This window comes from Marmota flaviventris, chromosome 13, assembly GCF_047511675.1.
Source record: "Marmota flaviventris isolate mMarFla1 chromosome 13, mMarFla1.hap1, whole genome shotgun sequence".
NCBI lineage: Eukaryota > Metazoa > Chordata > Mammalia > Rodentia > Sciuridae > Marmota > Marmota flaviventris.
The window spans coordinates 97,759,068-97,880,368 of NC_092510.1; the positions used below are offsets into that span (position 1 = coordinate 97,759,068).

Here is a 121,301-nt window from a genome sequence, read left to right on the forward strand (position 1 = left end):
CAGAACAGAGCTGTCTCTTGGGTCTCCAATTTGTTTTACATCTGGTAGAAGCAGTAAAACCCCCATTTCACTATGGGGCCAGGGTGATTGAAAAGAACAGCCTACACTTCTGAGCCCACCCTTTGCTGGAGCAGAAAGTCTTAGAAATTTTGGAGAGCTGACTGTGTTAGCCATTTTGTAACCAGAGCTGAGCATCTGATTAAAAATTTTGCTGCAGCTGACTGGAGAAGAGGCTATGGACGCCATCAGCTGTTTTCAGAAATGCTCACGCCCGGAAAGAGTTACCCAACCCTGTTTTCTCTGCATTGAAGATTGCAGGAAATGCCTCTCAGTTCCTATGCTTTTCCTCCAGATTCTATAGAGCTGCTTCTGGGGTGTGGCCACTCCTTTTCTTTTCTCTGCACTCCAGTGGAGTGGGAAAAGGGCAGTTTTTCCTATTTTTTATCATGGCCACAGCCAAGGCATTTTAGAAACTAGGTTGCAGATCCCAGGCCCAAGAAAAGCAGCCAAACTGCAGAAGACCAGGAAGCACAGGGCTGGGCCTGGTCCCAGATTCTGGTGCAATGCCCAGTGCCTTTATATTTATTTAAAGAGGAGGGCCACTTGGTAACCAGGAGGCTGAGGCCCTCCTGAGCTACAGAGTTCCCTGTCTGCCTGACTGCACAGGAATGAGCTGGGTGTTATTCCCAATGACTGTTGCCTGCCCAGCTGTCCCTGAAATGGGGGTAGGGAAAAGGCTTTCTAAAGGAGGGCTTCTGACTACAGAGTTTAGAGCCAGACCTTTAAACTGCTAGTATGATAAAGAATAGAAATTGCAGGAATCTTATTTTTCTCTTCTCACAACCCCAGCATTCTCCTGCATCACAATGTCTCCCTTTTGTACCTGAAAGCAGTAGTTCCAACGACATATGTTCAACCCTGAAAGACCCCAGCCCAATAACTTTAGGCCCAGTAATAAATCACCAGGGCTTGCTTCCGCACCTGCACAGACGTCAGATGTATTTTTCAGAAAATCAGTTAAGTGTAACCGATTAAAAGGGAAAAACAGGATGGTTGGGAAAGAGCAGAAGAATAGATTCCAGGGCATGCCTGACTAAACAGGGGCTAATAAGCAGGAATAGAAAAAAAAACAGAATGTTCATATGTAACTGTCATATGGTGTAATTCCAGGAACATAAAATGAAAAATAACTTTACCCTTTAGGTAACCTGTATGTTGGGTTCAAAATAACCAATAAGAAACCTGTTGCTTACCGCGCGCGCGAAACCTGCTCCTTGACCCTATAAAAAATCCTGTACCCCAAAGCCCGGTGTGCCAGTTCACCGAAGCTCCGGCTGAGGTTTCGCTGGGCACCCGCAGGCGCCTGTGTATCAATAAATCACCTCTTGCGTTTGCAGCCAGTGCCTCGTGCGTCTTTCTTGGACAGGGAATCGGTGGGTCTTTCATTTGGCGAGCCAGCCAGGAGAACTCCTGTAACCCCGTCCGGATCCCTGCCCGAGGAACACCCGATAACCACTGGGAGGTAAGCTGGCCAGTTCGTGTCATTTTGTGTCTCTCTCTGTCTGGTTGTTATCTTGTTATCTGTTCATGCGCAGCGTCTGTACGATTACGCGTAATCGCTCTGTATTCTGGGCAGCTTGAGAAGGAGTTGACGAACTCGGACTTCTCCCCTGCCACCCTGGGAGACGTCCCAGGGGCTCAGGGAGGCCCATCTTGGGGGGCCTCCAATGTTCTGTAGAGTACACTGTACTCGTGGGTGAAGGAGGTGACGGTATCCCTCCTCTCCCTAATCCGTCAGGTACGTTCGGTTTGTGCTCGAGCCGCGCAGCGTTCTCTGTGTCCAGTCTGATATTTGTGTCTGTCTTCTTGCCTTTGCCCGAAGCCGCAGCGTTCTTTGTGTTTTGTGTCCTGTCTGATTTGTATCTGTCTCCTTGCCTCTGCATTTTCTCATTCCACCTGAGACTAACATGGGACAATCTATAACAACTTTAACATCTCGCTTTGACTTTTCTCAAAGCCCTGTCCTCATTATTAAATTAGTGTTAATTGGCTTTAGAGATGGGAACCAAATTTTCAGTCACAAATTTTAACACTCTCAAGGGGACTTTTAAGGAGTCCCCACTCTGCTCTCTTGGGGAAGCCTAGCACTCGAAACAACTGCAAGCAGAGGATGGACTTTTTGGGAGCTGGCTACTAAAAAGTTAGAAAAAAAAAAAAAAATGCCTGATGCCTAAGGTCAAACCAAACTGGAGGAACTGATCCTATGGGTGAAAGATAGGATTAAGGGACTCCCAGCAGCTGCCAGAGCCATTTAGCTCTGGGGAGTTCCCTGGGTCCTTATCTACATCTTAAGGATTACACTACCTCTGTTTACTTAAAAAGAAGGGACACTGAATGCAGTAAAGCCAGTCACACCTATAGTTGCCCCTACGTGAAAACATCTGGTCCACTCATGGGAAAGTCTATGGTGCCATTGATGGGAGTCATAATTAAATGAAAGTTCAAAACCTGGAGAGATATTTTCTTATCTGGTTGTCTGATTGTTTCTTAGGGATAATCTAGGTTAAATGTGTGTCTAAAAATAATAATAATAATAATTTTTATTGTAACAATCTGGTATCTGAATGGGTTTCTAAAGCATTGCACTATCTTGCAGTTAAAAGTTGGGTTTAAGCAATTGTTTAATTTGATTTCAGATAGTTCATGCTAGAAAACTTAAATACTTGGGATAAAAAAAAAAAAAATTTAAAGAGTTTCAATTTTGAACTGGGTAGCCTGAAAAGAAATTAAAACGTTGGTCTGGCTCATAAAAATGACATTAAATAATTAAATAGTAATAGTCTTAAAAATTTTCAAAGCTTAATTTCAGATATATATGGTAGTGTGTGGGCAAATTTAATGTAACTCAATGCTACTTTAGAAACTTCAAAACAAGCAAAGTGGCTTAGAGGTACTAAAGAAATTTCTTCTGATGGTAGAGATCCTATTTCCAGTTCTATGTGAACAAGTTTTTCTAGTGTAAAAAGATATAAAATTTTAAATTTTGGAAATTGCTTCTTAAATTTGTATCATAATTTTCAACATCTAAACCTGGAAATATAACTTAAGGTTAAAATGTCTTAGGCCTAAAGTGTCTGCTCAAAATAGCAGTTTTTTTCCCTGCTCCTTCCAGACCTTGGTCAGGGCTTAAACTGATATGCAAACAGAAGCAGCTTGGAGCTCAGGCCCAAGGAAAAAAAAAAGGTAAAAGTGTCTTTTTACCTGAACTCAAACTAGACCAAACCAAGAAGTAAATTGTATGGTATTTACTAACTACTGGCCAGTCATCTTTTTTTTAGGATTCTTGTTTTTTTTTCTTAGATTCTGTATTTTTTTTTTGAGCTCGTGATTCTGATCCTGCAGACCTAGGTTAATGATTTTCTGATCAGTAAAGTTTTTTTAAAAAAAAAAACAAAAAAACATTGCAATGGAGATTTCATCTGCAAAAAGCTACGAGGCCTTTATTATTGTTATGTGTGCACACTCTTGTTATGTGTTGTATGTCGGTATGTCTGTATGTGTGTATGTCCATATATCCTACAGTGATATAACAATTGACAGATGAGGAGCGCTCATAAAAAAAAAAAAAATTAAAAATAGATCCAAATATCTTTAATTCACGTGATTCAAACGGTTCAATTTAGATTGGGTAAACAGATAAAAGTAAAGATGTCCTCAAAATTAAGCTTATAAGTTTCTCTAGGTGTTCAAAAAGGCCCTAATAAAATGTTAACTCTGCTTAAATTTAAAAGTTTACAAGTATTGTTTCAAAATGTGAACAAAAGGAGGTTTATGTAATTATGGTGTTATTAATGTGTTCATATCTTCCAGGTATACAAGTCTGTAAGGTAGAAGCTTCAAAAGAACATTATATCAAGCTGGTGTTCTAAAGTTGTATGGTAATTTTAGGCTTAAAAAAAAAAAAAAAACATGTTGGAGATTCAATTATATCATTTGTGTTCTATAACTGAACTTGTTATCAATAAGATATGTACGGTTCCATGTTACTTTCTACTCTGAGATACAATTCATGTATTTTTAAGTTAATAAGAGCCTAATCTATGTGAAGGTTTTATTGCAAAACACAAAAGTACATTACTACTTTTCTACAAGAGGTTAAAAGCTTTCAGCCTTTAATTCATGTTTTAGGGGTGATATTATGTTGTGTTAGCTAATGTTCATGTAAACTTGAACAACAATTTATGTAAACTTTGTAAAATGATCAGCTTCAGAACTATAGTACTTGAGATTTATAAAGAGCCCTGCCTTACTTGAAATAAGGCTCTGTCCCATCTCACTACATGTGAAAGTGGCTATGAAAAAAGTAAGCCAGATTTCAGTACAGTTAAAGTTGTGTCCAAAAGTAGGTTTTTGCCAAGATTACTAGGATCTCAAACAGGAAATTATGATGTATAACCCGGCCAGAATTCAAGGTAGCTATTATATAAGCTAAATATGTTTTTACCCTAGTTAATTTTGTTTTGTAGTTTGCTTATAGATGGTTTAAAGATTGCCTGTTAATGTTTTAAAGAGGTATTGCTTTAAGAACACAACCTGGGTCAACATAAGATAAGGAGTTATCACCTACAGGATAGAGAGATAGACATTAAAGCCCAGTGCTCTTAATATAAGGCTGTTAACTTATTTGCTGGATGTTTAAGATCAAGTTTTTAAAATTAGTTAAATTAAAAGGGCCAAGAAAACCAATATTCGGCTCTTGCCCTCTGAGTCAGTCTGAATCAGGGAATAGGGGACTTCTCCAAAGGGCTCAGCAACTCTAGGCCACATAACCTCCTGAGCAGGGAGATTAATGAGACCAGTGGAGGACAGAAAGCCAATCAGTGCATTTGCTGTAAAGAGGAGGGTCATTAGAAAAGGGAGACATCCCTGATGCTTCTGAGGGAAGCCATATGGTCAAGCAAGGCCTGGGCCCATCCTAGCGCAAATGGCACTAGCAGAACTGAAAAGCTGCTATGAAGTTCCCGAGGACTCCCAGGATAACTCAGCTGACTGTAAACAATAGGTAGAAACAAAAGTCAGTTTTGACTTGCTTCATCTTAAACACTTAGCAAAGACAGTCAAAGCCAAAGCACAGCTGTTCCTGGACATCTTAAATGATAATAATAGTTAAATGTAACTTCCATAAATAAGTAGACTGAAGGCTACAAAAAAGATTCTTAGACAGAAATGCCTGATAACTGTCAAAGGGACTGCTAGAGTAGTTTTAGTCTAAGGCCTTTATTTCTAGCCAACGCAGGTCGGCTTGATGTTTGCTAATATGGTTATCCAGCCCTAAGTAACAGAATTAAAGATTTCTCTATTAGACACAGAGGTTATACTAATAAAAGGATTTTGCAGGATCAGATGGCATTAAATTATTAAACTATATCTTAAAGAAAAAGACATCTGTAACCCTACATGTTAGTTGTTGTGTTGACATCCCTGACATTTCTGACAATGTGACAAATATCCTTAAAGATTTACCTGCTCAGATGGAAGCCATGTTCTCAGCAACTTTTTCGTGGAAATAATATCCTAGCTCCTAGTTCCTGGTACTGCCTGATAAAAAACATTGTTAATCTTTGTCTTGGCCATTATACTCATTGGCATATTTCTGTGCTGTGGCATTTATTACTGCATCAATATGGTTCCAGTACTAATAAGTTCTTGTTTCTCTTATAGACCACCCATCACTCAAATGGCCCTCCAGCCTATTACTTCTCAATTAGACTTTCATCATGGACCACTCGATAGACCCGATATTTTTAAGGGGGACTCCAAACTGCTTGCCCCACGCCGTCCCTTTTCAGCCTGAAGAAGCCAGAAAGATTCTCTTCGTCCCCCTTCCTCACAGCAGTAAGGAGTTCCCAAATTAAAAAAAAAAAAAAAATGAAGCCAGATTTAAAGTTAGGTAGTCAGTGTAGTTAGATAAATCGGGGGTCTAATATCAAGTGACCAAGTCTATCACTGTCTTAGAGAAATCTCTCTCTTCCCTCGCAGAAGTCGTACTACAAAATAGAAGGGGATTAGATCTGTTATTCCTTAGAAAAGGTGGTCTCTGTGTGGTTTTAAAGAAACAATGTTGTTTTTACGCTGACCATACAGGGGTAGTCCGGGAAACTATGAAAAAGGTCACTGAAAGGCTGGCCAAAAAAAAAAAAAAAAAAAAAAAATTTGAGGCTCAACAAGGATGGTTTGAACACTGGTTTAACAAATCCCCATGGTTAACTACTTTGCTATCCACCATAGCGGGACCTTTAGTTATTCTGCTAATAATCCTAACGTTTGGACCCTGCATACTCAATAGATTGGTGCAATTCATGAGAGAGAGACTTTCTATAATCCAAACTATGGTTCTAACTCAACAGTACCAGTTGCTTAAACAACAAACAGGGTCACACACAAGCTTAATCCAAGAACCTGAGCAAGCAGAACAATGGATATAAGATTCTATCCATGATAAAGAAAAAGGGGGGAATGAAAGACCCCAGCCCAATAACTTTAGGCCCAGTAATAAATCACCAGGGCTTGCTTCCGCACCTGCACAGACGTCAGATGTATTTTTCAGAAAATCAGTTAAGTGTAACCGATTAAAAGGGAAAAACAGGATGGTTGGGAAAGAGCAGAAGAATAGATTCCAGGGCATGCCTGACTAAACAGGGGCTAATAAGCAGGAATAGAAAAAAAAACAGAATGTTCATATGTAACTGTCATATGGTGTAATTCCAGGAACATAAAATGAAAAATAACTTTACCCTTTAGGTAACCTGTATGTTGGGTTCAAAATAACCAATAAGAAACCTGTTGCTTACCGCGCGCGCGAAACCTGCTCCTTGACCCTATAAAAAATCCTGTACCCCAAAGCCCGGTGTGCCAGTTCACCGAAGCTCCGGCTGAGGTTTCGCTGGGCACCCGCAGGCGCCTGTGTATCAATAAATCACCTCTTGCGTTTGCAGCCAGTGCCTCGTGCGTCTTTCTTGGACAGGGAATCGGTGGGTCTTTCACCCCTAGCTTTTCTGCTCACTAGCTGCCTGACCTGGAGCAAGAGACCTAGTCTCAATGTCAGGGTGTGCATTTGTACAATGGGGAAATAATATCTACCTCTTTAAATTATTGCTAAGTTTTAAAAAGTTAAAAGGTAACACATGAAATGTTTAGCTTAGTGCCTGGTACACAAGGATAGTTCAATTGTGGGAAAAGGAACCTTAATGTCCTGTTTATGAAACACGACTGATGCACACTATGCCACTGGTGACAGGCGAGAAAGCAAAAGCTTTTTAAATAAATTATTAATTATCCAAATCCTTTAAGGACAGACTATGGCCCGATTTAGTTTTTTTTTTTTTTTTCTGATCCGGATTTGACCTTTTTTCTTACATCCTCCTCAAACCCAGAGTCCCAAATCATCGTTTTCTTGACTCCAGCTCCCACCAAGCAGGTTGACTTGGGTCCCCAGCGCCAGCCTCCTCTTGGGAAAATGGGCAGGAAGAGGAGCATTCGGGTGATCTCACCCCCATAGGGACAGGGTGTTTTTCCAGCCGGGGCGCGCAGCATCCCTATCCAGACTGCAGCTATGGCCTCTGCCCCGCCCTTCGCCGCAGTCCTGGAAGGGCTCCCAGGGGCGAAGGGGTGCGGTGCAGATTCTCTGCAGGGCGGGAAGGGAGGGGCAGGATTGGAGGATCCAAGCTGCAGGGAGGGCGGTTGCGCCGCCAGGGCGGAGGCGGTGATTCCACTGCACCATCACCCCCACCCCTTGCGCGCGCCCTATTTCCCCATCCTCCCGCCGCCCTCTCTGCGACGGCCGCTTCGGCCCCTTCCGCGCGTGCTCGGCCCTTTCCGCGGAGCGGTCGGGCAAATAGCCCGCTGGAGCTCCGCCCTCTTCGCTCCTCCGGCGCGCTCCTGCGCCCTTCTTCTGTGCCAGGCCGCTTCCCCCACACTCGCGCCCGCTCGACGCGGGAACGCGCGTGACTGCTTATAAAAGAGGCGGGGCGCGCGCGTCGCCGCCACTACCCGCTGCGGAGCGAACGGCGCGGAGCGGAGGCCGCGGAAGCGCGTCGGTCCCTCAGCACCCCTCAGCCCGGGCACCCACGGCCCTCACAGGAGCCGGTGAGAGGGGCCGCGGGCCAGCTCGGGGCGGGAGCGGGGTCCTGGTCAGCCACCCCAGGGCTGGGCCCGCAGCCCCCGGGCGGGGCGGGGCGGTGCCGGCGCGCGGACAGGTGAGCCGGGCAGGCCTCGCCGCCCCTTCGGCGTCCCTGCCGCCAGGCGAGCCGCCGCCACCGCCCTTGTGGTTCGAGGGCTGCGGAGGAGCTGCGGGCCGGGCCGTGGCGCCGGCAAGTCATTGACGGGGGGAGGGGGCGCGAGGCCGCGGGGCTCCTCCCTGCAGCCGGCCGCGGCAGGTGGGTGGGGGCTCCGTCTGCTCTCGGCCTTCTCCTCTTCCCTGCCCGGCGCACCCTCGCCACCCCCGGTCCCCTGCCTGGTTGGGAGCGACGGGTGCAGCGCACTTTCCCAAGTCAATGCAGGCAGTGCCGGCCGCCCCTCGAAGGAGGAAGAGCCCTGCGCACAGAGCCCTTCCAGCAGCGAGACTGTCGGCCCCCTCTCTAGCCCGAGAAGGTCGGAGATGGGCCGGCTCCTTTTCTTTCCTTGTAATAAGCGTTTCTTTCATCCCCAGTTGTGATCTTCTTGTAAATAGTAGGTAGAAGCTGCGCTTGCTTGGCATGAGACCCAAGTCAGATAACTTAATAGCTTTTGTTGCGGGGGGCGGGGGGGGACTGGGTCTTTCACGTCAAGGGCAGGGTATTATTTGAGTATATTTTCAAAAAATTCTACAACCATGCCAATGTGGAATGATAGAACATTCTTTTTGTTTGGAAGCAGCCCAGAGAATTTGATTAGAAGCTTCCCAAAGAAAATCTTTTAAAAATCTCTCTTAGGTATTGGAATAAAATGTTATAAATAAGGGGCTTCTTAAAGTTAAGACTTCAGTATATTTTAAATGAAAGGCATGAATAACTCAGAAAGCTGGATTAGGATGATTCTTGAACAGCTCCACCACCTTGTCAGGTCTCGTTTATATAATAGATCCTAAAATATTTAGGTCCTTTGTTCAGTGTTCATCATGGCTGTCGGGGAAGAATAGGAAGAGAGACCATATGAAGTATTTTCATAATGAGAAATTGCGTCGTCATAGCAATTGGACTTAAGTAAAACAGAATGTATCAAAGATGGAAGGATGGGGGTGTCTTGCAGGCAAGAAACAAAATCTTAGGAACAGCAGCAGGAACAGTCAGCTGTATGAAGCCATTAAGCCACAGTTCGCATTCCTGAAACTAGTCATTTATTTTTCCTTTTCATTGCAGCTAATGTCTTAGATTTTGAAAGGTCAAGTTGAAGTCAAAGTTTTAAAAATGTGCTGGGAGGACGGTGGTGGTGGCAGTGTGTGCTACAGTAAAAGGCCTCTGCAGGAAATTAACAATAAGCTTTTTTTAGTAACTGGGCCAATAATTACTCAAAGGACCCCTCAAAGTGTGTTAACTGTTGCCCAGGGACCTAAGTGGAGAGAATGGAAAGGAGAATTTGCCCTGTACTGCAGAGCATGAAAGCAGTTCTTAGAGTAAACCATCAGCTTGGTAACTTATTCTCTGATATGATTTTGGTCTTGGCAGTGTATTTTGTGGTAATCTAATTGGAGAAATCTGATATGTCGCAGGCCCCAGATATAAGCCTGTCAAGCAATCTAATGAACAGGTTTAGATGGGGAGAGTTTTCTTAAGTATATCTCTTGGTCCCCTGAGTAGAATTTTCTCTTCTTTTCCTTCCCTGACTTCATGCCAAAGGGTGGGGCCACTGCAGATCCTGAGAAGTGGACCACAGAAATAGTCCTCCACCTCCTGTCATTGCTGAACTTGCACTGAGGACAGAGGGTCGGAGGGTAGCCTGCCTTTGTAATCAATCCTCCTTGGGCTATGTGAGAACTCCACTAGTTATGTACCCACATCTGCTTCAGGACATCAGCTGCAGCCTTACTGTAGAAGAATGCAACACTCTGATGGCAAATGCTGACCCCAGGAATGCAGAGGAGGTCTGCATAGCTGATCACTTAAGGCCAGTTCACTGGAGCTGCTGTTCAGGGAACCATCACCTCCTGTCCAGTTCTTTTACATATTCCTTTTGAACCAGTTTTAAACAGGAAATAGTATTTGTAAAGGATGTGAATCTGTAAGCTAGGCCCAGTAGATCTTTGTAGCTTGAGTTCTATCTTGTTCTGATAATTTAATGAAATATTATTCTTTTATTGTGAATGGAAGGGGAATTAGAAATCATCTAGTCCAGGAATTCTCAGTTTATCAGAACGTGGATGGGGGATGGCATGTTTAGTTTTAAAAGTATGTTCAGACCAGACTGGGGTTGTAGCTCAGTGGTAGAGTGCTTATCTGGTATTTGTGAGTCCTTGGGTATGATCCCAAGTACTGGAAAAAAAAAAAAAAGGAATATCCAGTATTATTATTTTGACAATTGGGGAAACTGAGGCCCCAAAGAGGATATGATTTGGCCAAGACAGCACATCTAGATGATAGTAACAGCCAAGACCTGGGAACCTTGGTTCTCTTTTCACTTTTTTAAATCCCTAGTGAAATTTAGATGCTGTATGGAACATCAAAGAGAACATGCTGGGAAAATATCTGAAATTTGACTTTTCACTTGTATGCATATGTTTTAACAGTTCTGTTTTCTTCGTTTTGAAATGAGTCTAGTCTGTTTGCCCTTAGAAGCTTGTTATCTTGCTCTTCCCCCTCCACTTTAGACTCCACATTCCTCCATCATGTTGTCATCGTTTCGTAAACGCAGAGTCCAGGTATTTGACCAGCATGCAGAAAATGTGTTGCCTTTTTGGTTTTGCCTGGCTTGCAGTGAAGACACATCTGTGTCAGAAAGGTTGAATGATCCAAAGAGAGGAGAAAAAACCCTGCCTGCATGACCTTTCTGTTAAACAGATTGGTTAGGGTTGGTTTGGGTTTTTGGTGTTACATGATCAGAAGTCTTAATATACATAAATTTCCAAAGCCTCCCATCTTTTTCACCTTCCTCTCTTTCTCTTTATGGCATGAATCTATTTCTTATTGCCATCCTGGTGTTTGCATGCATGTAGTGTTTGCTGATTTTTTTTTTTTTTTTAATTGATGGCTGCTTGGTTCTTAAGAACCAAGGAACTAAAGAGATTATTCTAGATATTTGGGGAAATTATGATCTGAGAACATGTAGTATAAGTCATATCTTTCAAATTTGGCAGATATTAACTTGGGTTTGTTTCCTTTTCATTGACTTCTTTCTTCTGCCACAATCCCTATAATGAAATGGAGCTTGCATTTTGCATTTCTAAAAAAAGCTTTCTGTATATTTGTTTTATTTGTATAGTTTTGAGGTGTTTGGTAAAATTGGATTTTTTCCAAAAGGGGGAAACTTGAAATTATTATCTTGATATCTTAAAATGAGAAATAAAACTTCGGAAATTTCTAGTGATTATAGGTGATAAATCCAAGGCAGACTTTTTATAAATCAGACCATCGACTTAAATGAGATTTATAAAATAGGCCACATAATCACCTTTTTCTACTTTGAATCTTAGTAAAAATATGATGCACTTAAATACCTTTCATCTGAATTTTACAGGTTAAAAGGTAAGTAGCAGCAAGATAGTATTTGGGAAGCATTCTGAAGTAAGTTTTCTCATCATTGCTCTGCATTTCTGGATTTTGATGCAATGCAGTATGAATCTTTTGCTTTCTTAAAGCTAAGTCCCTGCTCACCTCTGCAGAATTGCGCTAACAACTTGAATTAATTGATGTGAAGGCTGACATGCAGATCCATGATCGTGATTGGAATGTGGTTTTTAAGCAAAAATACTTGCTTTTATTCATGGTGTTAAAAGTCTTACTTTATGTATTTTTTTATTTCTCTGCTTACCATCAGATCTGCCACTAAAATCTGCAGCTAAGCTGGTTTTGAGTTAATTTGTTTAATCCGAGAATCAACTGGTATTTAGTTTTATGGATGCTAACTGATTTTTTGGTGGTTTGTTCTTGGGGGAGCCCTTCCACATCCCGGTATGTAGTTCTCTTGCTTTGCAAATCTACAATTTAGTAATAGGATGGCTTTGTAAGCCATGGGGAAAAGGTATTGTCAGTTCTGCACATTTGAGCTCTGACTAAGCAACAAAAACTAAACTGATAAATGGTTTCTGTGACCTTTTGCCTTGGGGTGATGTTTATAAGTTTTTTCATAGAGCCAGATGATCTATTTATCCAGTTAGTCCCTAAAAACCTCTTCCTTGCAAAACAGTATTATAATACAGCCCATGTCCTGTCTGAAAATCAGCCTTTATTTTGTCATTTTCCAAATGTCTCTTAAAATCCAGTACTTCCAGCTAATGCTTTGTTCCTAATAGAGTCTCTTTTCATCTTCATTTCACATATATATATATATCCCCTTTCTTTTGGGGTTCCACAGAGAAACTGTGATTGCCAAATTCTCCTCGTCTGAGATCCATGTGAGGGCGTCCTAAGCCACTCACTGAAGGTGCCAAGTTTGCAGAATTCAAAGCATTTGACCTTTGGTTTGAAAATGTTTGCATCTCCAGTCCCTTGTTTTGCTTAACCCAGTGTGAATCCCACCCACTGCCTCTCCTGCTTCGTAAAGAACAAGCTCCTACAGTGGCACATAGCTCCCATAGATTAGGGGAATGTGCTCTAGAATTCCCTAAGAACCAAGAGCTGCCTCAAACAGTTGTCTATTGGCATTCATCAGGAAGACAAAGGTATTCATGTTTCAGTCTGTTTGTAGGAATCCATTTCTAGTTCATAATGTGAATAAGTTTGTGTTGGATATGAGGAGTCATTTTGTAGGCACATTATATCTTTGGATTTAATTAGAAATTTCTAGCTAAACTTACACATTTAGAACCCTCTGTTTCATCCCAGAGATCTGGCAGTATTGTAAGAACGCTGACAAGTCCTTTTCATTTATTACAAAAGAGGACATAGTTGTAATTCCTGTTTTATCCACTTGAGATCAAGTCATTTTGCTTGCTGAATGAGGCAGCTAAGATTTTGACTGCTGCATTGCAGCATTTCTAAATAGCCTGCATCCTCAATATTCTCTAATAATATTTGCAAACATATAAACTTTTCCACCAATTATCTTAAATGGGACACTGTCTTTAAACATAGAAAACATGTTAGCACTTTGTTTTCCCTCCTTCATTCTCTATGAACATGGATTTGATTGGCAAAATCAGAGTTGACGATTGGCTTTGAGATAAGCACTTAAATGCACTCCTAGGAAGTCCCTCAGCTGTGGTTTTTAGGCAGTTAGTGGAATAGACAGATAGGCTGGTAAGTTTGAAGATTGTTTTTTTGAGGATGCATTTCCCAGATTCTTCCTTTCTAGTATTTTTAATCCCGTAAAGCTGGGGACCACCCAGAACATTCTCTGTGAGTCTGCCTTATCAGATTGCTGCATATTGCCAGGGCAGGGGCAGGGTTCTTGCAGTATGCAGCCTTAGTCATGGAAGCAATGTGACACACACAGGCAGAGTAAATTCCAGTAACACTCTTGAGAGTTTTTGTGGGCGAGAGAGATTGTAGCACCTTTGGGTGGCAGTGATTCTTGGTGATATTTATGAAAAATTTCCTGTATTCAATGTGGTCTTTGGAAATTACTCTTTTAGAAGCCCAAATAAACTGGGTTTTTTTTTTTGTTGTTGTTGTTTTTTCAGTATTGAACCCAAAAGAATTCCATTACCAAGCTACATCCCCAGTTCCTTTTATTTTTTGAGACAGGGTCTTGCTAAGTTGCCACAGCTGGCCTCCAATTTGTAATCCTCTTGCCTCAGCCTCCCCAGTTGCTGGGATTGCAGGTAGGTGCCCAGCTAGAACTGGGACTCTGGTAGATAAACTAGAGAGCTCCCTATTGGGTTAAGTGTGGGAAAACTCTTATTAGCCCATTGTCTTTTTTGTTGTCTCCTATAATCACCCAAATGAAAAATCTGAATGCCTATTGCAGTGGGAACACATTGGTGACTTTCAGATGTCCAACTCCCCAGAGACAGCGGGTTGTGGCTTGGCAGAGCTCCCACCTGCTGACATCAGCTGATCTACTGCAGGAAAGAAAAGTCCATTATAGCCTGACCAAAGCACTTGGTATAGAATTGACTTGTTCTACTTCACTGGGGTGACAAAGAGGGCCTTTTAGGTTGGTTAATTTCAGCAGGGCCTTGTGGACCTACTCCCTGGATTGGGCCCCAGCAGGGAGATGTGCTAAGGTGGAACCTTTACAGTATTATGGTGGAGACACCCCCGCTCCAAGAGCTTCTCTCAAATGTTATTTCTTAAGAGATTTCCATAGCAGCTAAAGGAGTTAAAAAATTCAGTGTATCCTGTGATAGAAGAAAGGAAAATGCCACAGTTTAATCCTGAAAATTTAGATGTTTTTCGGGAACTCATGTGCAGTGTGCTTATCATTCCATGAGTAACTATGTATAACTATACCTACCCCAGAAAATGTCTTTATAAGGTTTTTGTTTGTTTGTTTGTTTTACTGGGGATTGAACTCAGGGTGCTCTACCACTGAGCTACACCCCAGCCCTTTTTATTTTTATATTTATTTATTTTTGGTACTGGAGTTTGAAACCAGAGGCACTTAACTACTGAGCCACATCCCCAGTCTATTTTACTTAGAGACAGAGTCTCACTGAGTTGCTTAGGGCCTTGCTAAGTTGCTGAGGCTGCCTTGTATTTGCAGTCCTCTGGCCTCAGCTTCCTGAGTTGCTGAGATTGCAGGCATGTGCTACCACACCAGTTTTTACAAGAAAGTCTTATAAATAAGCAAATTAAATTAATAATTTCCTGATGTTTTTCTTTCTTGTTTCTCAGGGATAAGAACAATGAAAGTATGTAAATGATTCTAACCTTTATTGTTTACTAACTTACAACTGAATCTTTTTTTGGTGGGGGGGGGGGCAGGAACAGGGATTGAACTCAGGAGCACTTGCCCACTGAGCCACATCCCCAGCCCTATTTTGTATTTTATTTAGAGACAGGGTCTCACTGAGTTGCTTAGTGCCTCTCCATTGGTGAGGCTGGCTTTGAACTCACAATCCTCCTGCTTCAGCCTCCAAAGCCGCTGGTATTACAGGTGCGCCTAGTTTAAGACTGAATCTTAAAGATATAATTTTTTTTTTAGAACTGAGGATTGAACCCAAATATGCTCTTACCACTGAGCAACATCCCCAGCCCTTTTTGAGATAGGGTCTCACTAAGTTGCCAAGGCTGCCCTTGAACTTGAAGTTCTCCTGCCTCTCAAATTACTGGGATTACAAGTGTGTACCACCATGCCAAACTTGATTTTTCTTTTAATGATTAATACCTCACTTTCCCTTTTTTATCCCCCCTCAAGTGAGAATGGAAAAGAGGGAGTAAAAGAAATTAATAAACAATTAAACATCAGCTTCAGTACTGTTAAAAATCACCAGTTCTTGCTGGTGTAGTGGCTCATATCTGTAATCCCAGTGACTCAGGAGGCTGAGACAGGAGGATCACGAGTTTCAGGCCTGCCTCAGCAACTTAGCAAGGCCCCAAGCAACTTAGTGAGACCCTGTCTCAAAATAAAAAGGACTGGGGATGTAACTCAGTGGCAAAGTGACCCTTGGTGCAATCCCCAGTAAAAAAAAAACAAAATCACTGGTTCGTATATACTTGTTTAGGAACCAAAGAAAGGATCCTGAAACACCCTGGGCTCTGCGACTTGCTTACCAATCACCTTTGTCTCCTGATTAGTTCTAAAGTGACATCTAGGCACGGTAGCTAGGACCTATAATTTGAGGCCAACCTGGACCACTTAGTGAGACCCTGTCTCAAAATTAAAATAGAGCTGAGGATGAAGCTCAGTGTAGAGCACCCCTGGATTCAATCCCCAGCTCTACAAAAAATAAAAAATTGAAGCTCCAGTAGTTTATTTCCAAGTTTGCTGAGCACATAATCTGCCTGTGAATAAGTTCCTATAGTTCCTGAGGAGCTGCAAGCTCCTTAGGGAACTTAAAAATGTATATTTGTAAGAAAAAAAAAAATTGTTTGCAGAAGGAGATAGTACTGTAAGGTGAGTGGTAAGGCAGCTGGGGGAGAGGAGACTTCTGACCCAGAAAGATTCACAGAGGCTGAGGGATCTGCTTTAGACTTTGGAAGACTTGGATGATACTAAATGGTGGAGAGAAAAGTGTGTTTCAGGTAAAGGGAGCATTTCAAGTTGGGAAATGAACCCTGCCCAGGTGAGATACAGCTAGAAGGTGAATGAGCGATCATATTGAGCTCATGGTAAGCATGGCTGGCAATGGTAGTGGTCCTTGTCCAAAACTAGCCTTCTCTAATAAACTACGTTGATGCACTTGGGTGCAGTGTCAACCAGAACTGCCTATAATAAGTAATTAAGTGCTGTTAGTGAAACTCTGCTCTCAGCATTTAGCTTCTCAAGGTCACCTTAGTTTTTGGTTTTATGGATTTTCAAAGTCTGTTTTAAGAATAGAAGATATTCCCACCTGTAATTCTAGTCACTTGAGGCAAGAGAATGGCAAGTTTGAGGTCAGTCTCAGCAACTTAGGGGGAGACCTGGTCTCAAAATTAAAAAGGTCTGAGGATATAGCTCAGTGGTAAAGCAGCCTTGGGTTCAATCCCTAATAGCCACCCCCTCCCCACCCAAAAAAGATATTTATGGTTGGTGGGGGGGTGGCTCAGTAGAAGAGTGCTTACCAAGCATGTAAGAGGCCTTGAGTTCTATTCCCAGCATCACAAAAGAAAAAAAAAAAATCTATTTTTTTCCACTCACAGTTGTCTACTGGGGACACAAAGGTGTGCCTTCCTGAGCTTTGTTTCCCCGAGGTTCCACCCTGTGCTTCCTTAGAGGACATACCAGGTGGTCAGTCCAAGATTGGTAACTCAGACTTATTCATTTGGTTGACATCTAGTTGTGTAGCTTTAGTCAGCACGTTCTTTGTTTGCCCTTGTCACAGATCTAGTATTTATCTGGACAGGATTCTAACTTCACAGTATAGCAAGTGGAAGCTTTATTATTGAGTCATCTCTGCCCCAGCGAGTGAATTCAGGGCAGCTACACTCTCAGTATGTGCTTGGTAATGCATTCTTTTCTTTTCTTTTTCTTTTTTCTTTTCAAATTTTAGTTGGATATAGTACCTTTTGTTTATTGATTTATTTTTATGTGGTGCTGAGGATTGAATCCAGGGCCTTGTGTGTGCTAGGCGAGCACTCACAGCCCGAACCCCCCAACAAGCCTTTCTTAATGACCTCTGTGTTAGTTACCTTTTCATCCTGAATGTGATAAAATGTCTGAGAAAAACAAAGGAAGAAGGATCTCTTTTGGCTCATGGTTTCAGAGGTTTCAGTTCATGGTTGCCTGACTCTGTTTCTGAACCTTGTGTGAAGAATATCCTAGCATAAGGGTGTGGCAGAGCATAACTGCCACCTCACGGCAGCTGGGAAGCAGAATGTCAGGAAGGGGCTGGGAGAGAAGATATGCCCTTCCAGGGCATGCCCCACAATCATTCACTTCTTCCAAGGAGGCCCCCTTCATACATTTCTACCACCTTCAAATAATGCCATCAAATTATGAATTCATCAATGGATTAATCCACTGATGGATGAGATTAGAGCCCATGTTCCAGTCACCTGCCAAGGGCTGAACTGGGGAGCAAGCCTTCAACACATGAGCATTGGGGAACATTCCAGATCCAAGCCATAACAACCTGTATACACCAGAAATCAGGGATTCAAAAATGAGGTTACTCAGACTCATCATACGCTGTAATGTGAATATGGGTGCTTTACAAATCTATGGACGAGCAGTTGCATCTGAGGAGGGAAGGGAGGCGTGCTGTGTGCAGTTTTGTAAGGCTGCAGCTTACTTATTTCACCTGGACATTGAGTATAAAAATAGGAGTTAACCAGGCAGAGAAGAGATGGGGCATTCTAGGCCAAGGAATTGTGGGCATGTGGCTTGTAGTTTTACAAGGAATTGTAATTTGGAAAAGAATGAATATTTCTGCACACCAGTAGGGTAGGGGTAGGAAGATTAAGTGAAAAGGAACCAGAGAAATTTGGGGCCAGGTGGTGAAGATCTTACTAGTCAGGAGACTTCTTTCTCAGTCAGAAGCGAGCTATAAAGGTTTGGGAGTGATGTGGTAAAGAACATTTCTTTTTATAGTTAAAGAAAAAATTCAAACTGTGGAAAACAATAATTGGACAAAAGTAACCGGTGGCTGTGCAGAGTATAATTTGGAAGGTAGGATGATATCGCTAAAAAAACCTCAAGGACTTTTCAGTGAGGAGAAAGTCTCTTCAGAGAAAGGTATCCCTCAGAGCTGATCATTTGCACAGGCTTTCCCCAGTCTCACCATGCTGTCACCTCCCACTGCCATGTGAGCAGCACCCTGCTGACTTTCACCCCATCCTCAGCCTGCTGGTTCTTTCCATTAGCAAGCCATAGAACAATAGGAAGAGCGCCCCTCAGGTTTCCTTGGTAACACAGTGTTTACACCTTTTGTACATTGTAGAACAAGAGCTAGAAGGGACTGTAACACCTCTTCTGCTTCTTAACAAATCCAGAATCCACCTACAGACTGTAGTTTAAGAGTTGGGAGGGCCTGGACCATGCCATGTTCACCTGCCATTGTTAACCACTCTAGGGAACGCTTTCTGTCATTATATCTGTTTACTTCTGTGATCCTCAATTGAAAGTGCCTTATTCTTGAAAGGAGCAAGTAGAATATTTTGTGTTTATCACATAGGTTGGATTCTCTTTCTCTCCCCCCCTTTTTTTTCGGGGGGAGGGTACTGGGACTGAACCCAGGGGTGTTGTACCACTGAGCCACATCCTCAGCTTTTTTATTTTTTATTTTGAGACAGGGCCTTACTAAGTTGCTGAGGCTAGGCTTGAACTTGGAATCCTCCCACCTCAGCCTCCCAAATTGCTAGGATTATAGGCATGTGCCACTGCACCCAGCATCAGGTTCTCTTTTTGACATTAAAATTTAGTGACAAATCTGAGGGCTTAAAGTTGGGGTGGGTGGAATTATACAGGGAAGCACCACTGTGCAGTTAGAGTACATTTATAGTTAACTTGAAATGGATATTGGATCTGTGCAGCCTCCTTTTTTTTTTCCAGTTTACTTTTTAGTTGTAGGTGGACACAATATCTTTCTTTCATTTTTATGTGGTGCTGAGGTTTGAACCCAGTGCCTCACTGAGCCACAACCCCAGCCCTTTTTTATTGTTGGTTTAAAAATTTTTTAATTTTATTTTTTTGGTGGTGCTGGGGATTGAACCCAGGGCCTTGTGCATGCAAGGTAAGCACTCTACCAACTGAGCTACAACCCCAGCCCAGTCTCCTGTCTTTCTAAAAACAATAGGTAGAATACATCTTTCACAGTACTCCTCCCCATAAAATCATATACTGATTTTATTTTATTTTATATACACATATACTTGTAGATGAACACAATACCTTTTTTTTTTTAATTTAGTAGTAGTTGTTTTAATATGGTGCTAGAGATCAAACCTAGTGCCTCACGTGTGCTAGGCAAACACTCAACCACTGAGCCACAACCCCAGCCTATAAACTGTGATTTTATTTGTGCACAGGCAAATGAAACTAAGCTTTTCCATTGCCCGGGCTATCTGATAGTCTGAAGAAGATATGTAGGGTTGATATTTTAGAATAACTGAGAACTCAGCTACTTTGCCTTTTTGTTGATTTTGAGGACTCGGTTATTTTATAATCATTTCTTTCATTGAATAACAGGCTGCGGTCTAGAAAGATAGAAAAACTGAGGGCATAAGTAATTTTATTCTAACCTCCGCACCATAAAATTTAGGGACCAGATGAAGGACTTTTGAATGGACTTATCAATAATTCTCTGAGGATCATCATTGTGTTTCCTTTGAATCCTTAAAGCCCTTATAGAATTGGCAATATAAATAGTTCTTAGCTAGGTGTGGTGGTGTACACCTGTAATCCCATACTTGGGAGACTGAGGCAGGAGGATTACAAATTTGAGGCCAGTTTGATCAACTTAGCAAGACCCTGTCTCAAACTTAAAACAAAAAACAAAAATTTTTTTTTAAGGGCTGGAGCTATAATTCAGCGGCAGAACACCTCTGGGTTCAATCCTCAGTAGTAGGAAAAAAAAAACCAACCACAAAATGAAAAACATTTCTTCCACTTGTCTTTTTCCTTTGGTTTCATTGCCATCTTGACTGGGCAATGACTGAGGAGCCCAGGTAGGTAGGTGTTTTAGTAAGGGCCTTGCTTTGTCATTCTTAGAACAGACTACCTTCTCAGTTCATTTTTCTGCCAAGGGTTTCTGATAATTCATTCCTTCAGAGAGGCTAGTTCCCCTGAGTCTGTCTTGGTATCTTTTTTTTTTTTTGTAAATTTTTAAAAAAATTTTTTATAGTTGTAGATGGACAGAATGCCTTTTTTTGGTTTACTTATTTTTTCTTTTTTTAAAGAGAGAGAATTTTAATATTTATTTTTTTTAGTTATCGGCAGACACAACATCTTTGTTTTGTATGTGGTGCTGAGGATCGAACCCGGGTCGCACGCATGCCAGGCGAGCGTGCTACCGCTTGAGCCATATCCCCAGCCCCTGGTTTACTTATTTTTATTTATTTATTTATTTTTTGAAGAGAGAGTTTTTTAATATTTATTTTTCAGTTTTCGGTGGACACAACATCTTTATTTTATTTTTTTGTGGTGCTAAGGATCGAACCCAGCGCCCTATGCATGCCAGGCAAATGGGTTACCGCTTGAGCCACATCCCCAGCCCTTTTTTTGGTTTATTTTTTTGTGGTGCTAAGGATCAAATCCAGTACCCCAAACATGCCAGGCAAGCTCCTGGACACTGATCTACAACTCCAGCCCCTGTCTTGGTATCTTGTAGTACTTATCTCAGGAAATCTGTCTTTTCAGAAAATGGATCCAAGCGGGGTCAAGGTGCTGGAAACAGCTGAAGACATCCAGGAGAGGCGACAGCAGGTCCTGGACCGATACCATCGCTTCAAGGAGCTCTCAACCCTGCGACGTCAGAAGCTAGAAGATTCGTATCGATTCCAATTTTTCCAAAGAGATGCTGAGGAGCTGGAGAAGTGGATTCAGGAGAAGCTTCAGATTGCTTCTGATGAGAATTATAAAGATCCAACCAACTTGCAGGTGTGTTTGATCTTCCTGAGATTCCTACCAAAATTCAAGAGCCCAAAGTTATTGGGTAGCAAGAAGAATGTAGATTAGACATAAGGAAGGACTGACTTGCTATTCTTGAAAAGCCCCTTGTATTTTAGTAAGGGTGAATGTGGGGTTTTGCAGGTATTAATTTTTCTTTTCTGGATGCTTTAGAACTAATGGTTCTCAAACACTGCCTTAAAACACATTGGTATCCCTAAAACTTTTTTTCAGAAAAGGTCTGAATTCTTAGGACTGTGTGTGTTTGAGAAAGGCATGCTAACAATGCTATTGCTGGCAAAGATTCATAGTTACGAGTCCTTTAAGACTCTTTAGTACTTATCCAAAGCAAAGTGTGAATTTTGTAATATTGAAATTTACCTCAATAAATTTGTTAAAGGGAAACTTCTCATTTGTGTGTGTGTGTGTGTGTGCGCGCGTGCGCGTGTGCTGGGCAAGCATTCTGCCACTCCAGCCTTCTCATTGATTTTTGGCAAGAAACTTTATATTTATTTATTTATTTATTTTAGTTAAGGTGAACACAATACTTTATTTTATTTTTATGTAGTGCTGAGGATCGAACCCAGCGCCTCACGCATGCTAGGCAAGCACTGTACCACTGAGCCACAATCCCAGCCCCAAGAAACTTCTTTAAAAAAAAAAAAAAAATCTTTATTTTACATTTATGTGGTGCTGAGGATCAAACCCAGTGCCTCATGCATGCTTGGCGAGCACTCTACCACTGAACCACAACCTAGACCCCAAGGAACTTCTTTTAAAAATTGTTTTGGAGCCAGGCACAGTAGTGCATGCCTGTAATTCCAGTGGCTTGAGAGGCTGAGGCAGGAAGATCACAAGTTCAGAGCCGGCCTCAGCGAAAGTAAGGCACTAAGCAACTCAGTGAGACCCTGTCTCTAAACACAAAATTGGGCTGGGGGTGTGGCTCAGTGGTCAAGTGCCCCTGAGTTCAATCCCTGGCATACTTCCCCACCTTTCTCCATCCCCCCACCCCCAAGCAAAAAAATTTGTTTTGGTAGCAAGTGGAGCAATGGTTGAGTCTGTGGGTTCTTTTTTTTTTTAATATTTATTTTTTAGTTTTGGGTGGACACAATATATTTATGTGGTGCTGAGGATCGAACCCAGTGCCTCATGCATGCTAGGCGAGCATTCTACCACTGAGCCACAACCCCAGCCCTGTGGGTTCTTTTACTATACCAAAGTAGTATAAAAAGAAAGAATGATGAGCACTAGTTAGAAAGCAGTCAGTCCCCTTCCCAGTTCAAGTCTTGATGAATCAGAGGTACTGAGAAATGGAATGTAGACAGAATCAGTATGGCTTCTAAAGCAAGCAAAACAAGGTGTCATGTTGTGAGTGTGAGTCTTTTATTCAAGGGTAAACTCTTAATGCTAAGAAGACTTTCAATATGGTTCTGTATTTCTAGAAGGGATTGGATATCCACAGAAAGACTTATTTCCTGATAAACAGTAGAATTAGGATATTTTGTAGCTTTCTGTCTATAAAGTTGGAGGACCTTGTGAGTAAGCTTCAGAAGGGCAGTGGAGATGCAGTTGGAGTATTTCAGTAGGTGAGAGTGAGTAAGGTATTAGAGTACCTTCCTAACTAGAGGAATGGGTCAAGAAGGGAGGGAGGGAGGGTGAGTGCAGTGTGGTGACACCTGTCTCACTTCACATCCTCCACCAGGGAAAGCTTCAGAAACATCAAGCCTTTGAAGCTGAAGTGCAGGCCAACTCTGGAGCCATTGTCAAGCTGGATGAAACTGGAAATCTGATGATCTCAGAAGGGCATTTTGCCTCTGAAACCATCCGGGTGAGTATGAGTGGTGCCTGTACTGATGGCCTTGCCTGGGATGAGGAGGAATTGCATTCATGCTTAAGTATCAGTTTGGGTTCCTAAAGTGATAGCCCTTTCCAGCCTTTTAGAGAATCTGTGTAGGCTCCTGAAGGAGTTGCCCAAATCCTGCCTTTGTATTAAGATTCAGCACAGATATAAACCAGTGCTGTATATTCAGTTAGAAATAAGATTCTTTTGGTAGAACAAACTGGAATGTTATTATATTTTAAAGAAAATTATATCATTTAGCTCTAACATTTACAGATGGTAATTGGATGGGAGAGTGTATTAGTGAAGTTGGTAAATTTGGGAATTAGGATGCAAAGATAAATAGAAACAATCACAGCCACTCTGTGGAAAGTTCTGTTTTTCCAAGCTTGCTGTCTGAATTGTGGTGGCTTGCCCTTGAAGGGGTTCATCAAGGTTAGGCAGCAAGCCAGTAAAGGTCCAACTTTATGGAGTGACTTGTGGCACCTGTTGTCTCTGATGTGATATGACAAACTTTGAGGCAGATATATTCAAACTCTGGTCTAGTTTGTTTTGGACTCAGGATAATAATTGCTTTTTATCTGTTTCACATTTCTAATGCCAGAGTATTAAGGGGACACAAACCTGTTATGATGAGTCTGAACTTCTAAGTGAGTGCTCTTCCCTATATCAGAGGATATACCTTCTATCTAGTTATGTGTTTTGTTTGGTTCTTTGTTCCAAAGGTATAGTTGTGTTGAGGGCTCAGCCTTTCCCATGCCTTGACCTGTCAAGTAATCCTGAAGATTTAGAAGAAAGCTATTTTCTTTATCCCCAGCTAGAAATGTTTCATCTCCTATTCTTCCCCAATGTAGTTTCAGAGGTTTCATTTCCTTAGGATCCATGCTAGTGGTTTTCAACAATAAAGACTTTTTTGTCTCATGTATACTGTGCTCTGCAGTCTCATTGAAAACTTGCAATTAGCTTTAAGCTTGTGATTAACAATTATTAACTTATTGCTAGTAATGATTGTAAATAGGAAACAAAAGTGGGTTCCAAGTGTCATATGACCAACTATCAAATTATGTTGAACCCATTTGGGCTATGTAATACATCTGTGCAGTGAAATACAAGTATTTATTTGCCCTTTTCACCTGTATTTTTGTATGTATTCTTAAAGTAAATAAAATTAGCCTGCTTATTATTTCCTTGATGAAGTTGTTTTCCTGTAGTAAACAGGGTATCTCTGTAGTAGCATAATCGGGTCACAGAAGGGTGATAGGAGAAATAGACCAAGTGTTTAGCTTTAGAAATGAATCTGCGGGGAAGGACCAGGACCCAAATTTGACATCATTCATATCCATTAGTACCATCTGCCCTGTTTGTCCTTGTTAAAGCAACATTAAAAGTACTGTTAAATACTATTTATTGAGTAGCTATTAGTGTACAGACACTTTGCTAATCTCTAATCTTCATAATAAATTTGCAAAGTGGCCATTTCCTTCATATCATGGAACAGTAGAAACTGAAACTCAGAGACTATTATTGCTATGTCCTTACCTTAATGTTTCTGCCATCTGCATCTCTAAAAGCTCCAGCTGATGGCTCATACCTCTGTTGAGAAATTCACCTGAGTCAGATCCGGACTTTCTTCTCCGCCCTGCCCACACTCAGTTTTTCTGAAGTGCACCTGCCTCCCTGCCCACTCATGCTCTCAAACAATAGGAAGCCTGTGAGGCTGGACACTGTCTAACCTACAGGATTTATGAGATCAGACAAACCAGGCATGGGGAAATTGTAGTACCATGACAGGCCTTGCCCGAGTCTTAAATATGTGAAAATGAAATTTGTGAGACTGACAGTGGACTTGATGGGGGAGGTTTTTCTCTAGTCTCTGCCTCATTCTCAACTTGAGCAGGGAGAGCTGTGGTGCTCACAGTTCCCAAGGCAATCCTGCCTTGGCAGCTTATTTATCCTAACTCTGCAGCTTGGCTTGGCAGGCAGCAGTTAGCGCTGAGGAAGGTGGGTGGTATGGAGGTTGTGTCTGTGTCCTGCATAACCTGTCTGTCACTGGTTTAGACTTTCACACCATACCGGACTGCGTGGCGCCCCATAGTCACCGCCACCCACATCGGGTCCCATATCCGAGTAGGTGGAATACTGATTGCTGTTGGTTGCTGTGGATTGCCTTTCACTTCCTTCTCAGCGGTGGCACAGTTTTCACCCACAGGTGGAAGTGAATCGTGTGAGCATTCATTTTTCCCACTGTTGTCTACTTACTGGGGAAACATCCATTCTTGTTTCTGAGAGACTCTGCCCACGCTGTCCACTGGCTTTCAGGATTTTTTTTTTTTTTTCTTTGCATTGAGTAGCATCTCAATGATGGATGGATTCCAGACTCCAGACTCTGGTTCTTTTCTTGTTTGACCCTTTCTGTTTGGTTGACCTCTGCCTATCAGTGTCACATGGAAATTCCCAGTATCTTGGGTATGCATCAAGAGCCACAGAGGTTGGATTGGAATGCTGGAATGCAGCCCCAAGCTTGAATGATTAGCAATTTCCCCAACTTCTTAAATCACTGCTGGGCCTGTACTGTGAGCACCCAAAGATACTGGGAAGTAGATGTGTTTGGGTGAAGTTTGAATTACGACTGACTTGAGATATGGTGTTCCACAACTATTTTTTCATAGATCTCCAAACTCTTTTCTGCCAAGAATCCTTTTGATAACTGATGACTATCAGGACCCCATCCTCCCTACTTCTATCCTAAGATTTCCTGTTGTGCCTCATAATCTTCACTTTTTTTTTTCACTGGAGATGGAACCCATGGGAGCTCTACCACTGAGCCATGTTCCCAGCCCCTATCTATCTATTTATTTATTTATTGGTACTGGGGATTTAACCCAGGGGAACTTTACCACTGAGCTTTATCTCCGGCCCTTTTTATTTTTTATTTTGAGACAGGGTCTCATTAAGTCACTGAAGGCCTCACTGAGTTGCTGAGGCTGGTCTCAAACTGGTGATTCTTCTGTCTTAGCCTCCCAAGTCACTGGGATGATAGGTGTGTTCCATTGTACTTTTTATCTTTTTTTTTTTTTTTTTTAGTTATAGGCAGACACAATATCTTTATTTTATTTATTCATTTTTATGTGGTGCTGAGGATTGAACCCAGTGTCTCACATGTGCTAGGCAAGCACTCTACCACTGAGCCACAACCCCAGCCCTTACTTTTTATCTTGAGGTGGGGTTTTGTAAGTTGTTGAGGGTTTTGCTAAATTGCCTGGGCTGGCCTCCAACTTTTGATTCTCTTGCCTCAGCCTCTCAAGTCACTGGGATTACAGAGTATGCCATCATGTCTGGCAATCTTTTCATTTATGATGTCTGTAGGACCTCTTTCTTTTTTTCCCCCATATCTTCATTAATTCAGAATACAACCTTCAGTAATTTCTGCTCAGTTTCCATATTAATGTCTCATTTCCTTGCCCAATAGTCATTTGGCCTAGGAATCCCACTTTAATAATTATTAATACTATTAATTATACAATTATTAATATCTAATCGTAATTTAATAATTTTAATGACATAACTGGAATGAACTTATCTATGAAAGGTCCTTTTCTAACTGTAAGATCAATCAAACAACTATGAAGTGTGTACTTTTGCCTGCTTCGGTTATAAACTTATGACTTCTACTTAGTTTAGGGATTATTATTATTATTATTATTATTATTATTATTATACTGCTATTGAACTCAGGGGCACTCGACCACTGAGCCACATCCCCAACCCTGTTTTGTATTTTATTTAGAGACAGGGTCTCACTGAGTTGCTTAGTGCCTCACTGTTGCTGAGGCTGGGTTTGAACTCATAATCCTCCTGCCTCAGCCTCCCGAGCTGGTGGGATTAAAGACATGCATCACTGTGCCCAGCAGGGATTATCTTTTTTTTTTTTTTTTTAATATTTATTTTTTAGTTGTAGTTGGTCACAATACCTTTATTTTATTTATTTTTATGTGGTGCTGAGGATCGAACCCAGGGCCTCACACGTGCTAGGCGAATGCTCTACCGCTGAGCCATAATCCCAGCCCTGACAACAGGGATTTACCTTTTTTAAAAGATTTTTGTTCAGAGCCTCATGGAGTTGGGTATAACTTGTGAGAACTCTTTGGAAGAGCCCAATCTCTCAGAGTCAGTGGTAATCCAATTAAAAATCTGGTTTTTAGGGGCTGGGGATGTGGCTCAAGCGGTAGCGTACTCGCCTGGCATGCGTGTGACCCAGGTTCAATCCTCAGCACCACATACAAAGATGTTGTGTCCGCCGAAAATAAATAAATTTATAAAAAATAAATATTAAAAAAATTCTCTCTCTAAAAAAAAAATAAAACATCTGGTTTTTAATGTCCAGAGCCGTTTGCTGGAGCTGCACAGGCAGTGGGAATTGCTTCTGGAAAAGATGCGGGAGAAAGGAATCAAACTGCTACAGGCCCAGAAGTTGGTGCAGTATTTGCGGGAGTGTGAGGACGTGATGGACTGGATCAATGACAAGGTACATTTTGGGAGGGAAGGTTTGAAGTTGGGAGTGAGACTACTGTGTCTCCACTGGATCTCTAGGTACCTATTGAGTAACTCTGAAACCTGGGGTCTTTGGGACAGAGTTCTGTGGGAGGACCAAAATTAGAAACTGCACAGAAAACTGTCAACTCCAACTAACATGGCCCATCTCTAATGTGTCTGGATTGTGATAAGTTTCTGGGAACCTTTGTTCCCAACTGTGGGCTGTGACTCTGGCTCTATTATGGTCTTTGAATAGGAAGCAATTGTGACTTCTGAGGAGCTGGGCCAGGACCTGGAGCATGTGGAGGTTCTACAGAAGAAATTTGAAGAATTTCAAACAGATCTGGCTGCTCATGAAGAAAGAGTTAATGAAGTGAACCAATTTGCTGCCAAACTCATCCAGGTAACTAGCAGAGTGCTATGTGCTTCTCACAGCAGCAGGGTGTTAATCTTTAAGTATATTCAGAAGAAAATTTTGTTGACCCATAATTTTTAAGTGAGTGAGTTTTTATAAGCATATCCAGGAGTTTTATTCAGATATAAGTCAGGCCCTATACTGACTACTCCTAAATGAGAGCAAGCTTTTTAATTTGTGGCCTATGGCAGGAAGGGCAGAGTTCATTTGCTCTGTCTCCTCCACCCACTTTGGGGTGGGGCTGGGTGAAACTTTTATTGGGCTGATGAAGTCTGGTCTCTGGGTTTCTCAGACAAGGGTGTGGTGGCAAATGCTTGCTTGGTATTGGCAGATGTCCACCAGAGTCAACTGCTCCTCCCTTTCTTTTAACTTTTATTTTGTTCATTTATTATTTATATTTTTGGTCCTAGGGATTGAATTTAGGGGCACTTGACAATTGAGCTACATCTCCAGTCATTTTTATTTTTGAAACTGGGTCTCACTAAGTTGCCCAGGCTGGCCTCCAACTTGAAGTCATCTTGCAGCCTCCCAAGTCACTGAGATTACAGGCATGGGCCATCCCTTACATTTTTTAAACAAATAAGAATATTTTAAATTATATACATCCTTTTAGTTATATACATCCCTTCCTTTTTGTGGATACTTCCCTGGGCTCTCTTGGGAGTCTGTGGGAATCTTTTAGTAAATGTGAATGAGCTCTACACTGGTAGCTATGGAGCCCATAAGAGGGTGAGACAATGTTTCCCTGGATTCTGCTGTACAGTTCCATCAGCTTCTTTTTCATTTTCCCCTGCCTATGCAGAATCCAACTGCTCCAAAGTCATTAAATAGGAGAAAGTACAGAGTGTTTGCTTTGGGGAAATTTTATTTGAGGGGAAAAGATTTTAAGTTTAGAGATGTGCTTCAGGGCTGGTACTTCTCCCCTTTTTCTGGTCAGTGATCAAGAGAATGAATAGATGGCATTCTTCAGAAATACCTTCTGAGATTACAGATACCTTCCAAGGGACAGTATCCCTCCCCAAATCCTGAACCATCCCAAGGTTGTGCTGGAAAACAGTCAGGTCAACCCCATGATCTCACAAGGGGCTCCCCACACCCTGTGAAATATTGATTGATTGGTACTGAGGATTGAACCCAGGGGCACTTTACTGCTGAGCCACATTCCCAGTCCTTTTAATTTTTTATTTTTGAGACAGGGTTCTGTTAAGTTGCTCAGACTGGCCTCAAACGTGATGTCCTCTTACTTCAGCCTCTTGAGTCATTGGGATTACCGGTGTTTGCCACCATGCCTGGCACGTGTTATCTTTTTTGTGTGTGTGGAGATGGGGATTGAACCCAAGGCCTTGTGCATGCAGGGCAAGCAGTCTACCAACTGAGCTATATCCCAGCTCACCTGGCACATGTTATCTTTAATTAAAATAAAATAAAATATGGGCTGGAGTTGTGGCTCAGTGGTAGAGCACTTGCCTAGCATGTGTGAGGCACTGGGTTCTATTCTCAAGACTACATATAAATAAATAAATAAAAATAAAGATCCATTAACAACTAAAAAAAGATATATAGGAGGCTGAAACATGAGGATTGCAAGTTTGAGGCCAGTTTCAGCAACTTAGATACTGTCTAAAAATATATAATAATAATAATAATAATAAATTTGATTGCTGGGGAAGGAAACTTTTAAACTAATGCCTGTAGTCTGACGCCAGGAATAAACCTGTGAGCCCTGAACAGAACATGTGTGGGCAACAATGCTTAACAACCTAGAAACATTTGAGATAACCAGATTTTTGAGGACTTGGGGTAATTGTGTGCATTGATGGAGCTGCACAGAGTTGGAGCCAAAATTTGCACCAACCTCTTTGTAGATTAAGCAGTTGCTTCTAGGGAGGTGTAAGAGGTAACTGACAATTTCTTGAGCCAAACCGCAGCTCTCTTTATTTCCAACAGAAGACCATTGTTTCTTCTGTTAAGATTTTCTTTATTATGAAGATTTGCCCACATACATAGATGGAGGAGCCAATCTCAGGGTAATTAGTTGGAGGAGCCAGAGATGTCAGGTAAATCCAGCCTCTTCCCTGTTTAGGAACAGCATCCTGAGGAGGAACTGATCAAAACCAAGCAGGATGAAGTGAATGCAGCCTGGCAGAGGCTGAAGGGACTGGCTCTTCAGAGACAGGGGAAGCTGTTTGGGGCTGCTGAGGTTCAGCGCTTTAACAGGTACCAGCCCAGAGTCGGCTTTGGAGCATGGGCATCACCTGGGAAGGGCTTAGGAAAATCCAAGGCATGTACTGATAAGTTGCAAGAGCTGACCAGTCCTGACCTGTGTGGCAGTCCTAGTTCTAGAGAGTCGTCATAACTGTGGGATAACTCGTGCCTTTATTCCATAGGGATGTGGATGAGACAATCAGTTGGATTAAGGAAAAGGAGCAGTTAATGGCCTCTGATGATTTTGGCCGAGACCTGGCAAGTGTTCAGGCTCTGCTTCGGAAGCATGAGGGTCTGGAGAGAGATCTTGCTGCTCTAGAGGACAAGGTTGGTTTTGAAAACAGCTGATTCTATAAATGTTACAAGGGTCGGGAGAGTGTTTCTAATAGAGCGTGTTTCTAGGTCAAGGCCCTGTGTGCTGAGGCTGATCGCCTGCAGCAGTCCCACCCACTGAGCGCCACCCAGATCCAAGTGAAGCGAGAGGAGCTTATTACAAACTGGGAACAGATCCGCACCCTGGCAGCAGAGAGACATGCACGGCTCAATGATTCATACAGGTGAAAATAATCTGCCAATGCTTAACAGCCAAGATCATTCGACTCTATTATACAGAGGAGGGGAGGGCAGAGTGAAAGGTGGGTTCTGTGTATGAAAGTTTTATAGATCCTTCCAGGTAACACCTACTAAGAAAATGCACATCATTTTTCTCACTTATATTTGTTTGGAGTCTAGCAACTGATAAAGTGTAGGATATATTTAGTGTTTATAACTTCATGAATTCTTCCATCCTCTCTCACTTCATTGTGGCTTATAGAAATGGAAATATCCCCTTAGCCATCTGAGTATCATGTGAAATATCCTGTTATAAAAATTGAGTAAATCAAGTATTCGAAAAGAATAAAAGAATGCTTCTTACTCATCTGAGGGTGTCCCTGGGAATAAGACAGTTAAAATGTGGGACATTGACCAGCCTGGGCAACATACCTATCTCAAAGACAAATAAGCAAAATGTGAGACAAGATTGAGGCATTATAGTGATAGAAGCTGTTTCAAAGGATTGATTTCAGCCTTCTCTTGTTTTCCTTTCAGAATAGATTGAGAGAATATTCTATTTCCCAGGATTAGAGTTTGTATGGTTAGGCATGTGGGAATGTAGAATTCAGAGCATTAGGGAGGCCATCTTCCACTCTAGGGCCTCCATTAGAGGGATTTAATGACATATCTTTGGCTTCCCTAAGGCTTCAGCGCTTCCTTGCTGACTTTCGTGACCTCACCAGCTGGGTGACTGAGATGAAAGCTCTCATCAATGCAGATGAGCTTGCCAATGATGTAGCCGGAGCTGAGGCCCTGCTGGATAGGCACCAAGAGCACAAGGTAAGAGCAGGATCTTCCAGAAGTGAAGACATTAACAGATAACATGTCAGTACATCACTGAGAAGCCTATGAGTTGATATTATTGGGACATATTCACTGGTGGCTTTTGTTGTAAGCCTTGTTGGTTTTAGCTCTGGAGACCTGCTCTACCTGCTTTAGTGCAGGGTAAAATATGACCCATAAAAGCAAAGAGGTGAACTTTGGCATGGTAGAGGTGCCACTATTTTGCATATCCATCTGTGCCATCTTAAAAAATGAATTTCGGAGTTGATTTGAATAAATCTAAATTTCTTATTCTGGTGTTTTCCCCAAAGTATGTTCCATGGAAAACTACTTACATATTTTTTTTCCTAAATTTTTTTTTTCAGTTGTATATGGATACGATATCTTTATTTATGTGGTGCTGAGGATTGAATACAGTGCATTACACATGCTAGGCAAGTGCTCTTCCATTGAGCTACAATCTGACCCTTTCATACAAGATCTTAGTATGCTTTACCTCAAAAAGGGGAGTAGGTTTTCTAAGTAATAATGAGTATAAATCTTATAAAAAGAGTATGCAGGACATTTGCAAAGAAAGCTATAAAACTGTGCTGAAAGACATTAAAAGAAAAATGAGTAGGTTTTGTATGTGTGTAAGAGAGAAAATGCTGGGGATGGAACCTAGGGCCTTGAGCATACCAGGGAAGTGCATTACCACTGAGCTATGTCTCTCCTAGCCCTTTTTTTTTTTTTTTTCAAATTTGCATCAGAAATTTTATTCCTGATGTGGGACAGATTCCTTCCTTCCCCAAAATGTTATGCTGCCCTGGTGGGACCTAGAAAACTCTCCCACTATCGTCGGGGAAGGAGTGAGAAAGAAAAGGTGCTGGGGACAGGGAAGGCTTTACAGTTCCCCGGCCCATTTATCTTTCCCTTCTCAACAGAGGAGAGCTACTCCTTGCTATTTCTCTCATCCACTAAATCCCTTCAAGAAAAAAAAATCTATCACTATTTTTTTAATATATATATATTTTAGTTATAGATGGACACAATGCCTGTATTTTATTTTTATGTGGTGCTGAGGATCAAACCTGGTGCATCATGTGTGCTAGGCGAGCACTCTACCACTGAGCCACAACTCTAGCCCCAAATCCATCATTATTTAAAAAAAAAAAAAAAAAACCTCAAGTATTGGGGGGACATGAGGTTATGGAGTAACCAATAGGAAAGGGAGGGGGAAAGGAGCAGTGGGTATCACTGCTTCGCAGGGCTTCATCCTTGCTGCATCCTGTAGCAACTGTACGTCCAGCTTATCTGCTGGCAACTGCACATAATGGACCACTGATCTCTGGATGAAGCAATTTTTCACTGATAACGTGAGGATATCTCCCAGGGTTTGTAACATTGATGTCAGTTTAATGTTGAGATACTGATCCACAGAATGGAGGATTCCATGGATGCTCAGATCATTCTTGAGCTCCACAATCACATCCTTTACCACAAAGGACTTAAAAAAAGGAGTAAAAGAGCATGGTGCTGGTGCCACACACTGCCCACTGTATCAGGAAGGAAAGGGCTGGGTGCCATGGGCTGGAAGCCCTACAGGTCTGCCTGTGGAGTTGGGTGGATTCACACAGGCGCAAGGAAAGCGCTGTGAAAGCTGCAGCACTGACTGGGAGAGCGGGTGAGATAGGGCCCAGAGGACCATGAAGCCAGGAAAAGGCTGTATTTTATTTTGAATTAGGGTCTTACTTAATTGCTCAGACTGGCTAGAACTTTCAGTTTTCCTGCCTCAGCCACCTGAGTAGCAAGGATTATAGGTATGCACCATCACATCCAGCTGTACATAAGGAAGGGTGGGTACTTAACTCATGTCCCATACTGGGGATAGAACCCAGGGCCTCTCACATGCTAGGCAACTGCTGTACTAGTAAACTACATCCCAAATGTAGTCAGCCCCTAAGGAAGAACTGACTAGGTAGAATTACTTGCCCAGGGCATGGATAGAATGATCCTCTTATAAATTCTTCACGGGACATGGGCACTCAATGAAATTACAGTCAAAAGTCCCCAACAGGTGGGGCTGGAGTTGTAGCTTAGCGGTAGAATGTTTGCCTCGTATGTGTGAGGCACTGGGTTCAATTCCCAGCACCCCATATAAATACGCAAATAAAATAAAGGTCCATCAACAACTAAAAAATGTTCAATAGGGGAGTGTGTGTGTGTGTGTGTGTGTGTGTGTGTGTGTGTGTGTATGTGGAACAAATAAACTATGAAAATAAATAAGCTATGTGGGGGAAAAAAGTTCAAAAATAGCTGAGATAATTATTTTATTTGTTTTTGTACTGAGGATTGAACACAGAGGCACTCCTCCACCAACTACATCCTCAGCCCTTTTTATTTTAAGTCTCACTAAGTTGCTGAGGTTTGAACTTGTGATACTCCTGCTCAGCCTCCCCAGTCCCTGGGATTACAGGAGTGTGCCATCAGATGGTTTAGCAATTGAGATAATTTTGAAGAACATGGTAGGGGTGGGAAGGGATTCACCCTATGAGGTAGTAGAAAATCATAGTAAACAAATCCACTTGGCACAGGGAAGACACAGAGTCCAGTGGAAACCTGATGCATGACAGAGGGGCCTTGCAGAGCCAGTGGAAAGGACTTCTCAGTCAGTGGTGCTTTTATGTTTGGTGATCCAGACTGATATTATATGTGGTAGTCTGATTTGGAATGATTGTTTGAAATGCAGTAACTTATTTTTCTTTTGCAAGTTGCTGGGAATAAAATGCCCTTTTCTCTACAGGGTGAAATCGATGCTCATGAAGACAGCTTTAAATCTGCAGAGGAATCAGGTCAGGCCCTGCTAGCTGCTGGTCACTACGCCTCAGACGAAGTACGGGAGAAGGTAAGAGAGGGGCAAGGGCAAAGAAGCTCATGAAGAGGAAGCCAGGCTCCCAAGGCCTCAATGTCCAGATGTGACATTCACCATCATGAATAAGAATACGGCCCATGCTTCTGCCTGCAAAGTAGCAGTTTTTCCCTTCAGAGATTTAAAAAAGTGTATGTACATGTACAGTACGCTGATTGGTCCCAAGGACAGTTTCTCTTTGGGACCTATTTGATGTGTTTCTTACTTATAAGGGACTTTGAGAGAGCTAGTCCTGTTTCTGTAGTTAGAGCAAAGAGGAAACAGGTGTTTATAATATGAAACTAGAGCATTCATGAACTGAACAGATTTTAGGAAGCATAAACTCAATTGACATTTCTCAGCTGAGAGTTCCTCCACCATTTAGAGGGCCTTTCTTTCAGATGGAGCCTTTTCGCTTCCACCTACCAGTCTTCTTGGCATTTTTACCTAAAATCATTTGTAATAATGTGACAATAAATTAATTCCAGGTTAATCAGAATAGGGCCATCCCTCTTATATTTAATATACATATACATAGCACTCAATATTTATATGTTTCTAAGGCAAGGGTTATACGTACAAGTGCATGTAACTAACTCCTCACCTTCTGCAAATCAGAAAAGAGCCTGAAGGTTAGAATGAGTACTAGAATCCCCAGTCTATGGCTGACCAGAAAGCATAAAGCTGACCTTGCTTCCTGTCCCCACAGCTGACCATTCTCTCAGATGAGAGAGCCACCCTGCTGGAGCTGTGGGAGCTTCGCAGACAGCAGTATGAGCAATGCATGGACCTGCAGCTCTTCTACCGTGACACTGAGCAGGTGGACAACTGGATGAGCAAGCAGGAGGTAACTGGAGCAGAAGCCTTATAAGCCGGGGAGGAATGAGGGCTATGCTGACCAATTCTCTTGTGGTTTGCTTAGTTTGTTTGAGGAACTCAGTGGCATTTCAGCTCTGATTCAAGCAGAGCTGGCAGGGGCCTGAGTAGGCTTCTGTTGGCTCTGCCAGCATCCCTCCCTGCTGAGACAGAAGGGCACTTGGAAAAGGCTCATTTTTTTAAGATTACTGGGATAAAAAACTTTCTACTGAAAAGGAGAGGGTTTGTTTTGTTTTTGCTTTTCTTTCTTTCTTTCATTTATTTTTTAGTTGTAGTTGTTAATACCCTTATTTTATTTATTTATTTTTATGTGGTGCTGAAAGATCGAACCCAGGGCCTCACACGTGCTGGGCAGGTGCTCTACTGCTGAGCCACAACCCTAGCACCTTGTTTTTGCTTTTCTCTTTTTTCTTTGTGGTGCTGGGGATTGAACCCAGGACCTTGTGCATGCAAGGCAAGCACTCTACCAACTGAGCTATATCCCCAGCCCGTTTTTTGCTTTTCTTTTGTTACCCTTTTATTTGGTCTCACTAAGTTACCTAGGAACTTGCTAAGTTGCTAAGGCTGCCTTTGAACTTGTGATCCTCCTGCCTCAGCCTCCCAAGTTGCTGGAATTAGAGGCATGTGCCACTGGACGTAATTAGTATTAGTAATTAGTATTACACTAATTAGTAATTAGTATTAATTCTTGTTCTTAGAATTAGTATTTTGTGTAATCCAAATCTAAGAGCAGCGGCAACATTGTTTGAAAAAAATTTCAATAGAATATAGAACAAGAATGTCAGTGTTGCTGACTTGAGTTTTATTTTTATTTTATTTTATTTTTTTGCTTTTGGTGCTGGGGATTGAACTGAGCCTTGCATGTCTGTGCTAGGCAAGCGCTCTAGCACTGAGCTACACCCTGAGCCTCACTGGATTGATTTTAGGTGAATCTGAAAGGACTTTAGACTTTCCAGAAGAGACCCCAGAGGTTTCATAGGCATAGGGTCACTCTTTTTCTTTTTGCATTTTGGCCAAAATATCCTTCACTTTCGAGTCATAGAAGATCAAAGAATGGGACATGATTCTAACTCTCATTTCTTTCTGCAAGGCATTCCTGTTGAATGAGGACTTGGGAGACTCCTTGGATAGTGTCGAGGCGCTTCTCAAGAAGCATGAGGACTTTGAGAAGTCCCTTAGTGCACAGGAGGAAAAGATCACAGTAAGACTTCTTATTGTCAACATAACCCATAGAGTAAGCAGGAGTCCCCTCTTTTCCTAAAAGGATTCTGAGCCAATTTAATGAAGGAGCTACGTACAAGGGATTCTTGAGGTGCTTAAAATCTGAAAAATGCCATCTTGTTCAGGACTTTATAGAAGGAAATCACTTACTTGAAAAATCTTGTTCAGACTTTATAGAAGGAAATTACTTACTTGATGTGTGTCTCCAAATTGAGATTTGCCTTTCACTAAAAGTAGTTCAGAGTTAATGTAATGCGTATTTTTTCTGTTGAAAACACATTATAGAAGCAAGAATTGGAAAGCTGTTAACCTCTATGTGCTACCTGTTGGGTGCTCACACTATAGCTGGTGTCTCTAGACTCGAATGAGCAGTTTTATTCTCTCTGGCTAAAAACATCAAGCAGAACCTTACAAGTTATGGGAAAATGTTGTCGTTACCAACTGTAGCTGTGAACCTTGGCTCACATTAAGGTTGGGGGTGTTTCATGACCTCTCTAGAGACCAGCCAGGTAGAGGAACAGTGCACATAGTGACAACTCTCATCTTCCTTCCTAGGCACTGGATGAGTTTGCAACCAAGCTAATCCAGAACAACCACTACGCAATGGAGGATGTGGCCACTCGCCGAGATGCTGTAAGTTCCGGATTTTTGTGCTTCTTGCTTGCTGTATGCAGTTGTATTTTCAATGACAGTCTCTGTAGTCTAGCCCAAACTTTTTGGGAATCTGAACTGAAGATTCACAGGAGTGCCTGTCTTTCAGCTGCTGAGCCGTCGTAATGCCCTCCATGAGCGAGCCATGCGCCGCAGGGCCCAGCTGGCTGATTCCTTCCACTTGCAGCAGTTTTTCCGTGATTCTGATGAACTTAAGAGTTGGGTCAACGAGAAGATGAAAACTGCCACCGATGAAGCCTATAAAGTAATCATTAGTACTTGGGTAAAACAGTGTGGCTAAAAAAAGAATGGAATTCCCCAAACTGAACTATTTAACACAAGCTGTTTTATGCAAACCTCCCCCTGCTTAAAGACAAGTACAACAGCAGCTCAGGGTAAGTTGGCATATTCGGATCTCAGAAAGGACTCTTCTCTTCCATTGGCAGGACCCATCCAACCTGCAAGGAAAGGTACAGAAGCATCAGGCTTTTGAGGCTGAGCTCTCAGCAAACCAGAGTCGCATTGATGCCCTGGAGAAGGCTGGGCAAAAGCTGATAGATGTCAACCACTATGCCAAAGATGAAGTTGCAGCTCGTATGAATGAAGTCATTAGTTTGTGGAAGAAGCTGCTAGAGGCCACAGAACTGAAAGGTAGAAGAATCTCGTACCTGAGGGTGACAGGAACATTTAGAGTACCAGTCTTTCCTAGTTAAGTGTTCTAGGGATATAAACCACCCAGGGAAGGAGGGGAGATGACTTTGGGCATAGAGAATATGTCATGTGCAGGAGTTACTTGGGTCCTTGATGCTTTGGTGATTTGGTAAGTGTGGGTGAATTACTGGTTGCTGGGGAAGCCAGAAAGGAATGAATTGGGCCTTATCACTGAAAATCATGGTTGATGTTGAGCCAAGGGCATTTAATAATTCTCAAGCGCCCTTACTTTGTAGTGTTAGACTGCATTCCAGGCAGCCTCCCCTTCAGCCTCTAGGAGGTGGAAATGAAGCAGTAACTAACATTCTGACTCATACTCCATCACCAGCATACCATGGTTCATGAGCAGTATTAGAGGAAGGACCATGTAAATCAATAGACAGTTAAACTTGCCTCATTGGACAGGAATAAAGCTTCGTGAAGCTAACCAGCAACAGCAATTTAATCGCAATGTGGAGGACATTGAATTGTGGCTGTATGAAGTAGAAGGTCACTTGGCTTCAGATGATTATGGCAAAGACCTTACCAATGTCCAGAATCTCCAGAAGAAGCATGCCCTGCTAGAGGCAGATGTGGCTGCTCACCAGGTGGAGTATGAATTGGGCCTTTAGATGGGGGAGTGACAAGAGGGAAGGATAGCAAGAATCTCAAGATGAGACTAGCATTGGAAGGGAGGGACATGTTTTGGTGTCTTAGGGAATGCATGTGCTGCCGTTCAAGTGAAGTTACTTCCTCAAAGCTTTCAGGAAGCCTAATGTGAGGGGAGGATTGGCAGAAAAAATTCTCTTGATGGGAAAAAACCATTTTGATTTTTCTTCATATGTGACAAAACCATACCCGAAGTAATAAAGTCAACCTAGAAGCGTTCTGTGTGTAGTCATGCAGTACTAGTTCAAGCTTCAAGGCTTTGTGCTCTCCTCTTCCCAGGATCGAATTGATGGCATCACCATTCAGGCCCGTCAGTTCCAGGATGCTGGCCATTTTGATGCTGAAAATATCAAAAAGAAGCAGGAAGCCCTTGTAGCTCGCTACGAGGCTCTTAAGGAACCCATGATTGCCCGAAAGCAGAAGTTGGCAGATTCTCTGCGTTTGCAGCAGCTTTTCCGCGATGTGGAAGATGAGGAGACCTGGATTCGAGAGAAGGAACCCATTGCTGCCTCTACCAACAGAGGTCAGTGTTCCTCCAGCAGGTGGGATTCAAGCTACAGTAGGGTTGTGCCATTGTTGCATAAAGGAGACACATGCCAGAGGGAGCAAGACCACTTTTATTGCACTGGAACCCTGGTAGGAGCTGTGAGTGACAGTTTAGTGGTGATTTTTTCTCTTTGTGGCTAGATGACAAGGGAGTGCTTTCTGCTTTCAGGCAAGGATTTGATTGGAGTCCAGAATCTGTTAAAGAAACATCAAGCTTTACAAGCAGAAATTGCCGGACATGAACCCCGCATCAAAGCTGTGACCCAGAAGGGAAATGCCATGGTGGAAGAAGGTGAGTGGTTGTGGGCAGTGAGTGTGGTCTGGCTCTGCTCTCCCCTTTCAACTATTGGTTAAGTGCATGGACTGCACACAGCAGATTGGACAGCGGGGTGAGTCTGACATCTCCATTCCTTCCTAACCATGTGACATTGACTGGGCCTTGCCGAACCTCAATTTCGTATCTGTAAGACAGAGATGCAGTGGGGATGACAGCGTCTCCCAATATAGCAGTTAACTATAAATGAGCTCAACTGTGTATAGGGCCTGGGAAAGCTCTTGCAGGGAGAAGTCTCATAACTGAGAACTGTGGAGCACTGCTGTTTTTATTAGCTTTGCTAATGTCACTTATGCCTCCTTGGGATATCTGCTTCTTGTGATGTAGATAGAGTCTTGGTTTGAGGAGGCAGTCAAGGGCTAGAAGCTGAGCCCCTCATTAGAAATATAATTATGACAGGGCACACCTCCCTAGAACGTTGTGAGAAAGTAGTGTTCACAGCATACCAGAAGCCTTCTTGTCATTCTGTGTCAGCACACTTTCTGTTGTCTGCTCTGCAGGCCATTTTGCGGCAGAAGACGTGAAGGCCAAGCTCAACGAGCTGAACCAGAAGTGGGAGGCACTGAAAGCCAAAGCCTCCCAGCGGAGGCAGGACCTGGAGGACTCGCTACAGGCCCAGCAGTACTTTGCTGATGCCAACGAGGCCGAGTCCTGGATGCGGGAGAAGGAGCCCATTGTGGGCAGTACTGACTACGGAAAGGATGAGGACTCTGCTGAGGTAAGCCCGAGCTCAGGGGTGTCACACCTGCCAGAGAAAGAAGGCAGATTAGGAAAATGACTGTGTAGGGGAGGTGTAGCATCATGGCAGTTATTTTTTAAGGTGTTTTGGAATCTGGCTTTTACTTTTTATTATTGAAATTTAGTCATAACTAAAGGAAGAAGACATTTCCTATAACCTGTCTTCACCCATTAATGTTTGCCGTTTTTGGATCTGTTCTTCTGACCACCATATGCAGACATGCCTGTTTTCATACCAATACACACAACAACATACTAACTCACATGTGCACATACACCAACATACATCAGCATGCACCAATGTGTATGTGCAAACACCAACACATGCAAACACTAACATGCACACCAGCACACATGTGCAAACAAACCAACACAGCAAACATACCAACATGCACACAAACATACCAACACAGGCAAACACCAGCACGCAAATACACCAATATACACACCAACACGTGTACACATTGTTTGGAAAAATATATATATATATATTTTTTACTATAGCTTTTAATTTATAAAGGTCTAGATATAGTCTCCATACCTACCTCTTTTCTCACTGGCCTCTGGAAAACTAGAATGAGTTTTATTGTTGAAATAAAAACCTCAGTACCAGTGGAGAATAAGAAAGCACCAAATGTGGAGAGGGAAGGGCAGTATACATAGCCACTTTGTGGTGCTTTCTTTTTCCTTTTGTTTGTTTCTAGGGATTGAACCCAGGGATGCTTAACCCCTGAGCCACATCCCCAGCCCCATTTTGTATTTTATTTAGAGACAGTTTCAGTGAATTGCTTAGTGCCTTGCTTTTGCTGAGGCTGGCTTTGAACTTAGCGCCTTGCTTTTGCTGAGGCTGGCTTTGAACTCGCGATCTTCCTGCCTTAGTTTCCTGAGCCGCTGGGATTACAGTCATGCACCACCGCGCCTGGTTCCTAGCCTTTTTATATTATTTAGAGACAGGATCTCACTAAGTTGCTGAGATTGGCCTTGAACTTGTGATCCTCCTACCTCAGCCTCCTGAGCTGCTGGATTTACAGGGGTGCATCACCTCGCCTGGCTGGTGACCTCTTTCTTAGAATGGGATGTGGAATCACAAATTTGTTTGCATATTGTTCTTTATGCCTTTGTGTATTTCAAATCCTACAAAATTAAGTGGGTAAAACCAGAGTAGAAAGGGCTGGGGATATAGCTCAATTGGTAGAACGCTTGCCTTAAATGCAAGTCACAGTTAATATTTCCCCAAATTAAATGTTTATCTTTAAAGGGGAGAAGCTGGGCATCCCAGTTACTCGAGCAGCTGAGGTAGGAGGATTACAAGTCTGAGGCCAACCTTAGACCTTATTCAAAATAAAAAGGTCTGGGGTTGGGGCTGGGGTTGGGGCTTAGTGGTAGAGCACTTGCCTGGCATGTGTGAGGCACTGGGTTCAGTTCTCAGCACTGCATATAAATAAAATAAAGGGTCTATTAATAACTTAAAATTTTTTTTTAAATGATCTGGGAATATAGCTCAGGGGTAGAGCGCCTCTGGGTTCAATTCCCAGTACCACAAAAATAAATGAGTAAAGAGGGGAGAGAGTGCAGGGCAAGAGGGACTCACATCTTTGTGTGACTAAAATCTGCTTCAGGAGGGTGGCATGTTGAGACACTGAGGAGGGGTTGGGCTGTGTGTCCGGTGCTCCATGTGAGATTCTGGTTTCAGGCTCTACTAAAGAAACACGAAGCACTGCTTTCAGATCTCAGCGCCTATGGCAGCAGCATCCAGGCTCTGCGAGAGCAGGCTCAGTCATGCCGGGTAAGTGTGTCTCAGTTCCAGGTCCCTGGGGGTTAGGGTGGGGGCAGGAAAAGCTTTGGAGCCAAATACTGTCAGCAGATATTATGGCTGTCAGCAATATTTAAATGTGTACACGGTAAATTTGGGATTTACCATGGATTCTGTTGTTTGCTTAGAGGACACGCCATGGGTGTCCTTTAATTATATATATGTTCTTCCTTTGTGTTTTCAGCAACAAGTGGCTCCCATGGATGATGAGACAGGCAAAGAGCTGGTCTTGGCTCTCTATGACTATCAGGAGAAGAGTCCTCGCGAAGTCACCATGAAAAAAGGGGACATTCTTACCCTGCTCAATAGCACCAACAAGGCAAGGCACAAAGACTGGCTGGCACACGTGCATATCAGTACCATCATACATGTTGTCAGGGATCTGTGGGTGGGTAGAGTATGGAGAGAGAGAGAGAGACAAGGGTCTCCTGTCTGTCTCCCACTTAGTATACATTTGTCCAGTGTGTGAGTCATTAGGAAGGTCACTGAATATGTCTCCTGCAGATAGTGTAGAGAGTCACACTCTCCTGGTGGCTTTTTCACATTGAACCTCTCCAGGTGGATTCTTTCCCTTTTGAGCTGCGATCTGCTGCTTTGTAACTTGAATCTGTTGTTGTTTTCCATATTGTATTGCAATACCAGGTATGGAATCTGCATGCTAGGCAAATACCTACCACTGAGCCACACCCACAGCACCTACCTGCTGTTTTTTGCAATACTGGGGATGGAACCCATAGTTGCTGTACAACTGAGTTATATCTCCATAGCTTTTTATTTTTTATTTTGAGATGGGGTTCTACTAAGTTGTTGAGGCTGGGTTCAAACTCCTGCCTCAGCTTTCTGAGTTCTGGGATCTCGGCATCCGCCTTCATGCCTGTCTTTCTTGGTTGTTAATCTAGACCTATAGCTGTCTCAGCTTGGCAGGTAGTTGAAGACAGCCAAGATGTCATCCTGTAGGTTTTGTCTTCTTCAGGTTAAATACTGCCTGGTTCGTCAGCTTTTTTCCTTGACACAAGCTGATTGACAGTGACCTTGAAGGGTGGTGCATGTTCTTCCACTAATTACCTAACTATTCTTGGAGGATTCTGTCTCCCATGTTGGTTATATCCAGAGAAACATTTGGAGGCATTGTTGAGAACCTCCTTATTCGCTCATCTAGTTTACTGTCAGTGTTTTGGTTGTTGTTTGCAGTATTGGGGATTGTGTATGCCAGACAAGTGCCCTACCACCAAGCCCTTTTTGTATTTCAAAGCAGAGTTTATTTTTTATTTCAAAGCAGGGCTTCACAAATGGCTGCGCAAGCACTCTACCACTGAGCTGCATCTCCAGCCTGTTTTAATTTTTATTTTTCTTTCTATTTTGGGAGGGGAACTAGGGATTTAACTCAGGGATACTTAACCACTGAGCCACATCCCTCAGCCCTTTTTTGTATTTTATTTAAAGACAGAGTCTCACTGAGTTTGCTTAGCGCCTTTTGCTAAGTTGCTGAGGCTGGCTTTGAACTCATGATTCTCCTGCCTTCCAAGCTGCTGGGATTTCAGGTGTGTACCACCACACACAGCTTCCCCAGACTTTTTTGTTGTTGTTTTATTTTTAAACAGGGCCTCACTAAGTTGCCCGGGCCAGCTTCAAATTTGCAATCCTGGACTGGGGATGTGGCTCAAGCGGTAGCTTGATTGCCTGTTGGCATGCGTGCGGCCCGGGTTCGATCCTCAGCACCACATGCAAAACAAAGATGTTGTGTCCGCCGAGAACTAAAAAATAAATATTAAAATTCATTCTCTCTCTCTCTCTCTCTCCTTCCTCTCTCTTAAAAAAAAAAAAAAAAAAACAAATTTGCAGTCCTGCTTTAGGCTCCCATGTTACTCGGATTACAGGCATACCTCACCACTCCCAGCTATGGCCCTTTTAAAATTTTGATTTAGTCGAGTGTGAGGGGTGCAAGCCTATAATCTCCAACTCAGGAGGCTGAAACAGGAGGATCAAAAGTTCAAGGCCAGCCTCAGCAATAGAGCAAAGCCCTAAGCAACTTACCAAGACCCTGTCTCAAAATAAAAAGTAAAAAAGAGCCAGGCACAGTGTTGTACACCTTTAATCTCAGCATTTTGGGAGGCTGAGGCAGGAGGATTAGGAGTTCAAAGCCAGTCTCAGAAATTTAGTGAGGCCCTTAGCAACTCCATGAACCCAGTCTCTAAATAAAATACAGAAAAAAAAGAGCTGGGGATGTGGCTCAGTAGTAAAGCTCCCCTTTATTCAATCCCCAATACCAAAAATAAGTAAATAATGCCAGGCACCATAGTACATTTCTATAATTCTAGCTGTTCAGGAGACTGAGGCAGGAGGATTGCAAGTTCAAAGCCAGCCTCGACAACTTAGCAAGATCTTCCGCCCCCATCTCAACATTAAAAAATTTTTAAAAAGGGATAGGGATATGGCTCAGTGGTTAAGTGCCCCTAGGTTCAATCCCAGGTACCAACCTCCAACTCCCACTCCCCCCCCCCAAAAAAAAAATCAATTAATTAAATAAAACTTTGTCTTACATGGTTTTACTAAATTGTTTAGATTGGCTTTGGACTTGTCGTCTTCCTGCCTTAGCCTCCTGAGTAGCTGAGATGATAGGTATGCACTGACATGACACCTGTCTACAACTGAGTTGGGTTTTGTTTTTATTTTTACAGTATTTGGGAATGAGCCCAGGGGTGCTCTGCCACTGAGCTAGATTCCCAGCACTTTTTATTTTTTTATCTTGGGACCAGGTCTTGCTATGTTTCCTAGGCCTGCCTGGAATTTATAATCCTCTAGCCTCAGCCTCCTAGCTACAACTGAGGTATTTATTGAACTTAATTCTGACTTACTGAAAGTTAAATAGTATTGGCTGAAGTATTGCACAGCACAGTTCTGGAGTCTCTAAGCAAAGGGAAGATAGTCCTATGTGGTTTCTGGTATTTCTGCTTCACCTGTGACTCTGTGCATGACAGTGCACAGTGACTGATTCTGTCACAGCTTCTTAAAATGCTCAGAGCTCTCTTAGGTGTATATGTGCACACAGATACACAGGCCTACACGGGTTCTTTCTCAGGAAAGGAATTGCTCTCACTTCTCTTCCTTTTTTCTCTTAGGACTGGTGGAAAGTGGAAGTGAACGATCGTCAGGGTTTTGTGCCGGCTGCATATGTGAAGAAGCTGGACCCTGCCCAGTCAGCCTCCCGGGAGAACCTCCTAGAGGAGCAGGGCAGCATAGCGCTGCGGCAGGAGCAGATCGACAACCAGTAAGGGGCACACAGTTGACACCAAGGGTCAGGCATCACTAGGGGCTTGGTCTGTGCCCTGCAGGTATAGGTGGAGTTTTGAGGCCTCTGCAGCTAGTCTGCCTTCCTCTTGCTTTCCCCAAGTCACTTTTAATCCACCTACCTCCCTGTTTGAGCCTCAAATCTCTGATACCTTAATCTCCTGTGTTTCATTTTTCTCCCGTTTGTTTCTTTTTCTAAATGGCATTTTTCTAAACATTGCCGTCTTAATCTTTCTCTTGTGGTTCAAGATGCTTTTTTGAAATGGATTTTCAGATTTTTTCCCCCCTCGGATGTGCCTCCCTCTTTGGATGGCTGCTTAGAGAACTTTTCTCTGTACCATAGCTTTGTATTCTAAGGATGGCGTTTATTTTTTTGTGAAATGTCTCTATCCTCATTACTATAGTTAAGCCACCTTGTTGACTTATGCCCTCCCTTAAGGCATATCTTACTCCTAATGAGATCAATGGCTTTGGATGCTTGGCAAGCATCCAGAACATGCATTCCCATTAGAGTTTATAACAATGGAACTCTTCTGATTCATAATGGTTCTTGAAAACGCTAGAATTTATTTGTGTATGTCCAGACTCTCTTAGTGTTGAGATAAGGAGAGCTTTGGATTCATGTTCTTATCAGCAGCCTTGGTCATTAATACAAGAGCAGAAACGTTGTCATATATATATGGCTAAATTGGCTATTATCAATCAGTAAAATTTCTTTCCAAGTGCATTTTGTCCCTGGGCTTTGTTCTATGAAGTTAATAGTGCTTGCAGTACAGGAAAGTCTGCCTCAAGCATGGCAGATGTGTCAGGAAGATGTAGGTGAACTAACACTCTGATTTAAATTTTCCTGCTTCTTCCCTACTGTGATTTCATTCATGGCCTGGACTGCTTCTAAGAGCTTTTGAGTGACTCCTTAATTTTCCCCACTCTAAGCATCCATCATCATGGCACCAGTCGGAGCTGCTGCTTTTCATCCCTGTGGATTAATCCCACTAATTTGTGCATGCTTTTGCTATACCCCCTCTGTGCAGGACACGCATAACTAAGGAGGCCGGCAGTGTATCTCTGCGTATGAAACAGGTGGAAGAACTGTGAGTAGGCCAAGAGCCTCGCTGGGCTCCCTGTGTCCACTGCTAGCCTGTCCATCCTCCCTCTGCTGCTTCTCTCCAAGGCACTTATTCATCTAGGAAGATGAGGTGGTGGGAGGGGCAGGCATCTGTGCAGCAGCTTTGCTGGCAGGAGAGAGGATTTGGTGAGCTGTGCTGCGGGTGACTGCTGCTCTCATCAGTTGCTTTATGTGCAGCTGTGCATTCAGAGTGGTGTTGGTCCCCTGCTCTTGGTCTCCTGGTATACTCCACTGTCACCAGCCAAAGTGAAGGCAAGCCTATGGAATCCTTAGGAGGAAGGAGGTTGAATGGCTCTCTTAGAGTGCCTGCATTCCTTGTAACTCATTGCTTTTTTGTTTGGGAAGCTTAGATTTAATGGTGATTTTAGAATTTTCTTTTTTTAACTTTTAGTTTTTTTATCATTTGTCATTCTCATGTCTCTAAGGAGAGTGGGAGTTCAACTTTTTGTACTTCAGTTCCCAAGGGTTAGAATAGTCTTTGATTCTTCTTAGGACTTCCTGGTAATGAAACTGTACAGGTACTCTGTACTCCACCTGATTGCCCTTCTGAAGTTGCCATGACTTTCTGAAAAACAAGTCTATAATTTTAGAAATGTCCTACTGATCCAAAGATACAGACGTCCTTATGAGATTGTTTTAAAGTCTGGTGTACCTTCTACTTGGAGGCTGCTTGGAGAATTATTTTTTAAAAAAAATGCGAAAACCCTCTGTATATATTATGCAACCTCATCTCACTCTCTGCTGTAGTCGCATGAACCCTGCTAAATGCTTGGGTTTTGGTCATCTGGTCGTGATGTTGTAAGTGCAGGATTGGCTTGGGATATGTGTGCCTAGCTGTCGTGGCCACCTAGTTGTGAACGCTACAGGGTATGCTCATCCCCGAGGCTGTGGTGTGGGTATTTGGAATCCTCATCCATGCATTCTGATCCTTTGTCACTAGGGCACCATCTTTACAAACTCATGCCTTGAATCGCATCTTGGAGACACCTAGTGGTTTGAGTTTGTGTTCTCATCTCTAGTACTTACCATCTAACCACTTCTGCCCTTCTTGTCACCCTCTTGACTTAAATCAGATATCACTCTCTGCTGGAACTGGGGGAGAAGCGGAAAGGCATGTTGGAGAAGAGTTGCAAGAAGTTTATGTTGTTCCGGGAGGCAAACGAGCTGCAGCAGTGGATCAATGAAAAGGAAGCTGCTCTCACGAGCGAAGAGGTCGGTGCAGACTTAGAACAGGTCGAGGTGCTGCAGAAGAAATTTGATGACTTCCAGAAGGTATGGGATGTCTTCACAGATGAGCTTGGAAATCACTGATTCGTTTTCTTGTTTTTTTTTGTTTTTTTTTTTTTTTAATTTTATACCTTTATTTATTTTTATGTTGTGCTGAGGATTGAACCCAGTGCCTTGAATGTACTAGGCAAGCGCTCTACTACGGAGCTACAGCCCCAGCCCCTGGTTTTCTTGATTTTTTTGACCACAGATTACTGAGCCTCTACCCCTCTACCTCTCCAACCCTTTTTATATTTTATTTTGAGTCAAGGTCTCACTCAGTTGCTTGGGGCCTTGCTAAATTGCTGCCTCTGGCCTTGAACTTGAAGTCCTCTTATTTCAGGCTTCCAAGTTACTGGGATTATAAGCATGCATCATGGTGCCCAGCTCTTTTTTTTTTTTTTTAATGAAGTAAAATTTATGTAACAAAGTTAACCGTATTAAAGCATAGGATTTGGTGGTATTTAGTACCTTCATGATGTTATGTAGCTACCACCTTTATCTAGTGCCAAGACAGTATTACCTGAAAAGAAAACCATATATCCGTAAAGCAGTCACTGTGCATTTTTCCCAATGCTCACAAACCTTAGCAACTAATCTACTTTTTTTGTTTTGTTTTGGTGCTACAGAAATTAAGCCCAGGGCCTGTTGCATGCTAAGCAAACATTCTACCATTGTTCTTTGCACCTGAATTTTTTGTCGTTGTTGTTCCTAAGCTACAGATGGACACAATACCTTTATTTTATTTATTTATTTTTATGTGGTGCTGAGGATTGAACCTAGTGCCTCACCCATGCTAGGCAAGGGCTTTACCACTAAGCTACAATCCCAGTCCCTATGTGTAGATTTTCTTATTCTGCACATTTCATATAAATGGAATTGTGATTTTTTTTAAGTGATTGGTTTCTTTTATTAATGTATTTTTAGAATTCATCCTTATAGCATGTATTGGTATTCCATTTCCTGTTACTGGTGAATAATAGTCCATTGTATGATTTAGCACATATTTTTCTTATATTCAGAGTAAGAGTATTCTTTTTTTGGAGGGGTACCAGGGATTGAACTCGGGCACTGAGCCACATCTCAGCCCTGTTTCGTATTTTAGTAGAGAGGAACTCATGATCCTCCTGCCTTAGCCTCCCAAGCCGCTGAGATTGCAGGCATGCACCACTGTGCCCGACTAAGAGTATCTTTTTTTGTTGTTTTAGTTGTAGATGGACACAATATCTTTATTTCATTTATTTTTATGTGGTGCTGAGGATTGAACCCCGTGCCTCAAGTATGCAAGGCAAGCGCTTTACCTCTAAGCTACAACCCCAGCCCCAAGAGTATCCTTATAACCAATTAAAATGTGGGAGGAAAAAAATAAAAAATAAAAAAAATAAAATGTGGGAGGATGAGCTGGGTGCTATGGCACATTCCTATAATCTCAGCGGTTTGTGAGGCTGAGGCAGGAGGATCGCAAATTCAAAGCCAGCCTCAACAATTTAGCAAGACCCTGTTTCATACAATAGAAGACTGGGGATATGTGGTTCAGTGGTTACGCACCCCTGGGTTCAATGCCCAATATAAAAAAAAAAAAGTGGGAGAAGGATTTCTCTCCCTGCCTCATCTCTCTCTACCTCTTTTTTCTTTCTCTCCCTCCTTTCTCTGTTCTTTAGTCATTGGACTTTAAATCACATTTTAACACTGTTTCTTCCCTTAAAAATATTTACTTAAATCTACATTTGAAGTGAGTAATTATTTTTTATCCATAATTAATCAAGTAAATTTGAGACAGACTGCTTTAGAACCCTATTATTTTTTCCCTTGATAGCTGCAGTCAGGATTTCCTGACCCAGACCCCTTGAAGAGTAGAGAAAACAATTCATAGGACGCCATAGAGCAGATCTTTCTAGGCTCAAGCCATTTTTGTGGATATCCTTGGCCCTCTTCTCCCTTGATTGGCCATTGTGGGTTTAATTATGATGGCGTTTGCTTTAAAGGATCTGAAGGCCAATGAGTCCCGGCTGAAGGACATTAACAAGGTGGCTGAAGACCTGGAGTCTGAAGGTCTGATGGCAGAGGAAGTCCAGGCTGTGCAGCAGCAGGTGGGTATCTTCATCTAGGAGCCAGGCATTGTTGCCATTAGGGAGCAACTTGGCTTCTTACTGTGCTCTTCAGTGCTCCCGGAGTGATATTTCAGAGTACAGAATGGTGGCTTGAATGGAGGTGCAGTCCTCTGTGTGCCCTCAACTTCCTTGGGCCATTATCTCTCACTCTTCATCCAGTCGGGGGCTTTTGTGTTCTCCTAAGTTTTTATGTACTCCTGTGAAAGTTGTGGAATATTTACATAGCCCTTAATTAATGGCAGTTTCACAAGTTTCTTAAATAAATAAAAGGTTCTGCATATGAATAATGACTTGAAGTTCTGCTGGCCAATGGGCTAGCATTCTAATCTTTCTTTTGTTACAGTATTGAATGTTTTGGGAGGTTTTATTTCCTGTGAAGATAAAATTGGTTTCTCTCTCTCTCCTTATAGGAGGTGTATGGCATGATGCCCAGGGTAAGTTGCAGGAGCCTCTGTGTGGAACTTGGACATGAGAAGGAGGTAGATCGTGGGAACAATGTAAAGTCAAGAGCTGCTTCTTGAGGATTTCTGTTCCTGAACATCAGAGATCCTTTCGTGTGTAAAATTCTGTGGAAAAGAAATTCTAGATACTGATTTCTATTTGCCTTCTCCAAAAGACCAAAAATTTTATATCCCTTCAGTTTTTTAAAACTTTATGCACAGCTACCACTTTAGGTTTGGTTTTTACCTCTTTCAAAGAATCCTTTCATATGACCTAAAGAAAAGTTGGTCGTTTTCTTATTAAGCTGACTCATTTTCTCCAATTCTACTGGAGATTTGAAAAATTTGTAATTTTTCTATTTGTTTGTATAATTTCTTCCAAAAGTCTTGGGTGTTTTTGCTAGCTGGTGGTAAACTTTTTAAGTTATAGAGAGTGATTCAGTTTTGTTCACTGACCTGTGAACTCCCTTGGGGAAAGCTAGAGTCTTTGGTGGGAGTGCTGAGCCCACCTGCACGCTGCCTAAACTGCTGCTTCTTTAACTAGGATGAAACAGATTCCAAGACGGCCTCCCCGTGGAAGGTAAGAACTCCTTTGCAAGTTATTGTCCCTAAGAGTTTTATAGGAACATGCAGCATTTCATGTCTTTCTGATGTGCCTTTTTCTAAGTATTCTGCTATTCTGGGACCTTTGGTAATCTCTGGACTCATTTGGGCTGGCTTTTTTCTGACCTTGATATTGTGTTCTGTCAGTCTCTGGAAATGTGATGTGTAATACACAGAAACAAAGTGCTTATGTTTGGATGCTCAGAGTGGGCAGATCCTGTCTATGCCAGAGACACCTCAAATGCAGCACAGCATCAGACTGGTAGGATGGCAGTCCAAGACAAATGATAAAAACACATAAATGACTGAGAACGGAAAGAGAATAAACCTCCCTACCACCACCATTTAATTATCTGTCTAACCTTTGATTCCTGTAGCCTAAGAAAGGTTTCCTGCTATTAAGCTTAGGGACCTAGGCCTATAATTCTAGCTACTGTGGAGCTGAGGCAGGAGAACCTCAAGTTCAAGGCTAGCCTCAGCAACTTACTAAGACTTTATCAAAAAAAAAAAGAAGAAGAAGAAGAAAAGTCTGAGAGTATAGCTCCTGGTTTAATCCTCAGTCCTCAGTACCACACACACATACACACCACGTCATACAGAAAAGTGAGATTTAGTTGGACTCTCAATTCTAGCATCTTCCCTCCTAACCCAGCTTGTATGACTGTCTGTCACTTGATCGCTGATCTCTCCTTTTTTTTTTGATACTAGGTGTTGAACCCAGGGACCCAGGGGTGCTTAACCACTGAGCCACATCCCCAGCCCTTTTTTTAATATTTTATTTAGAGACAGGGTTTTCACTAAGTTACTTAGGGCCTCACTAAGTTGGTGAGGCTAGTCTCAAACTTAACGATCCTCCTGCCTCAGCCTCCCAAGTCACTGGGATTATAGGCATGTGTCTGCTAAATTTCTGCTTTTTTTAAAAAAATAACTTTTTAAAAAATATTTATTTTTTAGTTATAGGTGGACACAATATCTTATCTTTTTTTTTTTTAGAGAGAATTTTTTTAATATTTATTTTTTAGTTTTTTCAGTGGACACAATATCTTTATTTTATTTCTATGTGGTGCTGAGGATTGAACCCGGTGCCTCATGCATGGTAGGCAAGAGCTCTACCTCTGAGCCACAACCCCAGCCCTGAGATTTCTGCTTTTAAAAGTATATCTACTGGTGGGCTGGGGTTGTGGCTCAGCGGTAGAGCACTCGCCTAGCACGTGTGAGGCCCTGGGTTCAATCCTCATCACCACATATAAATAAATTAAATAAATGTATTGTGTCCAACTACAACTAAAAAATAAATATGTTTTTAAAAAAAAAAAGTATTTCTACTGAGCTGGGACTGGGTCTCACTGGTAGAGCACTTACCCAGCATGTGTGAGGCCCTGGTTCCATCCTTAGCACCATATAAAAATAAATAAAGGTATTGTGTCCAACTACAACTAAAAAAAAAATTGTTTTTAAAGTTAAAACACACACACACACACACACACAGTCTGTCTACCTGGTATAGGAAGAAAGCATGCAAACCTAAATCCAAAAGCCTCTCACCGTTTGTCTTCTGCTCATATTTGCACCTGCACTGACCTGTCTGCCCTGTCCTGGGGGCTCAGGCCGCCAACAGTGGGGTTCATTCACTGGCTCTGACTACTCTCTCTCATTAAATAGACTCAGTTGAGGGGCTGGGACATTTTTCCTTTGATTCAACTTTCCTCTTTTCAATCTTAATTTTTCTCATATAACAAAAATTGATGGTGATTTGAATAGGTGATAGCTACTTATCTGACCATTTTGCGGTTTCCTGGCACCATAGTGGTCCTCCCCCCAAACTGTGTTTAGAGATCTTTGTGGACACCAACGCCTCCTCTTTCTGAGAGGGTTAGGGACAGGGGCCCTGCACACACCTGCATGTCACCTGGGGCAGGTCATGTGACCATGGTGAGCTTACTCCCCTGCTCTTCTTCTCTGGGGGGCTGAAAGGAGTGTGTGCCAAGTGGTTTCTTTCACATAAATTGGGTGGGCTCTATAGTCTGGGGGTACTTAAGATTTTTAGAAGTGAGAAGAGAACTAACTCACTGACTTATTCCTTTTTCCTTTGGTGAAGCTGTTGACCTTCCTTCAGGAAGATCCTGTTAGAGGGAACAGCAGCCTCATAGCTATTTCAGACAGGTTGAGTTTTTAGTACACCTCACTATCTGAGCTGCTGGCAAATGTTAAATTGAGTGTTTCCTAGAATGTTCTGTAACATGGACAAGTTTTAAGGCACTTATTAATCTTTGAGCTGTTTTTTCTGCCCAACCGCCTGTTACAATGTGGTTTTTGAAGGTTGGGATGTAGCTCAGTTGCAAAGTGCTTACCTCACATACATACACAAAGCCCTGAGTTCGATCCCTAGTTCTAAAAAAGACAACATGGTTTTGGTGAAAACTCTTCCCCCGTGTATCTACTCATGGAGCTGGGTCTGACTGTGCACTGTGGCTTTTCTCATGTCTTTCTCAGGTTGATAGCTTTTATTAATGTTTCTGTTTTCAATGTTGCTGCTATCCCCTTCATGGTTTTTGGTTGACCATTGGACCTACTTGGTGGCACTTGAAGCTCAGATCTCTGTCTCTTAGCTGGCATAAGCTTGATTGGGTTTTCCTCTTCTCTCTTCCTTATGTAGTCTGCTCGCCTGATGGTTCACACCGTGGCTACCTTCAATTCCATCAAGGTAAGAATCAGTGAGCAGCTCCACTGACCCTCCTGCTTTCCTTCACTACATTCCTTTCCTGTCTGCAGTCCCTGGATCTCCTAAAGATGCCCCTGAGCATCTGGGGCAGATGCCAACTCTTCCCAGGTCTGCTCTAGCCTGAGGATGCAGTTGGGCAAGTGTTGGAGCTAGAGGCTCTGGCATTTCTCCACTCGACAGTTGTTCAGGAGGCAGGTGCCACATGCCAGGCCCAAGGCCAGAATAGAGTGAGGATGAGTTAGCTGTGTGTATGCCTGTTCCAAAGGGGATTCCTAGGTCAGGCAATTGGGTGAATGCCAGTCATTGGATATGGCTGATTTTGATTTCCTGAAATTTTGTTGTTGTATACTCATTTATTCCACCAGGAAGGTTGGACACAGGAAGTTATATGTACTGTCAATTTAAGTCATTTTCCAAAGACCTGGTTGTGAGTATAATGGAGGAGGATGGAAGCAGGGCTGACATTGCCACTTTCCCGCAGGAACTGAATGAGCGCTGGCGGTCCCTGCAGCAGCTGGCTGAGGAGCGGAGCCAGCTCTTGGGCAGTGCCCATGAAGTACAGAGATTCCACAGGTGAGGGGGCCAGACGAGGGAGAAGGGGGACTGTCTGCCTGATGTGGATGGGCAGACTTACTGACTGGGGTCCCAGAGTATCGGCTGGGCCTTGCTAATATGTGAACTCTCTGGCACGTAGGGCCATATCTGTCACAGGCTGATGCTTGTAAGTACTGAGAGTGCAGACGTGGTGTTCCTCCTCTTCCTAGAACTATAGGTGCTTACCTCTGACAAAGGTACAAATACCAGAAGGATTTTTTTCTGTTCATCCTGGAACCAAGACAAACAATTCTGATAATTTATTTATTTATTTGTTTATTGAGTTTTTATCTTTGCTGTACTGGGGATTGAACCCAGGGTGCTCTACCACTCAACTACTTCCACAGCCCTTTTTATTTGTTTATTTATTTTATTATTTATTTATTTATTTAGTGCCAGGGATTGAACCCAGGAGCACTTTATCATTGAACCACATCCCCAGCCCCTTTTATTTTTTAAGACAGGGTCTCGCTAAATTGCTTAGGGCCTTACTGAGTACCTTAGTATCCTCCCGCCTCAGCCTCCTGAGCTGCTGGGATTATGGGCATGCACTATTGCGCCTGGCTAATCTCAGTGATTGTTAATCTGAACGAGTGTTTGATCTACAGAGATGCGGATGAGACCAAAGAATGGATTGAAGAGAAGAATCAGGCTCTAAACACAGACAACTATGGTCATGATCTGGCCAGCGTCCAGGCCCTGCAGCGCAAGCATGAGGGCTTCGAGAGGGACCTTGCAGCTCTCGGTGACAAGGTGAGAGGTGCATGAAGCAGAGCCAAGTCTTACTCTCTGCAGAGCTCAGCTCCCTTATTTGTGTTTTCTCACTGTTTTCTTCCCATAGGTAAATTCTCTCGGGGAGACAGCCCAGCGCCTGATCCAGTCTCACCCGGAGTCTGCAGAGGACCTTAAAGAAAAGTGCACTGAATTAAATCAGGCCTGGACCAGCCTTGGGAAACGTGCAGACCAACGCAAGGCGAAGTTGGGTGACTCCCATGACCTGCAGCGCTTTCTTAGCGATTTCCGGTAAAAATTAAATATTGCTCAGAGATCTAGAATATAGAATCATCTTTTTAAGTCTATTTTCCTGTGTACACACATGTAGACATTCTCACCTCCTCATCCTTTTGCTAAATGTTTTTGTTTTTTTTTAGTTGATAGACCTTTATTTTATTTATTTGTATATGATGCCGAGAATCAAACCCAGCGCCTCACACATACCAGGCAAATGCGCTACCACTGAGCCCCAGCCCCATCCACATGCTAAATGGTTTTATATTTTTCACTTAATATTGATATACTTTAGTCTTTTTCATCAAAAAAATTTTTAGAAGCATTTCAAGGCCACAGAGTATCTGAAAAAATGACAAAAGGAGCAACTGTGATGCTATCACCAGTAGTCACCAGTTAACTTTATTTATTATCTGTGGACACTTTTTTGTTTAAGCACCTGTAAGCAGGTTGAATATCCCTGACACTTTGCCTCTGAACACATGAGCATACATCTCCCAACACTGACAGTAAACTACCTAGCTACATTTCCATTATCACTCCCAAAAAACCAAGTGTGTCCATATTCAGTTCGTTTTTCAGTCTTTATATATATATTTATATTTATACACACACACACACTCTCTTTTGCCGCAGTCTGGCTGGGCACAAATGCCGCAGTCTGGCTGGGCACACAATCACGAGCCACCACACAGCTTGTAGATTCAAACAGCAACTCTTTATTCCCGAACTCACACCAGCCGTCTACAATCACGTTCTGGGGAAATCCACGTTCTCTGCCCAAATCCACGTTCTCTGCCCAAATCCACCTCCACTGGGCTTCTATCTCCAAAATATACTGTCTGAATCCCGTGAGAACTCAAGGGGAACTCAGGCAGCAGGATACGCCCTATTCCCAGGAGGAAATAATCTTAAACCTTAAACCTGGAACCTAAACTGGGAACGCCCTAAACACGATTATCTTAAAACCGGGAACACCCTAATCTGCCTTGGTCCTTGAGCAAGGTCACCTACATTCAATGTCGCTGCAACATGTCAGCAACATGGGGTACGCTGGCAAGGAAATTGTCATACCTACTTGGCTAATGGCTCCCAGCATCTCCCCCCTTCTGATTAATTAAACAACAAGCAATGTGGCTTAAGGACCGTGCCTGGTAGGCTGTCCAATTCAACATATGGTTCTTACCCGTCATCGGAAAACTGACCTTTAGGCGTCAGCCTCCTGTCTTAGGTTGATACCACTGCAATTGAATCATACCCGTCACTGACTACCGGTCCAGCATACAGCCATACTTGTGGATAGGTCTATGCACCAGTGGGGGGGTGAGGTTCTTTGCCTCACCTCTGTTGGCCCCCAAATTTGGCCTTGGTGCCAGTGGGGGAGTGAGGTTAATGTGGCTTATGGACCGTGCCTGGTAGGTTGTCCAATTCAACATATGGTTCTTACCCGTCATCGGAAAACTGACCTTTAGGCGTCAGCCTCCTGTCTTAGGTTGATACCACTGCAATTGGATCATACCCGTCACTGACTACCGGTCCAGCATAAGCCATTGGCCCCCAAATTTTAGACCATCACTAGCAGAAGGGAGGAGGATACAGAAATGCCACGACACCAAGCCAATTGACGGCTCCTTGGGAAAAAATTGCATCACTGGTGACACCATCAGCAAAGATATGTCAGCACTACCACAATTAACATGGGGTGCGCTGGCAAGGAAATAAAAATTGCATCACTAGTGACACCATCAGCAAAGATATGCCAGCATTACCACAATTCGCTGCACTAAACGATAGTTACATAGTCCAGGCAAGTTCTGCAAGCAGTTCAAAGCAGAGGAATCTATCAATATGTCCATTTCCTCCCAAAATCCGTTTCCTCCCAAACTAAGTTGACTCTTTGATTGAGCATTACTTGTTGAGTTCTTCACCGGCACTGGGATGGAGATAGGAATTCTGGCAATGATGCTAAAGAGACATTATCCTGAAAAGAATTATTAAATATAATGAAAAGGAAAGGTGAAAGTAAACAAACAGATCTATTAACCTACTTTAAAAACGATCCTTAACAGCTGTTTACCTAATTTAAATTAGTAAACAGATCTGTTAACCTCCTTTAAAAACAATCTTTAACAGCTGTTTACCTAATTTAAATTAAACCATTTAAATCACGTGAATAAAAAAAAAAATAATAATTCTCCCTGTGGAAAAACACAAACAGACCCCCGACTCCAGACAATCACTGGGTCAGGACCTTTCCATTGTCCTGTTAGAATATCTTTCCAAAGTACCTTAGGCTTATGTACATTTTTTGGATACATATGCCTTTCCGCAGCACTAAGTCCTTATGAATCCAAATTTAAAAAGTTTAGAGTAAAAAGCGTTATTTTAAGTTTATCTATGGGGGATATATACCCCCTTCCAATTCCCTCTTTTTGCTTTAATAAGTATGTCTGTATCTAATAGTTGTCTTAGCTTTTTGCATTTTCTATCTGTGTAATACCTTACTTGACATTTTCAACCATTTTCTATCTTATTTCTATCTTCTAGTTTTTTTTCTAAGGTTTGTATATTTACCCTTAGTTGCTTTTTTTTCCTCTTTGTTTTCTTGTTTTTTATTTTGTGGGTTTAAAATTATTGTCTTCCTACATTTTTTTTTATCTTTCTACATCTTCTTTATCTTTTTTCTTTTTAACTTTCTATACTTCTGTCTTTAAAGTTTTCCACTTCAAATTTTTAATCTATCTTTCTACATCTTCTCTCTTTTTTTACCTTTCTGTACTTCTGTCTTTAAAGTTTTTCACTTTAAATTTTTAATCTTCTTTATCTAAATATCTTTTATCCTATTATCTTCCCATTTTTTTTTTAAAGTAATGCCTTTAAGATTAACTAGGCTTCGAATGATGCAATAAAACAATCTTTTTTCCGCCATGAAGGTATCTCGACCACCTTCAATTTAACCTTTTAAAGCCTTTTAATTATCATCTATACTGTACTTTAAATGTACTTTTTCACCACCTACAACTTCACTCTTTTAAACGAGGCTTAGATTCTGTTTAAATCTCTTTAATGTTAGTTTACATGGCTGCCCTTCAACCAAAGGCTTTTTTTTCTTTAAACTCCATTGAGAAGCTTTGTCTCAATCTGCCATGTACAAATACCTTTTTCTTCTTTCTTCCTTTCTCAAGCTTTTAAAGTAAGTCTAGTTTCCTCAAAATCTTTTTAAATGGCATTTTACAACTTTTTACTTTACCATACAGAGATTATCTCATCTAGAAACATTTCTTTTTCCTTTAACCTTTTATATTAAAATATATTTCCATATCTTGAATCTTTTTTTTCTCTTTTTTAACCGTTAACCCTTTTTATAAATTCACATTTTGAAACAACTCTTATAAAATTTCTGATTTAGACAAATTACTCCACTTTAATAAGATGAAAGACTTCCATGTTTTTTATGATACTATGATACTATAATTGAAACCCAACTGAAAATTTTTCTACTCTTTGTATATAAATTACACATAATAGAATCTTAACTCTTAGTAACCTTGTTTTAGCAAAGACACAGACACAAAGCAATATTAAACATTTTTCCATTTACCAATTTATGAAAACACACATAATGTTTAAATATATTACCTTATGGAACTTAATAAGTAAAGAGTGGTTGCTGTTTCAACACTTTAGCTTTGTAAATTAATCAGAACTTTGTAGAAACCAAGATCTTAGACAAGTGTAGTAAACAAAACTAGCCATCTCTTTCTTGTTGAAGAAAAATCCTTCTACAGGATACCATGATGGTCTCATTAATATACTTAATAACTCATCTTTAAAAAGCCATTGGCTACATTTTTGTATTGTATCAACATATGCCCAAATTGTTCTTGGTCTCACTGGGGTGCCTCCTTCCTCTAACAATTTCTCTTGCTCGGAGGCGAACAACTTCAAACCTTGAGTCAACCATTTTCCCCAGTTTGCCTGAGAAAGTTCTAGGAACAGGCAACTTGAAATAAAAACAAAATAAATCAAAACGAGAACACATTGTTTTTTGAATTGGTCACCCATTCTTTCTCTCTTCCTCAAGGGTGAGAAATTTCACTTACCTCTAAGCTTCAGAAGTTCCCCGTACGGGCCACCAAATGCCGCAGTCTGGCTGGGCACAAATGCCGCAGTCTGGCTGGGCACACAATCACGAGCCACCACACAGCTTGTAGATTCAAACAGCAACTCTTTATTCCCGAACTCACACCAGCCGTCTACAATCACGTTCTGGGGAAATCCACGTTCTCTGCCCAAATCCACGTTCTCTGCCCAAATCCACGTTCTCTGCCCAAATCCACCTCCACTGGGCTTCTATCTCCAAAATATACTGTCTGAATCCCGTGAGAACTCAAGGGGAACTCAGGCAGCAGGATACGCCCTATTCCCAGGAGGAAATAATCTTAAACCTTAAACCTGGAACCTAAACTGGGAACGCCCTAAACACGATTATCTTAAAACCGGGAACACCCTAATCTGCCTTGGTCCTTGAGCAAGGTCACCTACATTCAATGTCGCTGCAACATGTCAGCAACATGGGGTACGCTGGCAAGGAAATTGTCATACCTACTTGGCTAATGGCTCCCAGCACTCTTTTTTTGTTGTTGTTGTTGGTTTTGGGGGGTTTTTTCCCCCCTTTTTTAGAAGGGAAGAGATACTGAGAAGTGAACTCAGTGGCACTCTACCACTGAGCTGCATCCCTAGCCCTTCTTTTTTAAATTATTATTATTATTTTGGGACAGGGTTTTGCCAGATTGCTGGGGCTGGCCTAAAATTTGCAATCCTCCTGCCTTGGCCTCCTGAGTCACTAGGATTATAGGCCATGTGCTGCCATACCTGCATTCCATTATATATTTTATTACTAAGGCTTATTCTTGATCCAAGGTCCAGACAAGGATTCCTAGTGCATTTGGTAGTCTTGTCTTAGTTTCCTTTAACCTAGAACAATATCCCTCCGCCCTTTCATGACATTAGCATTTTTTTTTTTTTTTTTTTAGTCCAGGACCGTTGTCTTGTAGACTGTCCTTTGGTCTGGTGCCTCAGTCTTTTAATGGTTACATAGTGTTCTGTGGGGTGGGCAATGTGTAACTTGTTCAGTAGTACTGTCTGGGTGTGTTGTGCTCTTTAGCAGTGTTCTTGCCCACATACGTATGTGTGCAGTGTCAGGTGATTCCTATTTGGATGGGAGTAGGTGGATGAGGCCACTTTCCTTTCTAGGTCTCAGATAGGGTGTCTCAGTTACTAATTTGGGATTTTTTTCCTCTTTTTTGAGGCAAAGATCAAGTAACAAGTGTGCCATACCCTGGTTCTTAATGTAGTCGCTGTTATGTAGCCATCATATCTGCCAAGTTTGGAAGCCTTTTTCTTACCGTAGAGTAACACTCCATCCCTTAGCTAACCACTCCCAGGACTTAGGATCCTCTGATCTGCTTTGTATCACTGTGTATTTGCCTTTGGAAAAAAAAATCATATGCTATGTTGCTCTATATACTTGTTACCCCCCTTGTACTGGTATTTCCATGAAAAATGGATTAAATGTGCCTAGGCCTAGGGCTCCAAGACTTTGTCCTAAAGAAAGACTTTTTATTTGAAGCCTTCAAAATGGGTATTACTTCTGTTAGAACTTGGATTCCATACGGTAAAAGGTCTTAGTTGTAAGCTATTCATTTTCCCTTTGAGAAATGATGGGCTTCCTCGCTCCCGCAATATCTCATCGAGAAGAACAAGAGGCTATGAAACCCTTTGCCTAGAGACCCAGCACATGCAGTAGCTGACTAGATTAACCCCAAATGACCTTCTGAGGCAAGAATGATGTGGGTCTGATTTCCTGGGCGGGAGGTCTGCTTGCCAGGTAGTGTAATAGTCCCTGGATCTGGTTTCCAGGGACCTCATGTCTTGGATCAATGGAATACGAGGGCTGGTGTCTTCAGATGAGCTAGCCAAGGATGTCACTGGAGCAGAAGCTCTGCTGGAGCGACACCAGGTGGGTACACCTGCCTGCTGAGTAGCCTCGCCCCTGCCCATGGTTGTGAGCCACTCGTTGACACTTGCATGGGCATCTTCTGCCAGTTATCTAATCCTTTCCCTCCACTTGGCAGGAACACCGAACAGAAATTGATGCCAGAGCTGGCACTTTCCAGGCATTTGAGCAGTTTGGGCAGCAGCTGTTGGCTCATGGGCACTATGCCAGCCCAGAGATCAAGGAGAAACTCGATATTCTTGATCAGGAGCGTGCAGATCTGGAGAAGGCCTGGGTTCAACGCAGAATGATGCTGGATCAGTGCCTTGAATTGCAGGTGCGTGTGGCCTAGGTTTCTGACCAGGGGTTTCCTTGCAGAAGGCCCCATCTTCTCACTTGGCCTGTCTGCCTCTTCAGCTATTTCATCGGGATTGTGAGCAAGCTGAGAACTGGATGGCTGCCCGGGAGGCCTTCCTGAACACTGAAGACAAAGGAGACTCACTGGACAGCGTGGAGGCTCTAATCAAAAAACATGAAGACTTTGACAAAGCTATCAATGTCCAGGTGAAGCCCTCAACAATAGAGTCTGAATCTAGATTTTTTTCCTGATTGGCATTTTCTCTTTTTAACAGTTAGAATGAAAAACAGTCACTGACTTGGTTTTCTCAGCTAGAGAGATTCAACAGTTTCCTTAAATTAAAATATTTTGTTTTGGGGGCTGGAATTGTGGCTCAGTGGTGAGCACTCGCCTAGTGCATGTGAGGCCCTGGCGATCCTCAGCACCACATAAAAAATAAATAAATAAAGGTATTGTGTCCAACTATATCTAAAAAAATAAATATTAAAAAAAAATCTTGTTTTAGGGCTCAAGGTTTAGCTAGGTGATAGAGCCCTAGCTAGCATTCCAGAGGCCCCAAGTTCAATCCCCAGTACTGTAAACAAAACAAAACATAAATACTGGTGTTAACTACAAAAATAAGCAATGTAGATACCATTAAATCTCCAAAGAATGCCTCTGTGGTCAGAAAAATACTTTCATAAATAACTTTTTAAAAAACTTTTGGGGCTGGGGGTGTGTCTTAATGGTAGACTGTGCTTAATACGCACCAGGCTTTGGGTTCAGTCCCAGTACAAAAAAATAGACTTATAAATTTTCAAATAAATTCCAGTAGTGTTGAGGATTTAGTATTAGTTTTGTCACAGAAAAAAATCATTTCATTTTTAAAGGAAGGAAATGTGGGTAGGTGAGTATGTGAATATAAAAAACAAAACACTATTCTGTTTTTGATAGAAAAGTCTGATAACATTTTCCTATTATGCAGCCTTATTGTTTGACATTTACTAGTGTTCCAGCATTTGCCCTACCCCAATGTGACCCGGAATCTTCCTAAATTAAAACTCTACTCTAGTCATGATTAAAATCAAGCTTTCTTTTGGCTTTTTACACTCCTGCTTCTAAAGTGTCAGTGTATTCTGATCCTGTCACTAGCTAGTTCCCAGTCACCCAAAATAACTGTTCTCTTCTGCAGACCAGCAGTGTAGAAAAGCCCAGCCCTGGCTAACTTCACCTTACCCTTTGTTTGCCCCCAGGAGGAGAAGATCGCCGCCCTGCAGGCCTTTGCCGACCAACTCATCGCTGCCGGCCACTATGCTAAAGGAGACATTGCCAGCCGGCGCAATGAGGTTTTGGACAGGTGGGTGTCCCGTGGGACAACATTCCCAGCTCTGGCAGGATTCGAGCCCTCATGCCTGGCCTGCCTGTCTTCCAGCTTCCGTCTCCATCGAAAGGGCTGTTCACATTTGCTCTTCTGGTTCACTTTCTCAGGTGGCGACGCCTGAAAGCCCAAATGATTGAGAAAAGGTCAAAGCTGGGAGAATCTCAGACCCTCCAGCAGTTCAGCCGGGATGTAGATGAGATTGAAGCTTGGATCAGTGAAAAACTGCAGACAGCAAGCGATGAGTCGTACAAGGATCCCACCAACATCCAGGTGAGCAGGGCTGATGGGATGAAATAGCCCCATGTTACTAAGTAGGTTCTGTTAAACAAGGTATCTTTGAAGGTGATATACCTGTAAAACACTTTGCGGCCATGGTGAAGCCAGTGACAACTATTTTAATAAGCTGACAGTGGAAAGCCTCACTAAATGGTTAGAGCCATTTGAAAGCCGCCTCCCTAAGTTGTCTCTACCAAAGCCTGCTACAAAACATCTATGTAACCCCTCTTATTAACTGCGCTGAGCTTCCCAGGGGAAGTATAACAGCAGGGTGAGTCTGTTTAATAGCTGATACTTGTGTTCACATCAGTGTACTGAACTCTTGTTCTTTTAATCTGTTTTTGTAGCTTTCCAAGCTGCTGGTAAGTTGTCCATGTTTTTAAGAGTTAATAGATTCATGAGCTGTGGTATTTGTGTTGTTCTCTGTGGAGTACTGTTTCTGTGCTCACATGTGGTCTGCTGGTGTCTTCTCATCCAGGCTTTTCATTTCTAATCCTCCATCACCCTCCATCCAAGTGTCCCTGTGGGATGTGCTTTCTCTGTTGTAATTAGCCTGCAACCCTACCCTCTCTGCTCCCCCAAGTCAAGTTCTGTACAGTGTTTGATTTGCAGGGCAGTAGTTAACCACTTTCTTTCAAGAGATGCTTCTGTTGAAAGTGGAATAAGTAGCTTTTATGTACAGACTTTTGTCTCAGTCTTGCTGTGGCCCAGGCAGGGCAGTCTAGCCTGGGGTGGGGGGTGAGAGTTGGATGCATACCCTTTCTGGCATTCAAAGGTGCTGCCCCCTGGAGAGGTGCAGGTAGAGAGCTGTGGAGAGACATGGTTTGCATCCAGATTTGAGAGGAGCAGGAGCAGAGGTTAAGAAAGGAGCAGGCAGATGTTGCACAGCGAAAGGAGACATGTCCATCAGCAGGTAGCTCAGAAGTAACACATCCGCACCTGTAACTCCAGCAACTCAGGGGTGAAGAATTTAGCAAAACCCTGTCTCAAAAAGAATAACTATAAAGCTCTCCTAAAAAAGAAACAAAAAAATAAAAGGGCTGGGGCTGTAGTTCAAGTGGTAAAGTTTGTCCCTGGGTTCAGAGTCTCCCACAAAAAAAAAATAAAAAATTTTTTAAATGAATTTTTTTTAAAAAGTTGCATGTCAGTGGAAGGAATGTGTAGAAAGAAAATAAGTGGGGTTTGAACCAGAGTGGTTGGAGCAATACATGAAAGAGGGACTTAGAGGGCTGAGGCTATAGCTCAGGATAAAATGTTACCTCTCGTGTGAGGTACTGGGTTCAATCCTCAGCACCACATAAAAATAAATAAAGATACTGTGTGTCCATCTACAACTAAATAAATATATTAAAAAAAAAAAAAAAAAAGAGGGAGTGACTTTTGTCAGGGTCTGTGTTTTGAGACACCCTTTGTCCTTGGGTTTTCCATCAGGAGAGTGGGGTATGACCACACCAACATGTCATGTTGGTGCCGAATTGAGCCACTGCAGGTGGGGTGGGGAGGCACCCTCTGACAATTGCTGCCTCTGAAATGAAACATTTGATGCAGAATTCTTACCCAAATCTAGTGCTTTTTTTCTTTTAGTTTTTTCCCCCCATTAACGCTTTCCCCTAAGACGCTGCATTTCTCATCCAAGTGTTTTTGCAGAATCATGCTGCAGCTGTGTCCCTGCAATTGCTTCTTGTAGTGCTTCAGCGCCTTTTGTTTCTTCATGAATTCTTGAAAACCATTGTAGTTCTACAGCCCTCTCTTCCTAGCAAGAGTAAATTCCAACCTGTCATCAGGCCTATGTTTTGACAGTAGCCCGATGTTTTGATTAATGACAGCTACCAAATTATACACCAACAAAGCCAAGTTCTATAGGAACTATAGATTTTTTCCTCAATGAAGGACAGAACCAGCCATCAAATCTATTGCTATGTGGTGATGGCTGCCTTAGATGATGAGATATCCCCACACATAGAGCTTTTGTTCAATAAGGACAAAGCCATGGATGGAAGTTGACATACAAGAATGCTCAAAATTGAACATGGCCATTGCGATCTGCTGTGGAATGTTAGAAAGCGTGTGCTTCTGGGACTTGCTCCCAGTGAGCTAGTGCAGATGCTTTCAGAACTGACTTTCATCCCCTGCTCCTGAGCTTCCTTTCTTTTCCAGCCTGAACCTTCACTGAACTCCTCACAGATCAAACCCTACATTTCACACGCCTTCTGGTTGCCTTCTATAAAGTACATTGACTCTTGACCCATTTCTAAGTTCCTTCACTCCCTCCCTCCCTTTGAGCCTCTATCCTGCCTTAAAGATGTGCCTCACAGGCGCTGGCTTTGAAAGGTGGTTTTGGCATTTTCAGAGCAAGCACCAAAAGCACCAGGCCTTTGAAGCAGAACTACATGCCAATGCTGACCGGATCCGTGGGGTCATCGATATGGGCAACTCCCTCATCGAGCGTGGGGCCTGTGCTGGAAGTGAGGATGCTGTCAAGGTATGGCCCAGGGTTTCCTGACCATCCACCTCTTAAGCAGGGACCTAAGAACATAAAGTGATTAGGGACTTTCCGAAGGCTGCATTGCAGATGGAATGTTGGTAGCAGTGGCTCTTCTGTTGATTTTCTCAAACTGGGCTTCAGGAGAGGGCATAGATTCCACCAGCCCAGCAACTCCATTCTCCTCCACAGGCCCGCCTGGCTGCCTTAGCTGACCAATGGCAATTCCTGGTGCAGAAGTCAGCTGAGAAGAGCCAGAAACTGAAAGAGGCTAACAAACAGCAGAACTTCAACACTGGAATCAAGGACTTTGACTTCTGGCTCTCTGAGGTAATGCAAAGTGGTTCTCCCTTCCTTGGAGCAGGGAATTTCTTGTCATTTGGAATAATAAGGCAGCAAGCAAGCCCAAAACCAGGAGTAGAGAGGGCTCACCAGGTACACAGTAACCAAAGTCCTTGTTAGCAAGTATGAGTTATCTGCTGTGAGGGTTTAGAGAAAAGAGCTGATATGGGTGGGGTAGGACCTGAACCTTACATCACTCCTCTCCCAGAGAATACAGCAAGGAAGAGACAGGGGGTCTAGCTGGTGGTCAGCTCTGACAAATCTATGTCAAGATAGAGCCAGAAGAGCAGGGAGTCAGGGAGCCAGAGTGAGGAAATTGGGAAAGTAGAGATTAGGAATAGAAAGTTTGGAGACCACCATTAACGTTTTAGAGTGTATCTTCCCAGTTTATGTGTATGTCCTTGAGTATTTGAAGAGGTGTTTGTATTTCATGTAGTTGAGGTGTAACTTTTCATTAGTATGGATGGGGGAGTGTTAGGCCAACTCAATAAAAATTCTTCCCTACCATTTGAGTGACTGGGTAAGTCCCTTGCAGATCCCCGCTGTATTTGATCATTTCCATATTGTTGGACATTCTTGTTTCCCTATTTTGAGGCCATACACTCTTACTGCTATGAACATCCCTGTGTATTATTCTCTGCTCACACTCCTGCTTCTTTGCCTAAGGTGTTTCAGCACAGTGGGGTGCTGCACTCTTTGCCCTTACCCCACCAGGCAGGCCTGGGCTTTGGCCACACTGTTGAAATTAATGGGCTCTTGAGTTGCATTGAATTGGCAGAGGGGGAGAGTGTCACACTGGCCCAGCTAAGTAGGTGACACACCTCATGGCTGAGAAGAACTTGGAATACCAGCTGGGCACCCTGGAGTATTCAGAGCACCATGTGGACACTGCACTGCAGCCTTTCCCTTTTGTTTTCATTGGCAGGTGGAGGCCCTTCTGGCATCAGAAGATTACGGCAAAGACCTGGCTTCTGTAAACAACTTACTGAAAAAGCATCAGCTATTGGAGGCAGACATCTCTGCCCATGAGGTAAGGTGGGCACAGCCACGTGGTGAGTGGGAAAGCATCAGGCCCCAGGCATCTGCACCTCAGGAAGAGAGCTAAACGTTTGGGGAAGGAGAGTGCTGTCTGGCACCAACGTATTGGCTCTCGAGGTGGCAAGATCAGGGATTGCCAATTATCAAGGCCCATAAGAAAGGTTGTTTATTTAGGTCTTATCTGTCACTACTCACCATCATTAAAAATTAATTTTAAAGATACCCAAAGGTTTGGGCTGCAGTTGTGGCTCAGGGGCAGAGCACGTGCCTAGCATGTGTGAGGCACTGGGTTTGATTCGCAGTACTGCATATAAATAAATAAATGAATAAATAAAATAAAACAAAGGACCAATGACAACTAAAAAGATTTTTTTAAAAAATACCCAAAGATTTACAATACCATATGATTCTGCTTCTGTATTCTTTTATTATTTTTTTTATGAATTTTTGTATTTATTCGTATTTGGTGCTGAGAATGGAACCCAGGGCATCACACATGCTAGACAAGTGCTCTACCATTGAGCCACAACCCAGCCCCCTGCTTCTGTATTCTTGAAATAACAAAAGTAAAGATACAGAGAACAGATCTGTAGATGCCATGAGGTAGGGTGGGAAAGGGCTGCACCTGTAAAGGGGCCACTCAGGAGAGCTCCCTGTGGGAACAGAAGAGTTCTGTATCTTGCTTACATGCACCTACACGTGTAATAAAATTGCCTGGGACTTTGCAGTTGAACGTAATCTCACAGATACATGAATGAGTGCATATAAAAATGGGTGGCATATAATATATAAGCATAACCCTCTGGATTACACCAGTGTCAGTTTCCTGGCTTTTTTTTTTTTTTAATAATTTTTCTAATTTGTTTTGGGCTGGGGATGTGCCTCAAGCGGTAGCGCGCTCGCCTGGCATGCGTGCGGCCCGGGTTCGATCCTCAGTACCACATACAAACAAAGATGCTATGTCCGCCGAAAACTAAAAAATATATATTGAAATTTTCTCTCTCTCTCTCTCAAAAAAAAAGAGTATGAAAACAGCTATATTATATAAAAAAATAATTTTTTAATTTGTTTTAATTAGTTACACATGACAGTACAATGATCTTGACATATCATACATTTGAATCAGATGGGGTATAATTTCTCATTTTTCTGAGTGTACAGATTGCAGAATCACATTGGTCATGCAGTCATATAATACATATAGCAATAATAAAGTCTGTTTTATTCTGCTGTCCTTCCTTTCCCCCTTTCCCCCTCCCCTCCCCTCCCATCACTTCTCTCTGCCCAATCTAATGTGACACACTTCTTTTTTTTTTCTTTTTCCTCACTTCGTCATACATGTATTCTGTATAACGAAGGGGGTCTCCTTCCATCTTCCGTGCAATTCCCCTTCTCCCTCCTTTTCCCTCCCACCTCTCTTCCCTATCTAGAGGTAATCTTCTTCTCATGCTCTTCATCCCTAACAGTGGTGATGAAGGGGACGCACCCCTATCAGTTAGTTTTTCACCCTGAATTAATTTTATTAAAATACACTGGTGCATCCTGGACTGTGGATGGGTCTTTTATGCGCATGTGATTTTATAGCAGCATGCATGTCTCATTTGGTAGATCTTGGTTAGCTGAGTTATGCATGTTCTAAGTATTGACACATTCTATTGGTGACACTAAAATATCACATTCACTAATATCACCACCAGTCTCTTCAGAAAAATCTTTGTTAGGGGAGGTTGTCAAGCTCATGGTGGCAGATACAATTTTTTCAAAATTCTGATTTTCTCCTGAAAGTTTGGATTTTATGAATAGTAGTAAACTCAGTTTTTTAAAAGTAACAGGGTTGGGGTTGTGGCTCAGTGGTAGAGCACTCGCCTAGCATGCACGAGGCACTGGGTTTGATCCTCAGCATCACATAAATGTAAAATAAAGATATTGTGTCCACCTAAAGCTAAAAAATAAATATTAAAAAAAAAAGTAACAGGCTTATTTTTCCATTCCCAACCAAGATATCCAAAACTGAATATTTAACAAAATGAATTTTTGCTACTTTTTAAAAGAATGTTGAGGTGTAGCTTATTGATAGAGCATGTGTGTAGCATGTGAAAGACCGTGGGTTTGATCCCTAGCACCAAAAAAAAAACCAAAAATAAAAGTGAAAGTTTAAAGGATGTTCTTAGGGGAAACTGCATTTCTTACTGGAGGCAGATGACAATGAAGAACCCTCTGTTTCTGCTGCTGTGCTGCAGCTGAAGCACTGGTGCTCCCCACCACAGTGCAGAGAGGACAGTTTGGGTCCACAAGGCTCCATACCTCAGTAAGGAATCCCGAGTTCTTATTTTCAAGTAGCTGTTCATGGGAGATCCGGGTTCTTGATCCCTCCTGTATGCCCCTTCCCCTCAGGATCGCCTGAAGGACCTGAACAGCCAGGCAGATAGCCTGATGACCAGCAGTGCCTTTGACACCTCCCAAGTGAAGGACAAGAGGGACACCATCAATGGGCGCTTCCAGAAGATCAAGAGCATGGCAGCTTCCCGACGAGCCAAGCTGAGCGAGTCTCACCGCCTACACCAGTTCTTCCGGGATATGGATGATGAGGAGTCCTGGATCAAGTACGTGCTCATACAGCTGCATGCTTTGTGTTTCTAGGAAACCCCTAGAGCCTTCAACAGCAGGCAGGAATAGAGGCTGCCAGCAGATGCAGGTTGTTTCAGGCTTCTCTGGACCATGAGGAAGGAAAGTGTCGCAAAAAAGGGCACAGCTCAGAGACTCCACTGGGCTGGACCGTAGCTCCACACACGCTTGCCTGAGTTGCCTCATTTCTTTGGCTGTCGACGTATGCAGTGGATGACCAGTGATGGCCCCAAGCTGATGGCAGTCCTTGATGTTCCATTCAACCTTGCCCTTTGGTCCCTTAGGTGTTAGTGGGTTTGTTCTGTTCTGGGGAAGGTCACTTTTTCAAGGAATGAGAGTGTTTTTGTTTGTGTTTCCCCAATTTCCCCATCCCCCAAAGTGTCAGGCTGTCTTTTGCAAATGATATAGCATTTTGTCGGACCACTTATGAGGCTCTCTTTTAGTTATTAATTTTCTTAAAATCTTTAAAAAAATTATGCACCTAAATATCGAATGCATTTACAGATCTATGATGGATACATGGTTAAATGGGGCTCATAATGCAGTACCCCATCCCAAACATAGCGCCAGCCTCTGCAGAACTGGGGTACTGTTGAGTTAGTGCATATGGACAGAGGCAGTTGTCTTCCAAGAAAGAGCAAGGCTTTCCTAGAGAGATTGCTAGGTGTGGTGAGGACACCACAGGTCAGCAGCTGAGCCCACATGAAAATGAGCATTCTTCTTCTGTTCCCCAGGGAGAAGAAGCTGCTAGTAAGCTCTGAGGACTATGGCCGAGACCTCACAGGTGTTCAGAATCTGAGGAAGAAGCACAAGCGGCTGGAGGCAGAATTGGCTGCGCATGAGCCAGCCATTCAGGTGAGGAGGTGTCTTCTAGGGTGGGAATGGGCCAGGTAACAAAGAATCCCTTGTTCTTATTCCACTAAGGTCTTATGTTCATGGTGCCTCAGCCCAAACCATGAAGGAGAAGTTTTGAATTTGCTATTGAGGCCTTTTTCTGGAAGCCTCAAGATAGAAGCACCCAGAAGCAGGTACCAAGAGTGTTACCAGCCACTGACCTGACTTTTCTTGCCTACCAGGGTGTCCTGGACACTGGGAAGAAGCTCTCTGATGATAACACCATCGGGCAGGAGGAGATCCAGCAGCGTCTGGCCCAGTTTGTGGAGCATTGGAAAGAGCTGAAGCAATTGGCAGCTGCTCGGTGAGCATTCAGATGAGGGAGCTCTTGGGTGCAGAGTGCCAGGCCTGGGCCTCCTGCTAGCTCCTAGCCCTTTTTCGTAGGCATGTGCTCCAGGCCACCTCTGGCCAGCATGCTGGAGCTTGTCCTGTACCCAAATCTGGACCCAGTGTGTTTCCTTCTGAACAATACACTGCCTACTTTGTATCCTATGGAAGGCTGGAGCAAACCACTCATACATCTTCCTTCCTGTGTGTATTTAAGCTGGTGTTAACTCAGAAAGTAAGTCAGAAGAGATTGATGGCTTTTCCTATCTTCTGTAATTTTAGGGGTCAGCGGCTAGAGGAGTCCTTGGAGTATCAGCAATTTGTAGCCAATGTGGAAGAGGAAGAAGCCTGGATCAATGAGAAAATGACGCTGGTGGCCAGTGAAGATTACGGAGACACGCTTGCTGCTATCCAGGTTAGGGAGTGCCAGACAGGGAACCACAGACTCGATGGCTCAGCGTACAGGAACGCGCTGTCTCACAGTTCTGGAGACTAAAGTCTGGACCGTGATGCCAGCAGAGCCATTCACTCCCCAGCTTATAGAAAGCCCTTCCTCGTCTTCCAGTATCCTATAGTCCCAGGTGTCCTTAGAGTACGGTAGCATCCTCCAGTCTCTGCTTTTTTACACAGCTGTCTTCTCTCTGTCTCTTCTTCCCTTGCATTCTCTTCTGTGTGCCAGTCTCTGTTGAGTTCACCGCCTTGTAAGGGCACCAGTCCAGTTGGATTAGGATCTGCCCTAGTGACCTCTTCTTAACTAGGCACACCCCAGCAGCACAAACCCTGTTTCCACCTTTACAGGCACCACAATGCGGGCAGAACACCATACATTGATTAACAGGTGCTGCATAACAACCCTAAAACTCCGTGGTTCAGAGCCACAGCTATTTCTCTTACCTGAGATTCTGTGAGTCGGTGGGCAGTTCCTCTGGACTTTCACTTGAAATCCCTTGTGCAGCTGCATCCTATCAGAAGGCAGTAGGTGGAAAGATCCTAGGCCTCAGTTGTACTGCTGACAGCCAGGCCTAGATTTTGGCTGGGACAGCTCAATCCCCTTCCACGTGACTTCTTATCCTTCAGGAAGCTGAACCAGCTTCTTTTGGCAGCATTCAGAGAGATAAAGGGAGATGCTGCAGGGTCTCTCAGGACATCGCTCATTATTATTCTCCCTGTGTTCTATTGTTGGAGTCCGTCCCAAGGCCAATTATAGGTGGTGCACACCTATAATCCCAGTCATTCTGAAGGCTGACACAGGAGGATTACAAGTTCCAGGCCAACCTCAGCAACTTAGAAAGACCCTGTGTCAAAATAAATTTAAGTTTTAAAAAGAATTTGGGATATAGTTCATGGTTAAAGAGCTCCTAAGTTCAATCCCAGTACTGTAAAGAGAAAAAAAAAAAAAATCAGTGCCAAGTCAGGCACAGTGGCCTATGCCTGTGAGCCCAACAACTCGGGAGGCTGAGGCAGGAAGAGCACAAGTTTAAGTCAAGCCTGGGCAACTTACCAAGACTTGGTCTCAAAACCAAAAATAAAAAGGGCTGAGGGTATAGCTCAGTGGTAGAGGGTTACCTAGCATGCACAAAGCTCTAGGTTAAGTCCTCAACAGCACACACACACACAAAAAGGCAGTCCTAAAGCAGACAAGGGTCACAGAGGAGATGGAGACTCCCCTCTTGGTAAGAGATGCTAAAAAATGACATGTTCTGATGTTTCTGAGGTCTAGCCAGCAGATTGTGGAAGCTAAGTTTCCAGTCCCAAGAATCAAGGTGGTGGGCTGGGGTTGTAGCTCAGGGGTAGAGTGCTTGCCTGCCATGTGTGAGGCACTGGGTTTGATTCTCAGCATCACATAAAAATAAATAAACTGGTATTTGTCCATCTACAACTAAAAATAAAAAAAAAAAAAAAAGAATCAAGGTGGCCTCTGAGCCATCTACCTCACAGTGGGGACCGGGAGGACCACTTAGAAATCTAGTTGGAGTCAGCGATTTCCCCTCTGGTGTATGGCTGAGTTCCCTCGAAGCAACAAGAGCATGTCATCTCCAGTGCCAAGGATACTGGGGAGGAGGAAAAAGACTTAGGTGGTCCCTGGGAGGTCCTTCAGGCTGAACAGGTGTTCATGTTTGTTGGATGTTTACCTGATGATGTGATGAGGGGCAGAGAGACCTGCAGCTCCGTCAGCCAGGTCCTTAACCTCTTCAGAAAGGCCTTCTCTGACCAGAGCTTCCCAGCCCCGTCCATGGCTGGTTCTTACTGCATCCTGTTTCCACTCTCTCTATAAAACGTACTTGCCAGTATACCGCTGTCCTCTCATTCCCACCTGGACCATGGAGCTGAGGGCTGGCCCCATCAGTGCAGCTGCCCTCTGTCCCTGCGCAGCAGGTCACCTGCCAGTGCTCAGCACCCAGCCTTCCTCCTCTTCTCCAGGGCTTACTGAAGAAACATGAAGCTTTCGAGACCGACTTCACTGTCCACAAGGATCGTGTTAATGACGTGTGCACCAATGGGCAAGACCTCATCAGGAAGGTAAGCCCACTCAGGGATAGCTACATGCAGGTGACACGGTAGCCCACAGAGCTCACCTGCTGGGATGTTGCCCAGACTGAGGTTTGTGTGGAGACAAAGGTCCCATGTTTCATAAGGATGAGGAGGATTACACGATCAGTTGGCTGATTCCCCCTTTCTGAAGACAATTAGTGAAGTTAATGAAGTGTTTACTTTTTCTGCCTGATTAAACAGAGAGGTATCCCTCTTGGTTCTTTTGTGACAATAGCACTTCCAAAATGCTGTTTTTAGTTTATTTCTCAATAGTACAAGCTATTTAAAGATATAGTAGAAAATAAAAATAAGTAAAACAAAGTACTCATAGCTGGGTGTGGTGGCATATGCCTGCAAAGCCACTCAGGAGGCTGAGGGGGGAAAAACACCTGAGCCCAGGAGAGGAGTTCTAGACCAGTTTAGTCAGCATAGCAAGACCCCCATCTCAAAAAAAAAAAAAAAAGAAAGAAAGAAAGAAATAAAAACTAGAAATCACCCATAAAGGCACCAGAGACAGCCATATCACGTCTGACCTTCTAAATTTTTTGTCTGTACATGATGTAGACATACCTACTATAAAATAGCTGCCTTAGATCTGTTTTATAAATCACATTGCTTTACATATTTTGTAAATATAAATTATCCAGAACCCGTCTATAGTACAGGACGATTTAGAAATGAATCAATCTTTCATTCAAACAGCTCTTCCCAGAAAAAGCAAGTTAAAGGGTCCTGACAGCAGAGGGGCCAAAGCTGCCCCATGCTTCAGTTCCAGACAAGCCATGTAGCCATCAGTCCAGAGCCCACCACCTCTAATCACCTGGGAGCTTGGACAGGTGTCTAGTGCCATAGGACAGATGTTTTGGTAACCCCCATTTCCTAGGAATAGCACACACACATTGAGCATCTGAGACTGAATGCTACAAAATTTGCGTTTGGTAACTGCCCTTGTGGCTAAGGTTTTGATCTATGGGAAGCTGGACATCTCATCACCGGAAAGCTCTCTTACTGGCTGCATCAGCATAAATTTTAAAAAAAAAAAAAAAACTAGTTTCAGAGACTCTGTGATTTGCTCACACCTGTGACAGCTCGGCTCTGTGAGCTGTGTGATAACTGGGCTTGGAAGCTCTTGGGATTCTGGAAGGATCTGGGGCTTTGTCCCCAGCAGTGCTTTCTCCTGCAGAGCTGCTCTTTCAGTTCTGTGCTGGCTGCTGTGTCCTTTCAAATAAGACTTTAACCAAGAATGAGTCCCAGTGTTTAGGGCTTAACAATTTTCAGTGTCCTCAATATCAAAACATTTTCCTGAACCACTGTTTTTAATGCATATTATAGTAGTCATTCCTTGGCTATATAGTTTTTTATTTGAATAATAATTCCTTAGGCTTTTTCCCTCCCCCGCTCCCAGTAAAAAAAATAACACTAGTGGCCAGGTGTGGCAGCACCCACCTATATAACCCTAGTGATTTAGGAGGCTGAGGCAGGAGGATCGCAAGTTCAGGCCATCCTGGGCAACCCTGGGAGACCTGTGTCTCGAAACAATGAAAAGGGCTGGGGATGTGGCTCAGTTGTGGAGTGCGTGAGGCTCAGTTCCCAGGCATTGTAGCATAAATGTCAGCCCCTTCCCAAAAGGAGCAGGGCCACCTCTGAGTCTTCATCCTGAGGCTTTCACTCCGCTTGCTCTTTGGAAGCCTTATCAATAGCCCCTAAGCCAGCAGTGGTCAAGGGGGGTGGTGACCCATCTGACAGAAATTGAGCACCTTCTGGGGTCACAGGTGACCATGGTGGGAAGCGAGGATGACAGGGTGTGCTCTCCTTCATGGCCTAGAACAATCACCACGAGGAGAATATCTCTTCAAAGATGAAAGGCCTGAATGGGAAAGTGTCCGACCTAGAGAAAGCTGCGGCCCAGAGGAAGGCAAAGCTAGACGAGAACTCGGCCTTCCTCCAGTTCAACTGGAAGGCGGACGTGGTGGAGTCCTGGATTGGTGAGCAGCTTCAGCAAGAACCCTGAGTTTCTTATTCCCCAGGGCAGGAGGGTTGTTCCCAGAGCCACGACTTGTGCGTTCCCATGCAGTTGATTTTCTTCTCTAACAAACTAATCAAATGTGGGTCAGAGAACCTGCCTCCAGAGGCTGGGGTGTCATCCAACTCCCTTGCGCTGATATCAAGCAGGGCCCATGTGACCTTGGTAATTCTTGTGCCTCAGAGGGAGGTTCAGCCTGGGTGCAGGGGAAGCCAACTGATGTAAGGTCAAGAAAGGTATTAGTAACTTCAAAATTTAAATGTAAACAGAAAAACAGTTGGCATCAATCCTCTCATTTTCTATTTTAATACATCTTGCTGCGCTGCAAAAGGGTGGTATAGCTTCCACGCTTGGTTTTCTAGGTGAAAAGGAAAACAGCTTGAAGACAGATGATTATGGCCGAGATCTGTCTTCTGTCCAAACTCTCCTCACCAAGCAGGTCAGTGTGGCCAGTGTTAGTGAAATTTATTAGGTTAGCATTTCTGGTAGACAGCAGGAGGTCGGTGTCATCCTGCTGTTGAGAAGATCTCCTGTAAGGTCCTCGGCAGTGAGTGGCTCCAGTCTTGAGACTTGGAGCTTCCAGACTTATTGGCAAAGTGAGTGTGTTGCCAGGGGTCATGGACCTGGGCTCAGTCATGAAAGTAAAATGATTGTGGTCACATGGGGAGGCAAGTGTTCCAGGTCCTCCCAGGTCGTGGGAAGGGCCTGGCAAGTCGGTAGTCCAGGGCCGGTGCCCAGAGCCTGGGTGGAGTGCTGGTTGGGGGCGGGAGGCTGCGAGGAGGCTGCTGCCTTAATCTGAGGTCTGGGGCAAGGAGGAAAGCAGAGGGGAGCCCCAAGTTCCAGGAGGAAGCTGGGCTCAGGCTGCCTACCTGGGAGGACAGATGCTGAAGCTGCGAGCTGTGCACCAGGAAAGGCAAGTTCTAGTCTTGCTGCCATCACTGTAAGTGGCTCTGCAACTTCCTCATTCCAGGAAACCTTTGATGCTGGCCTACAGGCCTTCCAGCAGGAGGGCATTGCCAACATCACTGCCCTCAAAGATCAACTGCTGGCCGCTAAGCACATCCAATCCAAGGCCATCGAAGCCCGACATGCCTCCCTCATGAAGAGATGGAGCCAGCTTCTGGCTAACTCGGCCACCAGGAAGAAGAAGCTGCTGGAGGCTCAGAGTCATTTCCGCAAGGTGAGGATGGGAGCAGGTAAGGCTCAAGTGGCTCAGTGACAGGGTCAGCACTCTACAGTATTATGCCACCACCCTATAAGGACACCAAAGCTTCAGCCCATGGAAGCTGAGACCAGGCTTTGGGTCAACTGAAATCAAGGCAGATGGGACCTTTGCCTTTGGGAAGTTGCCCTTTAGAGCCACAGGAGAGAGACAGGTGTGTGAGTGCAGGGGCAAGAAGAGAGGAACGGAAGGCAGTTAAGGCTGAGAAGCAGGTGTGGGAGACGGGAGGCAGAGTGTGGCGCTGCCTTCCCAACAGTCCATACTCGCCTGGATTCCTGAGAGCTGCCCCACCTCCTGCCCACACACCTACCCTCTTCCTGCCTGCGGATGGTGTGTCCCGCCCCCGCGACTCCTGACCAGCTTCTCTGCTTCTAGGTGGAGGACCTCTTCCTGACATTTGCCAAAAAGGCCTCTGCCTTCAACAGCTGGTTTGAGAATGCAGAGGAGGACCTGACGGACCCGGTGCGCTGCAACTCCCTGGAGGAGATCAGGGCTCTCCGTGAGGCCCACGACGCCTTCCGCTCCTCCCTCAGCTCCGCACAGGCCGACTTCAACCAGCTGGCCGAGCTGGACCGCCAGATTAAGAGCTTCCGCGTGGCCTCCAACCCCTACACCTGGTTCACCATGGAGGCCTTGGAGGAGACCTGGAGGAACCTGCAGAAAATAATCAAGGTGCACCTACCGCGTATGGCCCTGCCCAAGCCAGCTAACATTCCCGCCCTTCCTGCCCCTCAGATGTAAGGCTTGCTGAACAGCTCCCCAGGGTGTAGCCATGTCCTTGCTGAACCCCTCCGAGAGGGAGGGTCAGGGCCAGCCAAAGTGGCATCTGCCTCCCTTTGGCTCAGGAGCGGGAGCTGGAGCTGCAGAAGGAGCAGCGGCGGCAGGAGGAAAACGACAAGCTGCGCCAGGAGTTTGCCCAGCATGCCAACGCGTTCCACCAGTGGATCCAGGAGACCAGGTGCCTGCCTTTGCGGGACTGACCCAGGCACATTACAGTCCTGAAGCTGGTCCCCCGAACTCCAGCTCCTGGGCATGGGGAACACGTTTAAAACCAGGGGCCTGAATCTGGTGTGGTAGTATACGCCATAATCCCAGCAATTTGGGCAACTGAGGCAGGAGGATCACAAGTTCAAGGCCAACCTGGGAGACTTAGTGAGACCCTGTCTCAAAAAATAAAAAGGGCTGGGGCTGGGCACAGTGGTGCACGCCTGTAATCCCAGCAGCTTGGGAGACTGAGGTAGGAGAATTGAGAGTTCAAAGCCAGCCTGAGGATTGGGTTTATGGCTCAGGGGTAGAGCACTTGCATAGTATGTGTGAGGCCCAGGGTTTGATTCTCAGCACTGCATGTAAATAAATAAAATAAAGGTCCATTGTCAACTTAAAAAAAAATTTTTTAATAAAAAAAAAAAAAAAAAAGCCAGCCTGAGCAATTTAGCAAGGCTCTAAGCAACTTAGCAAGACCCTATCCCAAAATAAAATATAAAAAGGACTGGGGATGTGGCTCAGTGGTTGAGTGCCCCTGGGTTCAATCCCAATATCAGAAGAATAACATTTTTTTAAGAATTAAAGGGCTGAGGATGTAGCTCAGCAGAAAAATACTGAGGTTCTAACCCCAATAGCATTAAAACATAAACAAAAAAAAAAATGGAGGCCTACCCGGTGCTGTTTCCTGTCATTCCAGAGACTTAGGAGCCTAAGGCAGGAAGGAATATCATGGATTTGAAGCCAGCCTGGGCAATATAGCAAAACTCATGTCAAAATGTTTTTTGAAAAATTAGAAGGGCAGAGCTGGGGTTGTGGGTCAGTGGTAAAGTGCTCACCTAGCATGCATAAGGCACTGGGTTCGCTCCTCAGCACCACATAAAAATAAAGAGATTGTGTTGACCTAAAACTAAAAATAAATATTAAAAAAAAAAAGAAGGGCTGGGTGGGGTGGGTTGCATCGCTCAGCAATGAAGAACCCCTGGGTTCACTTCCCAGTGCTGGGAGGAAAAAAAAAAAAAAACGGTGGCCTGCTTGGACTAACAGCCCGTGGGCTCTGCCCCCAGAGGGCGGGCAGGCAGTCAGAACAGCGCTCACCATACGTTCCCCTGAGGCTGCGCCCCCAGGTGTTCTGCGGGGGGCATGCTTGGGCCATGGTCAACCCCCAGCAGCAGCTAGGCAATGGCCAGGGCAGGGGCAAAGGCAGACTGGTACTGACAATATTGGTTTTTTTTCTTTCTTTCTTTATCGTGTCCTCCTTGTCCCTTCCCCTGATTGCTGCTGCGTCTGGACACCACCTTGTCTCGTGGCTGCTTGGATCTCCACTCCACAGAACGTACCTCCTCGATGGGTTAATATTGTCTTCTTTTTCCGGGCTCGTGATGTCTTGGTGTCTTGTGTGCTTGTCCCTGAGCCTCGTCCCCCTGTGGCCTGGCTTGTAGAAGATCCCAGGCCAGGCCTTCCTGCCCACCCACCCTGTCACCTGAGAAGGAGGGTGTGCCTTCTCCCCACACCCCTCCTCCCTGACAGGGCCTGCAGTCTGGGGGCCGGCCCAGCGCTTCCACCTTCCCACCCAAATTCACAGGTTCTCTTGAGGTGGGAAATGTGACCGAGCAGGAGGCCAGAACAAAAGCCCCAACTGCTGCTCAGCCCCTGGGATCATATTGGACTTCTTTTGCCTGTTTCCCCAGTCTGTCCAAAGAGGCCATATTTCACCCCTAGATGTCCACGGTGCATGAAGCTAGATGACAGTTTGGGGGTGCAGACAAGGTGTGGTCAGAGTATGCCTCCCCCCAGGACTAAGGTGAACCCTAGCATCCTCTAAGGGGAGGGTAACCTAGTAGAAAGAAGGCAGTGCCCAGTGTTAACTATGTGATGTGGAGACAGGGCTTGGAGGAGCCCAGAGAGGAGCAGGGCGCTCCCCCACTCCCAGCAGGGCCTCTGCAGAGCTGGGGACCTTCATCCAGGATGCTCATCCTTGCATTCTTGACCAGTTCCACCAAGACCACAGTGGCTTAACTGGTGCCCCTGAGGTTCTACAGACAGTACAGCCAGGCGGGTGGAGATGGTGATGGGAAAGATCTACCCAAACCAGTCAGGCTATAGGAGTCCACTCAGTGCAGGGGTGACGGTGGCAGCTCGCGGCCTGAGCCTGCGGCTCCCTGGCTCTCCCTGCACCCCACCCTGTCTGCTGCGCTTGGTCTTGTCTCTGTGGTGCTGTGCCCGCTCTCCTGTGGCTCCTCCCAAGCCTTGTCCCGCCTTGCCCAGAACCACTGAGCTGCCCCAAGGTGGCCGCTGGGCCCACCACCTCCAGGTCCCTGCTGGTGCCAGGTTGCCCTTGCCTGTGGCGCGTGTCTGTCAGGGAGGCCCTTGCTGCCGCCCTGTGGTGTATTCACTTGGTTTCTTTTCTTTGACTAGCATAGCATATCGTCGGGTCATTCGTGTCTATCAGTATGAAGTTGGGGATGATCTGTCTGGAAGGTTTTTCTCCTCTTATTTCTCTTCTTCCCTCACTGTGGTTTTACCAATGCACTCTGGACTCCTTAGGCGGCTCCGCTTTCTGACTAACCCACGCCCTCAGCCGCTTGGGCAGGAGGGTCTGTCCTCCCCTCTGCTGCACTGGCCCCACCTCCTGCCCCAAGTCCTGGGGCACCTTTCCCCTGGGATGGGGCGTGCCTGTGAGTTTCGCCGGCTGGGGTAGGAGGAAGCCTGGTGCCTTGCCTTGCTAGTGCACTTTGAACCTGGGGAGATTTTGGAGCTCACCCTGGTCCTCCAGGTCTCCAGGGGTAGATCGGGACAAACATTGGGTACTGTGGAAACGGGGTTAAAATCCCACTGAGGTCTTGCACACCGTGTGAACGCGTCCCTGCACGTGACCCCAACTCATTTGTTGTCTTTGTTCACTGGTAGCCTTTTATGACCTCCTACTGTGTTCTTCTGGGGAGAAGTAGGCTCCCCCAAGAACTTAGCCCTGTAAGGAGGCCTGGCTCTACAGTGGAACCTGAGTCCCAGGGCTTAGTCACAGCCAACCCTTTTAGGCAGCATAAACCACTTGCCAGACGCCCACCTGGGCCTCTTCATTTGTTCCTCTGAGGGGCTGCAGTGTCACTTGAATGTGGCTCCCCTCCTTAGGCACCTGGAAGGAGACTCCAGGAGGCCTGGGACTGCTGGCAGGTCCTCAGCCCTTAGCCTCCTGTCTTGGGTCTCTTGTCCTCCCCACAGCTGCAGAGAAAAGGGGCTCTGTTGTCCCCTCGCGGAACAAAACTTAATTCCCAAGTGACCTCTTGGAGGCCTCTCTTGGCTGGAGCTGAGAAGCACCTGAGAAATGGTCCTCAGCCTGCGTGGCTGTGAAACAGGAGAGGTGTTTCCTGCTCTCATGCTCCCAGGGCCAGTCAGGAAGCACAGCCCATAGCAGACAGGCTTTGTTTCCTTGACAAAGGACCTGCAGGCTACCCGGTATTTAGCCAAGAGGGAGTTGGTCCTGAGGTGCCATCTGTGGGATCGGTCCCCTCCCTCACTATGCTTCTGTGTTTAGGTCTTGCATGGTGGAAGAATCTGGAACCCTCGAATCCCAGCTTGAAGCTACCAAAGTGAGTGCCTGAAGGCTCAGACCTGGCTTGGGCCTCACCCCCATCCCTGGGCAGACCTGTTCTTCCTTCTTGGCCCGTCAGGCCCCTCATGGGCTGGCTTTTCCCAAGTCTGAAAGCAGCTTGGGACTTGTCATTTTACAGTCTGTGGCAACTGCTATCTGGATCCCTACTTGAAAAGGGAGGGGCCTTTTTGTCCACAGTGTATGGTTTCCCTGGCGGGTCGACCAGCTGGCTTGAAAAAGTCTCTCTGCAGTGTCACCACTGCTCTCATCCTAGAAGGCCTCAGGCTAAGCACCTGAGGCCAGGAGGGAGCTTGTGGGCTCCTGGGCCAGGCCTGAGGGAGAGTCCCATCCCTGTGTCTTTGCCCCCACCCTGCAGCGCAAGCACCAGGAAATACGAGCCATGAGAAGTCAGCTCAAGAAGATTGAGGACCTGGGGGCTGCCATGGAGGAAGCCCTCATCCTGGACAACAAGTACACGGAGCACAGCACCGTGGGCCTGGCCCAGCAGTGGGACCAGCTTGACCAGCTGGGCATGCGCATGCAGCACAACCTGGAGCAGCAGATCCAGGCCAGGTACTGCACACGGAGGGCGGTGGGCCCAGCGGGGTCAGCCAGAGTCCAACAGTCGGCGACAAAAGCTGGCACAGGATAGAACGTGCCACCTGCCGTGTGGCTGGCTGGCCCCTGATTCTGTTGTTCTTCCAGGAACACAACAGGTGTGACTGAGGAGGCCCTTAAGGAGTTCAGCATGATGTTTAAGTAAGTATAGCCCCATCTGGCTGGGGACGGCTGGGCGGTGGGGCCCCTGTGCTGAGCAGCCCTCGGCTCTGCTGCAGACACTTCGACAAGGACAAGTCTGGCAGGCTGAACCACCAGGAGTTCAAGTCCTGCCTGCGCTCCCTGGGCTACGACCTGCCCATGGTGGAGGAGGGGGAACCTGACCCAGAGTTCGAGGCGATCCTGGACACTGTGGATCCCAACAGGTGAGCTTTAGGGACAGTGGTGGATGTGGCCCTGGCCTCAGGCTCCCGCCCCTCCTGCCTACTCACTGCACCTGCTCCCTCCCTCCCTCCCCCAGGGATGGCCATGTCTCCCTGCAAGAATACATGGCTTTTATGATCAGCCGTGAAACTGAGAATGTCAAGTCCAGCGAGGAGATCGAGAGTGCCTTCCGGGCCCTGAGCTCTGAGGGGAAGCCCTACGTCACCAAGGAGGAGCTCTACCAGGTGCGGCCGCGGGAGGGGCAGGGAGTGTGCTGCAGACAACTGGAGCTACAGGCCCGATGGTGGGCCTGCCCTGTGCCGGATGTGGGGGACTCACAGCTCGGTGTGAACCAGAACTGGCCCTGCCTAGACCAGCCCAGCTTCGGCTGGCAGGTGGGCTGAGCCCATGTGTGTCTCCCTCCAGAACCTGACCCGGGAACAGGCCGACTACTGCGTCTCCCACATGAAGCCCTATGTGGACGGCAAGGGCCGCGAGCTCCCCACAGCCTTCGACTACGTCGAGTTCACCCGCTCACTCTTTGTGAACTGACCCCCTGCTCCCCACTGGCCCGGCTCCCACCGCTTGCCCTGCCGGGCCCTGCTGCATGTCAACTCCTCTGTGCTCTTGAGGACAGTGTTCCTTCCCAGTGTGACCACAGCCTGTGCTTAGCTTGGGTGAGACTTAGTTAAAAATGGTGCTTTAATAAATAAACCGCTTCTGGTCCAGCCACCATCACCGGGCTTCTGTGGGACCAGCCCCATGTCTGAGCAGCTGCCCGCATTCCGACATAGAAGGTCCAGGCAGCCGGCTCGCTCCTTTCATGTGCTCTCTCCCTCCCCCAGATGATTTCCTTTTCATGTAAAAGACAAATAAAGACTTGACTTCTCCCCCTGAACGCTTTGCTCCTCTTTATTCAGCTCACACCAGAAACAGCTCGACCGCCTCATCCCACTGTGACCCTTGTGCCCCTCAGGTGGCCACCTCCGCTGCCAGCTGGTCCAGGTCTTCTGTTTCTCGGGGCCCCTGTTCAGTGAAGGCAGTGCTTAGCTGCCACACCTTCACCGTGCCCTTGGCATCACCAGCAGCCAAGAGCTGGGTCTGCTGACTGTTGAATTCCAGACAGTAGACGGGGCTTCCGTCCTGGGTCTGCACAATGGACACTGTGGGTTTCTGGGAGCTTTTCTGGAGATCAAACAGCTGCAGGTCACCTGCAGGGAGAAGTTTGGACATTAGAAGCCACAGCCCAGAGCAAGGCTGCTGCAGATGCTCAGTGCTCCACCCACCCCTGCCCCGTGGAGGGCTACAGTTGGGGTTTAGGGAGGATAATTGTCCTCACTCTACTCGCAATGTCCCCAACACAATTCCAGGTCCCAGTTATGTCCATAACACCACTTAGAGGTTTGGTCGACTTCTCCTACCTTCCCCAGAAGCAGCTGCAAAAACCAGGGGGCGCACAGGGGACCAGCGCACAGCAAAAAGATACTTGTGGGACAGCTGCAGTGAGGTCAGGGGTTGGGCCTGCAGCACAGAGTACAGGTGGATGTGGCCGTCTGTCCCTGCGCTCAGGAAGAGATTCCTAGATGGAATGGAGGGCAGAGGGGATAAGGGAATTGGCCTTGTATGGGGCTGGCACCTGCCACCAGACTCTTCCTGAGCCATGAGCTCACGAAGACCCCCGGGCTCCCTGAACAGGTGATTTAGCAGAGAGGACAGTTCCTGGGACTCAAATGGGGAACCAGCAGAACGCAGTTGCTTGAAGCAGCTGTCGCCCGGCCTGGTGGGCTGGAGGGCAGTGGCCCGGCCTCCTGTACCTGTGGAAGGGGGAGTAGCTCACGGAGTAGACAGGGCCCCCGTGCGGGGAGAAGGTGAACTGCGCGGGCGCCCGCAGGGGCACCGAGCTGGGCAGCCGGGTGAGGGCCGCCTCTTCTGCCGCCAGGGAACACTTGAGTGGGAAGCCGCCTTCCGTGCCCACAATGAAAAGGCTGGAGTCAAAGCTGGAGAAAGCCACCGCCGTGGCACCCACCTCCGTCTCACCCCGGGAAGGCTGTGGAGAGGTGGCAACAGTGGGGTCAGAGCCGAGGGCCTCGAGCCCACTGACCCAACAGCAGTGGGCCAAGAGGAGGGCACACAGGCCCTCAGGGACGTCCCCAGGCTGCCTACCTTCTTCAGCTTGGTGCTTCGCGGCAGCTGCTGGGCCACCAGGGCGAAGCCCTCCGTGAGCTGCAGCTGGCCTGCCCCCGCCCCCTGCCACAGCAGCATCTTCCCGTCCCCTGCCGCACTCAGCAGCCGGAAGCGGTGGCTGTACCGAGGTTCCTGCAGCCAGAGGACCTGAGATGACAGGGTGGGGGCAGGGTGGGGAAAGACAAGCTTGCCCAGTGGCCCACTTCCAGGGGCAAAAAGGGACGGCACGGGGGAGGAGTTCTGGGCGGCGCGCGGGGGGGGGGGGGGGGGGGCAGACGCGCCAGGGGGGCAGCCGTGGAGGGTTCCGAGCTCCTCCCAGGCCGAAGGCCCGCTGGGCCACTCAGGTGTAGCACCTGCCTAGAAGGCTGGCTGGGAACAGCACGAGGCCCCAGGGCACTCCCACTGGTGAAGTGCTTCTGGGACCACCCAGGGCAGCTGTCCAACTGCCAACTCCCTATGACCTCCCTTCTCTGCTCAAGGTCCACTGCCTCCCAGGGAAGGTGGGAAGCCGCTGCCCCCCTGCCCAGCAACCTCCCGCACCCTGACCTGGCACACCGGGTCCGTGTGGGAGTCATCTGTCAGGCCTGTGCGCCAGAGCAGTGGGTCCTCAGAAAGGCTCAGGTCCCACACCAGCACCTCGCCACTATATAGCCCTCCTGTGGGGACCATGGCTGCGCGTCAACTTGGCCCTCCCCAGAGCCCAGCTTACCGGCCTGAAAATCCTCAAAGGGGACATCCTCAGTCCCCCCTCACTGTACCCCAGGGAGCCTGCCCCACAGCAAGCTGAGGCCCTGACCTGGCCATCCACCCCCCAGCATCACCCACCCTCAGCAGCACACACTGGCCCCTGTCACAGCTGAGAGCTGCCCAGGGTGCCAACCTCTTTGGGCCTCCAATCCTGCCTCTGCACAGCTGCCGTGTCTCCTGTCCCAGAGATGCCCCTTCCGCCAGGTTCCATACCACATGTCTCCCCAGAGGGCCCAGCGGACTCCAGACTACACCCAGGTCAGGCAGCCCAGGTGGCCCAGCCAGGCCCCAGCCAGGCCCAAGGCGGAGCCCGGCAGGGGGAGGCGGTTGGCCATGGGCGGGGCTCACCTGCAATGTGGGAGGGCTGGGTGGGGTGGAAGGCCAGGCTCAGGACGGCACTGGGCACCTCCACCACTGCCGACGGCTGCCGGGGGTTCAGGCCTCGCCGGTCCAGGTTCCAGGCACACACGTAGGACTTGAGAGTGCTCCAGTCCCCATCATCCAGCCTGCAGAGGGACGTGCCTCAGTGGCTCCCAGGGCTCCTGTCACGGCCTTCACCTCCCCACACTCTAACCCCAAACAAATTCGCCTGTGTCCCTCCACACCCAGGCAGCCTACTCTGGGTACCCGAGTGGCACAGGTTCCTCCCAGACACCCAGGGAAGGGTCCCCAGGCACTGAAGAGAGGCCTGTGCAGCGGCAGGATGGGGCCCTTGGACAGCGGACACCAGGCCAGAGAAACAGCTGGTGAGAACAGACGACCACTGCCTGAGGCATGGGCTCTCCGTTGCTCCCCACCTCCCGCTTTTTCCTCCAACCCAATGCTAGCCCTGGGTGGGCAGTCTCAAGGAGACCCCAGAATGGCTGAGCTTGGGGCCTCTCATGGCCTCCTGCCTGCCTCAGCTGCCACTCACCGACCATAGGCACAGGCCAGCACTGACCCAGTGGCATTCCAGGAAACACTGGTCACATGCAGACCCTGCCCTTGTGCTGGGGGGTAGCCCAGGGTGTGCAGACAGGACACCTGCAGAGAAAAGCCAACCCTAAGTCCCAAGCCTTCCAGCACGTGGTCTCATGGCCACCAATGAAAATCACAGCTGTGTTTGGGTAGCCCAAAGCCCTAAAAGTTATTCAAGTCCACTTCCCAGGCCTCAAGAAACACAGAAACCTCCCCCTGGGACCTCTCCTAACAGGATCCTTCAGAACCTGGAAGGCAAGCCTGAGAACCAAGGCTGACCCTGGTTCTAGGACAGAGCTGTGGCCACACTCACAGGGCCCTGCGCTCCAGCCCTGGAGCCGGTAGGTGTGGACGGCTGCACACCACGGGAGCATGCTCCGCGTCACTGAGTGAGACACCTAAACAGGGCTCAAATCGTCAGTTCTGTTCTGTGTATTGGGTTTTGTTGTTGTTGTTGTTGTTGTTGTTTAATTTTTTGGTACTGGGGATTAAACTTAGGGGCGCTTTACCACTGAGTTACATCCCCAATCCTATTTATTTTTCATTCCAAGACAGATGTTTGCCAAGCTTTTTTAGCGCCTTATTAAATTGCTGAGGCTGGCCTCAAAGTGTGTTCTCTCTCTCTCTCTCTCTCTCTCAGGCCCTTGTTTCTTAGCCCATCATGCTGGAGCAGCAAAGGAGATTGTCACAAACGTATTGCCAACAAATACCACTGAAAAGTTTCCCATCTCTCACCCTCCTGGTCCCAGGTATGGACACTACCCTGTGTAAAATACAAAGTCTATAAGAAACCCTACAGCGAGCACCCCATGCACTGCTAGAGCCGTGGTGTGGCTGCTACAGAAAACAGCGGAGTCACCCAAAGGCCATGCATCCTGGAAATTCTACTCCTGGGTACAGACCCTAGGGGGACAAAAGATGCCAACTGCAAACAATGTGTACACAGGTCTGGCACAGTGGTGCACACCTATAACCCCAGTGACTTGGGAGGCTGAGGCAGGAGGATCACAAGTTCCAGGCCAGCCTCAGCAACTTAGCAAGGCCCTAAGCAATTGAGTGAGACCCTGTCTCAAAAAATAAAAAGGGGGCTGGGGTTGTGGTTCAGCGGCAGAGCACTCACCTAGAGCAGGTGAGGCACTGGGTTCAATCCTCAGCACCACATAAAAATAAATAAATAAAAATAAAGACATTGTGTCCACCTACAGCTAAAAATTAATTAATTAATTAGAAGGGCTGGGAATGTGGCTCAGTGGTTAAGCACCCCTGGGCAAGAGAGAGAAAGAGAGAGAGGGGAAGGAGAAAGGGAGGAAAAAGAAGGGCTGCAGGCTTGCCCAGCATGCACAAAGGCCCTGGTTCCAGCCCCAACAACAGTCATAATACCAACCCACTTTGGGAATAAACAAGAACTGGCTCAAGAACAGAAAAAGTCAGAAGAGGAAGAGACTCACTGTAGTTTTGCCAGATCATGGCCAGGTTTAAAGGCATTCCCCTGCCCCACGTTAGGGAATGCTACGACACTGGGGGGCCATCAGGAAACTGACACACCCCATAGTTGTTCAAATGGTGCAGCCCAACCTCCCACCTGGTCACAAGTCACTGGAACACAAATTTTTAAAAAATTTATTTTAGTGTTGATGAATCTTTATTTTTTCTTTATTTGCGGTGCTGAGAATCGAACCCAACATCTCATGTATTCGAGGCAAGTGCTCTACCACTGAGCCACAGCCTAGCCCTGGAACACAAATTTCTAGATGTGGAGCTGCTGCCTAGACAGTGCACCAACAGCAGACCCAGATATAGGATGGTGTGTCTGACAGTGGGACAGAAAGTCAAAACTCCCCAACAAGAACCGCTCTGGTGGGCTGGAGCTGGGCTCAGTGGTGGAGTGCCTGCCTCACACATGTGAGCCCTGGGTCTGATCCTCAGCACCACATAAAAGTAAACAAATACAAATCAAGATATTATGTCCATCTACAACTAAAAAAATTAAAAAAAAAAAAAAAAGGACTGCGCTGGTGAACCGGAAGGGTGTGTACGCTTCGTCAATGTGACCAAAATAACTGACAACAGCAACTTAGAGAGGAAAAGCTTATTTTGGGATCACAGTTTCAGAGGTCCAGTCCCTGGTTGGCCAACTTCAATGCTCTGGACCTGACATGAGGCGGGATGTCATGGCGGAAGGCAAGGAGGACACAGTCTGCAAAGACGTGCCCCGCCTGCCTGTAGTTACCACCAGTGACCCATTCACCTTATCAGTCCATCGAAGGACTAATCTGCTGACCAGGCTGCAGCCCTCCTCCTCCAGACATTCCTACCAAATCACATCTCATACCCAACCACAACAAAGGGTCACACACAAAACAGAAAGTGCTCTCACATTTCAAAGGTACTTGATGACAAGAGAAAAGCTACATGACTGTACCACAGAAGAAACTCCAGGGGTCTGTGAGCCAGTGCCACCTTGCACTGTCTGCACCCAGCACGTTCCGCATTTCTGCAACGACTGAGTTGGCCATGATGACAGGCATTGCTTTCAACGTCAGAAAAGAATTATAATTAAAAATTAGGGGCTGGGGACACAGCTCAAGTGGCAGAGTGCTTGCCTCACATGCATAGGCCCTGGGTTCAATCCCCATCACCACAAAAAAAAGAATAAACAAAAAATTAGACATCAGGCTGGGGATATAAGTGGTAGAGATCTGCCTACCATGTGGGAGACCCTGGGTTTGGTTCCTAGCACAACAAAAAACAATGTAAATAAAAATTAGATAACTAGGGTGCAGCTCAGTGATAGCTCAGATTTAGCATACTTGAGACTGCCTCCTTCCTCACACATACAGAAATATCTAAATAAGGTGTTTAGACTTAACAAATTAGATAAACTTTTAGTTGGGCATGGTGACGCACACCTATAATCCCAGTGGCTCCGGAGGCTGAAGCAGGAGGATCGAGAGTTCAAAGCCAGCCTCAGCAATGGCAAGACACTAAGCACCTCAGTGAGACCCTGTCTCTAAATAAAATACAAAATAGGGCTGGGGATGTGGCTCGGTGGTTGAGTGCCCCTGAGTTCAATCCCTGGCACACACACACAAAAAAAGAAAAATAGATTAGATAGTTTTAAGAAAGGGAAGAAGGGGCTGGATGGTGTGGTTTCAAGATGGCGGCCACAATGAAGAAGGCAGCTACAAATGCCAATATTATTTTTGAAGATCAGCAAAAGATAAACAGATTACACAGAATATGAGCAGAATCACAGAGCTAACAGAAGAAATAACTGGAAAATTTAGAAGATTCCTGTGAGGACATTATGTGTGCAGAGAATGACCACTTAATGATACCTTATCAAATTGGGGATGTTTTCATTAGCAATTCTCAAAAAGAATCACAGGAATTTAGAGGAAGCAAAGAAAAATTTGCAAGAAGAAACTGATGCCTTGGAATCCGGATTGGATTCAATTCAATGCGTGTTAGCAGATTTGAAAGTTCAGTTATATTCAAAATTTGGCAGCAACATAAACCTTGAAGCTGATGAAAGTTAATCATTTTATAATACTTTTTTTGTTTAATTAACTTGAATATTGTTTAAAATGATAATTTTCCTTCTTCAAATGACATGGAAAGAAAATTTTTCTCTCTTTATTTTTTAAATATTATTTTAATTGTTGCTAGACCTCTATTTAATTAATTTATTTATTTTTATGTGGTACTGAGAATCGAACCTAGTGCCTCACACATGCCAGGCAAGTGCGCTACCGCTGAGCCACAGCCCCAGCTCAAAAATTTTCTCTTTTGGGGCTGGAGATGTGGCTCAAGCGGTAGTGCGCTCGCCTGGCATGCGTGCGGCCCAGGTTTGATCCTCAGCACCACATACAAAGATGTTGTGTCCGCCAAGAACTAAAAAATAAATAAATATTTTTTTTAAAAAATTTTTTCTCTTTTAAAGTTTCATTTATTTAATGGAAATTTACCTGTTTTCACATGTCTTGCTTATTTTATATTTAAAACAGAAAGTATCTGGGCTAGGGTTGTGGCTCAATGGTAAGCGCTTGCCTAGCATGTGTGAGGCATTGGGTTAGATACTCAGCACCACATAAAAATAAAACAAATAAAATAAAGGTATTGTATCCAACTACAACAACAACAAAAAAATATTTTTAAAAATCCAAACAGTTTAAAATAAATAAATAAAATAGTATTCAAGCTGGGCGCAGCGGCACACAGCTGTAATCCCAACAGCTCAGGAGGGGAACATGTAGTTAGTAGTTCCCAACTTTTGCTACACATTCTAGCCTGTCCCAGAATAAAATATAGGGCTGAGGTGGTGGCTGAGTGGTGGAGTATCCCTGGGTTCAGCCCTCAGTACAAAAAAATATATATTAATCTACATATTTTGCATAACAATATCAAGTTTAGGGGCTTTATGTCACGTGATTAAAATCAGCTAAGCAACCATCCAAAAAAACAAAAAGAAAGGGAAGAAGGGAGGCCAGTGGAGAACAGGAAGGGGGTCAGGGGAGGATGCAGGGGAGGGAAGGAGGAGGTCCTAGGGAATGAAACTGACAGGTCGGTTCATCCTGAAAAGTGGCTGCCCTCTGGTGTCCATTTCCCCAGCCAGAAAGTGGAAAGAGGCTGATGGCACCTATTCCAAGGGTATCATCAAAGGCTCAATGATTTAGTCTTAAAAAAAACTTGGTTCAGGCTGGATATGGTGGCACACGCCTGTAATCCCAGCAATTTGGGAGACTGAGGCAGGAGCACCACAAGTTCCAGGTCAGCCTCAGCAATTTAGCTACGCCCTCAGTAACTTCGCGAGACCCTATCTCAAAATAAAACCTAAAAAAGCTGGGGTTGTAGCACTTGGCAGAGCACCCAGGGCTCAATCCCCAGTAGCAAAAAACAAAATTGTAGCACCTGGAGAAAGCGCTTGGTGAACACGGGCTGCTACCAGTACTATTGCTACTGGGTGCCACTACTCAAGACCTAAAACCCGCTGAGGGGACTACACGCAGGGGCACAGCCCAGGCCCACCAGCCCTACCGTCTGCTGTGGTTCAGTCCAGTTCACCTCGAAGCCATCAAAGGCATGGCTCTGCCAGTTCTTGTTTAGTTCTCGGATGACCATGGCCTCCACCCTCCGGAGAAACGCTGCCAGCCGTGAGGTGTCATGCTGGGACATGGGCAGCACAGTCACTGGCACGGGGGCCTCCGTCTGCACCTGGGCATCTGCCTGCTTCCGGGCCTGGACGGATGCGTCGGCAGTGGCAATGCTGGCCGTCTGGCAACCCTTCTAAGGCACAGAGCAAATGAGCATCACTACCCAGCGCCCTTGCCTCTCCAGGTCCCGGGCCTCTAATCACTTTTGTGCCCAGTATATCCCCCTCCTCTTGTAACTAGTCCCTTTCTTAGGGGGAGCCCACTGTGTGGCTAGCGTTGGAGATGACCCCCTACCCTATGTTCCCTGAAATACATGACCTTCAGGCAGCTAATCAGAGCACTTCCCTGGCCAGTGATTGGCCAGGGGTGGCCACGTGACCCAAGCTGGCCAGTGGGAGCCTGTCCCAGGACTTTCATTCAGAGGCAGGAGTGCCCTTTCTGAAGATGCCAAAAGCTTCGAGAACCACATCATTTCAGCGCCAGCAGCAGCTGTGGCAAGCACCTCAGGTCACCCCACTGACACAGGCTCGCTCTCTCCACTGGCAAGGGCCCTCCTGAAGGATGCCTTACGCCCAAGTGACCAAGGAAAGCAGGTATATCTGAGGTGAGCTAGTTGATGAAAGGCAGGCGGGACTCCCTGTGGCCATGCTCTCCATCCTGCCACCTGTCTCCTCTTCCTTGTCGCCATTTGGCTGGGAACAGATAGCACATCAGAGCAGAGGCCAGCCTCCCTCTCCTCTACACACATGGAGTCTGGGGGTAGTAACTGCTGCAATCATGTCGTCCACGGAGGCTCTGCTCACAGGGCCCCCACACAGGCTCAGTGGGCTCAGAGGCAGGCCAGGCCCATCTTACTGAAGGAAGGGGGCTGGCCAAGCCGGCAGCTCTCCTTAGAATCAGCACACTCAGCAGGGATGCCCTCCTCTCCCTCCACACTGCTCCGTGTCTCCTGGTCAGCCGGGCCTACCACCAGAAGACCAGTCTGATCAGTTTCAGTATCCTCAGCCCTTAGAATGAATCAGCACACAGAACACGGGCTGGGGTTGTGACTGGGTGGTAAAACACTTGCTGAGCATGTGTGAGGTGCTAAGGTTCGATCCTTAGCACCAGATACAAATAAAATAAAGGTATGCAGCCAGGCACAGTGGTGCATGCCAGTAATCCCAACGGCTGGGGAGGCTGAGGCAGGAGGATCTCAAGTTCAAAGCCAGCCTTAGCAACAGTGAGGCAACTCACTGAGACCCTGTTTCTAAATAAAAATTACAAAATAGGGCTGGGGATGTGGCTCAGTGGTCAAAGGCCCCTGAGTTCAATCCCCCATATAAAATGAATAAAAATAAAAATAAAAAAGCTATGCTGTCCATTTCCAACTACAAAAAAAGAATTTAAAAAAAAAAAAACCCACTCATTGCGCATCTAGAGCCTGGCCCCATCTGGGTACTCAGCACAGAGCAGGAGACAATATGCAAGACCCTGTGTCCCAGGCACTTTCACAGGAGTAGGAAGGACAAGTAACAACATGGAAACGTCCCCAAAAGCAAATAGAGCTCAGTGCACACAGAGGTACTGAGATCTGGGGGATAGTGGGGGAAGCTGTCTGAACAGGTTGGTGGGAGCAGGAGGCTTTGGGCGCTGTGCTTGCACTGAGATGTGAAGGAGCAGGAGCTGCCAAGCTGAGCTACCAGGCGGAGCTGCGGGGAAGAGTTCTGGGCTGGGGCCAAGGGGCCAGAGCAAAGTCTTAGGTAGAAAAGGGATGCATGTGGCTCAGCCGCAGAGCGCCTTCCTGAGGCGGAGTGCCTGCCTGATGTGAAAGGCCCTGGATTCCAGCACCAGCAAACAAAAACCTCAGGTAGATAAGGACTGTGCTCAGAGGAGGCTGAGGCAGGAGGATCACAAGTCCAGCCTTAGCAACTGGGAGGCTCTAACCACCTCAGTGAGACCCTGTCTCTAAATAAAATACAAAATAGGGCTGGGGATGGGCTCAGTGGTTGAGTGCCTCTGAGTTCAATCTTTGGTAACTGCTCCCCGCAGGGAAAAAAAAACAAACAGTCTAGCCAAGCACAACAGCTCTGGTATACACACTTGTAATCCCAGATCCTCAAAAGACTGAGGCAGAAGGATCACAAGTTCAAGGCCAGCCTCAGCAACTCAGCAAGACCCTGTCTCAAAATACAATAAAATCTGTAGACACTCAAAAATGTTGAGAACGGGAGCTGGGATTGTAGCTCAGCGGTAGAGCGCTCACCTAGCATGTGCAGGGCCCTGAGTTCGATCCTCAGCGCCACATAAAAATAAAATAAAGGTATTGTGTCCAACTACAACTAAAAAAACAAAATATTTTTTTAAAAAATGTTGAGAACCCAGGATTTAATTCTGCCTGAAGCCACAAACCCCATCTTAAAAATAGACAGACTCCAGCAGGGGGTGCCAGACACTGCAGAATCCAAACAGGCCAAAGCTGCAGGAAGCCAGGATGAGGGAGGGCCTCCTTAACCAAGCCCCAGAGCCATTCCTGAGCAGCCCAGGCCTGCCCCCCGGGGAGGAAGTGTTTCAGTTCACCACTTTCTGGGAGCCTCTGGGTAACAGAAGAGACCCACTGCCCCCTGCAGGGAGTTGAGTTAGCCCTGGGAGACCACCTGTCAGTCCAAGATACACCCCAATGAGGAAGAAAAGCCCTGGAGGGACAAAGTGGGAATAGCTGCATCCTGAAGGCCCTTGACCCCTTAAGAGAATACTTAAAACTGATGAAGACGGTCGGGCTCAGTGGCACACACCTGTAATCCCAGTGGCTCAGGAGATTAAGGCAGGAGGACCACAAGTTCAAAGCTAGCCTCAACAACTCAGCAAGGACCTAAGCAACTTGGTGAGACCCTATTTCAAAATTAAAAAGGGCTGGAGATGTGACTCAGTGGTAAAGCAGCCCTGGGTTCAATCCCTAGTACCAAGAAAATCAACAATAAACTTAAATGATTAAAATAGCCAGGGGCTGGGGATGTGGCTCAAGTGGTAGAGCACTCGCCTGGCATGTGTGAGGCAATGGTTTCGATTCTCAGCACCACATAAAAATAAAATAAAGATATTGTGTCCACCAAAAAAAAAAAAAAAAAGAAGAAGAAGAAGAAGAACTAAAAAAATAAATATTTTAAAATAAATAAATAAATAAAATAGCCAGGCTTAAGGGCTGGGGTTGCAGCTCAATGGTAGAGCACTTGCCTAGCACGTGCGAGGCCCTGGGTTCGATCCTCAGCACCACATAAAATATTAAATAAGTAAAATAAAGGTATTGTGTCAACTACAACTAAAAAATATTTTTATTAAAAAAAAAAAAAAGCCAGGCTTAGCAGCACCTGTAGTCCAGACTACTCAGGAAGCTGAGGTGGGAGGATCACTTGAGTCCAGGAGTTTGGAGCCAGCCTACACAACATAGCTAGAATCCCATCTCAAAAAAATAAGAATAAAAAATTTGGCATGGGCATGGTGGCGCACACCCATCAGCTTGGGAAGCTGAGGCAGGAAGATCTCAAGTTCAAAGTTAGTCTCAGCAAAGGTGAGGCGCTAAGCAACTCAGTAAGACCCTGTCTGTAAATAAAACACAAGAGTTCAATTCCCAGTAGCAAAAAAAAAAAAAGGAATAGAAAATTTTAGGGCTGGGGTTGTGGCTCAGTGGTAGAGCACTTACCTAGCATGTGTGAGGCAACTGGGTTCAATCCTCCACACCACATAAAAATAAATAAATAACAGTATTGTGTCCATTTACAACCAAAAATATTAAAAATAAAAATAAAGGGACTGGGGATGTGGCTCAAGCGGTAGCACGCTCGCCTGACGTGCAGCCCGGGTTCGATCCTCAGCACCACAAACAAAGTTGTTGTGTCCGCTGAAAACTAAAAAATAAAATATTTTTAAAAAATTCTCTCTCTCTCTCTTTAAAAAAAAAATAAAAATAAAAAAATTTTAAAAAGTGTTATGTGTATTTTACCACATAACTTTTTTTTTTTTAGAACCAGGGATTGAACCCAAGTATGCTTTACCATTAAGCTACACCCCTAGTCCTTTTAATTTTTTATTTTGAAACAGGGTCTCAATGAGTTGCTTTGAGCTTCACAGTTGCTGAGGCTGGCCTTGAACTCAAAATCCTCCTGTCTTGGCCTCCATTTTTTTTTTAAGGCACCACACAATCCAACAGAATCTCTTTTTTTTTTTTTTTTTAAACTTTCCTTCTTTTTTTTCTTTTTTTTAAAGAGAGTGAGAGAGAGAGATTTTTTTTTTTTAAATATTTATTTTTTAGTTCTCAGCGGACACAACATCTTTGTTTGTAGGTGGTGCTGAGGATCGAACCCAGGCCGCACGCATGCCAGGCCGAGCGCGCTACCGCTTGAGCCACATCCCCAGCCCCCCAACAGAATCTCAATCATGCTTTGGCTAGTAGGATGCATTAAGTTAGTAGTTCTCAACTTTCGCTACACATTAAAATCACTTCAGGAGCTTTTATAAAACCAGTTTCCCGGGCCGCTCACTTATCAGCCAAGCTAGAATCACTGCAGGTTGAACACAGGTGTGTTTTCCAGAACTCTCCAGGGCCTGCCCTCATTAGCCACACTGAAAAAGTGAGGGATTGGTTAGGAGCCCTCCAGTTCAGACACTCAGAAGCCCCTTCATAAGATCAGCACTGTGCCTTCAAACTGCTTGCTGACCAGCAATCTCATTTAATCCCACAAGAAAGACTAATACTTTGCAGAGGAGCCATCACATGACTGGCCCAGGCCCAAGCCCCTTGTAAGAATCTGCACCCTCAAATTTCACCTCAAACCAAGGCTCAGGACTTGTCCACCTGTGAACATATCAGGATAGGGTAAGAAAAGCCAGACTATTAACATTTTTTGAAATTTATTACTGAGTCAGTCATGGTGGTACACACGTGTAATCCCAGGTATTTAGAAGGCTAAGGCAGGATCACAAATTTGACACCAACCTTGGCAACTTAACTAGATCTACCTCAAACTAAAATTAAATAAATAAATAAAAGGGCTGGGGGATGTAGTTCAGTGGCAGAGTACGCTGGGTTCAATCCCCAGTATCACCAAAACAAAAAAACCTATAACTAAAACATAGAAGTACGTTTTGGTATTGCACTTCTACATAAACCAACCAACCAAAGAGTGAAGTTTGACTTTTTCCAGAGGAACATAGCAAATTAAAAAAAAAACAGGGCCGGGGTTGTGGTTCAGGGGTAGAATGCTTGCCTAGCATGCATGAGGCATGGGTTCGATCCCTGGCACCACATAAAAATAAAAAAATTAAAAATAAAAGTATTAAAAAAAACATGCAAAAATTTAGTTACAACTCATTACAGAATTAATTGATAATAAGTAAAAATTAAGGCTGGACATGGTGGCACACACCTGTAATCTCAGAGGCTTGGGAGGCTGAGGCAAGTTCAAAGCCAGCCTCAGCAATTTATTGAGGTCCTAAGCAATTCAGCGAGACCCTGTTTAGAAATAAAATTTTTTTAAAAGGCTGGGACAGTTAAGGGCCCTTGGATTCAATTCCTGGTACAAAAAAAAAAAAAACCTATTTTACTTTTTATTTCTTGCAACATTGGGGTTTGAACCCAGGCTTTCCACATGCTAGGCAAGTCTTCCATCACTGAACTAACTATATCCCCAGAATTCCCCACAAAATTTTTTAAACACATAAAATGTCAGGATGTAGTAAATGGAAAAAATGCATTCACAAAATACTATGCACAAAGGCCAGGCACACACAGTGGCACACACCTGTGATAACAGCATCTTAGGAGGCTGAGACAGGAGGATTGTGAGTTCAAAGACAACTTTAGCAAAGGCAAGGTGCTGAGCAACTCAGTGAGACCCTGTCTCTAAATAAAATACAAAATAGAACTGAGATGGGTCTCAGTGGTTGAGTGCCCGAGTTCAATCCCCAGTACCAAAAAAAAAAAAATATACTATGCACAAGGCTAGGAATTTAGTTCAATAATAAAGTGCTAGGGCTGGGGATGTGGCTCAAGCGGTAGCGCGCTTGCCTGGCCTGGATACGATCCTCAGCACCACATGCAAACAAAAATGTTGTGTCCGCGGAAAACTAAAACTAAAAATATATATATAAAAAAATTCTCTCTCTCTTAAAAAAAATAATAATAAAGTGCATGCCTAGCATGCATGAGACCCCAGGGTCAATGCCCAGTTTCAAAAAAGAAAAAGAGCAGTATAATTCCATCAAAAAGGGAAGGTAGCGGGAAGATGGGCCAAAAATAGGACAAATAAAATGGATGGAGTGATTTTTATTTATTTATTTTTTTGCCTATCCAGATTTTTTCTAAATTTTGGACATAATTCACTGTTATAGACAAAAAAAAAAAAAACCTTAATTTGGAAAAAAGCAACTAACAACTTTTTCTGACGCTTGCAGCATTTGTAAAACATGATAATCTTCAATAGGACAGGAGAGGACAGCTGTGACTCAAGGGAATCTCCCTCATAAATGCAAACCTTTCTTTTTCTTTGCTATTAGGGATGGAACCCAGGTGCTTTACCCCTGAGCCATGCCCCAAGCCCTTTGAGGTTTTCTTGGTCCCTGAAACTGACCTCAAACTTGTGACCCTACTGCCCAGCTCCCTTCCAGGCTACAGATGGTAGAGAGGCAAGTCTTTACACCCCAAGTGTCAGGGTCACTTAAAACTTTTTGGCCATACCAGGGATTGAACCCAAGACCTCATGCATCCTAGACAAGAGCTGTGCCACTAAGCCACCTTGCAGGCTTTTTTATTATGAAACAAAAGTTTTGCTAAGTTGCCCAGGCTGGCCTCAAACTTGCACTCCTCCTGCCTCAGTCATCCCAATAGCTTGAATTACAAGTGTGTACCACACACTCTATCTACAAGAAAATTAACAAGCCTCAATCTCATTATCTGAAGAAAAAAAAAAAAAAGGTGTTAGACTGAATAAATGATTCCCAACCTGGAATCTTCTAAAATCTGAATCATCAGCAAGCAAAAGCTATTTTGAGTATTTTGAAAAGGTCAGTACATGAATCATACATTTACCTATGAATTGGATGGGCAGATTGAACTAAAATGACCATGGCCTTTGCTTTTAACTAGAACCATTCCTACCCAGCATGGCACAGTAGAAAGCTTGGAAGCCAGAGCAGAGTCTGACTTGACACCTGCAGATCTTTAGGCATCAGTCAAGAAGACAAGTTCACGGAAACCCTACTGGTATTGGTAAGGATCTACGCTATCTGCAGATTCAACAATCTAAGTTTTTTTCTTCTGGGAAACATGCAGCACCCTGCAAACCAGCTCATTTTCATTCAAATGAAAAATCTACCTCCTGGGCTGGGGTTGTGGCTCAGTGGTAGAGTGATCACCTAGTGTGTGCAAGCCCTAGGTTCAATCCTTAGCACCACATACAAAAAAAAATAAAGAAAGAAGCCAGACATGGTGACACAGGCCTGTAATCCCGGCAGCTTGGGAGGCTGAGACAGGATGATCACGAGTTCAAAGCCAGCCTCAGATATTTAGTGAGGTGCTAAGCAGCTCAGTGAGACCCTGTCTGTAAATAAAATACAAAATAGATCTGGGAATGTGACTCAATGGTTGAGAGCCCCTGAGTTCAATCCCTGGTACCAAAAATAAATAAATAAATAAATAAAGATATTGTGTCCAACTACAACTAAAAAAATAGATTTTAAAAAAGAAAATAGGGGCTGGGGTTGTGGCTTGGCAGTAGAGCACTCGCCTCGCACATGCAAGACCCTGGGTTGGATCCTCAGCACCATATAAGAATAAATAAGTGAAATAAAGGTATTGTTTCCAACTACAACTAAAAAAATAATTCTAAAAAAAGAAAATATACAGGGCTGGGGTTTTGGCTCAGCAGTAGAGCGCTTGCCTAGCACATGCAAGGCCCTGGGTTCAATCCTCAGCACCACATAAAAATAAATAAAATAAAATCGAGGTATTGTGTCCAACTAAAAAATAAATATTAAGAAAAAAGAAAATATATATCTTTAGAATGATCTCCATGGCCCTACTTACCCTCTCTGACCTCACCTAGGACCACTCTCTCCTTCCCTCAGTACTCCCAGCCCCATTTTTTCCTAAAACAGATCAACCAACACCTCAGGCCTTTTGCTTTTGTCATTTGTTCTGCTTGCTCTGCTTCATCCCAGTACAGACACTGGCTGACTTTCCTGTGAGTCTTTGCTCAATGTCACTCATTCTGCAACCCACCCTCCCGCTCCCCAGCAGTCCCTTAGTCGCTGTTTTTTGTCCATGGCACTGTTCACCTTCTAACATAACTTATTTATTACATAAATGGTGTATGTTCTATTCTCTGCAACCGCCCCACGAAAAATCCAAGAGAGATCCGTCTCCTTCGCTGAGGATCCCAGGTGCAAGAACAGCTCCTGCTCGCGTCAAGCGGTCCAAGTCTGCGCCCAGCCCTCAGCTCAACAGAGAGCCCGTTTTGTGTGCTTTTGATTAAACAACTAGAAGACCAATTTATCTAGACATTAACATGCAGTTTGGTATTTAAAAAAAAAAAGAAGAAAAGAAAGAAAAAAAAAAGAAAGAGAAAATAAAAAGTTTGAAATGCTTCAACATCGTCATTTGCGCAAAACCCTTCAAAACGTAGGATCCTTGGAGTTTTGTTAAGTTCTTGTTTTCAATGAAAGACTGGTCCAGGAGCATCCCCCAGTCAGTTTTTGAGGATTAAAATATAAAAACAAAACGGTGGGACGTCAGAAACTCTGGGGGTCGCATTCCGCCCCGGCCTTCCCGCCCGCGTCGCCCGGCGTGGGGTCCGCGCCCTCACCGTCTCCCCGCGGATGCCCTGGACGCCCCTCCATTGCGAGGGAACCGACGCCACGCCCAGGGTCTCGTCCTGCAGCGGCCCCGGGCGCCCGGGCCCCTCGGCGCTCGCAGCCCCGCCTGTCGCCAGCACCGCGGCTCCCCGCTTCCCGCCGGGTGCAGCGGCCCGAACTATTCGCGCGTTGCCGTGGTAACGATCCCTCCCTCTCGCGCCGGCGCAGTCGGAATGACCTTCGATCCCCGCGCTTCCGGGAGCGGAAAACAGGGGAGGTGAAACTGATGGCGCCATTTTTGGACTGGTCACAGCGACTTCCCTGCTGCTAGCAGAAAAAAAAAAAGGGTAATTCTTCTCAGCTGGCGCGACAAGTGTGGTTGGTTTTGGATATCCTGTTCCCAAAAGGGACATCTTGGGGCAGGCGCAGCCACTCTTGAACAAAATGAAGTACGGAAGTGAGCACGGATGCCAGGCTCAAAGATGGCGCTGAGCGGCCTGGCGCAGAAGAGAGAGCGAGGTCTGCGGGAGCCTGCGGGAGCGGCAGTCTCAAAGCCGGCTCAACTGCCAGCAGAGCCAAGAACCAAGCCGCTCGAATTGGCGGCCATTCTGAATCCAGTTACTCATCCTCTTGTCCTCAGTTTCTTCCTGAATAGAATGATGATGAAAAATTGGCATATGCGAATTCCAAGTGGGGTTGGAAAGTTGGGAGACGCAAATGAGGAAGTACACCAAAAATAAATGTTAAACCGAATTTGAGGACATATCTACTGGAGTTGGGGGTGCTCACTTACTGGGTATCTACTAGGTATCGGGCAAAGAGCCTGCCGCATTATGTATATTTATCTTAAGTCCTCACCCTAAGCAAGCAACTGTTCTTTTTGCTTTTGCAGAGCTGGGGGTAGAATCCAATGCTTCCTGCATGCTAAGCAAGCACTGTATCACAGAACTACACCAATCTCCCCATCTCAACTTCTATTTATACATCTGTCTCATGAGGGAGCTAATGGTCAAAGATGAAACTGTCCCAAGATTCCACTCTGGCTGGCCTGATCCCAAAGCTACATTCTGAGCCTCTGAGCAGAAATTCTGTAGCAAGGGCTCTAGGACTCTTTCCTCCCAATCTCAGAGATGATAACCAGTTATAGTTCCTTGTTCGTCACCCAGTGACAGGGTCCTCATTAGGACCCTGTTCCAGCCAAGAACCTCAAGACAAATTAGATTATCAACACTGGAAAAACTGAAATAAAAACATTTTCTTAGAAAGTAGAACAAAAGCCGGTGCGGTGGCAAACGCCTGTGATCCCAGCGGCTTGGGAGGCTGAGACAGGAGAATTGCGAGTTCAAAGCCAACCTCAGTAGGGTCGGGGCACTAAGCAACTCAGTGAGACCCTGTCTCGAAATAAACTACAAAATAGGGTTGGGAATGTGGCTCAGTGGTCTAGTGCCCCTGAGTTCAATCCCTGGTACCAAAAAAAAAAGAAAGTAGAACAAGACAAAATTCTCATTGTGAGGCCCTCTTAAGCCTAAGAAGAATTTGCGAACAACAAGGATTCCAAAACATCACACTCAAAAAGAAGCTCAAGACTATGAGAGTAGGGAAACCTGTGACTGCCTCTGCCTTTCAAGAAGCCTGGGGAGAAATTTGTCCTCTTTTGGCACCTCTTTAGTAGCTTTCTATCCTTAGTTTTTTAGCTGGAAAATGAGTCTAGGAAGAGACCTGCTATACCTAACCAAGAGGAGGAACATTTCAGTAAGAGAAGAGTAGTCCAAGGTATTCAGTGTCACAAACAACTCACTGAAGATATGGCCAGGGCTAGGGATGTGGCTCAGTGGTGGAGTTTGTGCCTAGCTTGTGTGGGGCCCTAAATGTGATCCCCAGTACAGGGTGAGCGGGAAGGCCAGAAAATAGTTCAATCTCTGAAATTGGCATTTTAGGTGATATCTGGTAGATATTAAATTTCAGTAGAGTAGTAACAGACAAAAGCCAGGTCAAAGAATGAAAGTAGAGAAAGTAATGGGACTTCATTTGGAAGTTAAAGACAGCAAGTGTGGATTCCATCTCTTGGGCCCCCTTCTTCCTCCGGGAGAAGTGTTTTCTGCTGTCCTTTAATAAACTTGTGCTTTCCACACTGACCTTGCCTGGGTGTGCTTCTCTGGTGTTATACTTCAACATTGGGGAAGCAAGGACTCCTCACCAGTACACAGCGGTAACACTGTTATCCGATGAAGTGAGGATTTCTGCCCTTTATTGTGTTCTAGGCTTCCTTTGTCCTCCTGCCTTTCTTCTTATTTTTCTACTTTCTGAATCCTTGACTAGACCCAGAACTAGGCCAAGAAATTCTTGGTGTGGTGGCCCAAAGGTAGGGAACAGGTGGGCTGCAGGGGAAAGGGCAGGACAGAGAGCCAAGACAAATGAACAACCTTAAAGCTTCCTGTAAAGAGGGGCAATTCTTGGGACAAGTTATCTTGGTTACAGATGAAGGGGTGAGGTTCTTGACAAGGGTAAAAGAAGCATTCTGAGAGAGTTAAAATTTCTTCTCTTATAGGACAGTCTCCAACTGGTTGGAATCACTCAAAATTGGTCTTCTTGATCTTGCCGGACTTAAGTTATCTATCTGTACTGACTGCCTGTCTAATTCTGGCTTCATGAACACATTTGCTTTTCAATTTTCAGTGTTTTTTTCTACAATTTAACACTGCAAAAAAAAACAAAGAAAAAAAGAACCATTAAATCATCAAGGAAAACAATTAATGGAATGCCTTTGGGCCCCATCCCCTCAGTCTCAGGACCGTCCCTCAGCATTCCTGCTTTTTTTCTGCCAGGGTCACAGAAAGCACCTGGGGTCACTGTGTTAAGATGATGAGAGTCACAGCCTCAAGAAAGGGTGCTTTTGTACAGTGATTCTGAATAAATAGTGAAGGAGAGAGCAGGGCTCAAAAAAAAGAAAAAGAAAAAAGACAGCAAGTGTGAGGGTAAACTGATAAAATCTGATTTGAGAATGATTTAGTGTCCTCTTCAATTAAGACATCCCACTTCTTAGCAGGAGTCCTTGGTGAACACCTGTAATCCCAGTGGCAGGGGAGGCTGAGGCAGGAAAATCACAAGTTCAAAGCCAGCCTCAGCAAAAAACAAGGCACTAAAGCAACTCAGTGAGACCCTGTCTCTAATAAAAATACAAAATAGGGCTGGGGATGCAGCTCTGTGGTCGAGTGCCCCTGAGTTCAATCCCCAGTACCAAAAGAAAAAAGAAAAGAGAAAGAAAGAAAAGAAAAGAAAAAGAAGAAGAAAAGAAATCCCACTTCTGCAAATTTTCCGGAGTCAACAATTGCACATTTGTGCCAGGCATAATACCACATATTTACAACCCCAGCTGCTTAGGAGGCTGAGGCAGAAGGATGGCAAGTTCAAGACCTTTCAATACCCTGTCTCAAAATATAACATAAAGGGCTCAGTGGTAGAGCGCCCTTGGGTTCAATCCCCTGTACTGGAGAAAAAAAAAAAAAAACAATTGCGGATGCAGATGTTGAGCCCCAAGGACACTCAACAACAATACTATCATTTATGATGGTATTATGTTTATGATAGTAAAATACTGCATGCAGGATGGGAGGTATAGCTGAGTGGTAGAGCCCTTGCCTAGCATGCCCTAGCCCTTTGTTCAATTCCTAACACTGCCAAAAAAGAAATAAAGTACTTCAGACAGCATAAATGTCCAAGCAGACTACTGGCGTACAACAGATATTTATTAAATATGTGTGAATTATTTGAATGGTAGGCATTTGATTATCACTGACATATACAGAATCTCAGATGGCCATTGAAAGGGTTAGTGTATGGATGATGAAATGTGGCAAAATATTTGCCAAAGATTAAAAGTTTGTTAAATAGAATCTGCATATAGGAGTATCCTCTTTTTCTTTTTTCTTTTTCTTTTTTTTTTTTGTACCAGGGATTGAAGCCTGGTGTTCTCTCTTCTGTGCCAGGCCGCTCAGAGGCATTTGACTACTGAGCCACATCCCCAGCCCTATTTTGTATTTTATTTAGACACAGGGTCTCACTGAGTTGCTTAGCACCTCACTTTTTGCTGAAGCTGACTTTGAACTTGGCAATCCTTCTGTCCCAGCCTCTAGAGCCTCTGGGGCCAACATGCCTGGCCTTTTTCTTCTTTTCTTGGGGTGCTGGGAATTTAACCCAGGCCTTACACACACTAAGCAAGCCCTCTATCACTGAGCTACTTGAGTAGCTAGGATTAGAGGAGTACTCCATTGCACCCTGCTATGCTATTTTATCCAAGGGACATGAGTGTCTACTGATTTTTGAGTCTCCAGAGGTCTTGGAACTAATCCCCTATGAATGCTGAGGGTACAACTGTATGTACATACACATACATACATAATAAATACACATACACCTACATGATTGGCCATCCAAATAAATTTAGTCAGTCTTCCTCCAAGTTGCCTCCAATGTATCAGGGGCTGTGACTGCCTCTGCCCTTCAAGAACTTAAGGGTGACCTACAATAAGATAGTTTGGAGGGATGGGGATATGGCTCAGTTGGTAGAGTGCTTGCCTCACATGCACAAGGCCCTTGGATTCAATCCCCTGTACTTATCCCTGGGTTCAACCCCCAGCACCACAGGGGGGAAAAAAAAAGTTTGTAGCCAGATATAGTAGCACATGGCACATGCATGCAGTTCCAGCTACTCAGAAGACTGAGCAAGAGGCATACGTTCAAGGTCAGTCTCTGCAACTTAGCAAGGCCCTATCACACACACATACACACACACACAAAAGAAAAAAAAAAAAAAACAGAGGTGATGTAGCTCAGTAGCAGAGCACTCCTGAGGTTCAATTCTCAGTACCAGAGAGAGAGAGAGAGAGAGAGAGAGAGAGAGAGATCAGTACAGGGCACAGGCTGTAGGTAAGAGCCCCTCTTTCAGTTGGGAGATCAGGAGAGAGCTTCTGGGTTGAGATCTGCAAAAAGAGAAATCCACTGGGCACAGTGGCGCACACCTGTAATCCCAGCAGCTCAGGAGACTGAGGCAGAAGTGTAACAAACTCAATGTCCTAAGCAACTTAGTGAGACCTTGTGTAAAATAAAAAATAAACTGCACATATGATAGTGGTCCCGTGGGATTATAACAGAGCTGAAAATTTATGGGCTGGTGACATCAGAGCTGTTTTAACATATTTATTTATCTATTATATTTTGTGAGACAGAGTCTTGCTATGTGACCCAGGCTCATCTAGAATCCCTGAGCTCAGGCGACCCTCCCAACTCAGCCACCTTCCATTTTAACATCTTAGTGCAACTTACACACTGTTGGTGGTAATTCTGGTGTAAAGAAACCAACTGTAGGGGGCTGGGGATGTCTGGCATGCATGTGGCCCGGGTTTGATCCTCAGCACCACATACAAAGAAAGATGTTGTGTCCGCCGAAAACTAAAAAATAAATATTAAAAAATTCTCTCTCTCTCCCTCTCTCTCTCTTTTAAAAAGAAAAGAAAAAGAAACCAACTGTACTGCTAGTCCTATAAAATGTAGAACAGCTGGGCTCTGTGGCACTCACTTAAATCCCAGCAACTTGGGAGGATGAGTCAAGAAGTTTCGAAGTCTGGGCCCCCCAGTATCAGCAAAAGCCAGTCTCAAAATTTAAAAGGGTGAGGGAGCTGGGGTTGTAGCTGACTGATAAAGTGCCCCTGAATTCAATCCCCAATATCCCACCCAAAAAGTATAGCCCATGCAATTATATTATGTACAGAAAATAATACCATGCCTTTTATCATTATTTTAATTGGTTTAGCTGATATCTAGTGATGACTATCTCTATGCTCAGGAACAAACCCAGAACCTTGAACACACTAAGCACTTGCTGTACCACTGAACTACACCCTGAGCCCTGACTGTATTTTCAAAAGACCTCAAGCTGCAGAGTGGAGAATGAGTTGTGAGCAACATAGATTCCCTCAGCTCAGGCAGTCCTACAAGTTCATTACCTCGAAGGTGAGCTCTGGGACTTCCCTGGTGATATCTTTTATGCTCTGAAGTTTAAGACCCCCTCCACCCCCCCCACCCCCGCTTTAATTTTATTTATAAATTTTGGTACTTGGTTGGAACTGGGGTGTCATGCATGAGGCAACTGATCTACCACTGAGCTATAATCCTGGCCCATATTTATTTATTTATTTATTTTTGTCTTTTTTTTTGGAACTGGGGGTCGAACCCAGGGCTTTGCGAATGCAAGGCAGACGCTTTGCCACTGAGCTACATCCCAGCCCCCATATTTATTTTATTGTATTTTTTAATTGACACATAATATTTGTACACTTATGGAATAACACCTTTTTTGTTGTTGTTGTTATTACTAGGGAATGATTCCAGGGGTGTTTAACCACTGAGCCACATCCTCAGCCCCTTTTTTGTATTTTATTTAGCTGAGTTACTTCGGGACTTGCTAAATTGCTGAGGCTGGCTTTCAACACTTGATCCTCCTGCCTCAGCCTCAGCACCCCCACACACTCACACCCCCATTACAGGTTTATAGACATGCACCACTATGCCCACCTTTGGAATCACATCTTTTAAAGAGAAAAACTCCTCACAAATACTCTCTATAAACTAAAACCTATGTCTAACAATGTATATCCACACTACTTGGAATTCCAATTCATTCTTTTTTTTTTTTCTTTTTAACTCTAACAGCTTTATTGAGACATACTTCATGTACTGTGCAGTTCATCCATTGAAAGTGTGCAGTTCTAGGATTTTCAGTATACTCACAGAATAACACGACCATCACCACAATCAGTTTTAAAACATGTTCATCACCCCAGTAAGAAATCCTGTTCCATCAATTCACTCTTAATGACCTGCACTGAACTTGATGTCTGCCCATAGATTTATTTGCACCATTTCCTCAAGTCTTTTAGAATTTTATTTATATCTAGTAAAGTTTTTTTTTATTTGTACCAGGGATTGAACCCAGGGGTGCTTGTTTAACCACTGAGCCATACCTTACATCCCTAGCCCTTTATATATATATATTTTTTTTTTGGGTGGGGGAGGTGCCAGGGATTGAACTCCAGGGCACTCAACCACATCCTCAGCCCTATTTTGTATTTTATTTAGAGACAGGGTCTCACTGAGTTGATTAGTGCCTCGCCCCAGCCAAGGCTGGCTTTGAACTAGTTATCCTCCTGCCTCAGCCTCTGGAGCTGCTGGGATTATAGGTGTGTGCCACTGAGCCTGACAGTAAGGACATTTTAAATGGTCACTGTTGAGGCTTAGTAAAATAAATAATAGCACATTTACCTAACAAAAAGATAACGCAGCAATGAAAAATGTCATTTATATATAACATTGTAAAAATTTGTTGAAGACAGCTGGGTCCAATGGTATAATCCCAGCAACTCAGATAGCTGAAGCAGCAGGATCACAAGTTCAAGGCCAGCCTGGGCAATTTAGCAAGAACCTGTCTCAAAATTTAAAATAAAGGGTGGGGAGCATTAGAGAAGAATAGAGATAATTTAAATTTGATTGAGGGGAAGTAGGGTGGGGATAGGAAAGATAGTAGAATGAAACAGACATTATTACCTTATGTACATATACAACTGCACTACTGATGTGCTTATACAAACATGTACAATCAGAAAAATGAAAAATTAAACTCCATTTATGTATGATTATTAAACTGCAAAAATTTCTACTGTCATGTATAATTAATTAGAACAAATTTTAAAATTTTTTTCAATAATAAAAACAGCTGGGGATATAGTTCAGTGGCAGAGCACTCCTGGGTTCCATTCCTACTACCAAGAAAAAAAAAAGTAGTTAAAAAATGTTAGTGGGGATGCTGGGTTGTGGCTCAGAGGTAGAGTGCTTGCCTACCACGTGTGAGGCCCTGGGTTCAATCGTCAGCACCACATAAATAAAATAAAGATATTGTGTCTGACTACAACTAAAAAGTAAATATTAAAAAAAAAATGTCAGTAGGGGCGCTGGGGATATAGCTCAGTTGGTAGAGTGCTTGCCTTGCATACACAAAGCCCTGGATTCAATCCCCAGCACTTCAAAAATAAAATAAAAATGTTAGTGGGAAATATTATACTAACAAAGAGTTTTATACTATAATCCCTTATTTATTTATTATTTATTTAAACTGAGGATTTAACCCAGGGAAACTTTGCCACTGAGCTATATCCCCCAATCCATTTGCTTTTTATTTTGAGACAGGGTCTTGCTAAATTGCTGATGCTGGCCTCAAACTTGTGATCCTTCTGCCTCAGCCTCCAGAGTCACTTGGATTACAGGCGCATGCCACCACACACAGCCATTTTTCTTTTTTTTTTTTTACAGTGCTAGGTATTGAACGCAGGGCTTCATTGGTGGACAAGCTCTACCACTAAGCTACACCCCCAGCTTTTATAATCTTCATTTTTAAAAATGTCCATTAGGGTCTGGAAATATAGTTCTGTGGTAGAGCACTTGGTTAACATGACAAAGGCGCTGGGTTTCATGCCCAGCACCATGGGTGCACAGGCACACACACACACCAACACACACACACACAAATGTACATGAGCCAGTTGCAGTGCCACTTGTTTGTAGTCTCAACAATTCAGGAAGCTGAGACAGGAGGTTTGCATGATCCCAGAAGTCTGAGGCTACCCTGGCAACATTGCAAGATCCTGTCTCTTGAGGAAAAATAAATAAATAAATGAAAATTTACATGGATATAGGCTATACAGGTTCAGCATCCCTAATCCAAAACTCTGAAATTTGAAATGTTTCAAAATTTGGATTTTTTCTTTTTTTAAAATATATTTTTTATAGTTGTAGATGAACACATACCTTTATTTTGTTTATTTATTTTTACGTGGTGCTAAGGATTGAACCTGGTGCCTCACACCCGCGAGGCAAGTACTCTATGGCTGAACCACAACCCCAGATCGCAAATTTGGAGTTTTTTGAGAACCAGCATAACAGCACAAGTAGAAAATTCCATACCTGTGAAAATGGGTTAGGTTGTGATAGGTTGCAGTTAAAGTGAGGAGCATGTGCTAGGTCCTGGGTTTAATCCCCATCACCAAAAAGAACCCCCCAAAATCCCATACAGATACACTAAACATTTTGTGTAAATTTACTTCCAGGCTATGTATACCAAGAAGGTATGAAACACGGGGCTTGGGCTGTAGTTGAGTGTTTGCCTAGCACATGTGAGGCACTGGGTTCAATACTCAGCACCACATGAAAATAAAATAAAGGCATGCTGTCCATCTACAACTACAACAAACAAACAAAAACTAGGGGAAAAAAAGGATGTAAGAAATATAATTGGATTTTGTGTTGTCTTGGGTCCCATGCTCAAGATATTTCCTTATGTATACATAAGCAAATATTTAAAAATCTGAAAAATATCCCAACTCCTTAACACTTCTTTTGCATGAGCAAGCATTGCAGATAAGGGATATTCATAAAAAGTATGCAGGTTATATAGGTAGGTTATATTAGTAGTTGCTACCTCTGGGTGGTGGGATGCCTATAGTGATTTGTTTGCATTATTTTAATTTTCTAAAAAAAAATGAAATACACATATCTATATTCTTTTATTTATTTTTTTAAGAGAGAGAGAGAGAATTTTTAATATTTATTTTTTAGTTTTTGGCGGACACAACATCTCTGTTTGAATGTGGTGCTGAGGATCGAACCCGAGCCTCACACATGCCAGGCGAGCGCGCTACCACTTGAGCCACATCCCCAGCCCCTCTATATTCTTTTAAATTGAAGAGTTTTTAAAAATATTTTTTAGTTGTAGATGAACATGATACCTTTATTTCTTTATTTTTTATGTGGTGCTGAAGATTGAACCCAGTGTCTCACACTGCTAGGTAAGTGCTCTACCACTGAGCCACGACCCCAGCCCCTTAAATTGACTTTTGCTACATTTCCCAGGCTAAACTTAAACTCCTGAGCTCAAGCAATCCTCCCATCTCAGCCTCCTGAGTAGCTGAGACTACAGGCACCTGGAACTAAACTGTGCCCAGCTTAAATTTTAACAAAAATACTGTTATAGCCAGGCATGATGGCACACCCCTGTTATCCCAGCAACTCAGGAGGCTGAGGGAGGAAGACTACAAGTTTGAGGCCAGACTCAGTGGCTTAATGAGGCCCTAATCAACTTAGCAAGACCCTGTCTCAAAATAAAAAAATAAAAAGGACTGGGGGGATACTGGTAAAGCATCTCTGGTATCCTACCCACAAAATAAAAAGTCATTATGACAGCACTGAACACTGAGGAGTCAGAGCAGTGTGGGAGCCTCAAAAGAGGAAGCTCTTTTTTGATGGAGGGAACTTTACCAGGAAATTACCAGAGCCCAGACCGTTGTATGGCCCTGTTACAGAGGAATCTCCAGAAGTTCAACAGGGTCTCAGAGATAAATCTTGGCAGGCTCAGGCTTGCTTAACTGCCAACCTCTATGAGCAACCTGTTTGCTATGACATTAAGGCTAAGTTGGTACCGGGGAGTCAGAGAGGCATGAGTTCGAATCCAGACTCTTTTAAAATATCTTTATTTTATTTAATTTTCTGTGGTGCTGAGGATCAAACCCAGTGCCTCATACTTGCTAGGCAAGCACTCTACCACAGAGCCATAACCCCAGCCTGAACCCAGAATCTTCTAGACTTAGTCTTTTAATATTAGAGTAGGTTGCCTCTTTGAGCATTGCTGCTTTGGTGAATTCTCCCACATGTAAAGTAAGGACCTAATACTACCCTGGAAAGGTCGATGAGAGGGTTGTAAAGGATAATGCTTTGTAAGAGCTATGCTCAATAAATGGTAGCTATCTGCACCTTCTACTGTGCATGCAAACAGATAACCAGACAATACTGTTTTGGAAACTTCTGGTTTCCAGGCGGAGGCTGGCCTCAGGGTTATGGAACATCTGGCCCTCTTAGAGCCCACCGACTTTCGGTTGGGGGGAAGGAAGGCCATTTGCTTTGCCCCCAGCTCCCCTGCAGTCTTTCTGAAGTGGAGTTTGCCTAGTTACACCCCTGGGGATCCAGGAAGCTAAAATTTTGAAAGCTGGACAGGAACGGAAAGATGGGTCTTGCCTGCTTGAATTTAAGCTGATGTGCTGGGTGGGTGCTCTCTGAGGTGATTAAGTGATTCTAAGCACCAGAGCTCAGATAAATTTTCGTTTTTCTTTTCTTGCAGTACTGCATGGAACCCAAGGCCTCATGCATGCTAGGTAAGTACTCTATTCCCAAACCCTCATCTTATTTATTTTTACTTTTTGCTGTTGTTTTCACAATGTTGGGGAGGGAACCTATGGCCTTGAGCATGCTAGGCAAGTGCTCTACCACTGGACTACATCCCCAGCCTGTTTTTTTTTCTGTGGTGGGGGGTTGGGTACCAGGGATTGAACTCAGGGGCACTGGACCACTGAGCCACATCTCAGTCCTATTTTGAATTTTATTTAGAGACAGGGTCTCACTGAGTTGCTTAGTGTCTCACCATTGCTGAGGCTGGCTTTGAACTCATGATCCTCCTACCTCAGCCTCTAGAGTCGCTGGGATTACAGGCATGCACCACTGCACCCAGCCCCAGCCTGTTTTGTTTCTAATGTAATACGTTCATAAGGCTCAAAAAATCAAATTGTACAACAGTATAAAGAGTGATGTGCGGGTTGGGATTATAGCTCAGTGGTAGAGCACTTGCCTACCATGTGTAAGGCACTGGGTTCGATTCTCAGCACTGCATACAAATAAAATAAAGGTCCATCAACAACTAAAAAAACTTTTTTAAAAAAAGTGAACCACTCTTGCTCCCTTCTGTATCTGTTCTTTCACCACCCAGCTTCCCCCTCAGGACAGCAACTTGGGAGTCCTTCAAGGTCTGCGTTAAGGCATCAACCATATCAGTGAACATGCTTTTTTTCCCCCAGTACTGGAATTAAACCCAAGGGGACTATATCACTGAACTATATCCACATTTTATTTTGAGACTGGGTCTTGCTAAGTTGCTGAGGCTAGCCTTGAATTTGTCATCCTCCTGCCTCAGCCTCCCAAGATTATAGGTGTGTGCCACCATGCCTGGTGGTTGTTTCCAATCTTGCTTTTCTGGACCATGTTGCCATGAATTGCCTTGTTCAGGTGACACCTCATAGCTGTGCAGTGAATATGTTGGTTGAATTGCTAGAAGGGGAATTTCTGGGTCAAAGCTATGGGTTTTTGCACTTTTGATAGATGACCTGATGTCTATGTTGCCCTCCCAAGGAGGGTGTCTCCGTTTAAATTGCCCCTAGTAAAGATGAGACTCAGCTCCTGCCCTCTCCCAGGCAGGATGCTTTCAGGCTTCTGGATATTTAATGAAGCTGGTGGAAAGAAAGAAAGGAAGGAAGGAAGGAAGGAAGGAAGGAGGGAAGGAAGGAGGAAGAAAGGAAGAAAAGAATGTGGAATTGGGCTGGGGTAAAGCTCAGTGAGAGAATAGGCGTTCAATGCCCAGCATCGGCAAGGACCTGGGTTTGAGCCTCAGTACCACATAAAAATAAATAAAATAAAGGTATTGTGTCCAATTACAACTAAAAAAATTAATTTAAAAAATTTAATTTAATTTTTTTAGTTTTTTTTATTATTTATTTTTTATTTTTTTCGGCGGAAACAACAACTTTCTTTGTATGTGGTGCTGAGGATCAAACCCGGGCTGCACGCATGCCAGGTGAGCGTGCTACCGCTTGAGCCACATCCCTAGCCCCTAAAAAATTTAATTTTTTAAAAAAGAATTAGGGATGTAGCTCAGTGGTAAAGTGCACCTGAGTACCAGGGGGAGATAAAAGGTGGAATATCAGTGTAGTTGTCATTTGCATTTATCTTATACAGCTCCTTTGAGCTACTCCTCATGAGCAACCCTTCTTTATAGGAACTGTTAGTATACTCTGTTCTGGCTGCTGTAAGCAAGGGGTTTGGTGTCCTTCACCTTCTAGAAGTAGTCTTTGATGATACTCCCTGAAATCTGTGGCTAGGGATCTGTCATCAATTCTTGCACACATCCTATTCCTGCTTTGGTCATCTGGTCACCCATTCTTTATTTTTGGGGCAATGCTGCTGGTTGAACCCAGGGCCTTGTACATGGTAGGCAAGTGCTCTACCACAGAGCTACACCCCAGTCCCTGGCCACCTCTTTTGTTAGCTGACTCCCAGTTCCATCCACAAGATTTGTCACTTTGTTTCCCACACTGCTTATAGATGATTTCTAGGGGGAAAGAGGAAACAGATAATCCTTGACCTCACATTGAAAATCCTCCAGGTAATCTTACCTGAAACAAGGTAAGGTATCACTATCCATTTTACAGATGCAAACACCAAGGGTTACACTTGTTAGGAAGCACATCCCTGCCATATGGTGGCTCCAGAATCTGTGTTCTTATTAGTTATTCCCCTCCTGGCCTATCACATCTCCCATGCCTTAGCCTACCCAGCTGTAAAGTCAAGAGACCTGTGACTATAAATGTGTTAGGAGCAGCTGGGCATGGTGGCACAGGCCTGTAATTGCAGCAGCTCAGAAGGCTTAGGCAGGGGGATTGGGAGAAAAAAAAAAAAAAGTGTTAGGAGCACAGAGTCCCTTGGAAGCTCATAAATAGGGAAGGGTGGCAGGAGAGGGTCTTCTGCTTTCTTCCACTAGAGAGAGCTCAGATTTCCATTGGCATTGACATTGTGAACTTTTGTCTAAGGCTTATTTTGTGAAAATCATAATGAATGGTGTACAACACAAAGAAGGGGAAAAAAAAGAGAGAAATTATCATACTATCTCAGAGGTTGCAAAGTCATGGCTCATGGGCTGAAAGTGGCCTGATGACACATTTTGTTTGATATTCAAAATTCATTTTATTTATTTATTTATTTATTGGTACTGGGGATGGAGCAACTCAGTGAGACCCTGTCTCTAAATAAAATACAAAATAGTGCTGGGGATGAGGCTTAGTGGGTGAGTGCTCCTGAGTTCAATCCCTGGTACCCGCGCTCCCCGCAAAAAAAAATGAATAGAAGTGTGCACCTCTGGTATCTCTTTTTTTTTTTTTAAAGAGAGAGAGAGAGAATTTTTAATTTTTAATATTTACTTTTTTTTTAGTTTTTTCGGTGGACACAACATCTTTGTTGGTATGTGGTGCTGAGGATTGATCGAACCCGGGCCGCACGCATCCCAGGCGAGCGCGCTACTTCTTGAGCCACATCCCCAGCCCACCTCTGGTATCTCATTGACAAAATCAAAGATCTGGTGAACACAGGGTTCACATCTCAAACACAGGGCTGTGGTGTATAGCTCAGTGGTAGAGCACTTGCCTAGCATGCACAAAGCCTCTGGGTTTCATCCCTAGCACCACAAATGAATTTAGTAGATATACTGGTATAGCAAGCCTTTGATTCAGAAACTACCAGGACCCCCAGAGGTACCTAATCCTAATGTCCTATCCCCCAAAGTTTTAAAAATATATATCTTTTTGGTACTGGGGAATGAATCCAGAGGTGCTTTACCATTGAACCACATCCCCAGGCCTTTTTATTTTGGGATATGGTCTTGCTAAGTTGCTTAGTGCTTAAGTTGTTGAGGCTGGCCTCAAACTAGTGATCCCCCTGCTTGAGCCTCCCAAATTGCTGTGATTACAGTCCTGAGCCACCCTAATACCCCCCTTTTATTGGGGGGGATAATGGGGATTGAACTCAGGGGCATGCAACCACTGAGCAACATCCCTAGCCCTATTTTGTATTTTATTTAGACAGGGTCTCACTGAGACCCTGCTGGTGTATGCAAGCCAAGCACTCTGAGCTATATCCCCAGCCCCCACTGTCTGTCCCCTTTCTTTCTTTCTTTCTTTCTTTTTTTTTTGAGAGAGAGAGAGAGAGAGAGAGAGAGAGAGAGAGAGAGAGAGAGAATTTTTTAAATATTTATTTTTCAGGGTTTTTTTCGGCAGACACAACATCTTTATTTTATTTTATGTGGTGCTGAGGATTGAACCCAGTGCCCCGCGCATGCCAGGTGAGCTCGTTACCGCTTCAGCCACATCCCCAGCCCTGTCTGTCCCCTTTCAATGACATGCTTTCCCCACTCTCCCAAGGCAAGGCTACCCTCACTCTGGACTTTTTTCTCTTTGCAGTATGAGGATTGAACCCAGAGATGCTCTACCACTGAGCTACATGCCCAGCCCTTTTTTACTTTGAAATAAATGTTTGTTGCTTTGTTTCTCATGTCCTTCACTCGACATTGCTTGGCTGGGCAAGGTAGAGCCTCATGCCTATAGTCCAAGGAACTAGGGAAGATGAGGTGGGAGGATTGCAAATTCAAGGCAATTTAGCAATTTAGCAAGACCCTGTCTTAAAAAAAAAAAAGGGGGGTTTTGCAGCTCAATGGTAAAGCACCCTTGATTTCAATACGAGGACAAAACAATGTTGTCGGTTTCGTTCACATCTTTCTTCATAAACCATAGTTCATTTATTCTCACTGCTTTATAATGTTCCTTTGCGGTGACTGTCCTATGATGCATTCTACTGGTGACAGATATTTACATAGTTTCCAGGTTTGGGCCATTATGAATCACTCTTGTACACATTTACCACACATATTTGTGCACGCGTGTATACATTTTCATTGGAAACACAACCAGGAGTAGAATTGCTGTCATAGAATATGCACACACTCAGCTTCGGTAGACCTGGCACCCAGATCTTCAGAGTGTACCAATCAACCTCCTGTTTGCACTGGGGATTGCAGGCAGGGCCTCCCGCATGTGCTCTACCACTGAGCTACACCCCCACCCCTACTGTTACATTCTTGATTGGGAATCCAGTTTTTCTTCTATCCCTCAAGGGAAGCCTTGAAGTTGGGAAGGAATCAGCCAGAAAAGGGAGTGGGGGTGAGGTGAATGAAGAACATTCCAGGCAGAGGTGAGCCAACAGCATGTATTTAAATCTGGAGGCCAAAGGGATAAGAGGAGGAGGATGTGTTCTCAGTGGGGCAGGACTGCCTACTGAGGGGACTTGGGAACGGATGGACAAGGGACACGCTGCTGTTTCCCAGGAAGACCCGAGGAGATTACAAAGCCTGGGGATCACTCTTCACAAGAAGTGGCCCCCTCCTCCGAGGCCAGGAGTGCCCCGCTGAGAAATGCAGGAGTGCAACTAAAAGAAGTTTATCCTGATTGGAGGGAGGGTGAGGAGGTTGGGGGGAAGGGGCGTGGGGTCTTGATGTCCCACTGTCATGTAAATGACAGGCGGGGCGGCTGCAGGGCTGGTTTAAAGCCCCTGCAGCTGGGGCAACCGGTTCTCTGCACTTCTCCCTGGTGAGCTGTGAGACCTGTGGGTCTGCTCCTTGACTTCCCTCATAGGATGGCCCCCAAACGCCAATCTTCGCTCCAGTCTCAAACAAAAAAACCCAAACTGCCTGCCGCCCCTGAGCAGGGGAATTCATCGGCCTCTCTGGGTTTGCCGAAGGGAGGTAAGTCTCTAAACTACATTTTATTTGAGATTTAAGGGATTTGCAAGAATTGACTGTGAATTTTTTCCCCTCTTCAATTCTCCTTGAGGTGTGACCCCAAACTCCCCTGAAGGGTTTTAATAAGGGGTGGGTAGATTAGGTTGATGTGAAGCAGAAGGCACAGAACTGGGACGCAGGAGCACCAGGGAGCTCATCTCTGCCCTGAGCTCAGCACAAATGCTGAACTAGTCTCTCCAGCTTCTCAACTCCCTCCTCTAGGGCTCCACCACCAGCCAGGCTGAGGCCTCTCCTCCACCACTGCACACCCAGCCAGATTCCCCAGCACTGGTGGTCAAACCTCTTCCATCCTTTTTGAATCCGTCCACCTCTGTTTCTTGCTGCTGACGCTGGCCCACAACTCTCGCCTGAATTACTGCCACCTTCTCTTTTTATTTTTGGTACTGGGGATTGAACTCAGGGGGACTCTGGACGACTGAGCCACATCTTAAGCCCTATTTTGTATATTTTTTAGAGACAGGGTCTCACTGAGTTGCTTAGCGCCTCACTTTTGCTGAGGCTGGCTTTGAACTCTCAATCCTCCTGCCTCACCCTCCTCTTTTGCTCCCAGCTTCCTCTTCTCCCATCCTGCCCTAGCAAGGCCAGTCATGTGACCAACTCCTGGCTTAACTCCCAGTTGCCCTTCAGGTATGGACTAAGACTTCCGGTGCACTACCCGCCAAGTCCCTGCCCATCACTCCAGGTTTATGCTCCTGACACCACCTGGAGGCCTCACTCCAGCATCCTTAGCTTTTCCTCACTTCCAGGGGCTCCATTTCCTCACCTTTGGGCCTGGGTGTCTATGGTCCCCCTGCCAGGATCACTCTCTTACCTTTGCAACCCCCCACGAGGGGCCAGCTCTCAGCTCTGGGAAACCCAAAGTCACTTCTTGCAGGCATTGTCCTCTCAGTCTCAGCCTCTTTGCATCAGGAGTCTCTTTGCCATGGCAGCACCTAGAATCACCCCATCCTGGCCCTGCATCATTACGTTGTTTTATGCCCGCTCCCCACTCACTAGCTGGTTTATCTCTGAGGTGAGAGTTGCATTTCTCAGACACAGAACTTGAACACAGAGTTGACTCTTCTACTGCTTAGTTTTTCTTACATAAGAATGGATATGTAGCAGGCTTTCTGTGGTTGGGTCTGGACAGGTCCACGGCAGGAAAGCAGACATCAATTTGGCTGAGGGTTAACTCTACTGGTGGAAGGAGCACTGGATGTGGAGTCCTCATCTTAGTACTCCCATGGGCTTGTTGATTGACTTTATTGAGTCTCAGTCCCTGGCCTTTCAAATGGGTGATGCAGAGGCCTCTTGTCAGCTGATGCCCTGGTGTGGTACTGACAGGGTGTGAAACCTGTCTTGTTAGGTGGGTGACCTAATCTGTGCTTACTCCCTTTTTGGGAAAATGGATTCAGCGGTTCTTACTTCTCATGCTTGCTGAGACATATACCTAAGTAAATAATTTAAGACCGCGGCTGGTGCTCAACCTATCCTCTTGAGATGGGAGGAAATTCCTTCCCACTGTGAGCAGAAAAATGTGGGTGAGTTTTCCTGGTTTTCTTCCATTCGTTTCTGGGATTAAAAACAAGAACAGAGGGATGGAGGGTGCAACCACAGTCCCTCCGAGGTTGTATCACTCAGTGTGCACTGGTGACCTGCCAGGCACTGTGCAGAGCACTCCTCCACCTGCTCAGTCCTTATGACAGCGGCTTGTGTTGATATCCTTATTGTACAGATCAGAAAAAGAGCACATAAATGTGGGGGGTGGCGTTCAAGGCCATCCTAGCTAAGATTTCCCAGCCAGCATCTCTGTGTTCCAGTCATACTGGCTGTGCTGTCCACTCCTCTTCAAAGGAGCTGTGAAGGGAGGCGGAGGGAGGAATACTGAGAGTGAGGTGAGAGGCCAAGGAGAGAATGCAGAGCTGCTGGTGTTGGAGAAGGGGAGAGACCCTGGTGCTGGGAGTGCTGAGTTATCTCTGGCTGTGCCGTGCTCCTCCCTTGTTTACTGAAACTCTTTGCCCTTTTGCTTTCTCTTTCTCTTCTACTTCCTAGTGTGCTCCTTGCATTCAGTTTGAGAAGTGTTGTGGGAAAGGTCAGGAAGAGGATGGCTCCAGGCCCTATTGGGAGGGTGGGAAAGGAGCCTCCAAGCCCATTTCCCAATCTGAAGGCACTGCAAGGTTCCCTGGGCCCCCTGAGGATGCTTGGGAAACAGGTGAATCAGGAGCTTGGAGATGCTGTGGGTCACTGGTACTAACCCCTAGAGAGGCTTTGTAGATGAAAATAACAGGAGTGTTTTCCAGACCAAGTTTCAGCTCAGAACTGGCCCATGAGTAAGACTTGCAGTCTTGCATCCAGAAAAAAAAAAATTAAGAGTCATATCACCTTTTGTGTAGGTGTGTACCAGGTCATAATGTCAAATGTACATCTTATTGTAGGTCACATTAAAAAAAAACTGAGGGGGGGCTGGGGTTGTAGCTCAGTACTAGAGCACTTGCCTACCTAGCATGTGTGAGGCACTGGGTTCAGTCCTCAGTATCATATAAAAAAATAAATAAGATGAAGTTATAAAGAAAACAAATAACAAAACAAAACTGAGGGGCTGGGTTTGTGGCTCAGTGGTAAGAGTACTCACCTTGCAGCACCACATAAAAATAAAGGTATTATGTCCATCTACAACTTAAAAAAATATTAAAACAAACAAACAAACTGAGGGCCAGGCCTGATGGTGCATGTCTGTAATCCCAGTGACTTGGAAAGCTGAGGTAGTATGATTGCATGTTCAAGGCCAGCCTGGGCACTTGGGAACACCCTGTCTCAATAAAAAGGGCAGGATGTAGCTCAGTGGTAAGAGTCCCTCTGGGTTCAATCCTCAGTACTGGAAAAAAGAGAGAGGGAGAGAGAAAGGAAGGCAGGTAGACAAACAGTTTTAGGCTTTGTAGTCTGTAAACTTGGTTTAAAATTTTGGTTTTGCGACTTGTGTCAAAGTTCATTTGGGACTAGAGAAATAGCTTAGTGATAGTGATTGCCCCACATGCATGGGGCCCTGGGTTCCTTCCAGCACCACAAAAAAGGGGGGAAAACGTTTATCTGTGAAATGTGAACATTAAAATGTATCTTGTATTTTCTGAGGATTAAGTGAAAAATGCATGTAATTATCACAGTCTGTGGTCCTTGGTATATGCCCAAGTGATGTGGCAGAGCAGGACCTGCCCACAAGTCATAGAATTTTTTTGAAACTCAGTGACATTGATGTTACTGGCTGAAATTTGCCATGGTGAAGCCATTTGCATCACTGAAATGAACAAGTGCTATAAATTGGGGGGGGGTTACTGTTTGTTTTATCTTTTCCCTTGGCAGCTGGTTGTTAGACATTTATCAATTTGTCCTTCGTGCTAATAATTCTCCCTTTAGTTTGTGGTACCAGGGATTGAACCCAGGGGTACTTTGCCACCGAGTTACATCCCTATCCTTTTTTTTTTTTTTTTTAAATTGAGGGTCTCCCTAAATTGCTGAGGTTGGCCTCAAATTTGTGATCCTCCTGCCTCAGTCAGGAATGGCTGGGTAATCCCAGGCTTGTGCCAACCTACCTGGCTCAGAAAACCCTCAAACTTCAAAGAGAGTTGTTAATTTGCAATAGAGTGGAGCCGGACTCAATTGAAAACAAGGTTTAGAGGGAAAGATACCATGAATTTCTAGGTTTGGATGAGAGACCTTTGTATTCTCTAACCATGGACTGTATGCCACTCTAAATATTTATTGATCCGATCACCCACCATGGACTAACTTGAACATTAAATTCAGTGCTTGAGCTTTAAGAGCCCATAATAAAAGTGCTGGAAGGCAAACAACCTAGTCCCAAATTCTGGTTACAAACACCCAGGGAGAGATTTCAGGCTTTTCCAGGTCCATGTGTTGAGGCCCTGAAGTGAGAGCAGAGCTGGGGCATTTGTCACTGTGGGAAAGCACTTTTTAACAGGAATGCCTCTGCTCTACTTGGTAGTTCAAGGCTCTGCTTTAAAAGCAGGTCTTGTTGGCCCATCACATCCTTAATGTGCAAGGGAACTAACACAACCCCTAGAGTGGATGATGCACTCCACAAGAGAGGAACAGGTACTTGGGGTATGGTTTCTTGGTAGCACTAGGCAGCCAGTTGGGTCCAAAGGACCTGTTGGTGTGGTACCTCTTTGCCTTAAGAGGGCTTCCACAATAGTGTGGTCCTGCTTTAGTATGACAGCAGACAACATTTATAATTTCATAACAGAAACGGGTCCTAACAGGGAAGGTGACTTTACTTGCCCAAGGCCATACAGCCTCCCCGGCAATCGTGGACTGAAACCCAGAAATGACCCTGGGAGTGGACTGGACGGCTTCAGGCTTTGCAAACTGAGTCTGGACTGCAGCTTCCCTATCTGGAAAACCGGATGCAGGTGTCGCCTTCTCCCACGAAGAGGCGTCCAGATGCCCCAGTCATGTCCCAGAGTGCATAACCCGAGGCGGGTGATTTCCAGGCCCGGATGTGAAGCCAGGCTACTACGAGGCCTGCACTTTCGGGGGTCTGCGATCACCCGCGTCAGCCGCCCGCGCCACCCGGCGGGAAGGGAAGC

The 121,301-nt window shown here is 44.7% G+C and overlaps 2 protein-coding genes, 1 long non-coding RNA gene and 1 pseudogene across 6 annotated transcripts; 3 read left to right on the top strand and 1 right to left on the bottom strand.

The window, feature by feature from the left end:
• The first annotated feature begins 924 nt into the window (after positions 1-924).
• On the top strand, positions 925-6,994 carry LOC139701625 (uncharacterized). Of its 2 annotated transcripts, XR_011704167.1 has the most exons (3): positions 925-1,522; positions 3,871-3,938; positions 5,722-6,994. It is a non-coding gene; the product is annotated as an uncharacterized lncRNA (long non-coding RNA). The 2 variants fall into 2 exon arrangements; XR_011704166.1 differs by lacking the exon at positions 3,871-3,938.
• A 1,042-nt stretch (positions 6,995-8,036) lies between these two features.
• Sptan1 (spectrin alpha, non-erythrocytic 1) lies at positions 8,037-83,200 on the top strand. 3 transcript variants are annotated; one of them, XM_027943338.3, is made up of 56 exons: positions 8,037-8,145; positions 21,070-21,309; positions 23,021-23,146; positions 27,543-27,683; positions 27,948-28,094; positions 30,190-30,323; positions 30,494-30,638; positions 30,714-30,868; positions 31,550-31,685; positions 34,471-34,572; positions 35,285-35,422; positions 36,542-36,652; positions 37,228-37,305; positions 37,433-37,588; positions 37,770-37,974; positions 38,440-38,621; positions 38,962-39,205; positions 39,398-39,520; positions 40,063-40,280; positions 41,994-42,086; positions 42,298-42,432; positions 45,233-45,381; positions 46,433-46,492; positions 47,601-47,799; positions 49,779-49,883; positions 50,315-50,338; positions 50,889-50,924; positions 53,604-53,651; positions 54,151-54,242; positions 54,872-55,016; positions 55,105-55,286; positions 61,194-61,293; positions 61,409-61,606; positions 61,687-61,833; positions 62,860-62,963; positions 63,095-63,257; positions 65,614-65,745; positions 65,938-66,075; positions 67,013-67,117; positions 69,520-69,728; positions 70,485-70,605; positions 70,827-70,948; positions 71,254-71,386; positions 73,393-73,491; positions 75,329-75,488; positions 75,889-75,965; positions 76,497-76,706; positions 77,124-77,420; positions 77,594-77,706; positions 79,063-79,080; positions 81,265-81,319; positions 81,698-81,894; positions 82,027-82,080; positions 82,158-82,304; positions 82,400-82,547; positions 82,729-83,200. In XM_027943338.3, the coding sequence occupies exons 2-56, from the start codon at positions 21,073-21,075 to the stop codon at positions 82,852-82,854; spliced, it is 7,419 nt and encodes a 2,472-aa protein (XP_027799139.1). In that variant the 5' UTR covers positions 8,037-8,145; positions 21,070-21,072; the 3' UTR covers positions 82,855-83,200. The 3 variants fall into 3 exon arrangements, with proteins under 3 accessions (XP_027799139.1, XP_071457112.1, XP_027799162.1); XM_071601011.1 differs by lacking the exon at positions 79,063-79,080 and having other exon boundaries at positions 8,062-8,145; XM_027943361.3 differs by lacking the exon at positions 46,433-46,492 and having other exon boundaries at positions 8,062-8,145.
• On the bottom strand, positions 83,197-100,480 carry Dync2i2 (dynein 2 intermediate chain 2). Its single transcript, XM_027935487.2, has 9 exons — positions 100,181-100,480; positions 91,228-91,476; positions 86,147-86,256; positions 85,582-85,739; positions 85,033-85,142; positions 84,466-84,633; positions 84,117-84,349; positions 83,724-83,881; positions 83,197-83,513 (listed from the first exon to the last, which is right to left on the bottom strand). The coding sequence occupies exons 1-9, from the start codon at positions 100,463-100,465 to the stop codon at positions 83,275-83,277; spliced, it is 1,710 nt and encodes a 569-aa protein (XP_027791288.2). The 5' UTR covers positions 100,466-100,480; the 3' UTR covers positions 83,197-83,274.
• On the top strand, positions 89,348-89,729 carry LOC114099137 (prefoldin subunit 4 pseudogene; annotated as a pseudogene).
• Positions 100,481-121,301: the final 20,821 nt, after the last annotated feature.

What these genes read in the sequence shown, in the direction of transcription:
- Sptan1 (XM_027943338.3), top strand. Translation starts at nt 21,073, where the DNA reads ATGGATCCAAGCGGGGTCAAGGTGCTGGAAACAGCTGAAGACATCCAG. An exon ending in AGCAGGCTCAGTCATGCCGG is followed by an intron (nt 42,087 to 42,297) that starts GTAAGTGTGTCT and finishes TTGTGTTTTCAG; the next exon opens with CAACAAGTGGCTCCCATGGA. An exon ending in GAAGTACAGAGATTCCACAG is followed by an intron (nt 54,243 to 54,871) that starts GTGAGGGGGCCA and finishes TTTGATCTACAG; the next exon opens with AGATGCGGATGAGACCAAAG.
- Dync2i2 (XM_027935487.2), bottom strand. Translation starts at nt 100,465, where the DNA reads ATGGCGCCATCAGTTTCACCTCCCCTGTTTTCCGCTCCCGGAAGCGCG. An exon ending in GGACTGAACCACAGCAGACG is followed by an intron (nt 86,257 to 91,227) that starts GTAGGGCTGGTG and finishes TTTTCTCTGCAG; the next exon opens with GTGTCCTGTCTGCACACCCT. An exon ending in CCAGCCCTCCCACATTGCAG is followed by an intron (nt 85,143 to 85,581) that starts GTGAGCCCCGCC and finishes TGGTCCCCACAG; the next exon opens with GAGGGCTATATAGTGGCGAG.